The 121896-nt window shown below is 28.5% G+C and overlaps 3 protein-coding genes across 4 annotated transcripts; all 3 read right to left on the bottom strand.

The window, feature by feature from the left end:
* Nucleotides 1–389: 389 nt before the first annotated feature.
* On the bottom strand, nucleotides 390–70658 carry LOC135931704 (uncharacterized). 2 transcript variants are annotated; one of them, XM_065468973.1, is made up of 12 exons: nucleotides 70470–70658; nucleotides 70379–70426; nucleotides 19541–19855; nucleotides 10466–11217; nucleotides 9762–10264; nucleotides 7883–8020; nucleotides 5016–5422; nucleotides 4309–4428; nucleotides 2181–2416; nucleotides 1537–1662; nucleotides 1131–1322; nucleotides 390–941 (listed from the first exon to the last, which is right to left on the bottom strand). In XM_065468973.1, the coding sequence occupies exons 1-12, from the start codon at nucleotides 70521–70523 to the stop codon at nucleotides 857–859; spliced, it is 2976 nt and encodes a 991-aa protein (XP_065325045.1). In that variant the 5' UTR covers nucleotides 70524–70658; the 3' UTR covers nucleotides 390–856. The 2 variants fall into 2 exon arrangements, with proteins under 2 accessions (XP_065325045.1, XP_065325044.1); XM_065468972.1 differs by having other exon boundaries at nucleotides 70379–70429; nucleotides 70470–70657.
* Nucleotides 70659–116029: 45371 nt separating this feature from the next.
* LOC135925568 (uncharacterized) lies at nucleotides 116030–117769 on the bottom strand. Its single transcript, XM_065460962.1, has one exon. It carries the CDS (start codon nucleotides 117767–117769, stop codon nucleotides 116030–116032), a length of 1740 nt encoding a protein of 579 aa, XP_065317034.1.
* Nucleotides 117770–118268: 499 nt separating this feature from the next.
* On the bottom strand, nucleotides 118269–118601 carry LOC135925561 (CCHC-type zinc finger nucleic acid binding protein-like). The gene has a single exon (XM_065460954.1). It carries the CDS (start codon nucleotides 118599–118601, stop codon nucleotides 118269–118271), a length of 333 nt encoding a protein of 110 aa, XP_065317026.1.
* Between the last annotated feature and the right edge of the window lie 3295 nt (nucleotides 118602–121896).

Below are 121896 nucleotides of genomic sequence, written 5' to 3'. Positions count from 1 at the left end.
AATGGAATAGCTTACCATAATATGATTTTAGCCTGCAACATGGTATAACCATTTATATATAATATAAATAATATAGAATATTATTAATAATAATTATAAAAATAAATATTTCTTTGAGTGCTAACAAAAAAAGGATATATAAATTAGATTTATTAAAATATAGGTTAACATAAATTATTGCATTTATTCACATTTAAATAATATTTAATTTTCAATTTTCCCAAAAAAATAATTTACATTAAACATGCCTATATTATTGCTACAAGCTCGTAAGAAATGATTTTAATGAGTCGATAGGAAATTATAAAATTAACAATCAATTAATATTTCGTATAAAATATTATTGAAGTATATAAATAAATTCATAGTAAATGTCAATTTTTTAAAAAAATATGGACCCGCATAAAGGAATGAATTATATACATAAGATCAAAATTTTATATAACAAGTAACGCATTATGTATTTAATAGGAGGCAACAAATATATGAATTTATCTTAAACAAATAAAAAAAAATTTTTTTAGTAACATAAATTATACTTGAAATTCAAAATTGTCATCGATGTCAAGCGTTTCCTGATTTGTTATATTACACTTTAAAATAAAAAAAAATTGGGAAAAACAAAATAATTTTTATTCTAACCCTTTAAAATAGGTCGTGGTTTTTTCTTAACGAAATAATTTTTTAGGAGAAACTATGTAGAATAAAAACATAAGCATTTCATGGTGGGGAGTGGGATAAACTTATTAATTATAAGGGTATATAGAATATAATTTGCCTTTACAATTTACTCTTGGTTACAAAATGACACGATTTTATAAATATTATATAATAAAAGATAGCTTTTATGATAAATTTAAGTAAAACGTCGTTTCAAATCGTAAACGTATTTGTGCAAAGTTTTGGAAAATGCATCCACGAGGTATTCGTTCGAAAGACCCCTTGCAATAAAAAGATTTTTTATTATTTAAAAAAAAAGAATTAAAATTTACCTCACAAATTATTATTACGTTTAAGATGAATGGCATGAAATAGAATTAAAAGCAACCTGGAATGAACGACATTATGAATAGCATTTCAAAAAAATGAAAAGTAAAAAGATAACATTCAAAAATAAAAAATTTTGTTACGGGACATCGATGCAGCAAAAATAGAGGAGTCGGGAGGAGACTCCGTTGTGACGGGGGGCTATAACCATGTCCGAATAATAAATTTCGAATGTATCGGCGGGTACAGGATTATAGACCGCGTATAACCGGTCAGATGAGACAGAGAAACATATCGACATCCACTTACCACAGTTTCGACTTAATAGATTGGTCCTGTAATAATGAAAGAAATCTATGTTAAAGGTCTAATTTTTACATCAAATCAAATAGACTTCTCTGAAAGATTTTCAAATCAATTTGGAAGCCCCTATTTAAATCCAACCAAAAATGTTAAATTGTATTAAAATCAAATGAAGAAACTAAATTGCAGTGAAAAAGGTTGTGAGCAAATTCAAAAAAAACCCATTAACCTTTAATCATGTATTACTTGATGCATGTAGAACTTTTCCGAGTGACAGGATCAAAAATTTGGATAATTCGCGGTTTTACCAGTTTGATTAAGTCCTCGTTGAAATCAGCTATTTGAGAGGAGCTGTCGACTTGCACAAAATTTCTTTGATAAATTCAAGATATTTTTTTAAGAAATAGAAATAAAAAGAAAGCCCATTGGAAAAATATGATTAATAAATAAAAGAATGAAGAATAAAAGCAACAAAGATTTTTCAAGGCGACCTTTATATTATATTGATTGTCCCATGGGTCTTTGAATTATATATACATGATGTTTTAAAATTTTTCGGCAAATTACCGTGAAAAAATTTGGATTTCTAGTGGAAGTCGATGTAACCCGAAGCTTCCCCAAAAAGGTTTTAGTACCGGACAACTTGTGCAATCATTTTAAGGGCAGGAAGGGACGTTTTTTAGGTAATAATAATGAGAAGTTGTGTTTTTTTCCTTCATAAAAATTAAGGGCCAAATAAAAAACAGATCAAAAATTTTCCAATACCAATATCTAGTCTGGAATAAAAAAAAAGGTAGCGGATGAGAAGGAAAAGGGAGAGAAGGATGTAGAAAAAGACATTCAATTAAAGTTGAATTATTTATTCGTGTCTATTATTAAAAAATACAAACTTCTGGGAATGAATGAAAGACATTAACCGAGCAGGGACACAGTTAACTACAGTGGACACTTTAAAGAGAGTGAGTAAAGAGACCTCGTAGCTCGTTTCCGCTGGATATATCCGGCCCAATGTACGATGCAAAGGCAGGCCAAAATCAGTCCGGAACAAAGGTTTATATGACATTTTGATATCGGTGTGCCCAAATCGGGACAGACGGATAAAACGGTCTACCTTACGTATATGTTTCTAATTTATTTTTGCGTAGCAAATAGTATATGATAAAATTAATAATGTTAATATGTATTTTGTTCTCTAAAACGTGCTTATGATAAGTCTTCTGGCTAACAAGAAACAGATATTAAATGTTAATTATCAATCTATAGACATACCCCCAAGAATAAAGGAGTCATTCCATAATAAATCTTTTAAAATAAAGTGATATAACTGTTATAATCGTCATTAATTTTAGATGATTAATAGATATTTTTGAATAGTTAATTAATTGGAGATCGAAAATTTTACATTATGTTTTTTACAATAGGAATTTGCATATGGTAATTACTGTATGTCCACTTTTTTAAAATATATAACTAATTGTAATTTAAGATTTATTTGTAATACACTTATAATTGATGCACCATAAAAACCACGTTTTACAGTAATAGCGAAATAACTAGGGCTTGGCCCATATACAAATTTTTTACATATGATATCCAATGCCTCGAAATGTAGCCAATAGATGTCCTAACCTTTCTACCATCTGTGGAAAATTTAACCAAACTGCGGTAAATCATGAGTTAGTCCTTTTGAAAAATCGACTAAAGTGAGCAGCGTAACAACATTAGAATGTGAATCGTTAGATATCTTTCAATTCTTTTCTTGTTGCAAATATAACATCATATGTTTACCTACTTTATCCTTTAAAATGATTCGATTTATTTTATGAATTACAAATAAACTGAATTAAGGTTCCACTTGTTAATAAAATAGAATATTATATAAGCAATCATCACAAAATAACTAAAAACAATGAAAATATCGGATCGGTTTTTTTTAAATATCGGCCCAATCCGATATTATTTTTGGCCCAGATTCGATTCGATTCAATATCACAGCCTTAGGATTAACGTAAAAGAATTTTTTAAATTTATGTAAAATTGCTTTTAAATCCTTTTTATAATTTTATTTTTGAAATTTCAACCTATTTATTTACATTAAAATAATAATTATAAAATTTTATTAAATTATTTATAAACAGCAAAAAATAAACTGGCAGAAGCAGTGTGCATGTTTATACTAGGCTTCCTTAATAATAAGAAGAAAAAAAATTAGGACAGTCTAGAAGACCTTAGGAAAATAATATGGATAGTTATTAAACCAGGTGAGATAGATCTCTCCGAGGAAATTATCCATGACAAAAATTATTTTAAAAAATATATCTAATCACCCTGAGAAATGGGCAAAAATTAATAAAAAGTTAGAGGAAATCTCCTTATATAATATGAGCATGAATCAATAAAAGGGTAGAGGTTAATCTCCCTATATCTGAGAAAATAGCCATGGAAAACGCTGGTAAAATAAATAATTGTGCACTAGAAATATATAATATCCAATAATATGGAAACAAAAATAGAAAATAAGAAAAAGTATGTTAACAACCATAGCCGTAATAGTAAGAGTTATGATATATCCAGTAATACGGGTAGTTTTCTTTATCGTGAGATAATACGGGTAGTTTTCTCCATCGTGAGAAATTACTTAATTGTTCAAAGGGTTGATTTTACAAGGTTTCCTTTTTAAAAAAGGAAAAGTCACGATCAAAAAAGGAAAAGTTTCAATCAAAAATGGAAAATCATTATTTATTATATTTTTTTTAAATAAATTTATAATTTTTTCAAGATGGCGCTCTAACTGAACTTTGAAGTCCCATATCTGATTTAGCGAGATTTAAAATTTTGATTATAATTAAATTTACAACATATATACAACTATCATACCAAATTTCATTCATTTTAAAAACACTGATCGATTTTATATGGAATCACCCAAAAAGCAGCAGATAACATTAATATTTATACTATTATATTAATGAGAAGTTCTCATATTAAAGACTAATAGTGAATGATATTAATTTAAACCTGAAACATATCAATGATATGAATCCGAACTAATTTATCTATGTCTTCGGGGAAATTCAAGGCGGGAACGCGAACATTTTCGTAAGAAACGCTGATGGCGTTTAGGTATTCTCTAGGAACCTATTTCGGGAATATAAAGTTTTTAGGGGATTAAAGTTAGCGATCGGTTGACCAAATTGAATCATCAATAAATGTGATTGGCGTGAATTTACGTATGTGCTAGTTTATATTTTTAAAAAAACTCTAATTTTCAAAAAAATCAATTTTAACGTTCTTGCTCTTGGAATATATGATGAAATTAAATTTATGTATTATAAACTACATGATAGCTTTGTTTTTCTATGCAAATACGTTTAATGTAATCATTGTTCAAAGCCTTTTATAGGGAAGGAGATTAAATTCATTATAATAGCAGAAAGTTTAAGTTACAAAATTGGCAAAAAAAATGTAAATGGCTAAAATTTTTGCAAATTAGTTTGAATTTTGTCAACAAATGATAAAAATTAAGAATGTAAAAAATATTGGCTACATACAGTATTACTTTACTTTGCAAACATTAACATAAAAATATGCCATAAATATTAAGCCAATGTATAATAATGAGTATGTGATTCGCAAAGAAAGAATATAGAGGAATGATCATTGTTATTCGTTATATAACCGAATCAAAACTAATTTAATTTTAAAGCATATAAAAATAATTTTACCCGAAAAATCTGACGAAAATTTTCGATGAGAAAGGCTAAACAAGAAACTCCGGCCTGAAACCGCAAGTCGTTAGTGCCCACAGGCCCTGGACAGCAAACGTGCTGACCGCCAAAGCTGACTTCATTATCTAAACCACTGTAACATAAATTATCAAGGCGGTCCGGGCTGGTTTTTATTTTGCGAGATTCCAAGGAAGCCGTAATTGATTCTTGTTCAAATACGGAGGGGTGGAAAAGAGTGGGCGTCAGGCATATGGCGAGGTTGTGGGCAGTCATGAGAGCTCCCGGGGCGACAGAGACAGAACGAAGAACGGAAAGTAGCGGAATAAGGGCTTCCCGCTTCTCGACAGCTAAAAGCGGGCTCCAGCGGTTTAGATCTCGTAAGCAGGACCGAGCTCGACCTTTAACTAATGAAAGAGATTGCCATGGTTTTTTATTAAAGGTAAACATTGGAACGTAGAAGTTTCCATTTAAAATAATGAAATTCAATCTAAAATAATTTTATATTGAATCAAAAAATAGTAAAGCCTGTGTCCAAAATATGAAAAAATTCGATGAGCAAACTTATAAAAAAAATTATTAAATAGGGCCCAATTCATTTTTTCGATTTTTCAAAAGTTTTGAAAATTCCAAAAGTTTTATATTTTAGACTTCACTAAAGTTTTAAAACTTCATAAATAATTTTTAGTGACTAATGATATTTTTTTATGGAACAAGTGAGAATATACAAATATATATAGCCTGGCTGACAAGCCTGTCAATTGACTGAAATGAAAGTAAATTTCACAAGTTTTTTAATGAGATGTATCATATAATTATTATGTATTTTTTTTTAAATAAACCTGTTTTCAATTTAATTAAATAATAAATATAATCTATATCAAAAATTTTGATTATGGGTTAGCCTTCAATACAATTTACCAATAGTTGAACAGATGGTCCAAATTTCAGCAGAATTCTATAGGAAATCAGGGTTTCCTCACATACTGTGTGCAAATGATGGCAAACCGCGAGGATTAAACAAATAAAGAACAGTAGTTCAATATTTTTTAACCATAAAAAATACAATTCCATAGCGAGACAGGCCCTAGTAAACCACCAAGTAACGTTATTATATAGTTAATACATAAAAATTAATTCATTTCCTCTATTGTTATTGAAGTTGGCTACCTTGATTTATCTTATATAGGAGAATCTTCAGAAAAGGCAAATTTTATGAGGGAATTATAATATCAAAATACCTAATCCAAATTTTCTCCCTTCAACTCATATATTATCTCCATATGTATTTGTTGGAGATGATGCTTATCCATTATTAGATTTTTTGATGAAACCTTATATATAATTTGGATGACCAAGAATTTGAAAGTTACGAATTTTATAAAAAAAAATCTTAATACATATGGTTTAAAATATTTATTTGTAAAAAAAGAAAGAGTTAATGATATCATATTTTTAAAAAACCGTTGATTCAAGCAAATCGCCACTTTTGTTATGAAAAATTACAATTACAAATATCGGAAATTGCTGGAGAAGAATCAAACTAAAGAAAGTTATGAAAAGTTATTTTTCACTTATCTTTCTCTAATGCTAAAAAAGTTTCTATCTCTAATCAAATTTTTTTATCTTACATTACAAAAAAAAGAGATAGAGGTAATATCGGATGTAATGTTGTTAAATCTAACATTTCAATACGGCTTAACCAAGTCTTTAGCCTAAAAAAATTTAAAACCTCTAAGTTGAGAGTGATATCTTACATTACAAAAAAAAGAGATAGAGGTAATATCGGATGTAATGTTGTTAAATCTAACATTTCAATACGGCTTAACCAAGTCTTTAGCCTAAAAAATTTAAAACCTCTAAGTTGAGAGTGAGGTAATATCGGATGCAATGTTGTTAAATTAACATTTCAATACGGTTTAACCAAGTCTTTAGCCTAAAAAAATTTAAAACCTCTAAGTTGAGTCTCAACTTAAAGATTGAGACAATTTAAACTTTGTTAAGCCGTTTTGGAGTTAGAAATATTAACAACCTCAATAGGATGGATATGATGTTCAGAGACCGGGAAAAATATACAATGCCTACAAAATATTGTCAACAAATTTTTTATATTTTTTATTGTATTTTAAATATATACTGGATAGATTGATTCGAATATAGTCCTTTTGATGAAGCTTTTATTTCTATTAAGTCAAAAAAATTTCAGGCCAAGCCAGAATGTTAAAAAAATTTCAATAAATTTCGTATTTTATATGATTTTAGTTGTAAATAGAAAATATGAGCAGCAAATGAATGCTAAACTATTAATTATATAATATTCCGACCTTATCCATAATTTTAAAAATCGGCAAGGCCTAATATTGTAAAATTGATCCCTGTTCGAATTTTATTTATAAGCCAGGCCTGGATAATTTTTTTCAGCCAGGCTTGATTGCTAATTTTTTATTTTTAAGACAGACCCGGATTTTTAAACTTTATTATTTTTTGGCATTCGATAACACTAAAATGTTGAAACTTTAATTAAATTATAACTAAAAATATTTAATAAAAAATTTATAAACCTCTTAGAGAATTGCAGGTAGATTCTAAGCCGCGATTAAAAATTAAAAATAAGGGTCGGGCTTAGGTCCAAAAAAAATTTAAAATCGGATTTCTGTGATAAGGACAGTGCAGTTAGTGATTTTTATTTCACCAAAATGGTTTTCATTTATATTTTTTTAAATTAAATATTAGGATATGGCTTACAAATAAAATAAAAATTAATAGCAGAGAAAATTTAAATGCAGGGTACTACTTCAAATAACAAATAAAATCCTTATATCATGAACTGAAATGCAATAAATATTATTATAATCAATGCGCATTACCATTTGCGAATATCGAAATCAAAAGTTGAGACATCTCTTTTGAGAAGATAGGTCCATCAGCTATCTCCCTGTAATACTGTTTAACAACGTCGGCGACATCGTAAATTTGAAATTCGTAAAAAGGTACAGTATTTTCACCTAAAATATATTTTTCTAAAATTAGAAATAGTAACTCGGATAATATTCTACAAAAATTCTTAATAAATATTACTTTTGATTTTATCATTTATATTAGACTGCAAGAAATAAATATTTTCAAACCAACCCGATAAGTAGGAAGAAAGCATTTTCCCAACATGAACCCAAAATTTTATAAAAAAATTCCTGATACGACTTAATATCTAATTTATTCTTCTCAGCCCGAAAATCAAAATATAACAAATATTTATCATAATATCTTTTTATTTTAATATATTATAAGAAAGAAATAATCTAAAAATGAATAAAATAGTAAAATAATATATAATCAAACCATGATTTATATGATAACCGAATAAATTCAAAATTATAACAAAAAAATTTTCTAACCAGCGCTAACTCACTTCTAAAAAATTTCCCAATTCAACCCAACCAGATTTAAGAATTTAATAAACCGACACACAATTTGTAGACCTCAAGTTTATATATAACTAACATAAGGTCTCTTGAATGTTGGGGTGCTCTATTTGTGCATTTCTTTAGTTGACTTTTAAGAAAACGGATGCATCAAGTTTAATAAATTTTTTATTCCAAATTATGAGTTATAATGTTATTAATTAAGATAAGACCAGCGTTCTAGCGCTAATATCAGATAGCAAGCCAAAAATTGTGCACTGCAAAATCGATTCCAAAAACTTAGATATTTCGAGCGCTTGCAAATTAAAAAATTATTCGTCTGCTCACAATTGTATTAATTCTGAATAATTTCAATATTTTAAAATAATAGGCGAATATATAATATAATTTATTAAATGTTTAATTTCTCAAAAGCAAGAAAGCTTGGTATTGGCCTTACTGTATAAATTTTATATTTGAAAATATTGATAGGGAAAATTTTCTAATTAATAAACAAAAATTTTTAAGAAATTTTAATAAATTATAATTCTATTAAAAAAAAATCTTGAACTCTAAAATTAAAACGACTCAACACATATATAATCATATCACCCACCACACACTTTTTATCATAAAACATTAGAATCTTGTATCGACCTATTTTTTTAGGCCTAATATGATATTTTTCCGACAAATAATTTTCCATATAGACAGAGTCCGATCCAAGCTCTTATTTTTGAAATAGGTCTTGGTTCAATCCGTAAAATATTCTACTGAATAAAATGCATGATTGCTTGAATAAGAGCTGGAGGAATAAAATTTTGGCGTTTAATTGAAAAGAAATAAATGAATAGAAAATTTCTCCAGAGTGCGACCCAAAAGAAAATTTACAAATCAAAGAAAAATTAGAGGAAAATTGAACTGGGGAAAAAGTATATGATTTTTTAAAGAGAGAGAAAAATATAAGCGTTACAAAAAAATTTTCATTTTAAAAATTACATTTTGCAAAGGCCCATACGACTCGGCATGAAAGAAAATTTTAATATCAAAGTCTGTTTATATAGTCTGTCCGAGCACATCAATCCAAGTCGATCAGATCTGTGCAAGGATCTACTTTTTATCGTTAAATCAAAACATTTAAAAATGACAAGTCTTTTTTAAATGATAACTCAAATATTTTGGAAATAACATTTAAGGCAATCCAATATCATGTGAATAATATAAATTATATTCAAATATTTATAAATAAAATTATATTTTTAAACATATAAAATGAAATATTTAATTTGTCATTATAAATTTTTTAAGAGATTTTTGTTTTGTAATGTAATTCGATTAACACTACCCAGGCGATAAGCGTCTTCGATACGAGTTCTAAGTGCATATATACGAGCACTAGATCCAGCCTTACGGAACACCCCTGTGTGATCATGAGCTTGAGAGCGAATGTATTGCAAGGCCGAAGTTATGATAGGTGGCAGACCGCGTGATTTTCCGTCTCGCAGTAAAGCAGAACCAAATACAAACGATGAGAGAGATGCGGGTGAGCCACGCGGAAATGAGGCAGAAGATAAAACGGGGGCAAAAAGTCGTGCGGTCAAACGCGTAACAAGGGCAGCGCCGGCGCTGCTTTTTAGAGTAATGGACCTGGGAGAGGATGGGGCTGCTATAAGTAAATTGCGAGCGGAAGTGTATTGGGGGAAACGCACCAAGGCGGCATTACGTAGTAGTGCCAGGTCTTTAGTTGACGCTAATGATAGCGATACGTAACGACTCACACCACCGACTCGCTTACCATGACGATTTTGACTAGAGTCATCTTGGTCCGAAAGCGGGGAATGAGGCGAGCTGTTTTTTAATTCAAATGTAAATGAAAAATGATTAAGAAGGATTAGCATTTTTATTCAACATCATAAGTTAATTATGATTTTAACCAAATTAAAGTATTGATAAATAGTTATATTAACTCAAATTGTCATGTAAAATTTATTTAATGTACAGAAAGAGATACATGGTTAAAATGCAATAGGTCAGAATAAATTTATGAACCTAAAGAGGGTTGCATCGGGGCAGCGAAATCGTTGACGGTCGTAGGTTTCGTAGCGTCGGGACGGTTTAAAGAAGCTATTAGTATCTCTTGGAAAATCGAGAGCACAACTTTCGTCAAGTGTATTAATAGGAGAGGTGGGATGCCAAATATCACGAGTTGACTTAAGACCAGCTGCGTGTGACACCCTCTTGCAAATCGCAAAAAGTCTAACCTTATTTTTTGGAGGTGTATCAGGCCTCTGGGCCAACAAACGATGATAGAGGTCAGGTGCTGAGCGAAAATGTGACTTACGTAGGTAGTAACCGTGAGGAAAGATGGCCACGGAACTACTGGAAACGTCCTCTGAGTATTCGACAAAGCTAGCGGAAGTTGGGACTTGACGAACAAATAGATTATCATGCGCGTAATCCGCGCGAGAGTGTGATGAGCAAGCGGAAAAAGTATCACATGGATCGAGCATCGATATGGCTAACTCTTCATTTTGTTCGCCTTCCTCCGTTATTTCTTTATGGTTATCAATCCCCTTTAAAGATATTGAAGAGGACGAGGAGGAAGTAGAAGAGAAAAATGAACGGTTAGTGGCATGATGACTATCGCTGTAACGGGAGCGTCTGCGAGATTCGAACGAGGATATCCAAGGGCGTCGCCTTAGAACAACATCGCGGCACTTACGGAAAAAGTGATAGTCAGTTAAACGTGATGACAACCTACGATGAGAGTCTTGAATTGATCGCCCCATTCGTGAACTCCTCTATCAAACCGAAATAAATCCATTTATATCATAAATAAGTAAATATTTATTTCTCAAGTCACAAAATGTGATATTTCTACTAATTCTTACTAATTAAGTCATATCAGAGATGCCCACCCTTTTAGCGGATAACAATCCCAAACCGATACTAACATGGTGTTGGCCGATATTATCATTACCAAAAAATAATAATGTAGTATAAATATTGAAAAAATCAGATATAATTATCTAAATATCATCTTTTATTTATTATTTATAAATAAATCAAAAAATAAATAGGAAATAAAGTTTAACAGCACCTTCACTCGGTTCCATGTCAATTCAGCCAAACTTTTATCGAGAATAAATTTCATAGCAATTTTATCGCGAATTCACATAAGCGAATACTTTTCCGCGAATTATTTATAGTGAAACCCTTATCACGAAACCTTTAAAGCGAATACATACATTACAACAAAACTTTTATGGCGAAGTCATTATGACGAAACCCAAATCGCAAAGACAATATAGCGAAAACTATTTAGCGAAAATATTATAACGAATTTAACGATTATGACCTTTAAAATCTCAATTAACATGTTTACAATTTATATTTTTATCCATTTGCGTCAAAAAAAATTTAAAAAATAGCTATATGACAATTATCACTTTTCTATGGCTTTTTCATTGAAATCCCAATTTAACATGTTTACAATTTATATTTTACCCCGACTATATAGTGATGCAAATTAGGTAAAGATTCGATTTAGTCGACTAAATGGTCAACTAAGCCGATTAAATGAATCGAATAAGTCAACTAAATGGTTCAACTTAGTCGACTAATTTAGTCGCTGGAGTTTAGTCTAATTTTTTGACTTAGCCGACTAAATTTAGACGAGTAACAACATTAATTGCTAATAATGGCTATTATATTTTGAAACATTTATTTTTATGATCATTTATAATTGAATAATATTTTTAAAAAAATTTTTTTTTAACAATCTCTTTATTGCTGGCTCAGCCGTTGGCTCACTCAAGCCGATTATTGAGGCGAAATTTATTTATTTGAGTTTAGTGTAGGTGTTGTTAAACGGCTGAGCCAAGCCGGCTTAGTCCTAAACTTAGCCAGTTTTTGAGTCGAAAATTGACTAAGGTTCAAGCCTGCTCATTGAGCCATTTTAGTTGGCTGGTTCGAGTAGGTTCAAGCCGGCTAAGGAGTTGCCTCAAGCCGTCTTTTAAGCCAAAATTTATTTATTTGAGATTAGTATTGTTAAACGGCTGAGCCAAGCCGACCTAGCCCTAAACTCATCTAGTTTTTGAGTCGAAAATTGACTCAAGCCGGCTCTTTGAGCCTAATTAGTCGGCTGGCTCGAGTCGGCTCATGACTTGGCTCAAGCCGACTTTTGAGCCGAAATTTATTTTTAAAGTTCTGAGCCAAGCCAGCTTAGCCCTAAATTCAGCTTATTTTTAAGTTAAAAATTGACTGAGGCTCAAGCCAAAAGGAAGATCTCATAATTAAAAAAGATCTATGACACATATTGCATCGGTATGGCAGACTCTTGTTTTTTTTTCTACCCGCATTATGAAATTGCAAAAAGTATATTGTATTCCTGATGATAATAATTGTTATTTAGGCAAAACTCATTCACAAGTTGCTTAATGATTTTGAGTATAACACCTACTTTAAAAATATTCATTTTAAAAAATAAGACTATGGGGATATTAAATAATCGGAATCAGCTATAAAAAAAATAACATATAAAAAGGATTGATTTATTTTTTATTTATTATTATATTGAATTCGTTTAATGTAATTTTATAAATTATTATTTAATATTATTTGGAAAAAAACACAAATTTAGAATTTGTAAATAAATTATTATAGCCATCATATATATTTTTTAATAATATTTTATTTTTTTGTTTCATGATATTTTATTTTATAGGTATATAAATCATTTTTTTCTTTTAAGCTAAAGATATTTTGATAAATAATCTTTCATTAACTCAACATTTTATTTCTTTTTTTTTCATAGAATTTGATGTAAATCAGAGACCTGCAGGCCCGGCCCTCGGCCCGGGCAGGGCCGGTACGTATTTTAAATTTTTTAAATATACCCGGGCCGGGCCTAAAAAGTTTTTTTTAAAATATATCCGGGCCGGGCTTAAGATTGTTAAACCCGGGCCGGGCCTTAATATTTTTTATAAAAATTTTTACATTATGAGTTAATTGTTATAAAATTATATTATATTATAGTTATGATTAATATAATATTGGGTGATGGTTAACACTACCTAACAACCCACAGATCGATCTAATTATTAATCTCCTGCAAATTTATTCAAAGTATTAATATATTTTTTTATAATTCATATCTAAATTTTTACAACATATTTTACCAAAACAATCAAATAAAGGAATATCTTAAATAAGCCCCAATATTCAAGTATTATTAATATATTTTTTTATAATTCATATCTAAATTTTTAGAATATATTTTAAAACAATCAAATAAAGGATTATCACTTCTTAAAGTTTGTAATTGATTTTACTTAATATAAAGCATTTTTTAATTGAAAAATTTGTTTTACACAAGTATCATTTTATTTCTCTTTTTCTCTGTCCCAAATTCAAGCAATTACGTATGTAGTCAGGGACAAATCGCAAAATGACGGAAAACTATATAAAAGATTATATTAAATTACAAGAGGCTCATGAAGTAAATGAAATACCATCGACCAGTCAAATTACGACTGTTGTTAAACAAACTGAATCGTTTTATGACAAATGAGGCGATGGTAATTCTGGTAATATGTCAATACCCGATGATGAATATTATAATTACATAAATAATAGATAAAACATTTAAGGTGGATAATTTGTTAGAGTGGTGGGCGGCTCATCAAAGCGAATTTCCAATTTTAGCAAAATTGGCAATTCCTGCTTTAAGTGCAAGCTGTGAGCGGAATTTTTCCACTACTGGGAGAATTCTTGAAGAAAGAAGAAGTAATCTTTAACCTGAAAAGGTAGATATGCTTCTCTTTCTTCATGATAATTTGTGAATTTTTAATATCTTTCTTGAGTATTGGGTTTCGTCAATCATGCTGGTTTTTTACTTTGCAAACTGTCAAATATTTATTGCATTTATTATATTTACCTTGAGTCATGAAAGTTTTTAATCCAACATTTTTCTTTATTTTTTTTTACAATATTATATAATATAATTATCATCTTTTGTTAAAAATTTATATTATAAAATAAATTATATTAATATTGTGCAATTAGATTATATTTTCAAAATACTATTTATTATACATGCATTTTTTTAAATAGCGATTTATTTTTATTTTATAAATTAAATAGAATTAAATACAATATATTATATTCTCAAAATATTTTCCATTTTTATAAATTAAATATTAGTTTTATTTTTTTTAAATGTAATATAAAATATAGTATATGACAAATATTATTACCATTTTTATGAATATTAATTTTATTTTTATAAATGCAATATAGAATATAGTATATGCTCAAAATATCCATTTTTATAAATAACAGTTTTATAATTTTTATAAATTCAATATAATATTCTCAAAATATTAGCTTTTTAACATGCATTTTTTAAATAATAAGCGATAATACTTGCTGAAAAATATGGTAAAATACCTCATAGGTGAATTTTTGTATATACCAGGTCGAATATAATTTTAAAAAATTCCGAACCGGGCCTGAAATTTTTAAATCCGGGCCGGGCCTTAAATTTTTAAAACCGGGCTGGGCCGTAAAAAAATTTTTTTTTAAATATCCGGGCCGGGCCTAAAAAATTTAAAACCGGGCCGGGCCGGGGCGTGCAAATGGTACCTCTGCAGGTCTCTGATGTAAATATTAATTAAATTTTTTATTAAACATTTTTAAAGGTGATTTTATAAATGTTAAGTATTGTTTATGAATTTTTAAATGGTTTTTTAATATTAATATCAGATAGGTGCAGAGGTAATTTGCATGGCCCGAATTTTTAAAATAGAAAAATTTCGTCCAGGATTCTATTTTCAAAAAAAAATTAGGACTGGCAAGAATTTTTTTAAAAATATTTAGACATAGTCCGTGATATATATACTCAGGGCCGGATCGTCCCGTAATTTTTTAATGTTATTTTTAGTCTAACCACCATCTTTCAATCGTTTAAGTTGTTATTGATATTTCTATCTTCAATATCAACAAAGATTTTACCTTATAATATTATATATATACTTGTTGAACATATTTTGATTTGATAAGAAATTTAAATCTTCTTTGTAAATAAATCATTTTTGAGGAATTCTTTTGAGAATTTTATAATAAATAAACAATCTTTAAGCTAAATCTTTTATAGTTTTTTATTAGCATCTTTGTAAAATTATCTATTTTTTTAGTATATTAAAAGATGTGGTTTTTTCTAAATAATTTTTTTTAAAATATTTATCTTTTTTATGTTATTCTATATGATCATTTTAACGAAAATATTTTAATGTGACAATTGTCATATTCGTTATTTTTTAACATTTTTGAAACTTTTTGACATAAAGGGTAAAATACTATTTATATTGTAAAGATGTTAAATTATAAATTCAATGAAGATGTTTCTTGGAAAATTGGTAATTATTATAACCTGTATTTTTAAACATTTTAGGTTTTTTTTTATGCTAATGGCCAAAAATATGTCTTATTAACATTATAAATTAAAATTTCAATTAAGATGTACCATATAAAAGTGACAATTGTCATAATCGTTATTTTTAAAGTCTTTAAAAATTTTGATATAAATGAGCTAAAATAAGTATTGCTAACATGTTCAATAAAACTTCAGCGAAGATGTACCCTAGATAAGTGACAATTGTCATAATCGTTATTCTTGAAGTTTATTGAATTTTTTTGACGCAAATGGGTATAAATATAGGTTGTAAATTGTCACTTTCCTACATATTCATGAAATTTAAATTTGACATTTTTACAATATATTTGAACCCATTTGGGTCAAAAAAATTCAGAAAACTTTAAAAATACCGATTATTACAATTGATTCTTATCTATACATTTTCACTGAAGTTTTATTTTGACATGTACGCAATCTATATTTTTGCCCATTTGCGTCAAAAAATTTAAAAAACTTAAAATAATGAGTATAACAATTGTAACTTTTCCATGGTATATCTTCATGAAATTTTAATTTAATATGTTTACAATCAAAAAAATTCATAAAAACTTTAAAAATGGCAATTATGACAATTGTCACTTTTATATGCTATATCTTCATCAAATTTTAATTTAGCATGTTTACAATATATATTTTTACCCATTTGCGTTAAAAAATTCAAAAAACTTTAAAAATAACGATAACACTTAATCTATAGTACATCTTCATGAAATTTTAATTTAATATATTTACAATATATATTTTTACCCATTTGCGTTAATTTTCCTATTTGCATTAAAAAAATTCAAAAAACTTTAAAAAAAAAGATTATGACAATTGTCACTTATCTAGGGTACATCTTCACTAAAGTTTTATTTAAATATGTTAGCAATACTTATTTTAGCCCATTTACATCAAAAAAAATTTAAAAACTTTAAAAATAACGATTATGACAATTGTCACTTATCTATAGTACATCTTCGTGAAATTTTAATTTAACATATTTACAATATATATTTTTGCCCATTTGCGTTAAATAATTCAAAAAACTTTAAAAATAACGATTATGACAATTGTCACTTATCAATAGTACATCTTCACTGAAATTTTAATTTAACATGTTACAAACTATATTTATACCCATTTGCTTCACTAAAAATTAAATAAACTTCAAAATTAACGATTATGACAATTATCACTTATCTAGGGTACATCTTCACTGAAGTTTTATTTAAACATGTTAGCAATACTTATTTTAGCCCATTTACATCAAAAAAAATTTAAAAATAACGATTATGACAATTGTCACTTATCTATAGTACATCTTCATGAAATTTTATTTAACATATTTACAATATATATCCTTACTCATTTGCGTTAAAAAATTTAAAAAACTTTAAAAATAACGATTATGACAATTGTCACTTATCTATAGTACATCTTCACTGAAATTTTAATTTAACATGTTACAAACTATATTTATACCCATTTGCTTCACTAAAAATTAAATAAACTTCAAAATTAACGATTATGACAATTATCACTTATCTAGGGTACATCTTCACTGAAGTTTTATTTAAACATGTTAGCAATACTTATTTAGCCCATTTACATTAAAAAAAATTTAAAAACTTTAAAAATAACGATTATGACAATTGTCACTTTTATATGTTACATCTTAATTGAAATTTTAATTAACATGTTAAAAATACATATTTTTGTCCATTAGCGTCAAAATAAATCTAATGTTTAAAAATATCGATTATTATAATTGCCAATTTTCGAAGGAACATCTTCATTGAATTTATAATTTAACATCTTTACAATATAATTATTATTTTACCCTTTTGTGTCAAAAAGTTTCAAAAATGTTTAAAAATAACGAATATGACAATTGTCACATTAAAATATTTTCGTTAAAAAGATCATATAAAATAACATAAAAAAGTTTAATATAAATATTTTTAAAAAAGTTTAATATAAATATTTTTAAAAAAGTTATTTAAAAAAACCTAATTCTTTGAATATACATAATAGATAATTTTACAAAGATGATAAAAAAAACTATAAAAGATTTCGTCCCATCCAAAAGATTGTTTATTTTTTATAATAAAATTCTCAAAAAATTTCCTCAAATACAAAGAAAATTTAAAATTATTATCAAATGTTCAAAAATCTTTTTCAAAAGATTTTTTTTGCTTAAAATTTTGGGCAAGACATGAAAATCACTAATAAATTGTTACAAAAATAATATTAAAATAGCAGCATTATTAAAAAAAGATCAAATAAATAAATCTATTTTCATAATATAATATAAATTATTATGTTTAAAAAAATTTAAGAACAAAAAAATATTTATATTCTTTTAAAATATTTAAATAAATAAATTTTGGCTCAAAGTTAGACTCGAGCCAACTCCTGGGCCGGCTTGAGCCAACTCCTGGGCCGGCTTGAGTCAACTCCTGAGCCGACTTGAGCACCGCTAAGCCGGCTTGAGCCAACTCCTGAGCCGGCTTGAGCTAACTCCTGAGCCGGCTTGAGCCATGACCGGCTTAAGGCAACTCCTGAGCCAACTTTTGAGCCTAAGCCAATTTTTAGGCTCCACCTGGCTTTTTAACACTAAGTTTAAGCCAATATGTAATGCATAACTACAAGGCATTCATGCTGTGATACAGCATATTTATTTTTTTTTCCTTAATTACTCAAAATTAACTCTTAAAAGTAATTTTTACTGAATTCCCAGAAGATGATTTTGCTAAGTAAAAAGTTTAATTTTCACAGAACATGATTTTTGATTTTTAAAATTAATCATTAGTCTGTGTCTTAATAACTCGGAAAATTGAATATATAAATCTGAGAAAATTTTTAAAAAATTACTTAGCAAAATCTTCTTTTTAAAAAATAATCTGAGAAAATCAACAAAGATTCTTAGCTTTTGGTATTTTATCTTGATTGGAAAAATTTCTAAGTATATCAAAATATTTGTTCAAATTTACTTTAAATGGCATATGGCACATTTTAAAATTTATGTTGGGCACGCTCGAGAAGAGCCCAGAAAGATGTTGGTTTTATTTTTTATCATATCAGATAAAGATTACATGCTTACTCAATAGATAATAAGTAACAAAAGATCCATAAAAACCTTTGCGAGTAAATTATTATTCAATATGTTGTTTTTCTTTAAATAAATGTATTCGCAATATATTTATTGTTTCACGGTAATGCGCATGCGATAATGACTTCGGGCAAACACATTCACGGTAAAAAGTTAGCTGTAAAGGGTTCGCGATAAAAGTCGCTAATGTATTCGCTATAATGAATTCGCGGTTAAGGTTTTGCGGAAATAAACTTGCGATATTATCTTTGCTATAAATATTTCGCGGAATAAAATTAGTGGAATTGATTTCGCGATATTACCTTCTTTATAAAATTCTTTCGCGATAAACGACATCCGCGATAAAAGTTTCACTAATTAATCTGATATGCCCTATTTCTTCAATGTAAAACTAAATTTTTTAAAATAATTTATGAAGTTAATCATAAGTATTGGCCACTGGTATCAATTAAAATTGAAAGTATCGGTACATCCCTGAGTGATATCCAATTTAAAATTAAAAAGATATATGTGATATGCAAGTTACAACTGAAATTAATATTTAAATTATTACGTGTTCGAAAAAAGAGCCGATAGCAGGAGTTCTTGTTGAAGATTTAGAGGGGGAAATTAATAAAGGGTGTGTTGTTTTTCTGCTGAGGCTGAGAAAGTTTCTAAAGCTCGAGATGGTTAAACCCTTTATTTTGTTCAAACTAGCGTTGGGATATTGGGTATTGGTAGATATGGTGGGCTGATCGTTGTTTAGTACACCACTAAACCTGAAAGACCCTTTGAAACCTAACCATTCGGGCTCCAGTTTGCGGCCTTTACCGTTGGATGATATGGCCGAGTCAGAACAGCTATGTTTTTCATGATCTGGGTAAAAATCCTTTTTTTTTAATAAATATTTAAATCATGGAAATCAAGAAGATATTTAGGGCTAGAATTTACAAAACGCTTATATAAATGTTTAAATTTGGTATTAAATTTCGCTGGAGGTCTTCACCAAACAATTCCCATTTTCCTTTAAACGACGTTAAAAATCAGAGACCTGTAACGGGCAGGTTTTTAGCCCAACCGCTAATACTATGGGTGGGATAGAATAAACATTGGACTAGCAGGTTGAGTAAAAAATATTTTTAAAATAATGAGCGAGTGAGTTGGAAAGGGGTTTTGGGCGACGAAATGAACAGAACTGGCTAATATTTAATAAAAATCATTACTTTATTTCATAATATTGTATATCTTATAAGTTTAAGCGGAAATATATTAAAATAAAATAAATAAAAAGCCAAATCAACTAATTGGGAAGGCGGGTCAAACAAAATTATTTGATAAATGAGCGGGCGAGTATATAGATATGAAAAACATTTCGCCACGAACTTTTAAACTACTCTTAATTTCCATTAATCTTTGCCCGAACTCACCCTGCACAATTTAATAATTATAATCTCTCATCACACATTGCATAGTTGATCTGAGATAATTTTTAACACATTTTATTGTATACTAACGTTTGTGCAATCGCAGTGAGAGAGCAATTATAAAAGATTGTTTTATGGAGGTGGAACCAATCAGACATTTGGAAGGCACCCTGGATGGAGGGGGGGAGGGCTTTCAGATCAAAAATCCGCCCATTTACACACCACTAAGCTCTACCTTGTTCAGTGTGTATTTTTGTGACATTAAGCCTATTTTCAGATTCGCGGTGAATACAACCAGAAATTTTTCCAAAGGATCGAGTTCAGAACTAATCATTTGAATTACCTTTATGGGGGAAAAATATTTATAATTCCATGCGTTTCAAAATTTGATAGACTTCAGCATTTTAATTTTATCAACAAATATGTTTAATTAATTCCAAATAGCCTAAAAGATATTTTCGAACCCAAACCAAATCCGTTTTAGATCACCCGCTGTAATAAACGAATTTATTCTGATTCCACACTTGCATAAAAAAATTAGAGGATTCAAAGCCATGGCCTTTATTCCTTCCTTCAAATAATCAGAGTTGATTATTACTAGAGCATCGTTTGTGAGCCTGAATTCAGTTCAGTCCAATTTGACCGAACTCGGGCCATTCAGACTTGGATTGACATTTTCTTGGACTCGGACCTCGAATTTTTAAATTATTTTGTTTTCATGTTTTTATATATAATATTTTGAAGAATTTTTTTCGGATAGAATGGGACCTGAAAAAATACGTCCGATACAAGGTTCTAGTAACTTTATTAATTATGCTAATAATGATAGAGATCTGCAAATGACAAATTTTCAGGCCCGACCCGATTGGAATTTAGCTTTTGCTCTGCCAGTTTCCAATTTTTTTTATTGAGGTTGCCAGGCTCTGTTTTTTTTAAATATAAAGCTTAAACGAAATATATGTAGTTGAATACCAAAATAAACAACTATTTATAATATTGGGGAGTGATTAAATTATAAACACTATACTTTATGGATTATTATTGATATCAAATATCAGAATTCATCAATAATCCAGGCATTGCAGACCTCTAAATACTGGATTTAAAATAATAATAATGCGCATATAAATATATTTCGTATTAATTATTATTATTTATATTAACTCGATAAAATAATATTAGATAAGGACAAATTTGCCAAGTCCAATAAGGAATTGTTGGCGGGTGGCATCACATCAAACTAATGAGAATTAAATAAATTAGTTTCTAAACCGTGCTCTTATTGGTCTAATAGAAATGGGCGCAGGTCTGTATAGAAAATTTCACATTTTTTTTCTTCTTCCTTTTAAAGATTAACGTTTAGCTAATAAAGTAAAAGTGTTTAGTTTTATTTATATTATTTCAAGGAAGAGGGAAATAATCTGAGATGATAAAAAAAATCGAGATGAGTTGCGATAAGTAGGGGAAAATATTATAAAATCGTAAATATATATTATATCGAATAGGAATTTGGAATATTTGTTTTTATATCGTATTTTATATAGTATAACTATTATTTATTTTATAATTTTAAAACAACGTAACGTTACAATGTTATTTGGATTAAAACAATGTTTTAAAAATGTTTAATGATATTATATATCATTTGAAACATAATGAAAATAAAACAATATTAAAATTTGAAATTTCTAGAGGAGGAAAGGGGGAATCAATTCGCGAAAGGGTGGCAAATATGTCATCTAATCTTTTATAAAATAATAATTTACTTAGTTTTATAGGAGAAAAGGATATAATTTTTTTTATCTGTAGGTTACTTTTAAACAGCTAGCGGGTAAGAGAATGCATTCGATTTACAGGAAAAAATATCGAAATGAACTAAAATAATATTCTTTTTTTCCTCTTTTATTCATTCCTTTTGTTAAATTTTTTCTGTCATTTCCATCAAAATTCAAATACGCGACGAGATATGTAAAAGATTTACCTTATATCTGACATCTTATTTTCTTATTCATCGTAAAATTAAAAAACACAAAAATAAAATTATTTTTTTAGATAATATTTATAAATTACATTTAAGTTTAACATTACATTTTTAACATATACCCATTATGAAATAATATAAATATTTTTGAATGAATTTAAAATCGAAACAAAAAGCGAATTAAATTAAGTATTAAAAAAAACTTAAATATGTGAAGATAAAATATATATAGTTCATACGAAAATAATCTAGAAATAAGGAGGAAATTAAGCGAGTTTGATTTAATATTATAATATAATAATGGGCATGATTAAATATGGCAATCGGGTAATAGGAAAAACCTTTGTTTTAAAATAGTTTGTGTATGATTTTTTTTATTTACAATTTTTGATAACTTTAATTTTTTTAATTTACAAATTTTGAAAGCTTTAATGAAATTAGTATAAAAATAAAAACATGTCCAAACTTCTTATATTTCTAGAAAATTTTTAAAATTTAACATACACTTAATTAAAATTTTCCGAATGTTTGGAATCTTTAAAACAGATTTTGGTCGCAACCTAAATAAACGAGTGATGAAAAAAAAACATGATAAAAAAAATCATAGGAAAAAAAGTCATATTTTTTAAAATGCACGATAATTTAAAAGATTATTTATAATATACTTCGTTAAATCGATGTATAAAACTATGTATATGTCATTCAGTAAATTTATTCTTAATCCAAATTGAAAGATTGGTAAAATATATAACACGGGACGGGACGTGCCAAAAAAGAATTTTAAAATGGTACCTCTGCAGGTCTCTGCTTTATATACTTAAAATATTTATGTATATATAAGAGAATGTACTTCAATTTGTATAAAAATCTGAATTAATGTTATGGCTAAATAAACTTTTGAACATATACAATAACATTTTTTAGAAAATTTATAACTATTTCTTATGATGTCCTTTCCTGTAGGCTCACGCAAATCTATGCAGCTTTCAAATTAATAAACAAGCTTCCAAAGCTCTGCTTGATTTTAAAATGAATTTGCCTAAATGTTTTTGCAAATATTGAATATAAAATTTGAAAGGTTGATTTTTTATATGCTTTTACAAAGGGTTTGTCAAATAAGATAATCAAATGGTTTTCCAAATGTTGAATATATAATTTGAAAGGTTGATTTTTTGAATGCTTTAACATGGGTTTGTCAAATAAGATGATATAAGATGAAATTTGTCATTTGGAAAAATATTTATGAATGTATCTATGTAAATAAATTTTCTTGGCCTTTTTTCTCTTTATTTCTTATTCTTTTACAAGTTAGGCTACTTAATTTTTTTTAGATGTTTCATTAAAAACATAATTAATTCGTCGAATTTAAATCCAATCCAAAATTCTTTTATTATGTGTTACAACAGATTTAATTAGTTTCACTAAAATCATAACTAATTTAGTCGAGCTAAGACAAGGTACCACATAATGCTATGCTAAAAATAAGAGACTTCAGGCCTGGCCCAACGACAAGAGACGAGCCGTAAATTTTTTTAAAGAATAAACCCGGGCCCGGCAGAAAATTTAAAATCGATATTTATAAAATAATAAAATATTTTTAAAAATTGTTGAATAATTGATTAATATATCATATTCATTCACTTCTCATATTCCATATCATTTCAAAATAATTGTATCGAAAATTTTTTATAAATCCGGGAGGGGCAATTAATTTTTTTAAAAAAATCAGGACTGAACAAAAAATTACAAAAAATCCATTCCGGGCTTAAAATGAGAACTTTTGCAGTTCTCTGCTAAAAATGTTATTTTAAATTTTCGATATATATAATTATTTTCTGGCCTTTAATTTTATTAGGTGAAAAAATAGGCAAAACCCAAAATAATTTTTTATAAAATGTAATCTAATTAAAAATCCAGGGTGGTAATAAAATTATACAAAAATTTTTCATGACAACATTAGCAATCAAAAGCCCTCCCACTTTTTATGGATAAGCCTTACTTGTATTAGAGCTTTCGCTAAATCGAATGTAAAATATACATCCACCACTGCCAAGACATGAAAAGCGAAGTAAATACACTACTTTAGAAAATAAGTTTACAGTTTGTTATTACCAATGCTGTGAACTTGGAGAATCCGTTTAAAAAAAATATTAATCAAAATAACACTTCAGAGATCTTTTAAATTTGTGCTAGTCCTTTTATAAACACATTACCTGTCAGATTAGAAGGTCATCAAATAAAAATGACAAATGGATTTATTAAATATTCCGAATAATTCGTTTTATTCGAATCGAATAAATAATTATTCGTATTCGGATAAAATAAATAATTTATTATTCGTATTCCTAATTATTCGAATCGAATTATTTTGAATAGGCCCAGTGGCGTAGAAAAGGGGGGGTTGGAACCCTTCCCCATAAACTCCGAAAAAAAATTTTTTTTTAATTTTTTTTTATTGCAAATAATTTTATTTAAAAAATGATTTCCATTTATAAATAAAATTATATACGATATGAAAATGAAATATATTTAAAAAAACAAATAAGAATTTTTAATTTTAAATGATAACATGGTTTAAAAATATATATTAAAAATTATATATAAAATATTAAATAACAATAAAAATATATTGTTAATTTTTTATCCTTAAATTAGATATTTATAAATTTAATAACAAAATTTTTAGTGTTAAACTAATTAGATTTTTCTTTTTTCTCTTTAGCTTTCACCTTTTCTGGTGGTAAGCTCCTTCAACATCTCTCTCCACTTTATGTTATTCATACAATCTCTTTTATCTATTTTATACTTCTTTATATTGGCTCTAACTTTATGGCCCCATTGAAGTTTTGGCCTTCCTCTTTTACGTTTGCCCATCACTTCCAAACTTTCAACTTTATTTCCTATGTAGTTCATAGGCCTTCTCATTGTGTGCCCATACCACCTAAGTCTGTTTACCATTAACTTAGTCTTAATGGGCACTACCTTTAAACTATTTAGTATTCTTGTACTGCGCACCTTATCCTTTCTTGTTACCCCAGCAATCATCCTCAGCATTCTCATCTCCATAGTTTGTAGACTTCTCTCGTCTGATTCTTTGGTTGGCCATGTTTCCGAACTATATAGAATAGTTGGTTGTACTATGGAACTGTAGATTTTTCCCTTTAATTTGTGTGGGATTCTTTTGTCAAATAGCACTCCAGATAAAGATCTCCACTTTAACCACCCTTGATTAATCTTATTCTTTATCTCTTTTTCTATTGTGCCGTTTGTTTGTATAGTGGAGCCCAAATATTTACAGCTTTTAATTGCGGATATCTGCCAATCATTTATATCAATACTCTCCGTTTCATCTCCTCCTATCACCATATACTCCGTCTTTTCTCTATTTACTTTTAATCCGTGCGTTTCTAGGATATTTATCCAATTCACTAACCTTTCTTTCATTTCATCCTTGGATTCGGCAAGTATCACAATATCATCTGCAAATATCATATTCCACGGGACTGTTTGAGGTATAGACTGTGCTAATACATCTATTACTGTAATGAAGAGAAGTGAGCTGAGAGCCGACCCTTGATGAACTCCTTCGGCTATTGTGAAGCCTGCTGAAGTACCTGTTGTGCTACGGACCATTGTTGTATGTCCCATATACATATCCTATATTATTCTTATATATTTTTCGGGAACTTTTTTGTGGCGTAGCGCCCACCAGATAAGTTTTCTTGGGATTCTATCGAAGGCCTTTTCTAGATCGAGAAAGACCATGTGTAGCTTTTTGTTCTTTTCTCTGTATTTTTCACTCATTTGCCTAATTTCATGGATAGCATCGGTTGTTGATCTTCCAGGCATAAAGCCAAACTGTGTCTCTCCTATTTCGATTATATCTCTTAATCTTTTTTCTATTATTTTTTCGTATAGTTTTAGACAGTGTGACATTAGTTTTATGCCCCTGTAATTTTGACAATTGTGTGGATCCCCTTTATTTTTGAAGATAGGAACTAGATAGCTCTTCCTCCATTTTTGGGGAACCTCTTCATTTCCAAGTATTTTATTGTACAGATTTGTGAGGAGATGTATTCCATCATCTCCTAGTGCTTTAAGGCTTTCTATTGGAATATCGTCTGGACCCCTAGCTTTGTTGTTTTTCATATGCTTGAGGCATGTGATTATTTCTTGTTCCGTTATAGGTTGTACAAGGTTTTGACAAGGGGAGTGTTCATCGAGATGCAATATATGGGAATTAAAGTTGAGAAGCTCCTGAAAATATTCTTTCCATCTATTCATTATTTCTTTTTCCTTTATTATCAATTTCCCATCTTTATTTTTGATTACTTTCGGAGCTCCGTTTATATCCCTAGAGTTCTTTTCTCGCTGTTTGGCTAATTTGTACATTTTATTTTGCCCTTCTTTGGTATGTAGATCTTCGTACATGTCATCGTATGCCATAGATTTGGCCCTAGCCACCGCCTTTGTAGCTAATCTCTTGGATTTTTTGTATCTTGACTTGTCATCTGCATTTTTGGATTTGTACCATATTTTATAAAGGGCTTTTTTCTCCTGTATAGTGGTTTGTACCTCTTGATTCCACCACCATAGTTCTTTGTGTGATTTGTTGCCTCCTCTTGTCAAGCCTAGCGTCGATTTTGCAGTGTCTATTAATCTGGATGAAAGGTCTGTCCAGATTTTTTCACTGACTTGTGAGCAATTTATTGTTTCAATGTTTGCATTGATTGCAAAGGCATCTGTCATTGTTTTTAATTTGCCCCATTTGATGCATGGTTCCAGTTTTATCTTATTTTGATTTATTTGAGATTTGTAAATCCATGATTAGTAGCTTGTGTTGCGCGGCGATATCTTCTCCTGGGATGACTTTGCAGTCTATTACATCTTTTAATCTTCTGCGAGAGATTAGCATGTAATCTATCTGTGTTTTCCTAGTACCACTTTCATATGTTATTAAATGACTATCTTTTTTTCTATAGTAGGTGTTGGTTAAGGCAAGGTCGAAGGCTTGCGCAAATTTCAGTACGTGCTCTCCTTCATCATTTCTTTCTCCGTATCCAAAACCAACATGATGCCTTTTGTAGCTATCTCTTGCTTTCCCCACATGCGCATTTAAGTCACCACCAATTATGACTAGGTCATCCTTAGGGATTTCCATTACAGCTTCATCAAGGATAGCTCTAAAGTCATCTTTCTCTTCTTCCTTGCAACCCGTTTGAGGAGCATATACTGATAGGATGTGTAGTATTGATTGACCAATGCAGAGTTTTATCTTCATTAGTCTATCAGAGATCCTGTTGACTTCTACTACTGAAGAGGTTAGGTCTTGGCTGAGGATGATGCCGACACCGTTCCTATTGCTAACAAGTCCATTATAGTACAATTTATACCCATCTCCAATCATCAAAGTTTTCTGTCCTTTCCATTTCGTCTCTTGTATACACGCTATATCAACTTTTCTCTTGTTCAACATTGATGCCAATTTTCTCGTCTTACCTTTAAGCGTCCCAATATTCAAACTTGCCAGTCTTGTCTCCTTTGCTTTGACCTTTACTTTATTTTTCGGAGGTCTACACCCTGCGCGTCGCATGGAGGGAACGCCCTAGCTTTCATATTCATATTTTCATTTGTTTATTGGACAGGTATCCTTAGCACCCGGCTGTCCAGGCCTGTCGGTGACCGGGGTGTCATCTCTAAGCTCCGAAATTCATCATACAATATGTCTTTACACATCAGTCATCGAAGAAAAACTTGAAAGTTTTTATGGTTCTTACCAGGATTAAACCCGCGTCCTTGTTCATACTCGTGTTTCCAAGCCTACATCTTACCCATTAGGCCACCCCGACGATTAATTAGATAGTTTTAAAAATTTTAATTAATTTTTTATAATTATTAAATAAATAAAAATCATTTAATTTGGTAAATTTAACGAGAAAGTAAAGGTGATCGCTAATATGTTTGGGATTAAAAATTTTAAACCTAGAGTAGTTATGCTAGATAGTCCAATCGCTTAAATATTGATGCATCTACGATTGAGGATTTTTATAAAATAAATATTTTTACTCCCCTTATTGATACATTTTTATTTCAATTAATGAAAGATTTATTAGTCACAATTTTATTTTAAACAGCTTTTATTTTCTTTTGCCGGTTGAGTCTAAATACACTTGAAAAGTGTATTCTGATGAATTGTCAGGATTGTATGATAAATTACTTTGTGATGTCGAATTTTGGTATAGAAATTTTGACAGAATAGAGTACTCTTTGAGGCCAAAATATGCTTTGCAGGCCTTTTCCATGTATAATTGCACTTCAGATTCCCTCCTAATATCAAATCATTGCTTTTTATCATATCTACCTTACCGATAAGCACACTAATGAAAGGTCTTTTTCAACTCTGAAAAGGTTAAAAACCTATTTAAGAAATAGCACCGGTGAAAGCCGTTTAAATGGATTCGCAATATTAAATATTTATAAGGAGATTATTGTAGATAAAAATTTGATTCTAGATGAATTAGTCAAATCTCAGAGAAAAGTAGACCTCTCTTTATAAATTCAAATTAAAAAATTTATTATAATAAGATCTTAGTCATAAAATTTTTATATTCAAAACGTAACTATAATGAATTATTAGTAATAATATTTATAATCTGCAAAAGTGGGCCCGGCCCGTACGGGCTTCGGGCCTTATTTTTTTTAAGAAAATTAGGGCCGGTGTAACGTGTGAAAGTGATTACCATGAGATTTTGATTTTTATCGCTTCAAATACATTGGGGGCCATTTAAATCATCAAAATCTCACGGTTATTCAATATTTCAAAATCTCATAGATATTTTTAAAATCTCGCATTATTAATTTAAATATACTTTTAAAACGTCAGATTTGAATGAGGCTGTCAAATTAGAAATATTTCTATATAATACAATTTAATTTGAAATTCTTTTTCATTATGAAGTAAATTTTTAACAATATATTTTTTATTTCAGAAATATTTTAGCTCAAATTATAATGATATATATGACTTCCTAAAATGTTCTAAAGTTCCAGTGCACCGCCTTCAAGATTATAGAAAATCAATTATTCTATGGGGAAAGTAAATTTTAGATATGTCATGATTAATTTATTAAAATTAGCCATTATAAGTTTAATGCAATATATTATTTTTTAACATTGAAAAATGCTCAGGCCATTGATTATTATCTTTTTTTCATCTAAAATTAATTATAGCTGCAAATGTAAGTATATATATATATATGTGTAAGAACATTTGATAAAATTTTACATATAGGCATTATTAAATGCTATTTTACAACTAAAATTTAATTTAGATTATCACATAAAGATGAAAAGTAAATGTTAGATACTTTTATTATAATGTATATTGGGCTTATAAATGATTGCATAATTAATTTATTAAAGTTAGGTATTATAATATATACAACTAAAATTGTATGACAAAATTAAGTGCAGTTTATTATTCTAGCCATTGATTATATATATTTTTTCTGCATCACAAATATTATTATATATATAATTTAATGATATTTTAGAAGAAAGAAAAGTTATGCTGATAGGAGATGAACAAAAAAAAAATTAAAACAATACATGAGGGGGGTGTATCTACAGTTGCAGGTATTGCTATGGGAGGGCATCTGGGGATTAATAAAACTAATCAAATAATAGCTGAAAAGTAAAAATTTGCAATATTCTTTTAATTATATTTTTTAAGCTTTTATTGGTTGGGGAGCAATAAAAGTGTTAGAGAGTTTATCAAATTCTGTGAGGTTTGTCAAAAGCAGTCGTTTTGATAAAACCTCAAATGTTTTGCACAATATTAAAGTTGTGCCAAAGTCTTGGTATCAAATTGGCATCGATTTAATCCAGATGCCAGAATCCAAAGAAAAATACAAATATATTTTATGTGCCATACGCTATTTTTCAAAATATTGAATGGCTATTCCTATTAAGGATAAAACAGCTAAATCTGTTGTAAAAGCCTTATACATCATTGTCAACACCCACCAATGTTATGAAGTAATAAAATAAAAATACCAATTTTAGCTGAATTTTATTATATTAATATATATTTTTTTAAATTTAATAAAACTAAAATATATATTTATTAAAGATTCAGATAAATGATCAAGGCAGGGAGTACAGAATTCCATAAATATTGTGGGATTGTTTAGAGAGTAACATCAGCCTACCACCCACAAGCAAATGGTTTGGTTCTTGCTACAGTTTGTTGATCCAAAGTCTCCCAGAGGTATTGTATTTAGGATATATTTGAATTATTTTTTGAATGATAACCTTATAATTATTTTTTGAATAATAGCCTTATAATTATTTTTAATGTTTTTATTATAACTAATGCATTGCCTTTAGATAGTAGTTCCCAAAATGGCCTTTATGATGAAATTATCCCACTTGCTACGGAGTTTGTTGATCCAAACTCTCCCAGAGGTATTGTATTTAGGATATATATTTGAATTATCTTTTGAATGATAATCTTATAATTATTTTTTGAATAATAGCCTTATAATTATTTTTAATGTTTTTATTATAATTAATGCATTGCCTTTAGATAGTAGTTCCCAAAATGGCCTTTATGATGAAATTATTCCACTTGCTATGGAGTTTGTTGATCCAATTCTTTCTTTGTTTCTTTCTTTCTCCCAGAGGTATTGTATATAGGATATATTTGAATTATTTTTTGAAAATAAAGCAGCACGTGTGTTACTTATAGATAGTGGTTCCCAAAATGTTGAGTTTGAAGATAAAAATATTCAGCTTGACAGGGATTTTATCCATCCAAAGACTCCCATAGGTAATGTTATTTCTGATATATATTTGATTTATTTTTTAATTTATTACGTATACATAATTGGATGATGATATTTTGATAATAAATAAATTAGAAAATATCCCTAGATATTTTTTTCCTACAACAAAGGTATGGAAAAAATATCATGCTAAAATATATGGTCTAAAGCCTCCCAAACGTTGTCGATGTAGACTATGGGAAACTACTTGGTGAACCCACCATCCTGGTGCAAATTGAAGGTGATGGGAATTGTTTTTATAGGTAAAACATATTAATATAAAATTTCATTTTATTCTACTTTATATAATTTAGGGCGATTAGTGTAGAGCTTACTGGAGCTCAAAATTCCCATGATATTCTCAGGCAATGGTTGGCACAATTTATGCTAACATCCGAGATGGGAAAGGTAATTGAAAATTATCTTCACGACTCGAACAAAAAAATAGACATAAACTTATGTCTTAAATAATGTAATGACACAGCAGATATGGGCTTCTGACACAGAAGTCAGGGCGATGGCCACAATGTTAAATACGGCTATTTTTACTTATATAAAATATAATGATAATTTTGTATGGGCCCGATATGACCCATTTTATACTCGCGACAATATTAAAATATTTAATAATAATTTTATTTATATAAAAAATGGGGGGAGTCATTTTGAAAATGTTTTAGATTGCGATTTATCTTCCATCTAATCACTATTTATTATTTTTATTTAAATATATAAATATATTTCATTCATATTATAATTTATCGCCTTATATATATTTTTTATGAAAGTTGTAGTTTATAAATAATATTCAATTACATTCTGATATGCAATATATGATAATTATATTTTTCCATTATGTTTTTATTAAATTTAAAATTATGTATAAATATTTATATCAATAAAGTTCTTCGTCTATTTTCTTATACCAAATAAAGTTTTATCTAATATTTGTGACCCAATTGTACAAAATAATATAGAGATATTATTTTTAAAACATTATATTAGGTAAACAAAATAAGCATTACGACTAAGCCATTTAGGCTAAGAATTTATCTTACTGTTTCTTTGCGTGATTTTTAGAGGGTTTGGTAGAAAAGACGGTTTGCCTCTAGTAAATTTTCTGTCATATATGAGCTTTGTCTAAATTAATGTCTATCGAGAAGATGTACTTTGTATAAGAAATATCATGGGATCGGAGTATTTGGTTATTTTATAAATTTCATGTTGTGTAAATTAGCATGTTAGTAAGGATCTCTTCTCTACCTAAATATTACTAAACTTTAATTATGATATTGTTTGGAGTCTCCTATCAATAATCTGAACTAGAGGTCTAAATTGGGTGGTTTTTTCGCCCGTACTTTAAAAAAATATTTTCAACATTGGGCGAGAGGGTTAAAAAATTTGGGAGAATTTGATATTTTTCAGGCGAAATGAGCAGAACAGTAAATAGTTTTTCATAATATTCCATATTATATGTTTAATTAAAAATACATTAAAATAAATAAAGAGCCAAACCAGCCATAAAATAATTTTAAAACAAAATATATATAAAAAAAATTATAAGTGAGAGCGAGGGCAGGTTAAATAAATCTTTTCGCTAAAAACACACCCATTACAGACCTCTAATCTGCATATCTTATCACACACTATTTGGTATGATATGCAGACTAAAAATATAAATTTAAAACTATAGAGAGGCGGCGACTATTTAGATAAGATAGATAAAAAAACAATTTAAATAAAAAATGTACGCTACTTGGATTTGAACCCGCATTTTGAGGATAGGTATGTAAGTCTTACTAACTAGACTACCCACCACACCTTGTAATGCTTAATTTTATTTGTTATATATAATCTACTTTTTAATTAAATTTATACGTATCAAAAAGAGAAATTTTATTATATTGTTAACTTTAATGATGTAAAGATGAGCTCTTGAAATGAAACAATATATATTTTACAAAGCATTACTAAAATATTATTTTAAAACATAGATTAAAATTAAATAGTTAGGTGTGATACCATTATTGTCTCTATATTATATCTTATATCCTTAACTTTAATGATGTTCTTTGATTTTACAGCTCACATTATTCGACTTAATGATCTTAAAAAAATAAAGATGAGTTCTTAAAATGAAACGTATATATCTTGCAAAGCATTATTAAAATATTATTCTAAAACATAGATTATAATTTAACAGTTAGGTTTTATACCATTATTGTCTCTATATTATATTATCATTTAAATTCATGTCATGAAAATTTTTGCTTTAGATTTATCGCTTCAAAAACATTGGGGGCCATTATCATCAAAATCTCACAACCCATCCGTGTGAAAGTGATTGCGTGAGATTTCGAAATCTCACATATCACTTTCACACGTTACACCGGGTCGGGCCTTAAAATTTTTTAAAAATATATCTAAATTTATCAATTTTATGTTGAATTTTTTATGTAAAATAAAAATATGTGATTTTATTTATTGAAAGTAGACGCCAATTAACATATATCGTTTATTTTGAGTAATTATAAAAATTAATTTCTATATTTAAATAAATTCGGGCTGGGCCGGCAAAATTTTTTAAAAAAAATTTCGGGTTCGGCCTGGCCGGGCAAAACTTTATACAATAAATCGGGCCGGGATGCAGATCACTAATTTATATATTATACTATTTTTAATAAAAATATTGCATTTGCACTAAGAATTAGTAATCTGCATCGGGTCTAATTTTTCAAGCCCGGCTCTGCTCGAAATTATTTTAGCCCGAAATTTTTTTTATAAATTTTTGTCGGCATGGCCCGAATTTATTTATTTAAATATAGAAATTCATTTTTATAATTATTCAAAATAAAAGATATATGTTATATGGCGTTTAGTTTTTATAAATAAAATTAAATATTTTTATTTTAAAAAAAAATTCCAAGGCCCGATCCAACCCGGCCCAAATTTTTTTAAAAATATTAGGACCGGTCCCGATTTTCCTACTTTTGCGGATCTATAATAAGAATTATTTATTTTATTAATATGCTCATTTGTATTAATCTAATATATATAATCTCCATAATCAAAACAAGATCGTTTTCGTATCTTCCTAATGTATTTAAAATTTAAGGAGACTATATAATGTAATGTTAATTTTTTGCTATCTACGAGAGTCGAACCACAAACCTACCGTTTCAAGGGCCTATGCTTTAGGCATGCACCAACTTGAATATAATTAAATTTAAAATATTAATTATATATATATTTATTAATAGCTGATATTTTTAAAATTTTGCCGTTTATTACCATAACTAGCTGATGTTGAAGGGTAATTATTTTGTTTGTGTGTATGGTAAATTTTATAAAAATATCAAAATTTAGCAGAAAAAGAGGTAAAATTGTTGCAATACAGTGAGCTTTAAGAGTATTAGAAATATCAAAATCTAAATTTGTGATGGAAATCATATTGTATAAAATTTAAAATAGATGCTTGAAGATTTTTGAATTTTAAATGTTAGACATTGGCCTGAAAATTTTTTTTTTGCAGACATAGGTAGGCCTGATTAAAAAACCAGTGCTCATGCAACTTTCATATTCTGATTGTATTTTTAAATGAATTATGACTTTTACATATTTTATTTCAGTTCTTAACTACCAAAATTATTATTGTCTTTGGCGGGCTTGAGAAAATTTTCTCAACATGATTATGAGCGTGAACCTGTTGGAAAATTTTTTATATTAGATATTAGGCATAATATTTATATGGGTCTCAGGTAAAAGCTAATTTAATATATTTTTACTTAAAAAATAGTATTCACTATTAGTCCAAATGAGTTAGTCTTGGTTTGAAGTAGGATTGAGATTTACCTATCTCCAGGCTTGAGAAAAAAATTTCAAAATTATTAAGCGTTGGCCAGGTTTAAGAAAAAAAATTTAAAATTATTATGGGTGGGGCTAGGCTTGGAAAATATTTCTATGAATTATATTGGACTGGGCTTAGGGAAAATTTTCCAAAATTATTATCAGCTTGGACGCATGGGAATTCTATTATCAACTATGGATCAGACATTGACCTAAAACAAATTTTTTTGCAGGCCTGGGGATCTGGCCTGAGGGGGGAGGGGGTTATAAAGAATAAAAAGATATAATTTTCAAATAACAAGTAACAACTATCATAAAAGTAGGGAGAAAAACTAACTAATTACCACTCAACCCCGTCATTCTTGACGGGTTATTAGCTAATATTATAATTTTTAAATACCGCACAAAAATTACCCATATTTTATTGTAATTCTATTTTTTTTAAATAGAATGAATTTTAAATACAATCTGTATAAAATTTATACATTTTGAAATTTATTTTATTGTATAAATAATAAATAAAATCTATATGAAATTCTCTGCAAAATTTTGTTATATGCAAAAATTTTATTAAAATAATTATTTTTAACAAAGAATAAGATATATTGAGTGATCATAAAAAATGGGAGGTTTGGGGGGGGCGATTTTATTCTTCTTTCTACACTGAATGGATTGAAGTAATTTACAATTGAATTGACTAAACATTGATAAAATTACAGAATAATGCTTTCAGTCGCGTATTGATCATAAATTTGGCCAAAATTTTGTTACTAATATTTTTTTCATTTATGCTGGCTACTATAGTGGTTAGACACCAATAAAGCACAAAATTGGCAAATTCTTAGAATGCGATTTGGGGCGAAGTCCCAAAAAAATTTTTAACCCCCCCCCTCCCACATGGATCAATCCTGGCTACGCCACTGAATAGGCCTAATGTGTATATATTGAAGTATAATAATAAATGAATGAAAAAAGTCTGATTTTGAGTCATTTTTTTATGTTCCCTGAAGCCGGACCCTTTTTTAAATTTTATTCCTGTACCCGAACCAGGACCCTTTTTTTGTTGAAGGGTTCAACATCCCTTGTTAAAAAATATCATTTTTTATCGTGCTAGAATGGAAAATAAAAATTAAAAAATATGTTTTAAAAATTAAAATTCCCATAGCGAGCTTTAACATTAACCAGAGAAAAGATTATGAAGAAAAATGTTATTGGATGCTAGATATTTTTTTAAAAAAATAATCGTATTAGTCCGATAAGGAATTATCGCCAACAGGCTGATTATAATTTTTATGCTATGAAATGTCGGAAAGAGAATCGAGTAATTATCATGATTGCCTCTAGGGTAAACAGTAGGCTATATCAATTTTTTTAAGGTGACATTTTATATTTTTGTTAAATTTTAAAAAAAAATGAAAATAACATTATACGATATTTGCAATTAATATGCTCCTTAAAAAGACAAACATAAATATTACTCACGTGATTATCATCCCCCATTTTATTTCAATGGCCACAAAATATAAGAAATAAGAATATAGAAAAAGTCGCTATATTCTAAAACAGATGTATGCTTCTATTTATTTAACGCGTTTAAATAATTATATATAAAAATGTAAGTTTTTCGATTCTAAATGATTAATTTATACTAAAAAATAGATCTATAAAGTATAAAAAAAAATTCTATAATGTAAAAAGAAGGTGCAAAAGTTGAGCACATAAGCTGTCTGAATTAAAATGATACGGTCAAAAACAGATCTGCCCGAAAGATCGCTTAAATGTATAAATTTTCTTAAAGTGTGTGCAATCACTAATTAAAAATTGGTGGTTTTTTAAAAAAAAATATTTTTCTTGAAAGAGGGATATACTTAGACCTGTGCGCCGATAAAACTATCAGCGGCCGGCGCAATTTTTAAAAATCTAAAAAATCGGCGCAGTTATTAATTTTTATAACATAAATTTTTTTAATTGCTTATAAATTTTTTTAAAAAAACAAATAAATATACACTATTCTACAGATATCTCGGCATATTTTTTAATATTCATTTAATAGAAAACTCATTATAAAGCCAAAATCGATTTCGTAATTTTATAATTATCATGTATTAAAAATTATTTTATTTAAATTATTGGGACATAATGATGATCTCCTTGAATTTTCAATCCAGCGGTAGAGAAAACTCTTTCACAAGGTTTGCTAGTCGCCGAAAAGAGAAGAGAACTGGAAAGATTGGGAAGTTCACTCTTCTTTTCTCTCCAAAAATTTAGAACGTCCATATCTTGTGAATGTCGTTTTTCAAGAAAACTGTGGCATTCTTGTTCTAAGTCACCTAACTTGGAATCATAATTTATATTTTTTGAATGTTTATTTGCCAATTTTGTCAAATAACTTGAATTTAATAATTCATCTTCATCCTCATTAGCTATATTTACTACCTGATAATCATCATTCTTTATAAGTTTAAGATGTTTTATTATAAATTCTGAAGCTGAGCAATTTTGCTCTATTAAATACTTTGACACAATTGTCAATTTTTAAAATCTAGGATCTAAAAGAGAAGCCAATACCTTAGATAATTTTAAATAAAAAATAAAAGAATATACTTATATAATATTATTTGCAGATTACAAACCGGAAATCGTAAGGCAAGTTTTTTTAGTATATTTTCTTTAAGTGAAATAATTTCAGAACTATCACTATCATTTACTAATAAATGTGTTTCAATTTCACTTCTAAACTAGTAACGCCAAATTTAAAGTTGTACTGAAAGAAATTCGACAGTTTCTTTAAATTTTGAAAGAAATGCTAATAGTTCTTCTACCAGATCAGATTCATAATTTGAGAAAGTGCTTCCCAATTATTTTCAAAACATTATTAATTAAATCTTTATTTAATCCAGATATGCTTTCTAGCATAATTAATATACTATGCCAACGTGTTGGGCTTGGGATATTTAATTTTAAGGTTTTCATATACGTGGAATTATTGTTATTATTATCATTGGAATTGCCAATTTGAAAACGGGTACTCGGGTATGGATCAATGCTGTCAAGATCTAACATGTCTGATGTTAAATCTAATGTATACTTATTTTCTTTGATATTCCTCGAATTTAAATTCAACTTCTGCAGTTTTATATCTTAGAGCAGTAATAATTTCCCTAATTATTTTGCAAAAAATTTTCAGACTATGGATTTTTTATTATCCAGAGTTAGGATACTAAAATTATTTATAGAATTATTAAATCCATTTTAAAAATATGTAAAATTATGGTAACTTTTGGAATTTTAGATTTTTGATTGATTGAATTCTATAATGAGTCAATATAATTATGATTTTTAAAATAGTAGAAAATAAAAATTCATCAAAATCCTGATTAACATTAAAAATTACAAGAGTGATGTTGACGAATTATTAGAATAAAAAGGTATAAAATATGAAAGAAATTTCTGCGCCGGCCGTGCGCCGCCGACATGAAAATCGGCGGCGCGCCGGCGTGATTTTCTTAAACGGCGGCTTTTTCGGCGTGATTTTCTTAAACGGTGGCATTTTCGGCGTAACCAAAAAAGGTCGGCGGCCGGCCAAAGGCCGATCGGAGCACAGGTCTAGATATACTTAAAACTAGAAATGCTTATAATCAATAAAAAAATATCTATCGGCAAAAGATATGAAAATTCAAATTTAATATGGATTTTGATACTGAACTTTGGTTAATTATAGCTATAAGGGCAACTTCTAGAGATATAAAATATTTTTCAAAATGATTATCGTATCATTCTTGAAATATAAGTATATTATCTAATCTATAGGTTGGTATCGTATATTAATTATAATGCGAGATTTTTAGATGAGGGGAAACATTTTATTAAGAAGCTACATAGTAAATGAGATCAATGATATATCATGAAACTCACCAAGCAAAAATAATAAGTTCCAAAAAAACATGCAAGATTTTCTCGACCAACATGGTATACTCCTATCAGGAATCAAAAAATGTGGCTGAATTTTGAGGGATGTGAATATACTTTTCGTTTTATTATAATGTTCAAGATCGATTTCGATTTTCTATATTCATAGGAGCACAGTAGCAACCAATGATTTAAAAACGAGGTCAAAATTAAAAAAAAATTTTGATATAATATTTATAATTATGTTAAAATAACATAAAACGATATTAAAAAATATCAAAGCGGCGAAAAGGTTCGACTCAACTCCGGATTAAGGGTATATTTTTAAACTCAGCGTCCACCGGACCCCTGTAAAAATGGGTTCCGAAATGTAATTAAAAATCACTCTGGCATTGAAACAAGACAGCACAAAGAACATAAAAAAGAAGTGTTATCAAAATTCATGCGAATGGAGGATTTTCTTAAATATCAAAGCAATAATAACAAATACAGTAAAGTTGATTGATGAAATTGCAAACTTTTTGCAACAATTTTAAGTTTTTAAAATGGAAGGGACTCGATTCTTTTACATTTTTGAGAAGCGAGTGTAAATATTAATCGAAAGATCCATCTCATAAAATGACTTGGAAATATTACCCGCAACAAAATATGTTGAATGCTGTTATAATCGGTTTTTTTTACTATTTTTTTACACGCAATAATTTGGATTTGTAAAAATGGCGCATGAGTTTGATTTTTGATTATATTATTTGTAAGACTCATGATGAGTCCTATTTTATTTATTTTAATATGTATCAATATTTTTGATTATTAATGTATTATTTTTATTTATCAAATAAAAGGGCTGAAATTTGCCAAAAAGATATATAATTTAATTTTCATTTTTTATTAAAAATAAAACTTTAAAAAAAAAGATGTGTAGTATTTTTTTTAAAGAAATAAGTAAGTGGTACCACCATTGTAAAAGAAATTCTATTCTCTAGGAATAAGTAAGCGAAACAACCACTCGAAAAAAATGCTATCTATGATATTCTAATATAGGCTTAGCAGAGTTCAAAAACGGTAGCAAACAAATCTAAGAACTAGAATACTTTTTAAAATTTTAGGAACCCAAACCGGTTCCAACAAAAGTATATAACTATTATCTATCTGTCTTTTGTCTAATATGTTTTAATTTCTAAAATAGAAAAATTGGTATTGGAAAACAGAAACGAATCAAATATAAAGAACAACCTTTTTAAAACTTATAATCGGTACCAAAATCGCTTTTTAAAAAGTATTTCGAACAGAAATCTTTTTGGTTTTCTGGGCATGCTGATGTGATATATGATTGTTGTAATATGTAAATTCGTTAAATTTGTACTTTATATTTAATTTGCATAAAGAGTTCTTTTGGATTTATTATTATAACGCGTGATAAAAATATTATATTTGAATAGTGAGAAATGAAAATAATTTAAGTTATGAATATTTTTTATAAAGAAGATTGAAAAGAGTATAAAAACTCCAATTTTTACATTTGAGATAATCTTTTATAATTATTAACTTTTTTATATTTTATTTTTTACTTTTATTAATCTTTTTTTATTATTTTTACTTTTATAATTTTGTTAATTTGATAATGTTATAATTTTGAATAAAGGAATAAATTGATTTCATGATTTCGTGATTCCTAATTATTATTAATTTCTTTTTTATATATATATTTCTTTTTATATTTAGGTTTTGATTCACAATGACAAATCTCCTCCTTGTGACAATGGTGTTGGAGAGAGGAGGCGACAGGGCCATTACAACTTTCAGTCTAATGCAAATCAATAAATACGGTGGGACAAGGAGATGTGTCAAACTGTATTCTAATACAAAAAAAAATTCCAGAAGAACGTAAGAAAAATATATAAATAAAAGTGAAAAAGAAAAATTATTTTGATAAGATTATGTTTATGTAAAATATAAAATCTAAAATTAAAGACAAAGGTAACATTCATAGTAGATATAATTGTGTTTAGTTATTTAAAGGTGATAATTAGGAATGTTATATTTAGAAGTTACTGGTAAACTAAAAACCATTGGAATTTTGAAACTAATAGAGACTATCATATTTTAGATTTTAGAATTATTATTAATTGATCACTAGAAATAACTATGACAAAGAAAAAGAAACATAAATTGCGAAAGTTAATATTAAACTAATAGTTTGCTAAGATATAATTTCGGCGAATAAGAGTAGAATATAAATTTATTGTTAGGAAATAGTTGATTAAATTCTTATTGAAGATTTCCGTTTAACTTTTATTTTAAGGGCTGCGAGAGATAAAACAGCCTCAAGGATTAATGTGAATGTAGTATATTAGGTTGTAGATTAACCAAAAATCTTCATAAAGAGAAACGGCTTTCGTCATTAGAAAATTTATGCCGCAATCGAGCTCAATTAGGGATCGGATTTTTATTTTTTTGAATCATAAATAAGATTTGAGATCAATTATGCAACATTATTCTAATAATAACAGAAAGAAAAACATGCTTTAGAAATATACATATCAGTTTTCAACAACGGTTGTGCGAAAAATTATAATGATTAGATTTCATAAGTTCTTCGAAGACGTGGGGTGAAAACCATAGTGATTAGAGTTAAAGGGTTGTTCATAAACGTTAGTATGAAAACTTTTATGATTAGATGTCATTGATTTCTCAACAACGTATGTATGAAAAGAGATTTATATATTTCAGCAGTTTTTTTTTTAAAGACTTGAGTGTCAAAGAGTACATGAGGAAATAAATAAACAATGATAAATTTTTTTAAAAGATAGATTTTGATATATATTTTAGAATAGGATTTTTAGATATAAATTTAGTATAGACATGGCTGAAAAGAAGATGAGGATCAATAGCTAAAGGATGAGTACAAGTAAATTTTTCAATGAAAATATGGGTCTAGGCTTCATTAAGGGGAAAGGGGTGATAGAATTTGATGTATTTATATAATTTATTATATATATTTTTGCTACGGATTATAAATTTAAGATTTAGTATAATTTACGCCATTTATTAAAGGCAGAATTAGATTAGAGGAGATAAATGTAGACATTAGGATGAAGTTGGTATATTTATATATTTTATTAGTATATTTGAATTAGGTAGTTTATATTTGAGAATAAATATAAAAAAGTGATAAAATATTTCAGAAGTTATTTAAATAGATTATTTTAGTTAGAAGTAGATTAGATGTGATTACCTGAAACCTTAAGATAAAGTCAATATCTCAGCAAAGGCAAACTGTAGTAGAAGACCCGGAAGTTTAAAAGATAGATACGATTACAAGAATTAGAGACAACAACCAATCGAAGAAGGATAGAAAACAATCTACGATAAATTGTAAAGAAATTAAGACAGACTAGCAAAACAAAGGTTGAAAAAGAAACTGGATGTCATCGATAATCGTTCATCAAGCGTGGATCGTGGAAAACAGGCGTTTATCAAGTTTTTCAGTCGCCTACAGAGATAAAAAGCTGATCGTTTCCCAGGGTGACAAGCGACAGAAGATAGAATTCAAAAATTTCAAGCGATGATCGGATACAAACGGTCGTTCGAAACCAAGAATAAGAGGCAGCCTTCGTTAGAACTTAGAAGACAGCAAAGATTAAGAAGAATAGATATGGTGTATATACGAAGTCAGTAAAGTCGAAATCGAAAGAAGATTGATTATTCGCAGAATGTTGGGTCTAATTTAAGTGGGGAGGTGTTGTAATATGTAAATTCGTTAAATTTGTACTTTATATTTAATTTGCATAAAGAGTTCTTCTGGATTTATTATTATAACGCGTGATAAAAATATTATATTTGAATAGTGATAACTGAAAATAATTTAAGTTATGAATATTTTTTATAAAGAAGATTGAAAAAGGTATAAAAACTCCAATTTTTACATTTGAGATAATCTTTTATAATTATTAACTTTTTTGTATTTTATTTTTTATTTTTATTAATCTTTTTTTATTATTTTTACTTTTATAATTTTGTTAATTTGATAATGTTATAATTTTGAATAAAGGATTAAATTGATTTCATGATTTTGTGATTCCTAATTATTATTAATTTCTTTTTTATATATATATTTCTTTTTATATTTAGGTTTTGATTCACAATGACAAATCTCCTCCTTGTGACATGATAAATGTCTCCTTAAATATTTTTAAGATGAAGCATATGAATTTCGCACCTGAACAAAATATATTTGTATCAATGCCATATATCATCCATAACAGAAAATAAATCTGAATCATTTACAAGGAATTAATGGTGATATTATTATTTGGGTATATTTTTCATAAACAATCAAAATAACTACTTTGCCCGAAGTCGTTTTTAAAATCTTCGGAATCATTTAAGTAAATATTAATAAAAAATTGTTCCTATGAACATTTTTGGATATTAAAAATTAAATTGTCCTTTTTTGGTATCATAAAAATTTTTTCTTTAAATAAATAAACTTTTTTGTATATTTAAAACTACTCTGGTGGAAAGGACAAGAGATTTGCCAAAGCTAACAATATCAGTAAGAAAAATATTTGCAATTCCTGAAACATTGCTGGAAGGTTTTTAGAAGAACGTGATTGAATCCAGAAAATGTCGATTCATTATTATTTTGCATTATTAATTACATATAATATCAAATTTATATTTATATTATTTTCATAAATATTTTATTTGATCAAATAAATTATCCATAATTTAAATTGAATATTTTATGCATAATATAGTCATTTCCTAAACACTTTTTGTAGAGGTGTAAAGCTGAAATTTTTTTTTATTAGATGCTTAAAAAATTGAAAGAATGGCCATAATTAAATTTTATAATAGCGGGCTTGGGTTAAAAAATTTTTATAAATAATGGGTAGGCGGGTAAGGAATTTTAGACTAATGGGTGGGCAGGCTAGTATATTTTTTTAAAACATTGGGTGAACCCGCCCAATACAGACCTCTAATATCAACTCAATTTAGATCATGATAAAAATGGAGTGGAAAAATGCTAATGAGCAAGCGATGCCGATGATATATCTAAAAATGTCGACCCCCTAAAATAATTCAATATATCAATTTTAAATAGAATGGAAAAGGTTGATAAATATTATTCACTCTTCCATGTGGTTGTGTTGGTGTCCATGTGTATGGGTGGGTTAAAAATAAGATATAAAAAACCCATTAAGGCAAATTAGAGATAAACACAATGCTCCCATTTATATAATACCGGATAAAGGAAAAAAAAGGATGTGGTAATAATTATGCCATATTCGAAAATAAAAATTAATTGATTCGATCTAAAATAATTTTAAAAAAGACTATGCAAAAGGAAAGAGATAATAAAAAGAGGCGACTTTTTATTTATTGATTTGATTTTTGATAATTAACTTAGCAGCGATCGATGTCACTGTCTTGAAATATATGGGAATTTATTAAAATATTTTAACCAAAATTATTACATCAAGCTCAGACAACTTAAATGATAGTATGCAAGCGAGTTGCAAACAAATTTGAATTAAATTGTTGAAAAGGAGAATATATTAAAATTAAAATAGAAAAACGCTCTGGAATATTAAGAAAAGATAGTGAAGAATATTCTGATTATATTCTTTATATAAAATCCAAAAGTAATATTACCAAGCAATTTTTAAATTAAATTTTTATAAAATATTTTCAATAATGAATCGGTGATAAAAAATTGTCAATCGGATGACCTTATTTCCCACCTTTTTTAGCGGCATTACATCATGCAGCATGAGTCAAATGCAATCTAATAGCAGAATCCATTCATTAAGTTAATGAAATTTCATCATTATGCTGAAATTTGATTTACCATAATTAAGGCATTATCTGCACAATAGCAAACAATATTCGTTGCTAAGAGTCCAGCATTGGTAATCTTAATCCTTATATTTGCAATATGCTTTTAAGCTGCGTGGTGACAATTTTTTTACGTTGGTAAAATAGCGTAAAACGAAATAGCAGAAATTTGATAAAATATAAATGAAATTTGCAGCTTATACAAAATTCACAAATCATTAAGAATAATAAATATTTTATGATTTTTGATAGTTGTTTTGAAATTTTAATATTTTGCGGTACATAAATGTTTTTTTCCCGTAGCCGAAATGAATTTATTTAACGAGACCTCACATCCTAAAGCGGAATGTCTGGAAAACCTATTGTGGGAAGATTACGGTAAAATGTATAATAATTAAGGTCTATAAACGGGGAAATTCCTTAGGTACATAGTTTTCAAAAATAATAAGAGGACAATATTCTCATCCCAAAATACCGTGAGCCAGTGACTTATTTATCAGAATTGTTAAAATGTACTTCTTAAATGAATCTAGATACAAATATCATCCAAATACCATTTTTAACATGCTTATACAGGATTCGCTGTTCTCGAACAGAAACTCTTATTATGAGAGCATAAAATAAACATTTTTAAATTTTATCATCATTCAATTCAAACACAATATAAAAAAACGTCAATATCTCTATTTTTATCGTTCTTTCGAATAAATTCTCATTTAAAACGAGCATTTATTTTAAAAAATTTTACTTATAATTTATTCATTAAAAGTTGGCGGAAATTATAATAATTGTGTGCATCAATAGTAATGTTTATAATAATTAATGGGCGACATGACTAAGCAAGGATTTAATCTATAGATTTAAATTGGAAAAAATTATATTTAATGAATATTTTAATATTATATTTTATACATATATTTTTTTAGTCTTAATATTCTTTAATATATATTTACTTAAATTATATGCTCCTATGAGATAAAATGAATTTTGCATTTAAATATTTTTTTAAGATAAAAAAGCGTTGAATAAAAGTATATCAAAATGTATCTAAAAACAATAAAGATAACTCTAAAATAGTATCTAAATATAGATACATTTTATAAAGGTGTATAGATACAGATACAACATTTTTACAACTGTTATTTATATAACATTTTAACGCGGGAAGGGGAGATTGTATCTATTTATCAAATATTTACTATGTAAAAACAAAATCAATTATGAATAGTACAGAATTATTTTACTAAAGAACAACAATTTTTGTTTTAATAATAATTTATTTGAAACAATAAAATAAAATTCGCGATAAATAATGGGAAAAAACATAAAGGCGGTGGGCGGCATATTTATTATAAGATTTTTTTAAATAAGATCTCAAGATATATATAGATTTTGTATGGCTAGGTTAACAAAATATTATTTTATTCAAAATAAATATTAAAAAATTGAAGGGGAAATGCAAGTGAAACCAAATATTAAAAATTTTTTATTTTAATTTCACTATTGCAAAGGTTTTATTGTAAAATAACAAGAGTTTTTAATGTATCTAGATACTGTAAAATCTAGAAAAATAAATTTCGAGTATGTATACTTTCTGCTAATGGCAAAAAAAACTACAAAATTAAAGGTTGAAAAAAGACTGTAGAAATAAAAATCTTTGGAAAATTAATAATTTTAAAATAAGATTATGGGTGCATTCACAGTAGAGAGCGACAGCGACATGGCAAAATACAAATATGTGTAAATACCAATCTCTCTACTGTGAATGTACCATAAGGGTAATATTTTAAGTCAAGAAATAATTATTAATTATGCATGTATATACAGTGAGGGGTGGGTAGAGAAATTGGCACCTCTACAGAGCCCAGCAAATCGGCTCTAAGCCCGAAATGGGTAGGGTTTGATCTGGATTTATTAATTTAATAAATAGGAAATAGTGGGATTAAGATTTTTAAAAGGGCCATTAAAATGTAATAAAATGAGTTTCTCTAAAATTAGGATTAAACAATTAGTTATTTTTATTCTATCTAAATTTATAAAAATGGATTTAATTTATATTTATGGAATTAAAAAATTCTAGAAATTAAAATAAAAAATCCTACTATTTTATCCTATGATTAAAAACAAATGCAGAATCCCTGCCCAATGACCCAGCTATTCCCTAATCAAAGAATATTCGCATTGAATAAACTATTGCCCATGGTGAACAATGCACTAAAAAAATTGTTCAAAAAAACCTTAGATTAAGACATTCAAATCTCAATTTGTAAGATAAAAAAATTAATATATTTTTTCAAAAGGAATTTTTAACTAATTTCGAAAAATATTATTTCGGTGGATAAAATAGACATTAGAGATCTGCAAATATATAAATATATTTCATTCATATTCAAACTGATATTATTTTTTTAATGAAAGTTGTAGTTTATAAATAAAATTCAATACATTATGTATGATATGCAATATATGATAAATAATTATATTTTTCTAAGAAGTATTTATTAAATATAATTTTAAATTATGTATAAATAATCATATCAATAAAGTTATTCGTCTATCTTCTTATTCTTTCATTGATTTTAATATAAGATGCCAATGAAGTTTATTTTAATATTGGTGACCAAATTTAAACATAAATACAAAATAAGATAAAGATGAATTATCTATAAAATATTATATTAAGTAAACAAAATAAGCATTACTTAAATATAATTATATTTTAAGATCAAGCCATTTAAGTTAAGAATTTGTCTTTTTGCTTCTTTGCAGTGTTTACAGAGAGTGGGTACTGATTTTAGAGGGTAGGATAGAAAAGGGGATTTGCCTCTAGTAAATTTTCTGGCATGTAGAAGTTTTTTTTGTATAGGAAATTTGAAGAGGAAAAGTTAAGGTGCCTTTGGGTAGCAATGGGATCAGAGTCCTCGGTTTAGGATCTACTTAATTAACTTAAACTTGTCTTACAATATTATTTTATAAATTTTTTATTGTATAATGTTATTAAGGATCTTTTCTATTATTCAATATTACTAAGTTTTAAAAAAATCGTTATTTTTGATAAGTGACTTGTGGCCCAATCGCCAAGAGCATCGCTTACAAATCTAAGGTCCTAATGGACTTAGGTTCGAATCTCAGCCTGGCCAAATGTTTTTTTTCTTTCTTAATCTGGCAAAATTAATCAAATAGATACGATTAGTTTGTAGCTACTTCAGTGGCGTCACTAGGGAGGGGCGAGCAGGTGCTCGAGCCCCCTAAAAAATTTGAGCCCATAAATTTTTTTTAATTACCCCCTGAACGATTTCTTTTAAAATTCTTTTAAGTAATATATAGATTTAATTTTATTATTTAGAAATTAATAAGACTATCTAAATTTTATTAAATGAATACTATTTTAATTATTAGATTAGATGAATACACATAAATTATATTTTCACTATGTCAGCCTGCAATCAAATTCTTTTTTAAAAATAGAATATCAATATCACTCACCAAATATTAATTTAGCTTTAACAGTTGAAGCTTAATTGACTTTTAAATTATTATATAACCCTAATTAAATAAATATAATCATTTATTAATTGAAAATTAACAAATTTAATGTTGTAATTAGCCGAATTAAATATTTTCAAGGTCCAAATAAGTATAAGAGAATTCTTTATAAAAAGTAAGTAGACATATAGTTTATAATCCTCTATTATATATAATTTGTTATAAAATATTAGGTAAAATGCCACTTTTACAGACCTATTTGACAGTTATATAATATATTACAGTTAATTAAATTTTACTAATAAATGCATTTGGTAATAAATATAAGTAACAATTGGCATTCAATTCTTTAATAACGCCATCTATTTATTTAAAAATATTATTAAAAATTAAACATGTTATTATTCATCCCACAATGGATGCAATAAATTAGATATCTTTTCTTCTCTTTTTTACGTGTTTTAGGAAAGCGAGTTAAATTTTTAATAAGATTGATATTATTACAAACTACTATTATTTCAAGATATAATATACAAACTAGAGGTGGTGCAACTCTTAATTGATTTCATCATATCACTCTAGTTCTTATTTTATAGTTAAAAAATGTTTCATTTCTAATATGGCATCCTTGCCTTGTAAATAACTTAAGGCTTCAATATATTTGCATAATTTCTTTTAAAGATTTTAAGTGTTTTTGTTTTATCAATTTATCTAACAGAATAAATTCTGATATGAGTTTACATCGTGAATGTCATGGCTATGACAGCAAATTAACCAGCAACTGTTATTTGTGTGGCTATATAATTTAAGATTATTACTACAGCTGCTGAGATTATATGATTACATATTTTAGATAAGCAATAATTGTCAATTGTATAGTCGTTTATATATCATTAAAAATGGAAGATAATCTTTTAGAAATTTAATCTCACAATAATTTTCCCGATTACTTATCTAGATTCCATCATATTATCTAAGAGGAAGCTCTAACCAGCATATAGTTTTATGATTTGGATTGGTCGTTTATATTCTCTTCTTCAAGAATTTTGACTTGGTTAAACCTATAAATTTTTCATTCTATAAAACATTGTCTAAAATGGTAACAGAGATTAGTTTCATGACCTTTTCTCAATGCAAGATGGTAAGAATTATATTATATTATGTGGTTTTTTAAAACCATTATCAATTGAGGCATTGTATGAATTAATTAACCTTTTTTATCATTTGTAATTCTTTAGACGCAAAATTTTTTATATCAACAATCGAAAATATTTTATATTGTGATAAATAGATTTTGTATTAAAAAATAAAATATTATTTTTAGAAATGTCTTGTATTGTTTTCATTATTTATATGCTAGTTTATTTTGTATGCATAATATAATTAATAAATGAAAAATATAAAATTCGGAATAATTGTTCAGAGTTAGCTAATCTTAAAAAAAGTATAATATATTAATATAAAACCCGGCCGAAGGCAGGCAAAAGCGGGCCAGAGGCCGGTAAATTAGGGAATATGGGGGCAAATTTTTTTTAAGTTGAACCCTCTGATATTGTAAAGGCTAGCGATGCCCCTGAGCTACTTTAAAATTCAAGCTATGAAATAGGTATTCTTATATTCTTATATTTTTAAATTTTCAATATTCTTTTATAAAATATTCGTCCAATAAAAATCACCAGAGAATCATATCCTATCTAACATTCATTCATCTTCCATTACCATAAAACCATTACCATCTTATACATCATCATTTATATACTAGAACTAACTGAAATATCTATAATATATATTATAAATTATGACACTGATATTTTTTTATGCTATGATTTTTTTCTGAAAAACTATTTCATGGGCTTGAATTTTGAAAAGTGGCTATGGCCTAATCGGTAAGAGCGTCGATTACAAATCTGATGGACTTAGGTTCAAATCTCAGCAATGATTATTTTTTTTCTTAATCCAACTATGTGGTTCCGTCCTTTGAGATGTTAATTAAATTCATTGGACCTGAAAATGTTGTCATTTGCAGACCTCTGGTGGTAAATGCATGGGAAAATAAAAGTGGCAGACGCATATCATTTATAATTGGAATCTTTGGCGGAGGTAAAATCCATTATGATCTGCTGTTTCCGATGCACCTGCCTGCTCATTTATTTAAAAAATTTGTTTAACTTGCCTGTCCAATGTATAAAAATTATTATATTGGTTGATTTGGCTCTTTATGTATTATTTAAATGTTTTTTACTTAAACCTATAAATTATGTAATAAAAAAATAACATCTAATAATATATATCTATAATCATCATAATATATATAAAAGCCGTGTCACAGTCACAATGTCACTGTCACAATTTATAATATATTTTAAAAATTCACGATTTTTTAAAAGCGTCTGTACCTAATCGGCAAGAGCGTCGCTTACAAATGTGAAGGTCATGGGGTTCGAATCTCAGTAAAGATTTTTTTTACTTAATCTGGCAAAATTAATTAAATAGAAGATAAAATAATTAAATGTAATATATTCACATACGATTCAAAGTTTGTTGTTATTTTAAAATTCAAACTATAAGGTATTCTTATATTTTTAAATTTTTCACAACGTAATAACCAATAGTATTTTTATAGCATCATACCATATCAAACACTTATTCATCAAAGCATCCATTAAAATAATATCTAACATTACCATCTTATACATCATAAACATATATCTATCTATATTAATATATATAAATGTCATAGTCACAGTGTCACAATTTATAATATATATTTAAAAAATCGTCAACTTTGAAAAGCGTATGTGGCCTAATCAGCAAGAGCGTCGCTTACGAAGCTGATGGCTTTGGGTTCGAATCCCAGCAATGCATTTTTTTGTAAATCTATATACTTTTTTTAATTATATTAATTTCCTTATTCTTTTTAATTTTTATCATTTATGTACTCAATAAAAAATTTAATTTTGCCAGATGAGGGTTTTGTATATTGTTATAATGGAAACAGATTCCGGATTTGGACTTATTAAGAATGAGTCTTTTAAAATTGGCTTCAAGAAATTGAAAACCAATTATTTTAGGAAGAGCATCACAGATTGTTCCATCATCAAGATGCCAAATAATTATATCCATATCAAATTTAGATTTAAGATAATGGATGTGATAATGAATACCAAGTAAACGAGGACGTTTTCCATCTGCTGGATTCTTTTGTCAGAATCTATGACATGTGAGCTGAATAATTTAATGTTACAGTATGTCTCTAGGAATTTTGAATAAACAGGAAATTTGGGATAAAATGATTTCACAGCCTTCTATTCACATACAATACGATATATAGAAGAGGGAATCGGATCTATTCCTTTGATTACTAATTTAATTAATTATACTAGATTATTATATAATGTAGATATATATTTTTTCATTATATTATGTGTAATACAAACTAAAAAATAATTTTATTTTTTATATAAATAAAATAAATATACATTAAATAAAGATTTCACAAGTCATTTTCGAAACTATAATATAAGAAAGGTAATTTCACTATAATTTTAAAAATAAAATAAATTGAATATATATATGTCGTATTGGGATATGGAATCATGTGGGATTCGGAATCCCAACGTGGGGATTCAAGATTCTTTTTTTTTAATATTTTTTTTAAAAATATTTAAAAAAATATTCCGAATCCTCATGAAAAAAAAAATATAAATACTTTTTCTTCTCTTTTTTCGGCTGGCACCATATAATTAAAAGGCCAAAATAAGGGATAGCATAAAATTAAGGCATATAATGAATGAAAAGGGATGAGGTTAAGACTTTTTTGTTTTAAAAAATATTAAAAAATATATTTATAAAAAATCCAAATTATTGCAACAATTATTCAATGCAATATGGTATTTCATTGAACATTTAAGCAGGGACCCGAACATTTATAACGGTTCAGTTTGGTTACGGTTCAGTATATAAAAAATTATAATGGTTTATTTTTCTGGATGTAATATTGAGTTAGCCGTTTTTAAAAATCAATTATGAATAAGGAAAAATACTATGTATCTTTAGGTTGAGCCAAATAAGGTCAGACTCATTTAGAGATTGTAAAACTAAATTATTTATAACAATGAACAAATTTTAAGTTGAGATTATCAAAATGTTTTTTAAAAAAAAGGCTAAGGAAAGGACCAATATATATTTTTATTTAGTAATTTCATATATTTTTACATATTTTTATAGTTTTAGTATTTTAGTGTTTTATCTTTTTTTTTTAAATTATACCAATATCAATAATATGAAAATAAAATTTTAAAAAATAAAACAAATAACAATGGCAATATTTTGAAGTTTTGGAAGCAGGAAAATTTATTTCCTTTTTTTGAGAAAATTAGAGAGTAAAATTTTGTCAGCCCTGGCAAATTCGGCTTCTAGTGAAAGGTAATTTTCTGTAGCCAATCGCCTATTAGAGGAAAGGCGTACACAATTGAAATAAAAAAAATAGACATTCTTCTTTTTCTAAGTAAAAGTTTGGATTTATATGTATTTATTTTTTGTTATTATGGATTATGGAATTAAAGAAATAAATAGAATAAATTCAAAAAAGTGTAAAAAATTATAGCATTAAAGTTTTGAAAAATTTAAAAACACCGTGAATTTTCGGGTGTGAAACAAAATATTGCCTTCGAGTATTTAATGATTTAAAGCATAAAAGTAATACATATTAATTATCTCTAAAAAATAAAATTTTCTGGTGCCAGCCAGGCGGCAAAAAAATATAATTTAATTGTTTTTTTAAAAAAAAGATTCCCTTAAATATTTTTTTTAAAAAAATTTATTTTTGTTATAAATATCTGAACCATAACCGTAACCGAACCGAATTTTTTGAAGGAGTAAAAAGAACCTTTATAAAAAACGGTTAAACCGGTTCAGTTTTATATTTTAGAAATGGAAATAATTTGAATATCCAGAATTATATAAACGTGCTCTTATAGTACTGGCGGTTCCCGCAACACAAGTTTCTGTAGAAAGGGCTTTTTGTGTTATCGTCAAAACGAACAAAAAGGAATCCATTTATACTTGAAAATATATTACTTATAAGTTCAAATAATATATTTAAAAATGAGTTATTTTGAATCTTATATATTTTTTTTATATATAATTCATAGATGCTTATAATAAAATAAATTAGAAGATGGTGTTGCTTCAATAAAAAAAAAATTTCTAACCGTAATGAACCTTTATAATTAGCTGAACCGAACGGAACCTTTATATAAATTTCTTCTCAAAAACCGTAACCAAAACGTAACCATTATAATTTTTTATACAATGAACCGTACCGTAACCAAACTGAACCGTTATAAATACGGTTCGGGTCCCTGCTTAAATGTTGCAATAATTTGGATTTTTTATAAATATATTTTTTAAAACAAAAAATAAATGTCAAAGGGATAGGTTCTAAATCGCTAAAAATTTGAAATTATTCTAAGAGAATATCTTCCTTTTAGCCTTGATTGGAAAATATTTAAATTTAAGACTAATAGTCCTTTTCCTGATCCCAGAAAAATTCTAATTTATCTTTTATTTAGAAAACAAAGTGATTTTGGTATCGTTGCAAAAGTCGTATAGCTGGAAATAAACGCTCGGCTAACCAACATTATAACTCATTTTAATCCTATTTTTTTGGTATTTTTTTTAATTTTTTAACTCAAAGCTGAGTTATCTAACACCAGAAAACACCATTGTGTTGTTGCTTCTTTACTTTTGGTAATAATTTTTATTTTAACTATTTGAAATAACGTTATTCATCTGAATTGCAAGTTTGAAGCCCACTGTGCTCGGGGTTCGTGTTCAGAGCTGTTTTAGTCGATTTCTAGACTCAACCCCCGGGTCTATGTTTTACACAACTTATTAATTAACAACACCATTAAGTTTTTGCAATAAAACATAATATATAGTGTTGTGATGATTTGATGAAACATATTGACCATTAAATTAAAACCCATTCATTTAAAATTATAATCTTTGCAAAAATAATTAAAATATAGACAAAGAATTATTGAAATTTCTTTTATTATTCTTTTTGTTATTTTAATTATTTTTGCAAATATAATAATTTTATATGAATGGGTTTGAATTTAATCGTCAATATGTTTCATTAAATCATCACAACACTGTAATACTAAATATTGTACAAAAGTTTTACAATAAAAAAAATATATAAAGTTAATTGCAGATTTATGATGAAAAAAAATATTGAAAAATTAAAAAAATTTAAGGTCAATATTGACTCTTTACAATAAAAATAAATGTGTTTACGGTTTTTGAATTAAAATACACCATATTTAATTTAAATTAGTTCGTAAAATAAAATTATACAAAAATAAATTATTTATTTACTATAATAAAACATACATTATTTTTTAAAAAATACTAGATTAGTAGAACCTTTAGTGATTTTATGTTCTAATTTTAAAATTAATTTTTTAAGGTCCTGATCTCAGAACAGTTCTAAATTTTATTCTCGAAAAGTTTTAATTTTCTTTTAAATTTATAAAATATGAAAATAAGACATTTTTATTGAAATAAAAAATAATAAACTTACAACAAATGTTCATATAAAAATATAGGGTTACGGGCCATGGTTACTAGATAACCTTCAACGGCATTCGATTTTTTATAAACTCCACCCCCCCCCTCCCGCATTCTATCCTATTGACCACATATAGTTGTTTCATTTTTGAGAATAAAGTTGAGGTGTACCTATACCATTTCTTGAAGGACGATCGGTTATGATATTAAAATAATCGCACGATTACCGATCCGAATTACTAATCTGATTTTTTGTTATTCATTTTTAATATATTTTAATTTTTATTATATCATGTAACATAAATCACTAAAAAATATATTATCAAATTTTAATTAAATTATCATCTAGTCTAATTTATTGAGTTAATTATCAATAAAAAGTATTATGTAAACATTGATAAATAGTTGTAATATTTTTCCAAAACTCTTTTTATGGTGTAGAAATTAGAATCACATATAGTATAATTTATATGGTTGCCAGGTCTCCCTCCTTCAGCGTTAGAATCCCGCAATTTTTAATTTACACGTAGACATCTCCCTCCCGCAAAACTCCCACAATTTAAAATTTCTCCCGCACTAAATTTTTTAGCATAGTAACGTTTTTAATTTATAAATATCATTTTGAGAAGTAGTATGTGATTATTTATATATTTTTTAAATAAATTTTAAATTTCTTTTCATAAAACATGTCTAGTTTGTCAATTTCCTTCTTCTAATATGTTTTATTTAATATAACACAACATGATTCATTCATATTCTATCATTTTCATAACATTTATTTAAATATATAATAACATAATACTTTTTTCGATAATTATTTTATTTATTACAGTTCACTTTGTGCAATTCATTATTATAATAATTATAAAACCAGTTATTTAAGATAGCATTGAATATTTCAGAATTTTAACAAATTTAAAGCCATACCGACTACTAGTACTACGGTACACGTCAATTCGGCGCATAAAACTCGGCGCGGCGACAATTCAGCGTGTATCTATTACAGATGCAATTTATTATATATTACTTAGTATAAAAAAATAAGGATGATTAAATAGAAATCATTTTAAATTTTGGTCCTATTAATTTTCTCCATTTTTATTTTTACAAAAATCTCAATTTTATTTACTAAATGTGTAATATCAAAAAAAATTAACAACCAATATTTATACCTATTACTTTGGTTGACCAATTTACCACATATGGTATGTTAATTAGTAGCCAATGTTATGTAAGCCGGGATTTTGGGCATAGAAAAAAGAAAGGTTTGGACCTCTATCTCGAATCTTACATATTATTTTGGCTGGAATTTAAATCGACCGTTTTTAAAAATAGACCCAGCCATGGTCCAAAAAAATTAAATTAAGACTGACTCACTTTTTAGATTTAATAAAAATCCTTAAATTCTATTAATCCTTTTTAAAAAAAATATTATGCTTAGGCTAATTTTATTATACAAATCAAAAATTAAATGTGTAATATCAAAAAAATTAACAACCAATATTTATACCTATTTCTTTGGTTGACCAATTTATCACATAAGGTATGTTGATAAGTAGCCAATGTTATGTAAACCGAGATTTTGGGCATATTACTTATCAGGGGGGTATTTTGGGTCTATTTTAAAAAAAAAGGTTGATTAAGATTGTAGCCAAAATAATATATAGGATTAGAGATAGAGGTCAAATCTTTCTTTTTCTTTTTTCCTTCTATGCGCAAAATCTCCAGGCTTACATAATATTGGCTACTAATCAACATACCTTATAATGTGGTAAAATGGTCCATTAAAGAAATAGGTATAAATATTAGTGAATTTTTTTCGATATACATTTAGTAAATAAAATTGGGATTTTTGTAAAAATAAATATGGAGAAATAATTAATAGGACCAACATTCAAAATGATTTCCATTTAATCATCCTTATTTTTTTATACTAAGTAATATATAATAAATTGCAACTGTAATAGATACGCGCTGAATTGTCGCCGCACCGAATTGACGCTGCGCTGAATTGTCGTGGGGCTGAATTGTCGTGGCGCTGAATTGACGTTGCGCTGAATTGTCGCCGCGCCGAATTGTCGTGCGCCGAATTGATGTGGAACCCTAGTGCTATAGCTACATCAGAAAATCTTCTTCTATTATTATATTTTGTTACTTTTACTTAGTATGATGAAGCTAACAGAGAGGCATGCCAAATGTAGACTATGCTCAATGGCATTTAATCACAACAGTGGGGGAGAATATGTTTTAAGACATCAGAAATCATTAAAGCACAAGTCAGTGCAGGGCAGTATATCAACATCTATTGCAATACAGAAGTAAGCTCCAAAAATAAAAAATAGTGCAGATGCAACTAGTTGCTAAAGTATACACTTATCATATAGTACAACATTCGCAATCTATTTATCAACAGAAAGTGAATTTAATATTTTCTCCATAATATTTAATGACTCTAAGATAAATAAAAATTTTACTTGTGGTAGAACAAAAAGAGCAAACTAATGTTTTATGAACTGAATCCAGGAGGTCAATTCCTGACAATTTAAAAGATGGACATTCATATGCAATTCTAACATGGAAAATATTTCCCATCCTCCACTATTTTAACAAAAATAAGGCATTTTAGTATACTATAAAAATTTCCTCCGGTAGGGAAAAATCCAAAGACATAGCTAATCATATAGTAAATATAGCAGATTCGGGATAATCAATGAATAGCATGCAGCTTCTTGCGCTGATAATGTCTCAGTAAATTTAGGCTAAAAACCAAAGTGTTTTTATAGGATTGAAGCAGCACAATGTTGACTTAATACCAATTGACTGTATTAGCCATATACTACATAATTCTTGTAAGAAGGCAATGAATGTATTAGCTGTGAATGTTGAATAATTGTCATGAAATATTTTAACCAATATAGTTCATTTATTAAAGAGGTAAATGAATTAAAAGAGTTAGTGGAGTGGTATGACATGGAATGGTGTGAGTTATTACGACATGTCCTATTAATATCCGCAATTGATAATATTTTAAAATTTTATAAACCATAAAAAGATATTTTTTTAAATGAAAATTATAAAACGAATTGGCGGAAGCATATTTAAGCATGGTTTCACGTGATGCTGTTAATGTGCAATTACAATCAGAAGAATTTTTTTTATAAAGAATCACAAATATGTCACAATTTTGTTCACTTTACAGCTAAAAATTGATAATAAATTTTACGGAGCAATTGCTAAAAATGTCATTTTAAAATGTTCAAATATTGCCCTAATTAATGGCTTTTTAAATGAAGCAGATATTTTTACTAAAACAATTTTAGACTATTTGGCAATAGAAATTTGATTTAATAACTCTATTTAAAAATGTATAAATGTTATGACCTTGGAATAGAAACCATAATAAATATAAAAAAAAACCGATAGATACTGATGTCTTGCTTGAGAAGATTGTTATGCTCCCAATTTTTTATGATTCTCCAGAATACTCTAAAATGATGGTCTAAAAGCAGAAGAGAAATGGGTAAAAAATTTTCGTAATAACGATAAATCCCCATGCTTGAAAAAAATATGCGAGCATGTATTCTCCTTACTTCATTCGAATGCTTCATCGGAGCGCATTTTTAGCCTGATAATGCCCGGAAAAAGGAGAGAAATCGGATTGCTCTAATAACATTAAAGGTCGAGCTCATGGTTAAACAAAATTACAATGTCAAGCCGCGGTAAAAGTTTAGTTCCTATTTAAATCTCAAATAAAATATAATTAATATTATAACAAACTATTACAATTTTCCATATTTTTTTTTATATTTTATAAAACCTTATTTATAAATTCGCATAAAATAATCTATTTTTTAAGAAAATAAAGATCGTTAAATTTTTTTTATAAAATATAAATATTTTAACAAATAAAGATGTTATTTTTTTAAAAAAAAATAAATAAAGTAACTCCACTACAAAGTTGAAATTAAAACTAAGTATAAAATGTTACCTATTTTGAAAAATATTATAAAACGTTACCGACTTTGTTAATATTTATATAAAGTAATTATAAAAATTAATAAGGGGATAACTAGACAATTTCACAAACCGGGCCGAAATTTCTTTTTTTTAGCAATTTTGATATTCTCCTGCAATTTTTATATTTCTCCCGCAATTTGAAAATTTTGACCTGACAACCCTGTTCATGATCAATAAATTGTTAGAACTTTTTTAAATTATTAAGTTTTAAAATATATTATTTTAAATATAAATTATAAATTTCATATATTTTTTTAACATTTTCATTAATAAGTTCGTTTTTCAAAAAAATATCACTTCAATTCAGAGACCAGACCTTCATATACTCGAACTGGATATGGGCTTAATATCATATTTTACAGCGGACCTGGGTTTTTAAATTTTTTTAATGGGCTTGGACCTAAAATTTTTAAATTTAGCTTATTTAAAACAGTTGCTAACTTAAAAAAATATCGCCATTTTTTCTTCTAATAATAAATTTCAGTATTGTAAACAAAATGATTGTCTAAATACACTTAAATATTGTTTATTTTTATTAAATACAAAAACTAAATTTTTGGATATTTTGAGCCAGGCTTGGGAAAATTTTTTAAAACTTAATAGATTGGGAATTTTTTTTAATATTAAATATAGGTCGGGCAGGGCCTTGGCCTAAAACAATTTTTACTGCGGGCCTGGGCCGGGCTTGGTCAAAAGATTAAGACCGATGAAGGTCTCTGCTTCAATTATATAATACTCTTAATTTATATATAAATATATAATCTACTTTAAGTATATCATTATATTATGATTATATAGTGCTTTTAATTCGTTCAACACTTTATGATTGGCCATGTTTAAAATTAATAGTTTTAAGTTAATAAAAAAATATTCTTATATATTAAAAAAAATTCTTAATTATAACTATATATAAACTTTTATATATTAAAAAAAAATTCTTAATTATAACTATATATAAACTTTTATATATCAAATTTAATTATTTATAAAATATATAAATTTACTATACTTTAAATTGTGTTCAACTATTAAAATATAAAACAAGCGAAATTTCAAATAATCACATTAAAAATAAATAAATTTTATTATAATAATAATCATAATAATTTAATAAGCCTATGAAATACAACAATCTAAAATAAATTATTAACAAGATACTTATTGTTATATTATATAAATGAATAAATATTAGAATCAAGTACTTTTGGACATATTTTATATTTGTTACAAGAGAGAATTAGTTTATTAAATTAAATATATGATGTTGTAAATTATTTATTATATTTGGGCAATGTTAATTCATCTTATTCTGAATTTTCAGAATCAGATGAAGAAATATATTCATGCTTAGGCTAATCTATAAAATATAAATAATAATATTAAAGGTAGCTAGTTATAAAAAAATCAAATTGATAAAGGAAACAGCTGATTAAAAAATAACATTTTTTTAAAAAAAATTTGAATGAACAAAATTAATATTTTTTTATTTTAAAATGAATAAGATTTTCAAAAATTGAAAGAACGTTAACGCGTTAGTTTTTTTTCAAAAAAAGGGAACCTCGTTCGCGTTGCAATTGCAACATTATAAATCCCTTTAATTATATTAGATTGTTCTAAAATTATACACAAATATATTTTCTATATTAAAAAAATTTCATTTTAATATGCCATTTATATCATCCGTAACCAGTATTTCAAAAAAAAAAATTGGTCCGAATCCGATAAAAAATATCTGTACTCAGACTCTAATAGTAATCAAATCAGAATAAAAATGATTTCAGAAAATGAATATATTGTTTATTTACTTTATTATTTATAATTTTTATAATATTTTTAAATATTCTGAATCATATTATTAATCAAACCTAGCAATATCTGTCTATACATATATGTGTTCAGTTTATGGATAAAATTATATGAAAATTTTAATCCAATTTAATACATGGCTCCATAAATGTGTACTTTCTTAAATTCCAGTTTGCTTAACAATATTATATAGCAGAATTTTTAAAAAAATGTTGAGCAAAAATCTTAGAATCGGCACAGCCCTAATTGTTCTATATTATAAAGATTAATGAATATAAATTGCATTAGTTAAATAAAAATAAAATTAGATATTATTTTACGAAACGTCTAAACAGGAAACAGAATATCTCTTTTGACCCATACGGAAAAAATGTACAAATGACTTCGTTCCGGGTCCTTTTAGTCGATTTCAGTAAACCGTGAGGGGTTGTTTAAACTTTTTTATGAAACCATATATGTCATACCTAAAATAAATTTTAAACAATTATAGCGTGGAAAAGAATTAAGATTCATAAAAATTTCCGCAAAATGCTTGATTCCAGGCCTGGAAACTTCAGGGTTAGAATGTGTTGGAGAAGAAAATAAGTCGAGGTAAAAATAAATAAATAAGGGCCAAAGTATCACCTAGGCTAAAATGATAAAATCTAATGGTAAAAATACGATTATAATATAGTCATGTTTAGCGAGTTTGTGTGGTCCGGCTATATACTCCCCTCTCCTCAAGAAGAAATTATTTCATTGTTTTAAAGTTTCCGGTGTATGACAGCTTTTCTTCAGAGAAACCGTACTTTAAGGTCGTTAATGGAAGTTAAACGTTCTAAAAAAAGTGGAGTGATAAGTCAAATTTTATAGAGGGTGGTAATGAGATTCATAAAAAGATTAACTCGCTGAACGAAATTGAAATGATAGCGGGAAGGGGAGTGATGATATTTTTTAAATCCTTTTTATTTATTATATGGGAAAGAGAATCTTTTTTTTTAAATTTAACATTCTTATAGCATATTATATTTGATAAGATTTTTAACACCTAAATGCGATGTGTATTATTTTATATTTAAAACAATAATTAATTTTAATTCAAAAATTTAAATTTATAGAATATAGTTCGTTCTGTTTTGTAAATTTCAAAACGAATAAAATTTATAGTGGGGTGACTTTTATAAAAAAAAATTGGTTTGTAGGGGGATAAATCCAAAAAATATATGTATTGATTCATTCGATCGATGATTAGAATATAAGAGAGTCCATTCTAGTGTTAATTTGCTTGGTCGTAAATAGTGAAGGTCAATGGTCCGGTCCTATCGGTCTTATACCGGGACCGGACCGATCTCTTTGTTGAGGACCGTGGTCCGGACTGGTCTTTTTATTTTTTAAGGTCTTTTATTAATATTTAAGTTTACTTTACTATTCAATTAATATAATTTTTTTGTATATTTTATTTTATGATATTTTTCTAGAGGAGTTATTTTAGATTTTGTTAATTTTTTTTTACAATATGAAAACCATGTTTGTCCAAGAAACATTTTACTTATAGTCCTAATAAAAAACATAGAATATGTGTTCACTGTAATACCAAATTTAACATATCGTCAGCAACAAGTAACAAAATAATTGTTTATAATTTTTTAAGCAATAAATTAATCAAAATAAGCAGTATTATTATTAAAATATTTGGTTATTATTTATATCTATTTTTTCTTAAGAAACTGTCTGAATAATTCATTGTCAAAATAATTTAACCTTATTCTTAATAAAATAATTAGGTACCTTAAGCAGACATGATAAAACATAAAATTTATACTTCTAATAATGAAAATGAAAATATCTCAAAAACACAATCTACTCTTAATTTAAATATGCCCTCCACAAGTATAAAATCACTTTCTTCAATACCATTGGATAAATTCCAAACAGATCATATGAACCAACTCATTATAAAATAGGTAATAATGGACTCTCTGCCAATGAAGACTTTTGAAAGTTCAGGTCTTCATAATTTAATTAAATATTTAAACTCAACTTGGTCAAAAAACAAAGTTAAAATATTTTATACAGCTAATTTTGAGAAACTAAGAAATTCTCTAAAAGATATTTTAAATAAAAATAATTCTTTAATAAGCTTTACCACAGATATGTGGAGCAATATAAATAAAATTTCATTTATAGCCATTACTGCACACTATATTGATTCTTCTTTTACATTAAAAAATATTTTACTTGATATAAATCATATCCCATTTCCTCATACTTCTGAAGAAATATCCTTAGCTATAAAAGAAGTAATTGATGTATATCGATTGGAGGAGAATATACTGGCCTATACTACAGATAATGCCAATAACATCCTAAAAAGCATGGATATTTTGCAGAATATTTATAAAGAACAAAAATTTAAAGGCTTTAGATGCTGTGCTTATATTCTAAACCTAATATCTCAGGAAGGTTTATCATATATTACAACTATCCTAGAAAAGTGTAGAGACATAGCTTTTTCTATAAATAAATCACCGAAAATAAATCAAGCATATGTACAAATATGTGAAAATAAGGGTATAAAATTTAAAATCCCTTCTGATATCCTTATTAGATGGAATAGCTCCTATTTAATGATGAATACAATTTATGAGGTATTTACATTTTTATCCAATTATTTTTAAAAAATATTTAATTTTTAGAACATGGATGTTATAGAAGAAGTACTTTTTTTGAATTACAAACAATTTAAAGGGGTTTTCTTTACTGAGTGTGAAAAAGAAGACCTTAAAGAGGTAGATTTTCTAAGGCCCTTCTATAAAACCACACTTAATTTATCAAGATCCAAATATCCTACAGTTGGGATTTCCATGTTATATATAGAGAATATAAATAATGAAATTTTAAATAATATAAAAAAGGATAATAACAATACAAGAAAAGAAATTCTTAATAACATGCTGGTTAAAATGCAGAAATATCTCAAAGAATTATTTTGCTATGAATCATATGTCACAAAATTATTGGATCCGAGATTAAAACAAGTTTACATGCCTAATACTCTTAATAGAATTGAGTATATGACCAAATTTTCAAAATATTTAAGGAAAATAGAAAATAAAAAAAATACAGGAATAACGGATTTTCAGGTATATTTTTATTATTTATTTATTAAATCCTAATTTTCAAACATTTGTGCCAGGAAGAAATTAATGAATTTAGTTTTTTAGAAAGAATTTTATCCCAAAAAAGAAATTCAAGGGGATTATATATCGGCAGAAATCATTGAAGAAAATATATCAGAACTTCACACCTATTTGAATGAACCTCTTGTTTCATTAAAGGATTACATATTAGTATGGTGGAAAGCCAATAGTGAAAGGTCTTTTATATTTTTTAAATAGTCAATAAAGTTTATTATATAGATTTCCAGTCCTCTCATTAGCAGCTAGAAATTTTTTAGCAATTCAAGCAACATCTGTCCCCTGTGAACAAATATTTTCGAAAGCAGGAGATCTTGTCACTAAAAAAAGGAATAGGCTTTTAAACAAAACAATACAAGCTTTGATATGTATGGGCTCTTGGTTAAAGAATGGAATAGATCTACCGCCTCCATTAAGTCCCTCTTCTAATTCCTTCCAAGGAAGTTCTACAAACAAAGACATTAGCATTTATTTAAATTAAATATTTGTATTAATTATTATATTATTCATATTTAATTTTATATTGTTTATATAATACTCTTATATTTAATAAAATGATAAAACAAATTAAATTAGGTTAAAAAAAAAATGTTTTTAAAACAAATAAAAAGACCGGTCCTGTACCGGTCTTTTTATTTAGGACCACGGTCTGGATCGATCTTTTTTAAGGACCGTGGTCCGATCCGGTCCGAGGGTATCGGTCCAGTCCGGACCAAAGACCGGACCGTGACCTTCACTAGTCGTAAAATTACGACCCAATGGTGCTCAGGCCTGCTCTCACGAACCCGTGGTTTAGACTCGGGCTTCAGATGAATAGTGTTATTCCAAATAGTTCAAATAAAAATATTTACTAAAAGTATAGAAACAGCAAAATGCAATGGCATTTTCTGGGATAGATAGAAAAGCCCTGCAAGCAATCAGCTTAGGGTTAAAATTTTTTTAATAAGGACCACCTAGGGCTTAGAAATACCAAAAAAATAGGATTAAAATGAGTTATTATGTTGCTTAGCCGAGCGATTATTTCCAGCTAACATCCTAGTTTAGAATTAGATACGAACTTTCTGCATTTGTTTAATTTCATCGTTATTTTTAAAACACGTATTGATTTTTTTATCTAATTTTTGAAATAAATACGTATTGATTTTATATCTAACTTTAGAATGTATCTTAGACAGTACATTTGATAACATTAGTTCTTAAATTCAGCAAGATTGAGCTTGAATAAGATATTTAGAATACTTTTGGATCGTTTTTATTTGGGGGGGGGGGGGGGGTTATAAATAAGCGTTTTTTTGTCCTGCCTATTCTGAGTCAAGATATATAAAATCTTTTATTTACAGTTATAATATAGTTTGTGTAATTGCTATAATTGGGTAATGGTTAAATACAGGCTAACTAGGCTAATTCAGTGCCGAAGAAAATCCGTTAATATTAAGGCGTTTTAGTTTATATTAATTTCTTCCAAATTTGAGCCTATTTCTTTTTGAGAATAACCAACAAAACCCAGAGTGATAGTTTTCGGCTAAAAAACATGGTCTAGCCGATTTTTTTAGCAGGCTAAAAATATAAAATGTTTGAAGAAGTTTAAAATTAAAATTTTCGTAAAATTAAAAAAGAATTATAAGAAGTTTTAATTTAAGTTAAATTTTTTTAAGTAAATGTGTTATTTATCAGTTGTTAACGCTTCTTTTTAAAAGTGGCTATCTCCCGCTCCTACCTTCTCAAAAAGAGCTAGCTCCCACTCCCGCTACTACATTTTTAAAAGGAACTAGCTTCCGCTCCAAGTAATGGGCCAATCCATAACCGCTCCTTTGATTTTCATTTTTTTAGAAGGTACACGAAACAAAATCATATTTTTTTATCAAAAAGTTTTATTTATATTAAATGATCTATCAAAATATTTATAATCTTTTATTAGCCTTTAAAAGTAATAAATTTATTAAATTAGAATCTAACAAACATCCACGCCTCTCCATTATTTTCTTAAATAAAGATAATTTTGATCTTGTGACACCATTGAGATGAATGTTTATAAAAGTAAATCTTTCTAATATAATATATTCTTAGTTTTTAAAACTTATAAACTTGGATAAACATATCTTGGTGAAGAAAAATTTGTGTTCATGAAAGTCAAAATATAATTAGAATAAATGACAATATATGATATAAAATATGCATCATGTATTTTATAAATTCTAAAGCATGGTTCAAACTAAGCGAAATGACCCCCATTTTACAAAATGATAAAATGTAAATTTTATGTTTGTGGGGATAAATCAGGGTTCCCATGCTAAATGGAAAATAATTGAAAATATTTCTAATATACCCAATATTGATAGATGCAAAGGAATGTAATATATACATTTCAGTCAGATACTTCAGGCCTGGCTTATAAAATGGTAAAATCTGTTTAGGGCTAACTTAAAAATAAATCACAAACCTAGACTATACCTAAAAAAAATTTTAAACAAAACCTGGGACTGGAGGTTCGGCTTTTGAAGAGGTAATCCCGCTACTGAAAATAACGAGAGATGAATCTTATATTAACTCATGGATAATATTGTCAAAATATTAATAGATTTAAATTTGAGGGAACAATTATTTTAAAGAGAACAAATTGGCGAGCAATAAATAGATTTGATTAGACTCTTTGGTAAATTATATATTTTTTAAATAAATTTCTCATTTCTGAGCTTTGGATAAATAAAATTTCTCATAGTAGAAATATTTTTAAAAAAAATATTTAAAATTTTCTATAAAAGTAAGTAGAGCTAAACAGATTTAAGATTATATTAATGAGAAATGTTTTTCCCATTTGATTAATATGATCTTAGATAAGTTCATAATACCAATGCAAAAAAATGATACTCTGTTTAAACATAAATTTTTTGTAATTTTTTATATGAAAACTTATCAAAATAAAAATAAACAATGTAAATAAAACACCCTTATTAGAATATAAAAATCATTCATGCCATAATTCATACCCATAAAAAATAATTGATACCATTAGTCTTGTTAAAAAGACGATTCTGAACTTCCTTAAATTGAGCGGCTCAATGAGGGCATGAGTTGGCTCGATGAGTTAGCTTCAAAGTTGGCAAGAGTTGGCTCAAATTTATTTTGAATCGGTCTGATATTATTATACCACGAGGAAAATATTTAAAAAATATCGAGCCGACTCTGAAACCAACTTATCGAGCCAACTCATATGGCTCATTTAGTGGCTCAATTTCCAGCAAGTTTTATAACTCAAAATTTGAATAAAATTTAAAGTCGACTCGGCTTAGCCAATTAACAACACTAGATACCATATTTTATGACCTTAAAAATAAATTAATTTGTAAAAATATTTTTGTAAATCATACTCATATGCTTGAATCATGGTAAAGTTATCCTAAATTATAAGAGAAGGACAAGCCGGACTGAAAATTAAGAATACCTGTTAGACCAAAAAAAAAATTTATAATATGGGATCAGGGTTGCCATATATTTTTCACTTGAAAACGTGTGTATTTCTTTTATAATTTATGGGGGGGGGGGGGCTTATCCCCCACATTTCCGCCCTCAATTTGTGGGCCTTCAGCCAGGTTTATCGATATAGCATACTCATCATACATAATATATTATATTTAATGCAACAAGATTTTTATGACAATATTTATTTAATATTTTTTAATTGATTTAATATTATCAATTATTATCCCAAGTTTATAAATATAGCATAATATTAATCATTATATTTTACTTATGATTTAAATAGAGGCAATAAAGATTTTGCACTGGCGCTATGGAGATAGGCTGAAAACTCTTTGCCTGAATAAATGTAATTTTGTTTAATCATAATTTCAGCTTCCAATGAAGATAAATAATCCGTTATATTCTTTTCACCAAGTAGTAGTCATTAAGCTGAATACTCTGATAATGCATTTGAATGTGGAATGGAAAATATGAAATTGAATACTTCCTCTATTAAAGGAGTTATTATTTGAAAGGAAATCTATCTATCCATTTTTCCTGCACATTAATGTGACTGTTTTGGATAATGTGTCTACATAATCGGAATAAAAATGTAAATATTCCTCAAAAAGAATACCTAAATCTATGTTTGGTATTTTATAATTAATAGTATTTTTTGTAATACATCAAATGCTGACATTTTCTAGGGTTAAGATATTTCCTATCGTAGCATATTTCTATATATTCTCTATTTTTTTACAAACATCTTTGATGAAATTCAAAGCCTTTTCTTCATTATTATTACATGTAAAATAATTTTGGAAATGCTTCGGTAAAAATTTTGTTGAACTTTTAAATAGAATTCTTAAGTTTTTTGATAAGAGCATATATATATAGCTAAGACATTCATATTTTAGTTGCAAATTTATGTCATTTAATAAAGTGCTAATTAAGGATAATGCCAAAATCAGGGATCCAAACCGAAACAATTATCGGTTCAGGTTCGGATAAATATAATGGTTCAAAGTTCAGGTTCGGTTAGCAAAGAATAAAAATATCGGTTCGGTTCGAACCTCTAAAAACCGGTTTGAACACTTTTGTATTCAAACCTACATTAGGATTATGTATAAGGAAAATTTTATTTCATAATTAAAATAAAAACCTTAATTTTTATTAATTGCACATTATAAAATAATATTTAATTTATAAATATAACAAAGATTAATTTTAATATGAACAATTACTTAAAATTTTTTTATTAAGCTGCACAATTAATATATTTTTAAAATTCGTCTCACTCAATCTATGAGATAATATAAATTTAATTGTTGAAAAACATCTTTCCACACTAACTTGGGTAACTGGCATTGCCTGCCAGTATGATATAAGATTTGATGAAGATTTAATTTTTTTCTAGGCATTATATTTTATAAGCCTAAAATATTTAAAAAATGTTGTAAAATGGCAATATACTAATGTTTATAAAAATTATGACTGACGTTTTTCAATCAAATGTGATTGATAATAATTTTTAAAACTTTTTGAATATAATTAAAATTTTTGCAATATACTACTAGTAATAGCTTACACATTATTTTATAAGCATAAAATTATGAGACTCGAACCGGTTCAGAGGCATTTTAGCGGTTCGGTTCAGGTTCGCTAGAAATTTTTTAGAGGTTTAGGTTCGGTTTAGGTTCGATAAAAAATACCGGTTTTTAGCGGTTTAACGGTTCGGTTTAGTTTCGGTTTGGATCCCTGGCCAAAATATCCCTTTTAAATTAAATATTGATAATGAATATTATGGTTAGTTGGATTATTAACAAATACTACAATTTTTTCAAATATTTAAAAATAAAATTAATTTAAAACTTTATATTAGTTTTCAAAAATATTTTTAAAAACGTGAGAAAAGGTGAATTATTTGCATTCATTCATTACCACGCCAGAAATTGCCCGAAGTGCAATTTCATCACCCACCAGGAGTTGAAGTGTGCATCATGTATTTTCACTAGTATATAGATCCCATTTAATTTGCTCAAAAATGTGAAAAAGGTGTGAAGTGTGAGAAAATGTGATTGAGTAAAAATCGATTTGAAATCATGAGATTCATGGCTAAATCATTACATCTAAGAACCCTGCATGGGATAAAAATTTATGTGATTTGTGATTCCTATTGAACTTTTAAAAAACTTCCTAAAAATGGAGAAGTTTAATATTCCCAAATAAATATTTAAGAAATATACCCCATATTCAGTATTTTGATAAACATTCTTCTCAAGTTTTTTAAAAATATATAAGATTTCGAATTTTTAACATTTTATTTTAATAATTTAGAACCTATCTCAAATTAATATAATAATATTGTGTTTTGAAAATTTGATGGAAATATTCTATATTTTTTAATTTTTTTGCAAAATAAAATATTTAGCAATTTTTACAAGTTAAATAATTTTATTTATAAATAAATTAAAAATATAAAAATGTTTTCTATCAAATCTGAACATTTTATATCAAAATAAAATATATTGGAAATATTACTATATTTTGCAATAAGATATATTTTTTTATAATGTATAAAATGGTACAGAAAAATAAAATAAAATCAAGTGATTTGTAATACCCCCTCCCCATAATGACAGCATTGATATGATATACTTTTATAAAATAACTTTTATATAATAAGGAATATTTTATAATTTAAAAAAAAAATTTTTTATATTTGTTCAAAATATAATCTTTAAACATCAGAGATGTGACACCCCCACAACCTTTACAGCATGTGAGGGTTAAGATCAAATTTTACAGACATATGAACCTAGAAGGGATTCTGAATTTATTTAGTTTTCAAGATTTTTGTGATACATCTCTGTTCAACCCTAAAATGCTATTAACTATATTAAGAAAATTTAATATTATTACAATTTTCTAATTATTAAATAAATTATTTAAATGCAATTTAAGATTGATACTAAATAACTAAAAATATTATTGCGAATAACTATTAAGATTTCATTTAAAAATTTTCAAAGCTTAAAAAATTCATTAAATCCAAAAATATTTTACTTGAGTTGAATCAAGGTAATTAAATTCTTTAAGCGCAATTAATATTTCCTGCTATATATTTTTAAACTTAAATTATATCTTAATAACTTACCATAGCTTCATCTACATATCTTTCCATAACTTTTATTTGATCATCAAATATCATCTCATTTATATATATTTCAAATATATAATATAGGTATGGAATATGAGGTAGGAATGTTTGAGTAATGCATGACTTTTGAACTACATTTCAAGAGAGAACCTAGGTAATGTGCGAATAATATTTACATATGAAATTGGATGGAAGTATTAATATAAAGACTTATTTTGAATGATGATTAAAGTAAATCTGGATTCTTTTGAATTTCCTTACTAAAACCAGTAATAAGTAAATCTTTAAAATGAAAAATGTTTCTCCGCCCACCCTAAAGTAATTAAATTTTTGTAGTTCTAGGGTATAGGCTCTTTTTTTGCCCCACTCATTTTTAAATAAGCCTATAGAGGTTTAAGTAACATTTTTCGAATGTTGCGCCTACAAGTACGTTCGGCTTACCCACATATGTTTGGAGGGCTCCTCATATATTTACTTTTATACCCAAATTAAATTAGTTCCAATAAGATAGAAATGAGGAAAACCTAACGTAGCTCTGTTGAACTTTCAATACTAGTGGGCAAAAGCGCTATATATCACGTATTACGTAAAGTAAACCTGTGATGTTGAATAACTAAAATTTTAACAAACTTTTGCAGTCAATCATCACCAAATTTAACTAGCAACAGTATTATTTTTTTCTAAGATATTATTATTTGTTTTTTGAAATCTTTTGCTTCATAGGTGTAGCCATGGGGGGTGGAGGAAGGGGGCAAGGGGAAATTTACCCCCCCCCTTCAGAAATTTATCACTTTTTGTAAATATCATTTTTAGCTAATAAAAAATACCCCCCTTAGTCCTCCCCCCACTCCCTGACCCTCAAATATGTATGCATATATCTTAAATAATAATTTGAAAGAAATAATGTAAAAGTTTATATTATTTTATAAAACTATTCATCATAATTTATAGATTTTGGGGAAAATAAATTTATAAATATATAAAATGAACCAAAAATATTTTTTAATAAATGGAATATAAGCCAATGATAAGTCTTAAGACAGAAGTGAAATGTATTATAATTATTAATAATAGATCCATAAAATTACTAAATAATATAATATATCAAATATAATTTTTTATAAAGTGAACAATTTTAATTTATTTATTTTAATAAAAGTAAAATATAATTATATAACTATTGATAAAATTAAATCATAAATTAAAAAAATATTAAAGCACAATACAAACAGTGGAATATTATATGTCGTAGATTTACAGTATATCAAATTATTAAATGACAACAAGTAATTTTACCAATATAGCGAATTATATATTTTACAGAAAACTATAAAATATTGATAAGGACATCAGAAAATATTATAAGACATTGTGGGATGAATAAGATTAAATTTTAATATCATTTTTACTTAAAATAAATAGATGGCGTTAAATAATTGAATGCAAATTGTTGCAATATTTAATATCAAGAGCATTAATTAGTAAAATTTCTTAAGTTATTAACTGTAATATATTCTCTAACTGTCAAATATGTCTGTAAAAGTTTTACCTAGTATTTTATAACTAATTCTATATAATAGAGTAAAATCAACTATATGTCTACTTACTTTTTATAAATAAATTTGGTTAATGATGCTTACTACTTTAAGGTACTACCTATCAAATTTGAATTTTGTTCATTTTTCATTTGGATAGGCACTACCAAATATATTTATAATATATATTTGAAAAATCGTGATTTTTTGAAGGCCTCTACGGTCTAATCGGCAAGAGCTTGGCTTACTGATCCCATACTCCCGGGTTCAAATCCCTGGAATGGTCATGTTATTTTTCTTAATCTAACTTGGTGGTTCCATCCTTGGGGGGATAATTTATAGGAGGCCGGACTCGACCACGTGATTCCGTACTAATATATTAAATAATAAGGGTCTTATTACATTTTAATATATTTTGGTCAGTATTTAGCAAATTAGGTTGGTATTTAAAATATTTCCATACATTCACTTGGTAGTAGGCATCATTAACCAATAAATTTCTTATAATTGTTGGAATAAATTATTACCATGCTCTTATATTAAGGTATACACAATACAAGTAATTTATTATATTTTTATTTTATATAAACTAATAAAAATATATTTCATATTTGTTCCAGGCTTATTTTTTTTATTAAAATTTGTAAAAATATTTTATGACTATATAAAGACTAAAGTAACCCGGCCGAAGGCCGGGGGAAAACGGGCTGCTGGGGGCGAAGTCCCCAGTAATTTTTTAATTCCCCACCCCCCCCTTATCAAAATCCTGGCTACTAAGTTAAATTTTTTGGAGCAGGTTATCTATTAAATTTTGAGATGAAATAAGACAAAATTTATTGCTGTAAAAATTAATACTTTTATTATAATCTATATATATAATCCTCAAAAAATGTCAATCAAATTTAGCCAATAGTTTTCTTTTAAATATTTTTTGCCTAATCATAATGATTATAGTAGTTACAGTCACAACTGTGACATTATATAGTCAATTATTTTACCTGATAATAGTCAATTATAATTTTGTTAATATATTATGTAATATTCAACTTCTTTATTAATTATTGGACGTTTGTCCTACTTAAATAGGGAGTGATTCTTAATAATATTTAATTAATATTAACAAATTCGGAAGTATTTAAGTTATGTTAAATTGTAGTTCTAATCTCCATGATAATTAGCGCCATCTATAATATTATATTTTATTTTAAATAGCATTATATTTCTAAGTTGAAATGTAAATATTTTGTCTTAATTGATGTCAAATATATTGTTCTTTCTATATATCTATAATTTATCTCTCTATCTATCATAGCAATTTTAAGCCAATTTAGATCATATTAGCAAAATGGGTTTAATCTCCTATAAATCATGGAAAGCATTTCAGAAGTATTTTGAGGCAATAGGCAGGAAGGAACATTAGTATGAAAAAAATGTTTGCAGATAATCCTACAATAGCTAAGGAATTCAAATCTATAATATATATATTCAATAAAAATCATCATAGCTTAAACATATCAAACACGCATTCATAAACCAAATCGAACCGCCATTTTCAAAAAAAGAATTTCAATACAAAAAACAATTACAAAACATATAATAATATAATAATTACAATAATTGATATTTTTTTTAACAGACACAACATCGAGCAAAACCTTCAATCATCAGTAAATAATTATATTTTTTAACAGACACCACATCGAGCAAAACCATATACTTTCAATTTACACATCTTAACCTTGAAGATACTGAAAATCAAGAACAAGTTGAACATTACTGTGGGCCATTAAAATCTATTTTATTATTTTTTTTTAGATTCCTACACAAAATACCATTCAACAAAACCAAACAATGGAACGTTTCATACTACCAAAATCTAAAGAAGGCATTATTGCTTCAACAAGAGTAAATTTTATATTTTTAAGATGTGATTCCGAAATATATATTTATTAGGTGAGGGGCTATTCTAATATTTTCCATTATTTTTTATAAATATGTTTATGAAGTATATATTTAGTAATTTTATTTTATGTCCACAATAATAAATATTTTAAACTAAACTTATTTTTATAAAATTGAGTAATTCTTATATTTTTAAATTTTAATAATAAATCAACATAAGGAGAAAGCTAGAAAGAGACAGGCACTTTGTCGTATCAAGAAAAGGAACGAACAAAGTCTTATTCCTACAACATCCAACCATCTTGAAGATACTGGAAATAAACAATTTGCTTCAACATCCAATCATCTTAAAGATACTGAAAATCAAGAACAAGTTGAACTAAAAATTAGATTGCAAATCTTATATTGCTGATAAGTTTCAGCAGATAGAGGAATTATTATAATTGCCTTCCAAAAATTAAAAATACTGAGGGCCATTAAAATCTATTTTATTATTTTTTTTTAGATTCCTACACAAGATACCATTCAACAAAACCAAACAATGGAACGTTTCATACTACCAAAATCTAAAGAAGGCATTATTGCTTCAACAAGAGTAAATTTTATATTTTTTATAATTTGTATTGTATGTTAGCTGATCAGATTTTTCCTATCTTATAAGATGTGATTCCGAAATATATATTTATTAGGTGAGGGGCTATTCTAATATTTTCCATTATTTTTTATAAATATGTTTATGAAGTATATATTTAGTAATTTTATTTTATGTCCACAATAATAAATATTTTAAACTAAACTTATTTTTATAAAATTGAGTAATTCTTATATTTTTAAATTTTAATAATAAATCAACATAAGGAGAAAGCTAGAAAGAGACAGGCACTTTGTCGTATCAAGAAAAGGAACGAGCAAAGTCTTATTCCTACAACATCCAACCATCTTGAAGATACTGGAAATAAACAATTTGCTTCAACATCCAATCATCTTGAAGTACTGAAAATCAAGAACAAGTTGAACATTACTGTGGGCCATTAAAATCTATTTTATTATTTTTTTTAAATTCCTACACAAGATACCATTCAACAAAACCAAACAATGGAACGTTTCATAATACCAAAATCTAAAGAAGGCATTATTGCTTCAACAAGAGTAAATTTTATATTTTTTTTTAATTTGTATTGTATGTTAGCTGATCAGATTTTTCCTATCTTATAAGATGTGATTCCGAAATATATATTTATTAGGTGTGGGGCTATTCTAATATTTTCCATTATTTTTTATAAATATGTTTATGAAGTATATATTTAGTAATTTTATTTTATGTCCACAATAATAAATATTTTAAACTAAACTTATTTTTATAAAATTGAGTAATTCTTATATTTTTAAATTTTAATAATAAATCAACATAAGGAGAAAGCTAGAAAGAGACAGGCACTTTGTCGTATCAAGAAAAGGAACGAGCAAAGTCTTATTCCTACAACATCCAACCATCTTGAAGATACTGGAAATAAACAATTCAACATCCAATCATCTTGAAGATACTGAAAATCAAGAACAAGTTGAGCATTACTGTGGGCCATTAAAATCTATTTTATTATTTTTTTTAGATTCCTACACAAGATACCTTTGGTGCAATATCCAAGTATAATTTTTTCAGTGATCCTATATCAATAAAAACAAATCAAGTTTAAAATTTTAATTTATGACAATAAATAAATTTATTTAAATTAGATTCCACGGATCATATTGCCGAAATGTGCCATTCAACGGACTCTTAATCTACCCAAATCAATAAAAACAAACGAAGTTAAAAAATTTAATTTATGTTATCAAAAATATATATAAAAGCCGTGTCACAGTCATAATGTCACTGTCACAGTACAATTTAAAATATATTTAAAAAATGATTTTTTAAAAGCGTCTGTGGCCTAATAGGCAAGAGCGTCACTCGCAAATGTGAAGGTCATGGGGTTCAAATCTCAGTAAAGATTTTTTTTTACTTAATCTGGCAAAATTAATTATAATGGAGGTAAAATAATTAAGTGTGACATATTCACATACTAAACAAAGTTTGTTGTTATTTTAAAATTCAAACTATTTAATAGGTATTCTTATATTTTTAAATTTTTTATAACGTAATAACCAATAATATTCTTATAGTATCATACCATATTAAAAACTCATTCATCAAAGCATCCATTAAAATAATATCTAACATTACTATCTTATAAAATATATATCTATCTATCTATCTATAATAATATATATAAAAGCCGTGTCATAGTCAAAGTGTCACAAAATATAATATATATTTAAAAAATCGTCAACTTTGAAAAGCGTCTGTGACCTAATCGGCAATAGCGTCGCTTACGAAGCTAATGACTTTGGGTTCGAATCCCAGCAATGCATTTTTTTTGTTAATCTAACTTTTGTATACTTTTTAAAATTATTATTTATGTACTCAATTAAAAATTTTACTTTGCCAGATGAAGGTTTTATATATTGTTACCATGGAAGCTGATTTCGGATTTAGACTTATTAAGACTTAGTCTTTTAAAATTGGCTTCAAGAAATTAAAAACCAAATATTTTAGAAAGAGCATCAGAGATTGTTCCATTATCAAGATGCCAAATAATTATATCCAAATCAAATTTAGATTTAAGATAATGGATGTGATAATACCAAGGTAAAATAAACGTGGACGTTTTCCCCCCGCTGGATCCTTTTGTCAGAATCTATGACATGTGGGCTGAATAAAGAAGTTTTAATGTTACAGTATATCTCTAAGAATTTTAAATAAACTGGAAATTTGGGGTAAAAACAATTTATGAAATGTTCACAAAATTTGATATTGTAAGCATTTTTAAAGTCTACTTTGATAATAGCCATGTTAGGAGGAGGATTATGGAATACAAATGGCATGCGAAGCTATGCCTTCTCCCTTAACACCAAATTCTAATTGATAAGTATAATTAATAAGTTAAGACCCTGGGTTTTGACCCATGGCAGTTATTTTTGCTAATAATCTTATAAATAGCCCAATGCAATGGGGTGGATACCATCACAGTGTTTGTGAGATAATCAGGTTTGCCCCTATGATTGATTCGAATCTATTATGGCAGGTCTTTTTTTAAAAGAGTATTTAGGAAGGTTTTAAAAGCATTTAAATGATTCTTTGAGAAAAATGTAGATTTTATACGGTGAGAGAGCAAAAACCATTGCGTCTGGATGTGGAAAATTTCTTAAAAGAATTGATAAATATCATAACTCACAAATCATGTTTTTTTTATTCCATATTTTTCATAGTATATTTGGCCTTTTCTCTAAAAATTTATAGAAATCTTGGATAGATGAATACGGATAATCTATTTCCCTCATTTGACTATTATTCTGATTCATCCATCGTCAAATGAAGGTAAAATTTATTATTTATCCATGGAGAAAATTCTGATTACCCGTCATTCTTGACGGGCTATCAGCTAGTATTATTATAATACAATTCATCGACCAAATCTATATATTGCAAACAATCATACACATTGTTTTCCAAATATACTATCCTTTTAAATATAATTTAAAAGGTTTAGATATTTAAGCAAGCTCATAATGCCATAATAATTAATTCATTGTAAATAATGGAGGTTTTAATTAAATTTATTATCTAAAAAATAAATTCTTTATATTCACAAAATATCGATAGTTGGTAGTAGAGATAGATTAATTTAAGTTATCCTTCATAAATTATTTGAAAAGAATATCAATAAATAAATAGGTGAAAATTGATAAAGAGACATCGCGGCCGAAGGCGGCGGGAATTTTTTAGGGAGATAGCCAAAGGTTTTTGAAGGGGGTTTGCATCCAGTGAAAATCCTGTCATGTGGACGCTGGAGTTATGTAACAAAGATAAGGGTTAGGGTTTATATTAGATTCTGATAAATATTATATTTCATTAGTCGCTAAGCCCCAATTTCTTGTATCCGTTTTGAAATTGTTGTATTTTGTATAAATTTGTTATAGTTAATTATTATATTTTGGCATTGGTCATTAAATATTAACCAGATTCTATAATAATTTAATAATAAATAATATTTGCCTTGTAATCTGGGTTGCATTATTTAAAAATAAATAGCTTAAAAAAGATTCTTAAATGTTAAAGCTTGTGGTAAAGTTGTAAATTTTTCTCAGGCAGCACACCGATCTAATAAATTTAAAAAATATATATTTTATAATATATTAATGATAAAATTATAAAAAATATCATTTAGATGATCCCATACCACAAATCTATGGTAGCTAATCCACTACAGAGCAAAGAGTTTTATAGATATATAATATAATTATTTATAATTGGGAAATATTATACAATATTACTTTTGTTCTTTAATCGTCAATCATGTTAACCCTGACTTGTCAGACTTTCAATGCTGGCAGATGATATGACACGTTACAGAAATATGATAAATTGTCTTAACATCTCAATTTGATAAATAAATAAAAAATATGATGAAACATCAAAAAATTAAAATTCAAAGAAAGATATCGATCAAGTCAATTATTGGTATTCTTGAACATTTTAATTAAGGTATACCATATTCATCATTAGGACATGTCCCAGCGTCCCTTAAAATGCCGATTTTGTTCCCCTTAAGGACTTCAAAAAAATTGATTCCTTTAGAGTTTATGATATAGAAGGTTTCTCTCTGGTTCTCACTTTGATTTTTTTGCATTATATGATCACCGAGTAAGAATCATGATTAAATACGAGACGTATAACCTATAAAAAATACGTTTTTTCATTTGCCTTGTTTAATTTTTTTATGGTATACAATTTTCTAAAATATAACAATTATATTATATGTTACCAGCAATGTGTGAATCGCAAAAGCTTAATATTTCAGTTATATCTAATTAATATACACAAATGCTGTTAGTGTTTTAATAATCAAATATATTTACAAATTATAAACTTAACATCAGTAGGGCACTGGAGATGGCACAGGGGCTCGAGTCTCTGAAAAATTTGAATTTTTTAAAATACCAAATGTAATTTTGATAATGCTAGCAAAAATAGGTAATTTTGAAAATGATAGCTAAAGAAAATAATAATTTTAAAATGTTGACTAAAAAAAGAAGATAATTTTGGGTAATGTAAAATAAAAGAAAAAGTAAATTTTGATTATTATTATATGTCATTGGCTAAAATAAATAATATAGAAATAATTTGAACAAGTCATTTCTTTTTTTTGTTTACAAGTTCATCTGAAACAATTTGAATAAGATATTTATTATTTAACTGAGTATTACATCACTCTTCCACTTAAGTTAGACTCACCATTCTGCTAATAACCAACTTTCTTTCGATTTCTACTATACTGATCTTGTATCCCCACCAATTGATCGTCGACTTTCGTATCTTAGACTAAAGTTTCAGCAAACAATTGGCTATATTGGTCAGCGATTAACGATTGTTTCCACGAATTCTTGTCTCTATAATCGTCGACTTTCGTATCTTAGACTAAAGTTTCAGTAAACAATTGGCTATATTGGTCAGCGATTAACGATTGCAGCATGATCGTCTTGACCATTTGTTCTATCTAGTCGCTTGTTTTTACTCTTATTATTGATTAGTTTTTAGCATCTAATTCTTGTAATCGTATAGATCTTTTAGACTTTCGGGTCTTCTTGCACTTGCCTAGATATCGACTTTGTCTTAAGGTCTCTTTATTCTCACTTGATCTTTGTCTTAAGGTCTCAGGTAATCGCATCTAATCTACTTCTATCTAAAATATTCTATTTAACCTTCTATGACTTCTGAAATATTTTATCACCATTTATTCTCAAATTTAAATTACATAGTCCAAATTAGTGATCTGCATCGGGCCTAATTTTTCAAGTCTGGCCCGGTCCGAAATTTTTTTTATAAAGTTTTGCCCTACCCGGCCCGAACCCAAAATTTTTATAAAAAATTTTGCCGGCCCGGCCCGAATTTATTTAAATATAGAAATTAATTTTTATAATTACTTAAAATAAACTATATATGGTATTTGGCGTCTACTTTCTATAAATAAAATCACATATTTTTATTTTACATAAAAAATTCAACATAAAATTGATAAATTTTAGATATATAAAAGATTTCTAAGGCCAGATACGACCCGGCCGGAATTTTCTTAAAAAATATTAAGCCCGCCCCGGCCAGAAGCCCATTCGGGCCGGGCACGGGTGGGGTACGGCCGAGCCTACTTTTGCAGATCTCTAGTCCAAATACACCAATAAATATAAAAATATGCCAAATTCATCCCTAATGTCTACAGTTATCTCCTCTAATCTAATTCTGTCTATTTAATAAGGCGTAAATTATACTAAGTCTTAAATTTTTAATACATAGTCAAAATATACTAAATAAAATATATAATTATATCGAATTCTACCACCCCTTTACCCTCAATAAAACCCAGACCCATATCTTCATTGAACCATTTGCAGGTAGTGGTCCTTTAGCTATCGATCATCATTTTTGTCTAATACTATATTTATATCTAAATTCTTTTTTTCTTACCTAAAAATCTTATTCTAAAATATATATCAAAATATCTTCCTTTTTTAAAAAAATTATTTTTGCTCTTTTATTTCCTCATTTATGCACTTTTGGACTCTCAAGTTATTAAAGAGAAACATATAAATCTATTTATTTTCTTCTCCTGTACATATTTTACACCGGTTGTTAAAAAAAACTACGGAAATATATATATATCTCTTTTTATACATATTTTGTTGAGAAATCAATGTAGTCTAATCATTATAGTTTTCACACTCTCGTTTCTGAACTACCTATGAAATCTAATTATTATAATTTTTCGCACTCCCATTGTTGAAAAGCAACTGATATATTTCTAGCGCATGTTTTTCTTTTTGCTATTATAAGAATAATTTTGCATAACTGGTCGTAAATCTTATTAATGATTCAAAATAAAAGTCCGATCTCTAATTGAACTCGATTGCGGCATATATTTTCTAATAATGAAAGCCGTTTCTCTTTATGAAGATTTTTGGGTAATCTACAACCTAATATTTTACTAAATATTATCAACTTATGCGTATCTTATTCACATATTAGATCATTGAGCAGTGGCCCCTACAACAGGTGGGAAGGGGGTCCAAAGAAACTGCTTCTAAAAATTTGAGTGAGGGTACTTTATTTAAAAAAAAATTTTTTAAATTTCTTTTATTGTTTTGCTCCATCCATCTATAACCAAGTGATTTCTGGTTTACGAATTTAATAATAACCCTCTCCCCCCCCCCACTCCCCATTTATTATTTAATTTAATATGTATTGACGAAAATTTTGGTCGATATTAAGTTAATTAAGTTGTTATCCGAAATTTCTTGTCACAAATTTTTTTCCCAATTTCAAAATATGCCCAAAAATATTAATTAAAAAAATACAAATGCTTAATTAAAAATTGCACAACGCATAATATAAGAGATGATAAATGGACAGACCACATTAAAAAAGACATGGTGGGCTTAATTTTAACGCTATAAAGAAAAGCTTTGAAATAGTAGCTTTTAAGAATATTACTCAAAATTGGACAAATAGCAAAGTAATGCCATATTAAACTCATTGCAGATTCTGAACCTGTACTCAAAATGTATATACAACAAGATGAAGAAAGAAGAAGGGATTAAAAACATATATTCAAATCTATTATCGATGAAAATAGTGAGACGCCTAAACCAGTTGAAAGACTGATAGACATATATTGTACGGGAAATACAACTGGTCTTGATATTAAAAAGAATATAATATCTAAACTTGGCTTTATGAATTTACCCCTTGAATTCCTAGTTGGGCAAAGCTATGATGGCCCCTCAAACATGTGTGGAAGAATCAATGAAGTGCAGGCTTTGATTAGAGCGGAGACGCCAAAGGCAGCTTTTATTTGGTGATATTGTCATCCATTAAATTTAATCATAGTTAAATTATGCCAATTAATAAAAGAATGCGTAGAAGGTAGCTATCTATAAAGCTATTGTAAATTTTATCTACTTTATGATCCCTTGAGGGCAGCTTTAACAAATTTATAGGATTCTGAAGATAGTCACTTCCACTATGGCTAGTGCTATAGTCTTTAGAATAGAAAAATTTTATTTTATTTTATCACTTTGTTTGGATAAAATATTATTGATTACAAGTTTGGCTTTTACAAAATTGCAAACCATTTCGAAGGATATAGGGTTTGCAATAAATCAAATTCAATTGGCAAAAGATAGCCTGATTAATTTGAGAAGTATAATTTAAATTATTTTCTTTAATTATTTTTTAATCCTAATAGATAATAACACTGAATTTTTGGATGTTTTTCCAAAGACACAAGATTTTATGAAGAAGAGAAATCTACCTTTTGATTTTGAAAGTTCCAGACTACAAACATTACAATCCAAAAAGAAGGGGTATATATATATATATATATACTTTCATAATTAAATATAATATTTTTTTAGCTTTAAAACCAGTGTTTTTTATGCTGCACTTGATTTGATTATTATGCAGTTTAATGAAAGATTTAATGATGAATCGATAAAATTTTTAAATCAAACATCGTTTTTTACACTAAAGGGAATGGTGGGAAAGTCAATTGTTAAAGATGATATCGGGGATATCTGTAAATTATTTAAATTCAAGTAAAATTTCTGAAGAAATGTTGAAGTTTCGAAATATTTATAAGATGGCTAAAATGGGGGATGTAACTATTACTCGTGACCTAGAGGTTAAAGAATCTAAAGAGTCAGATTCTGAGAATTGTAAATTTATTTAATTTAAATATTTTTACTAATACATTATTTAGCTTCTTCTTCTGATGATGATAATGATAATTCTGAGACTTATGGTTCAGACTGGAAAAACTATTCTATTTTACCTTATCGTCTACTTTTAAATTTTTCTGCTTTCCCTAATTTAAAAATTTTATATAAATATTTATAAACCATTCTTATTACCTCATGTACTGCCAAAAGAGTCATGAATAAAATTAAATTAATTAAAACAAGACTTCGTAGTACCATGAAAGATCCATTTCTCAAAAATTTAACCATTTAATCAATGGGAAAATATTTCTTTAAACAATTGAATATTGATGAAATTATAAATTATTTCGCTCTTCTTCCCCTAATTTATTTAAATTATTAATTTAAATATAAAATTTTTAAAGTATATATTTTTTTACATTTTATTTATATTATATATTAAAAATTTATGCAATAAAAATTATTTTTGAAATTTATGGGTGTCAAAAAAGAATTTATAATTTTTTAAAGGGCGGGGGGGGTACTTTTTAAGGGGGATTCTGCTTCTATAGAGGCCACTTCTTAGAGGCTGTTTTTTCTCTCGCAGCCCTTGAAAAAAAAGTTAAACGTAAATCTTCAATAACAATTTAATTACAACATCAACTATTTTCTAACAAATAATGTATATTCGTCTTTAGTCTCTAATCTTATTCACCGAATTTTTTAAATTATCATATCTTTTAAGCAAACTATCTGTTTAATTTTAATCTTCGCATATTTTCAATTAGAAAATATTTTTACAAATAAAATTATTTATTCTCCACAATTTATGTTCCTTCTTTTTCATAGTTATCTCCAGTGATCAATTATTTAATATTATAATTTCTAAACTCTAAAACATCTTATCAATTATATTCAGTTGGTTTCTAAGTTCACCAGTAACATCTGTTAATTTCATAAATTATCTCCTGAAAATAATTATAACACAAACTTCTTTATATCTTATCTACTATGAATGCTACCTTTATAATTCTTTGTTTTTCATTTTATGCAATTATATTCCTACACAATTTTTTATCTTAATCTTAAGAATATTTATAAATAGTCCGAAATTTAAATGAGCTACCGTAAAATAATTTTTCTTTTTCAACCTACATCTTTAAAAATAACTCTAAATCTCTTTCTTATCCAAATTAAATTTTAAACGATAAATTTTCTTCTTTTGTTTTTCCCAATACTTTAAATTTTAATTATAATTCTCGAAATGGTTTTATTACAAACTATTTTTCTTACTTCTTTATTTTTTGGAATTTTTGCCTTAGAATGCAGTTTGACAATACTTCTTGTTCAAATGTAACCATTGCCTGGCATTAGACTGAAATTTAGAAGTAGCCCCAGTAGAGATCTGCAAAAGTATGCCAGGCCTGTACCCGGCCCGAGTCCTGGTCCGGCCTAATTTTTTATCAATCGGGCCGGGTCGGGCCTAATATTTTAAAAAAAATTCGGGCCAGGTTAGGTCGGGCCTTGGAAATTTTTTTTAAATATATTTAAATTTATCAATTTTATATTGAATTTTTTATGTAAAATAAAAATATTTGATTTTATTTATAGAACTAGACGCCATATAACATATGTCTTTTATTTTGAGTAATTATAAAAATTAATTTCTATATTTAAATAAGTTCGGGCCGGGCCGAGCCAGTAAATTTTCTCAAAAAAAAATTTCAAGTTCGGGCCGGGCCAGCAAAACATTTTAGAAAAAATTTCGGGTTCGGGTTCAGCCGGCAAAACTTTTTTAAAAAAAATTCGGGCCGGGCCGGGCTTGAAAAATTAGGCCCGATACAGATACTCTGACAGCACTGAATTTGATTATTGATCCCTTTCGAAATAAATTTGAAAGAAAATTAAATAATAAAATTATCGTTGAAAACATAATAACTCTATTAATTATAAATTCCAATTATAAATTAACATAAAAGGAAAAAGTAACAAAAAAAATAAAAAAGAACAAGATTAAACGAAACGAAATTCAAAATTTAAAAAAGTGTTATTTCTAAATATTCATTTACATAGTCTGCTAAAATAAATAATATCGAAATAATTTGAATAAGCCATTTTTTTTTTTGTTTACAAGTACATCTGAAACAATTTGAATAATGAATATTACAACAATAAACAAGCTTCTTTTTATCCTGCCTCTTATGAAGTCAAAATAAAATCTTCAATTTACACTTTTATATAGTTTGTGTAAATGCCATAATTGAAGAAAATCCGTTAACATTAAGGCGTTGTAATTTATATTAATTTACTCCAAATTTGAGCCTATATCTTTTTAAGACTAACCCCGAAAAGCAAGAGTTTTTAACCGTCTTGATGACAACTGAGGAGGTGCGTGGATGGACAAAAGAGCCACCTAGACATAAGGAGACTTGGTGGTGGAATCCAGAGGTAGCGAAAGCTGTGGATGAGAAACGGGCTTTAAAGAATGGTATAATAGTAGAGAAAATAGTGATAACGATATTTACAAGATGGCGAAAAGAAATGCTAAGGAATTAATAGTGAAGGCGCAAAAAGAAACAAGGCAGGAGTTTGCTAAAGAAATGGAATTCGCTGAAGGAAAGCAGATGGCAAGAAAGAGGAAGGATGTGGTAGGTGCTAAATGTTTAAAAAATATGAAAGGAAAAATGGTGATTGAGAGTAGTGGTATTAAGAACACCTGGAAGATCTAGGACTTTTGAACGAAGAAAATGAATGGGATAATAATGTTAGTTGTGTAAAGGTATAAGATCCAGAGTGTAAATTTTGCAAAGACGAAATAAGGAGAGCAGTGAAAAAGATGAAAAAAGAGAAGGCATCGTGTTTAACAAGGGTGGTATTAGATATGTTTAAAGGTTTTGATGACTTGGGGATTGAATGGTTAATTTAGCCAAACAAATTGTCGCAGAAGAAACTATTTTCCCGAGGACAGGCGATGAAGTAATGATATAAATTATGGGAACATATTTTCTTCGATTAACAAAACAAGATATATTTTTTCGAGATTGCGAGTCTTACGGAGTTATTAAACTCAGGACATGCAATGAAGGTATTTGAGAGAGTGTTAGAGAAACGTATAAGGGAACAAACTATAATTGATGAAATGCAGTTTGGTTTTACATAGGTGAAAGGTACGACAGATGAAATATTTGTGGTGAAATACAGGAGAAGTATCTTGCGAAGAAAAAGAAACTTTATTAAGCGTTCGTTGATTTGGAGAAAGCAATTAACAGGGTGACGTGTGAGGTTACTAGATGGACCTTGAAAAAATCAGGTGTGAAAAAATGGTTGGTTATGGCAAAGTATGTGGGTGCACGAACTGCGGTACGGACGGATGATGGAGATAGTAAAAGCTTTTAAGTGAAGGTAAAACTTCATCAAGGATCCGTGCTAGGTTCATTATTTTTTATCTTAATAATGGATGTGACGACTGAAGAAATGCGTGATGAACTTCCTTGTGAGCTATAATATGCAGATGACCTTGTAATAATGGAAACAATGAGGGAGAATTGAGGGATAAAATTAGTAGAGGGAAGATGGCTATGGAAGCAAAAGGCCTGAAAATGAATGCAACAAAGGCAAAGGTGATGATTGGTGGGGAAAATCTAAAGATGGAGAAATCCGGTAAATGTCCTTGTGGTGTATGTGGGATAGGAGTTGCTAGAAATTCAATCCAATGCACCAGATGCCAGAAATGGGTACATAATAGGTAGCGAGAAAAGGGAAGTCTGATTTTAGCAAGAATGACCTTTATTTGTAGAACATACATAAAAGTGGTACATAATAATAATGATAACGTAGAAAATGGTAGTCTGGATATTGGCAATGGGTTTACCCTAGGAAAAGTGGATACGTTTTGAGGTGCGTTAAGCTGGCGAAACGATTTAAGTATCTATAAAATATCAAAAATGTTAAAAAAGTTAGTTAATTAATGGTAAGTAAAATATTTAAACTTAAACCCTTGAAACATACACTATTTTCAAAGCTAAATATCTTTATTCAATTTATATAAAAAAATTGATTGCCAAAAAAATTAATCCAGTAAAACAAATTAATTATATCAAATAAATTAATTTACATAATCCAGAAAAATTAATATTTTCATAAAAAATTAATGATGTATTATCATATATAAAATAATTACATATTCTTCAAATATAAAAATAATGACGATCTTTTATCAATAAAAACAAAACTCCATTTTAATTATTAAAAATATCATTAATAACAATTACAAACTAGGACATGTCACCCCTTTATGGGCCAATGACATACCCTAATGAAATTTAAATATACAAATACTTATAATAATTATTATAATGTTCATATTAACAAAATAATTAAAAGACTTTCTTTAATTTTGGATATTTGAGGTACCCGGTTCTTCGTCTTCGCCATTGAGTATCAATTTTTCCCAGGCCTGAATTTGTTGGTTAATGGGAGAAATGTAGGTTTTCTGCTCTTGATCCATATCTTGGGATGATCTTTGGGTATTTAGGTTTGTTACATTCTTCCTTTCATCTGGCTATTCTTGTTCCATTTTTTTTATCAGGATATCAGTCCTTCTTTTGTTCATCAGACGTCTCATTTTGTTTCCTTGACCCATAACCATTGACCAATTCTTGAGAAAGTTTTTATTGCCATTATCCTTTTTCGTATTTTTTGTGAAACGTAGCGCCAGAAGGACATTGTTTAATCAAATGATCTTCAGAATTGCATCTAAAGCATCGTCTTTTACGCACCTCGGTAACATTATTCACGTGGGTCATTCCTTCTACAGAATTAGAGGTATCAAACCGCATTCCCATGTCTTTTGGAATAATAGTTATCTGCACAAAGTGGTTCTTGAAGCTGATTAATTGGGATTGGGTCTCCATAATAAGATAGGAGAGTTTAATTTAAATTAACAAAATATTTCAAAAAAAAATATTATTATATTTTAAATTCACCACTTTTATACTAAAATCAAGAATTAAACATATTGTACCCAACATGGTAAAAATTATTAACTTTAATTTAAAAACAAAAACAAAACACTTTTCAATATGATACATTTATAATAAATACTTTAACTTAATGTACCAACATGGTAAAAATTATTAATAATTTCAAAAACCAAACCACTTTTCAATATGACCTAATGTAACTATTTATCTCAAAACCCACATTTTTTTTGCTTTCTTTTAAAATAAAAAATTTTTTTATCAAAACATTTCAATATTCTCTTGAATTAATTAATAAATTTTATAAAAAAAAAACTTTGTAATAACAAATTAAATATAACTGACACAGTATCAATTATATAGATAATAAATAAATAAAAATTCTATCAACACATTTCAATATTCTCTTAAATTAATTAATAAGAAACACATAAAGAAAAATTCATAATCAACGACAAGGTCAACAAGTCATTAATGTCCCCTTTTATTTAAGTTTTTATTTATTTTATTTTTTAACATATTTAAAAAAAAAAAAATTTTACACATTGTTCAACAACAATGTCTCTTTGTACTAACAAAAAATTTTTTTTTATCTACAATCACAAACAATAAAAATTGTCATTTTATCCGTGGTAAACACAATTTACACTTTTTTATAACTTATTTTTAACAAATAACAAAATTATATTTCAAATCTTCTCTTTTATTCATATCATAAACCGTCATTTTATTATCAGTGGTATAGAAAAATCTTTTAACCCTACATGTTTTTATTAAATTTTTGATATCCTTTTGATTTGATACTCATCAAACCACATCAATTTCCCAGATAAAAAATGGGGTATTATTAATTCCAAACACCAATACTTAAATAATAGGGTTTAAGGATACCCAGCATCAGAATATTTTACCTATTTATAAAGGTTTAAGAATACCTTCGTTATAATAATACTTCTCAAATCATTTTCTATATATATAGGGGTTTAAGAATACCCTTGTTAACATATAATTTTCTATATATATAATGGTATATAAGGGTTTAAGAATACCCTCTTACAATAATACTTATCAAATCATTTTATATATATAAGGGTTTAAGAATACCCTCGTTACAATGTCAGGTAGGGGAATTATATGCTCCCTTTAATCTATATATATTTTTTTTGTACACAAAATGGAGTCTAATCATGTATCCTTAAGTGATCATTGTGTCTTACCATTATAACACCATTCTCTAGGGTTACCTGACTTAATTTGTGTCCACAATTTTTTAATAGTGTCCCTTTCCCCATCTTTTATGTTTACTATCAAACAATCTGGTCCAAACCATTTGTCCCACTGGAAACTTTATAGGTATAGGGTAAAATATTCATAGTAACTTTTTGCTTTAAACAATCTAAGGGCACTTTGGTTCTTCTCCCTAAGAATAATTCCACAGGTGTTATTCCTTCTTTATTTCGAGAATTGAGGTAATATAATTGAGACATGTAAGCCTCATCTTTCTGGGTTCCAGCCTTTTTAATGCTGTTTTTAACAATGGCTACCATCCTCTCAGCTTGTTTATTAGAGCTGGGATGTTATGGTGGATCAAGAATGTGTTTTGTCTGTGACTCAACACAAAACTGTTTAAAATTCTCACTGATGAAGGCTGAACCTCCATCAGATACTATTGTACCAGGTAACCCTAACCGGGCATATAATTATCTTTATTTTTTAACAACAATTTTTGTGGTATATCCATGTACTTCTGCATATTCTATCCACTTAGAATACGAATCTACCACTAAAAAATATGTTTTTTTTATCAAGATCAAAGAAATCAATATGGATACGTTCCCAAGGTTTCTTTGATTTAGGCCAAAATTGCCCTACTTCTTTAAGGGGCATAGAGGCACAGATATTACATGTAACACATTTCCTTGTAATTTTTTCAATATCATTACTCATACCCGGCCACCATACATATTCACGAGCCCTAGATTTTATTTTATCTTGACCCTGATGTCCGGCATGTAATAGATCAATGATTTTACCCCGTAATTTAGAAGGAATTACGGCTCTATTGCCTCTCATAAGACATTCATCCACCACGGATAATTCTTTTTCAATTTTCTTATACAATTTACAATTATTTCCCCAGGGTTTTTTCCCTGTTAAAAATAATTTGATTCGATTCAATTCCTTATCTTTTAAAGTTTGAGTTTCAGGTCCTCCCAATTAGTGGGACCACCCTTTAACATATGTGATAAAACATATATCAATGCTTTTTCTTTATTCATTGTTATATTTTTGTTAAAGTCAAGATCTTCCTCGCTGGATCCCAACCTTGATAAAATATCTGGCAAACAATTTCCTTTGCCTCGACGATATTTAATCTCCACGTTAAAGCTGCCCACCAACAACAACCAACGTTGAAGCCGGGGCGATAGCATTAATTCCCGATTATCCTTCTTAAATAGATGGATTAACGGCTTGTGATCTGTAAAAATCACAAATTTTTTATCAGATATTCCCTAAACTTTGTTAAACCAAAAATAACAGCCAAGGCCTCCTGTTCAATCAAAGAATACCTTGTTTCCACGTCTCGAAAAACTCTGGAGAAAAATATAATGGGTCTTTCCATACCATCATCTAAATGCAATAATGCTCCTCTAACCCCCTTGTTAGATGCATCCACTGCCAAGATTATTTCCAAATCATTGTTAAAACAAACTAAAATCGGTTCCTCACCAATTTTTCTTTTAAAATATCAAAGGCTTTTTGTTGCTCCATTTTCCATTCAAAATGAACACCCTTTTTTAATAGGTCATACAATGGAGATGCCACTTCTGCAAAATGGTCCATGAAACGATGATAATAATTTATCATACCCAAAAATGATTGTAACTCCGCTTTATTGTTTGGGGGATTCATATTTGTAATATTTTTTTAAATTTTTCTCAAGAGATTTCACCTCCATTCCATTAATTTGGTGTCATAAATAGGTAACTTCTGTTACCCCAAGGACACTTTATTCTTTACTGGCCCTTAGACCTTTATCACTAATTCGCTTGAAAACCTCTTCCAAACGTTGATTATGTTGCTCCGGTGTTATACCAGTAACCAACACATCATCCATATAATAATAAACTCCTTCAAGGCATTGGAAAACTGAGGCCATGGTAATGAAATATCGGCGCTGACACACTTAATCCAAATTGTAACCTGCAAAAGGCAAATAAACCTTTAGGAGTCGTTATTGTAAACAATTTTTGAATTTCTTCTTTTAAAGGTAATTGCAAATACGCAGAAGAAAAATCAACTTTGGAAAAATATTTGGCACCTTTTAAATTGGCCAAAATTTCCTCAATTCTAGGCAATGGATATTTTACTTTCACCACCCATCTATTTAGGGTTACACGAAAATCAGCACATAGCCTTAACTTTGTTCGATTTTTTAACAGGAACTAATGGGGTGGCCCATTCACTATAGTCAATTGGTATAATGATGCCATCTTTAACCCATTGATCTAATTCCTCATCAATTTCCTTTTTCCACTGAAAAAAAACTCTTCGGCAAGCCAAAAAGATGGGTGAAAAACCCTCTTTAAGTTTAACGTCTACTTGATAATCATTTAAACGTCCTAAGTTTTCTTCAAAAATTATACAATATTTTTTAACTAAAATAGGCATAGCACTATTAATTTTATTTAATTCAATGGTTTCACAATTTATCAATTGACTTTTATCAATTACAATATTTATGTCAGAGTTATTTGATTCTACTCTAACTTTTTTGGTATATTCAATAAAATTATTATTAACGACAAGTCTGTTTTCATGTTCAATAATTCAGACATCTCCCTTTTTAGAAGTTCGTTTCGAATGCTATCAGCGATTAATTTTCTTTCAGCATTATCTTTAGCCAATTCGCTTTCAATAATAAAAAAATCCCAATAATTATTATAGGGTCCGATTTTTGTAATCCAATCCCACCCCATAATAGTTTCCACTTTTTTCTTTACTATTCATAAATCTAAACTTATGGTAGTATCAGGGAAAACCGCATCCCATTGAGTTTTACTCAAAACTTCAATTTTCGAACCAACAAATTGTTTTAGACACATATTTTCCTTTATAATTAAGCCATTAGGCCAATATTTATAAAAATTTTCACAAGACATTATAGAAATGCTTGCACCAGTGTTGAACAATATGTCAGTTTTCTTCGAGTCAGTTCTTACGGTAACTCTCGGACAAGGACAAGGTTCAACTAATCTCTCAATCATTACAATCTCATATGTTTTAATTGAATGATCAATATTTAATTCATTTGAAACATCAGTTTCATTAGAATTCACATTTGAACATATATTCAACTCGGAACTTAGCGGTTCTCTAATAATATTCCTATATTCTTTGGGAATATCACCGGGATATTTTTTTCCTTTTAAATTATTATCATCCTTTTTATCAGAATATTTAACAATATCCTTAGGATATTTTTCCCATCTAAAATTATTACTACCTTTAATACTTTTAATTTTATCATCATGAAAATAAAACTTTCCATTAACATCACGGCTTTTATGAGAATCATAGATCATTTCAGCCTTATTATACAATTTATTAAAATTTAGACTTCTAGGTCCGCTATATGATTGCAGGATTCTCCGTACAGTTTATGGCCACATGTCCCGGTCTGTCACATTTAAAACACAAACGGGACCCATCCTGATTTGATTGCATTGAATTAACTTTATTTTTATCAAGACCCGAAATTTTCCTAACATTGGAATTTTCTACACTAGATTTTGGTAATGGTAAACCCATTTCTGTTCTTTTACTACACACGTTTTAGAAAAATGACCCTTGTAACCGCACCTAACACAAATCATTTCTCCAACAGTTTTTGGAAAGAAACTTTTTCCATTTGAAACTATTTTTTCATTAAATAGTCTTTTATCAATATGATTACTCATATTAATCAATTTAGATATATCACTATATATCTCTTTAATTGATTCTTTTATTTCTTTTAATTCTTGGAGGACCACCACTGATCTCTCCACACCTTATATTACATTTGACACACAGTGTCTTTTTTCAAATCACTATATATCTTTGTCACTACAAAGATAAACTTCTTTAGTAAAAATTTTACTAAAACAAATAATCCATATATTATGACCAATAATAATATTGTCATTAATAAATTATTCAAATCAAATTTATCAATAGTTTTATCCAACATTTGATAAGTGATACTCGGATACTCCGAAGGTTTATCAAACAAGCTAGGCTCAGTGTCAAAATCAAACATAAAGCCCATTTCATTACCTTAAAAATGTATATTAGCGTATATTTGCCGTGCAAATAAAAATTTCAAAATATTTTTAAAAAATAATTTACTTTATAAAAACTAATTAATCTATAATTTTATCAAATTTTAAAATTAATTAATCAAAAATATTTGTGGATAATACTTGCGTTGTTTTCAATGTAAAATTCAAAATTATATGAAAAAATGGTTTTTACCTTTTAATAACGAATAACCCTTGAATCTCTAGGTTCTTATCCTGGTGCGGTCAACAATATTAAAAATCAATGAAGTTAAAAAAGAGTTAATTAATGGTAAGTAAAATATTTAAACTTAAACCCTTGAAACATACACTATTTTCTGTTATGTTCTACCTCCCCCCCCCCCTTTGTCCCGTACAACTTATGGACACCCGGGAATTGTTCAAATGAAAGAAACCGCGAGGATTTATGTCTGGTGGCCCCGATTAAATAAGGATATCACAAAAATCAGTGAAATGTGCAACCGTTGTCAACTATTCAAAGAAAACTTCCCCCAGAGGTTACTACACCACTGGCCCGTCGCCTGCACAGTGGGAGAAATGGTACACGTCGACCTCGCTGGACCCATACATCAAGTACATTGGCTAATTCTAGTAGATGCCTATTCCAAATGGCCAGAAATAGCCCGCTTGAATAACACTACATCCAAGGCCCTCCTAACAGCGTTAGAATGCATTTTTAATCACCTAGGCTATCCGCGGAACCTCATAACCGACAACGGACCCCAGTTTGTCAGCCACGAATTTAACCAATATTGTGACCGCCATGGAATAACCCATATCTACACCCCCCCCAGTAATGGAATAGCGGAACGATTCGTACGAACCTTTAAAAATGCCATAAGAGGGTTTCCCCGCACAGAAATTCAAACCCAGCTAACCAACTTTCTAATAGCCTATAGAAACACTCCGCATCCAACCACGAAGCAAACCCCAGCCATGCGATATCTTGGACGCAAGATCAGACGACCATTAGACCTCCTCCATGAAAAATCAGCATTTCGCACCACACACTACCCGGTTCAGCCCGATCTAAGAAAGGGGGATCTAGTATGGGTTCGAACACCCCCAAGTATTCCCAACCCACGATGGGAAAAAGTTTATTTTCGTAGGAATTAAGAATGAAATGGCGCCGACGGCCGGGTAGCCGTATTTAAGAGGGAAGGAGTGTTATGTTCTACCCCCCCCTTTGTCCCATACAACTTATTTCTTTTTTTTCTACTTGTTAACCAGTTTCAAATGCAATATAAAAATAAGGTAAAATATATCAATTTCATAACAAAATAAAGGAGGATGGGAAAACAAAAGAAACAAGTAGAAAAAAAAGAAATAAGTTGTACGGGACAAAGGGGGGGGAGGTAGAACATAACATTTTCAAAGCTAAATATCTTTATTCAATTTATATAAAAAAATTGATTGCCAAAAAAATTAATCAAGTAAAACAAATTAATTATATCAAAAAAATTAATTTACATAATCCAGAAAAATTAATATTTTCATAAAAAATTAATGATGGTGTATTATCATATATAAAATAATTACATATTCTTCAAATATGAAAATAATGAAGATCTTTTATCAATAAAAACAAAACTCAAAACGAAAAAATATATCTTGTTTTGTTAATCGAAGAAAATATGTCCCCATAATTTATATCATAAAACACATAAGGGATTTTTTTAACAAAATAAAATAAAAATGATTTTTTGATTGACATTTTAATTATTAAATTAAATATCAACAATAACTATTGCAAACTAGGACAGTATTAATTACCTAAACTTATGCCAATATTAATTATCTTAATTGATCCTAATTGATCTTCAAACCACATCAGCGTAATCAAAGGTTAATAAGTTATAAGCAAAATAAGGAAAGTGTAAAATCTTGAAGCTGGCCGAACGATTTGTGGATCAATTACCGAAGCTTATATCATTGTGTAGACCGTTAATTGATCCTAAGTGATCTTCTATCCGACAGCAGCAAAATGAACCGTTCGTAAGTTATAAGCAAATTAAAATAATGTTGGCACTTTGCTAAAACCGAAAATATAAAAAATCATGTTCTGAAACTTAATAATTATCTAGTATTCAATATAATCTTCGTATCACCAATCGTAACCGAGTTATTACCATTTTAAAAAACGTGAAGCTGCCGAATTTTTTTTAAAAATTGTAGCCCGTTAATTGATCCTCCAGAATCTCTAAACGGGATACCAGCGGAATAAACCGTTCGTGAGTTATAGACAAAATGTAAAAGTTTTGGCATTTTACCAAATTTTAAAATTCGAGAGCAATCATTTTTTAGTTAAAGAAAATATTTGGTGCCTTAATTTATCCTCCGTATTCTTCAAACGGAATGTCAAAAAAATTAAAGGAAAGAGAACCCATATCAAATCGAATTAATAGATAGATCGAACAATTATATCCAAACTCTTCTCTAGAAATTATTAAAACTACTAAAAAAGTTATTAATAAAAATACAAGTCCAACTCCATTTGGTGGTCGAAAATATAATTCTCAAGCATGATCTCTTTTTATTTATTTTTACCACTTAAACTTGTGCTAAAACATAAGAAAACTATTTTCGATTCTTAACTTTGACGTTCGTCTTCATTAAAAAACTATTATTAAAAAAATTTAAAAAAAAATTATATCAATATCAAAATGTTTTTTACAAACACCCTATAAAAATTTACAAGTAATTTTGTTTTAATTATAAAAAAAATTAACCACATGTGAATAATAAATCAATTATATATTTTATAATTTTATTACAATTTAGTAATTTCTTAAAAAAATATATATCATTAATTAACACATTTAGAATAACAAAATTTTATTTTCACATTAGAAAAATTGGTGCTATTAATATTAAATCTGAAATTTGCATTAATGCAATCCTAACTCTATAACATGTATAATACTTTTTTAAATATAAATTTATGGGCCTATCGATAAATTTTATTTATTTTTTATAAATCGGTTTCCGCTCGAGTTAAGTTATAAATCTTCCGTATTGTAAAAACAGTATAAATTATTATTTTTAAATATCAATTTTTTTAATTTACATTTCAAATAAGTAGGGAAAAACTGGGCTCGTTCGGTAGAGAGAAACATCAATCCTAACTAAATTATTATTGCATAAGAATAGAAATATATACCCAATTATTTATGTCATACATTATTGGCTAAAAATTATATAAACAATTAATTATATTTTTACAAAAGAAAATGTGTTTAACTATAACCGATAAAATAAAGTTTTAAAAATCTTAATAAATAAATTTTAAGAAGAATTAATTTTAAACTAACAATTTTTCGGAATTATAAATCATTAATATGCCTTTAAATAGCATTTATAAGATTGAGGGTATGATGATGGTTGGTCGGTAGGTTGCTCCTATTACTTATCGAATCTATATATTTTTGATTAAATCAAATGCATTATAATAAAAATAAATCATAAAATATTAAATTGCATATTGTGAATTACTTTTTAAAGCCTCTAATCAAAATATCAAAAAAAATAAAATTTTTATATTTGACTAGAGATCTGTAAAAGTAAGCCCGGCCCGTACTTTGGCCTATTTTTTAAAAAATAAATGGTGTTCAGGCTGGATCGGGCTTAATATTTTTAAAAAAAATTTGGGCCGGTACGGGTAGGGTCTTGGAAATTTTTTTAAATATTTGTAAATGTTTCAATTTTATGTTGAATTTTTTATTTAAAATAAAATATTTGATTATACTTATTAGCATATCTTATATTTTGAGTAATTATAAAAATTAATTTTTATATTTGAATAAATTAGGGCCGGATTGGCCAAAAAACTTTTTTAAAAAAATTTCGGGCCAAATGCAGATCACTAGTATTGACTATCACCGATTATTGATCAGCGTGCAAAGTACATTAACGTTGGGCTAAAAAAAATTTTAAATGATGTTTTCTAAAAAATAGTTGCTATAAAATATGTAATAACTAGTTAAAATAGCCTATACTTTGAGGGTTCAGAACCGTGTTAGGTTTTAACCGATCAATATTATATTGGTTATGGTTACTTAATAATTAAAAATTTGGTTTTTAATATTAATCACAAGTTATTATTCATAATTTTGTTTATATTTGGAAAAATTTAACGGGAATTTTTTTTTTATTTTGGTGATTTTCTCATAAATTTTAAATATTTTATTTGGGGATTTTTTTCTCATTTTTTTAATTTTATAAGATATAAGATATAAAAAACGGAATTTTTTCCCTGGAGATTTTTTTCCCCGGGGAGTAATCTTCCGGAGATTTTTTTTCCCCGAGGATTTTATTTCCGGGGAATAAATTTCCAGGAGTTTTTTCCGGTGAATTATTATCTTAGATTCCATGTTTATTGATTTAAATTAACCACAATTTTACATTTATTAAAATATAAAGTGAAAATTCATATAAAATATGTAGGGGGGTATAAACAAGGTAAAGGCATATATAACAAATAAATAATATAATTGTTCTGATTTAATTTTAAAAAAGCTCGTTTTGATATCTTTTCAATATCTCTGCCCATCTGATTCTCTATATATCTTCTATCGCGGTCTTTCATTAAATATTATTTTAACTATAAAATTCCAAGTTATTATTTTTTAAAATATTTTTTATTATAAACATAAAAAAAACTTTCGATAAAAAAAATGATAGAAAATTAATATTAGACAACACACTTATTTTTTTAATATCTAATAAATTTTTGAAAGAGTAAAAAGTTCATTTATAAAAAAATTAAACAGGTTTGAACCGATTTCAGTCAACATAAAATAAATTTAACATTTTAATAACCCCTTCTCCTTGTGGTATATTACATATTTTACTCTGCATCCTTATTTATAATCATTAAAAGATCAAAATATCTGTGACTTAAATTGATTCACAATCTTTTAACGAATCTTGGAAAATAATTCCCCCTTTTTTTGATCCTATAAAATATTAAATTATTTTTAGAATATTTACAAAATAGGACAAAAAAATCCTCAAATAAAATATTTAAAATTTTTGAGAAAATCAACAAAAATAAAAAAGATTTTCGTAAAATTTTTTATTAATATAAGCTGTGATAATGGCCAGCCTAGATTTATTTTATTTTGGCCCGGATTTATAAATTCATACCATTTTTTGACCCGGATCTGCACTACTTTAATTAAATCAAATTATTAATAAAGTAAGATATTATAAATATTTTTTGGTAGTCCGAAACAATTTTATATCCTTTTCTAATTTTCCCATCGATACAATGTGTTTCATTACCTTATTATAGTATATTTTTAATAGCGATATATATTTATATTTAACAATATCTCATCAAGGTTATCATGGCGGTGCCGGAGAGACAGCCAGCGGTGTTCCCTTTCGATTTTGAAATCTCTTTATTCTAAAAATAAATTAGAAATAGAAAAAAATATTAATGCCCAAATATGGAAAGATCTAAGTAAAGAGTTATTAGCTCTGATGAGCCCAAAACTACTCTACAATTACGCTTCTCAAAACAGAAAAAATTTAAATATTTAGGAAATAATTAAAGAAGTTAATATATAATTTTTTATATTTATATCTATATCTTCTTCTGGTGAAAGTTAAATAAGGTGAATTTTGTGTCACTTATTTTATTTTAATTTATGTAATTATTTTAACTGCTCACATTTATTTAATGAATAAGCTCTAATTTTCATTAAATTAATGAAACCTTTCATTTTGTCTTATAAACATAATAAATTTAATAATGTCTTATTTATGTAAATTTTAAAAAATAAAGTAATTTCTTGCTACTTAAATAATAACATCCCCCCCCCCCCACACCGATAATGTAAATCTTAGTAACAAATATAAAAACTAAATCTGACTTAGCACTTATTCCATTTTTGTAACAGTAAGCGGTCATTTATAACCATAATAATGCAACATTTTAAAATCAATAATTCACACATAAATTATATATATAGTGTCCTAGTATATTTATGTATTTACAATTTATTTTGGTTAACCGTCAATCAGATGTATTACATACATCTGATTGGTGGAGGATTATTATTATTATTATGAAGTGAAAAAATGATGATTATATAATATATATTTTTTCGATATTTTTTGATTATTCATTATTAAAGTTTTGAAATTTAAAAGAAAAAAATTATTTTATAAATTGATAAGTTAGTATATTTTGTTGTTAATATATTACGATTCTTTTTGTGTCAATTTTTTGCTGATTTTTATCAATTAATAGAGTGAATAAAATATATTCTTTCTACGATTCTTTTTACTATACTTTCAAAGTGGTGCACGTTGTACCAGGATCGAAATTTTAACTGGAAAAATTATTTAAATAAAGAGAAACAAATTTATAGGACGAGGTTCCTAAAGAAGATCATTTTATTCAAAGAAGAAATTTAAAAGATCATTCGAATCCGGATAGATAAGGTAAAAAAAAATATTTTTCTTTGTTTAGATATATTTTTGCACACAACGCAATGGTTTATTCTTAATGATAAAATTTTGATATAAATAATTAAATGAGAACATGGTTTATTTTTTCATTAGTAATCACCGGAATCCTAATTTTAATAAAATGCTAATTTATAAGAATTTTGTTGTAACATTTCGAAGAATTTAGAAAGATTGGGAGATTAGAACCGTTGTCAAATAAAGAAAGGTTAGAACTAAAATGATACTAAATCAGACTCGATTATATATACTTTTCTATAATATTCGTCAAATAAAGAAAAGTTAGAACTAAAATGATACTAAATCTTTATTAAATAATAAGATAAAAACATAATCAAAATAAATTAATATAAATTAAAATTAAAAATTAAAGATTAAAAAAATTAAAATTAAAAATTAAGTTCGTAAAATCATAATTTAATCATCTATTCAAAATTATAACATTATCAAATTAACAAAATTATAAAAGTAAAAATAATAAAAAAGATTAATAAAAAAAATAAAATAATATACAAAAAAGTTAATAATTATAAAAGATCTTTCTTGTATGGTAAAAATTGGCCTCTTTATACTTTTTCCAATTTTCTTTATCACCTAATATTCATAACTATTCAAATATAATATTTTTATCACGCGTTATAACAATAAATCCAAAAGAATTCTTTATGCAAATTAAATATAAAGTACAAATTTATCTAAGATTTACAACATTTGCTAAAGTATTTAATTCGAGTTTTGATAAATTGGATGTGACCAATTGAGTGGCTACAGCTCTAATTTTTTTCATTTTATATATTTCATTGATTTTTATTTTAAGATAGTTAAGAATAAATATTTTACAAATAAAGGTAAAAAAAAACTAACCTAAAACAAATTCCCGAAACTAAACCAAACTTTCTAAAAACGAACTGTCAAAAATTATACTAAATTACTAAAATCAGAAAACAAAAGAAAATATATCTGACACACTAAAGAGCTAAAAATACACGAATGATTTTCTTTATTGTTTTTGTAATTTTTATATTCAAAAAATAATAATTATCATTATAATAATATATGTTATTACATGTTATTTTCGAATCCAATCAACCTTATTTAAATCGGTTGATTGGCATTACGCGTAAAAAAAAAATGTATTCGTATACACAAATACGATATGCCACCCCTTTATGGGCTCATGGCATATCGGCATATATATATGTTTGTTAAAAAAAATGATCGATATATAACGGTGTTGCATGATCAATTAAATTGCTATAACAGATTAATAAAATTTTATAAAGTCCTTCAATTTTATTTAATTAATTCCATAATATCATGATTACCTTGAATATTTCAAAAAAATAGCTAATTTCAATGTGAATGATCCATTGTGATAGTGGATATAACTATGAGAAACACCAAACCCGAAAGGCACCATAGATATTTCCGGAAGCATCCAAATTCAGCATCATCATTAATATTATTTTAAACATTAACATTAAGTGTTTTTTTCCCGGTGAAAATAAAATCTTTGTCAAATCATCTGCTTCGTTTTCCACTTCAATTTTTTTCCGTTTGCGATATCCATTCGTAATGAAGAATGTTCATTGACTAATCATTGATGGTACTGTGGTATTCCTCCTTCGTGGAGTTTGGGAATAATGATTAACGTTATTGTTATGAGGCGAATGTTTCAAAAAACCCGTTCTGGCAAGATGTGAAAAACGGCGACGCAGAGAAATGTAACCCCACTGAATAACATGGCCATAGCGTAAAAGAATTGAATTTTGAGGAATTTAAATAAAAATAATTAAAAACTTTTATTAATTACAAAAAAAAAAATTTTAAATTACCCCTCAACCAGGCATCATTCTACCATCCTTCCTTTTTTCATTTTGTTTTAACAACAACATTTCACATTCCCTTTTACGGCCTGACTGAGAATAAATAGACCATTATAAAAAAAACAAAGAGATAGAGGAAAAAAAAAATATACCGCAACCAGAGAATCAATATTTCTCTTATAACACACAAAAACATATAAAAAAAATGTTTTTATCTTCCCTTTACCACAAACCTTCCACCGCATATCCAATCTTTATTCTACTTTTATTAATGACTAAACAACATTAAAAGTATTTAATTTAAAAAAACAAAACACGTGCACGTTCTTATCTCACATTACCAAATATATTTCTCCCCTTTCATTATCTTCTTGCGGCCTGCCAAAAATGAAAACAAACAAATATGTAATAAAAATATCAAAAGGGTTTCTCTACTCAATACATGTTTCCCTTTTAACCATTAATAATATAAGATACCACAACTTTCCATTTTAATCTTACATTACATTTCAACTTTTATTTATGACTAACAACTGGTAACCTCAATAAATACCAACTTTTCTCATTACAAACATGAAAGAATTAAAACCAAAACCCTTGCATTTTATCAATATATCTTACTACCATCGTGTAATAATAAATAAAATAAAACAAAAAGGTTACCAACAGTTCACGTACATTTTAATTCCCGTCTTTATTTTTTAAATAATATTTATCCCGCAACTCCTCATAATCACGGAACACCTTTGATGCATATTAAGAGTATCTTTTCCATTAATTCTCCCAAATTATATATGCTAAATAATCGCTTTCACCCGATTACTCCCTGGGTTTCCCTGTTGTCCTCAACTATTAATTCAGTGGAACCTATATATATCTCAGAATTACAGGTTGAATTCCCTTCTTTTACAGTTGAGTCCGTCCCTTCTATTTCCCAAATTTTATCTCGAACCTTATTAACCCCCAGACTCATATTCTTAGTCCCCTTTGCAGCCCCCGGTTTTGCAAAAATATTCCAAAAATTATTAAAGGGACCCAACTAAATAATCCAACTCTACCCCATGATGGTTTTCACACTTTCCTTCACCACCCATAAATCAAGGAAAAAGATTACATCATTAAGATTAACTCCCAATTTGGCTCTTCCCAACACGGCAACTTCATACCCATCAAATTGCCTGACGCACATAGCCTCTCTTTCAAGTTTACCCCCAGGCCAATACTTATAAAAATTCTCCTGCGACATTAGGGAAATACTAGCCCCGGTGTCAAATAGCATCTCTATATTCCTATGATCAATTTTCAAACTAACCCTCGGACACATACATGGTCCATCTAATCTTTCCGTGATTAAAATATCATATGTTTTAATCGGAGAATCAGCGTTTATTTTATCTAAAATAATAATTTCATTGGCATTCACATTGCCCCTTAAATTCAACTCGGAATTTAAATTCTTATTACTGACATTTACATTTCTTTTAACAAGATTTGTGGGACATCTTTCCCAAATAAAATTCCTAACATCCTTTTTAAGAGAATAACGGACAATATTCCTCGGATATTGTTCCCACCTAAATCGACTAACCTCCCTCTCAGGGAAATTACGAGAATGATTTCTTATTTTTATTCTATCATTCCCATTATCTCGACTAATAATATTAAATGTTTTATTATACAAATTTTTCCGAACTCTCGGAGCCCCGACTCCTATATGATTCACTTTGCAATCATATAGTCAACACAAATTTTGAGATACCTCCATGCAGTCCACAGCCACATGTCCCGGCCTTTTACATTTAAAACATAATCTGGACCCGTTTAAACTAACCATCTTTACATTAGCATTTCCTACTTCAGATTTCTTTAACGGAAATCCATCTTTAAACCTATGCTCTAGGACCACTCAGGTATCTCTTTTATGTCCTCTCCATCCCCAACGATGGCAAATGATCATTTCCACAAATCTTTTATTTCCCGACAATTCCTTATTTTCCTCGTAATCATTAAATTTCTTATTAATATTCCTATCACCCACCTGGCTCTTAACCGGATTTTTGCTCTCCTTTATCAACGCATTGATGGCTCCTTTCATTTCTTTTATTTCCAGGAGGATCCTATCTGACCTCTCCCTAACATTTCCAGCCTTGATTTCCTCTAAAACATCTTTTAGATTACTTTCCAAGTCTGCTATTTTCTTCCCATAAATATCCGATATTAAATTAAAATACGTTTCAGCCATTTTCTTTTTATAAACATCTGACACCGCAGTGTCCTTCTTCCAATTGCAATACATGCCTGTCAGTACCGCAGTACCCCTTTTTATCAAATATTTCGCCATAATGACCATTATATAAATTATTACCAATATCCCAATTACCATGCCCTGCTTAATTACCAATTCATCAAAATTTTTATACAAAACTTTAAGACCCAAATTCTTATATAATGAAATCTTAGCAGCCATGCTGTAATCATCATGATACCTAAAAAAATGAACCATTTGGTCATGAATCTTTTAGTCAATACTAATACTCAATTACAAACACTTTAAATATTTGTAGAAAATATTAATACAGCACCTTAAATAAAAACTTCACTAGCAAAATCGTATAATGATTAGTACAAATGCGCAGTCAAAAAAATTTAAGGAAATTATATAATTAAAAATTTTTTGTTTTACCTTCTAAACCGATAACTCCTAGGAAACGATCAGCGTCACAAGCACCACTAATTAAAAACTAATCTAAAACAAATTCCCGAAACTAAACCAAACTTTCTAAAAACGAACTGTCAAAAATTATACTAAATTACTAAAATCAGAAAACAAAAGAAAATATATCTGACACACTAAAGAGCTAAAAATACACGAATGATTTTCTTTATTGTTTTTGTAATTTTCATATTCAAAAATTAAAAATAATAATTATCATTATAATAATATATGTTATTTTCATATCCAATCAACCTTATTTAAATAGGTTGATTGGCATTAAGCGTAAAAAAAAATAAATGTATTCGTATACACAAATACGACAAAAGGGATTAAGTTAGATGATTCTAATGTTGTGGATTTGGATCCTATTGATAAGTTTTTAGATTTTTCTGAAGATCTAAAAAATAGTTTAAATTTGATTTTACTGGAACTTAGAAATATGAATATTAAAGAAATAAATGATTCCTGTGGGATTGTGAAATCAAATACTGGGGAAGTACCTAGTGTTGGTACAAGTATTATGACGTCAAAAGATATAAATGATAATTTAAATTCATTTATGAGTGAAATTAAAGAGAAAATATCTGAAATTGTGATTGATAAACCTGTTAAGGTTGTAAAAAATAATGATGTTACCAATAATGTTAAAAGAAATGAAAACGATTGTTTAATTACGAATGATATAAAAGAAATTAGAGAAAGTTTGAAAAATATTTTGAGAGATATAGATGCAATTCGATATAAAAATCATGATTTTATTGAAGTTTGCGATATTTGTGGCCGAAGGGGTCATGGGGAAAAAATTCTTTTTCGCGTGACCGAAAGTGAATGAAAATGTGAGAATGATATAACTTGTCATCTATGTGGTTTTACATGTCATATAAAGAAAAATCGCATAATAAAAGAAGCAAATTTTAAAGATGGCTTTCCAAAGAGACCGTATTGCTAAATCCCGTGGTGAGTAATATAAAAGATTTTATTATTTCAGATTTAAGTGAAAAAGATGTGAATAATAAAGATAATGACCGAATGTGTTTTAAGTGTGAGAAAATGGGTCATGTTGCTATGAATTGTGTTCAATCTTTGAGTGGATTGCAATGACTATATGATTTGAAAGAGAATTATATAAAAATTGAAAAATTATATATTAATAATAAAATTTGTAATATATATAGTTTAATTAAAAATAATTCTGATATATTTAATAAAAAAAATATGGATATTCAGAGGCCCTTAAATTCAGAGATGAATTTAGGCATGAATATTAATGATATGAATGGGAATTCAAATATAATAAATATATTTCAGCTGATTAAAATGAATAAAATTTTAATGATTGAAAGAGGGATTAATCAGTGTTCATGTCCTCGTGTAAATATAAAATTTGATAGACAAAATATAGAAATGTTATTTGACACAGGGGCAAGCATTTCAATAATGTCTAGAGCAAATTATTATAAACATTGGCCCGAGGGTACACTTGAGAAAGAAAACATGAATGTTAAACAATTTGATGGGTCCGAAATTTTGGTTTTGGGTAAAACTAAATTAGGAGTGATTTTAAATGATCGATTAATTTTTCTTGACCTTTGGGTGGTAGAAAAAGATGTAGAAACAATTATGGGTTGGGTTTGGATTACTAAAATTGGTCCCATGAACAACTATTGGAATATTTTTACAACAAATAGTGATTTGATGTTGAAAAATACTAAATGCAAGATTATGGCAGATAATGTTAAAAACAAAATTCATGAAATAGTAATATCAGATTTAGTAAAAAAGGAAGTGAATCCTTCTTTTAATACTGATATGTGTGAAATTTCTGAGAAATTAGTGGTTAATTTGGATAATTTTAAAAATGAAACTGAAATTAATGAAAATCAAATTGCTGATTTAGAAGTAATTAAATTGAAGAGAATGTGTGAAGATATATCTATTTTAATATAAAAATATGGTATAATTTTTGAAGACAATTTGGGATGTCTTAATGATTATAAAGTGGATATGAAATTAAAGGAAGGATTTTTACCCATTTTTTTAGCATCTCGACGAGTTCCTTTTGAGTGGAAAAAGGAAATTGAAAACGAATTGGATCGTTGGGTTAAAGATGGCATTATCATTCCGGTGGAATATAGTAAATGGACTACACTATTAGTTCCCGTGAAAAAGCTAATGGAAAGTTGAGACTATTGCTGATTTTAGAGTAACTTTAAACAGGTGGGTTGTTGAAGTTAAATATCCATTGCCCCGAATTGAAGAAATTTTGGCTAGTTTAAAAGATGCAAAATATTTTTCTAAAGTTGATTTTTCGTCAGCTTATTTACAATGGAGGAAATTCAAAAATTATTAACGATAATTACACCTAAAGGATTATTTGCGTTACGTACCATGGCATCTGTTTTTCAGGGGCTAGAAGGTGTATTTTATTATATGGATGATGTGCTCGTAACTGGGTAGACGCCAGAACAGCTAATAAACGTCTTTAAGAAGTTTTCACGATAATTCGTGATAAGGGCTTGAGGGCTAGCAAATAAAAAAGTGTTCTGGGGGTAACTGAAGTAATATATTAAGGTCTTCAGATTAATGGGGTTGAAGTGAAGCCTCTTGATAAAAATTAAAAAAATAAATATGAATCAGCCAAGTAATAAAGCTGAAGTACAATCTTTTTTGGGCATGGTGAATTATTATCATCGTTTTGTGGAGAATTTTGCAAAAGGCATCTCCATTGTACGATTTATTAAAAAAGGGGGTTCATTTTGAGTGAAAATTTGAACAACAAAATGCTTTTGAAATTTTGAAAAAGAAAATTGGTGAAGAACCTATTTTAGTATGTTTTAATAATGATTTAGAAATAATTTTAGCCGTGGATGCATCCAATAAGAGTGTTAGAGGTGCATTGTTACATATAATGGATGGACTAGAAAGACCAACTATTTTTTTTTCAAGAATTTTTCATGAAGTGGAAACTAGGTATTCTGTGATTGAACAAGAAGCCCTAGCGGTTATTTTTGGGTTAACCAAGTGTCGGGAATATTTGATCGGTAGAAAATTTATAATTTACGCGGATCATAAGCCGTTAATTCATTTATTTAAGAAGGATAATAAATAGTTAATGTTATCTCCCCGGTTGCAACGTTGGTTGTTACTGGTGGGAAGTTTTAATGTAGAAATTAGGTATCGCTGTGGCTAAGAAAATTGTTTTCCTGATATTTTATCTAGGTTAGGATCCAGTGAGGATGCCCTTGATATTAACAAAAATATAATAAGGAATAAAGAAAGGGCTTTGATTTGTTCTTTATCATATATGTTGAAGGGTGGTCCTACGAATTGGGAGTATCTTAAAAGCAATACCTTAAGGGATAAGGAATTGAGTCGAGTAAAATTATTTTTGACGGGAAAGGAACCGTAGAAAAATAATAGTAAAGTTTATAAAAAAATTGAAAAGGAATTGTCCGTAGTGGATGATTAAAATTATACGTTTGTTGCATGCAGGGCATCAGGGTCGAGATAAAATGAAATCTTGGGCTCGTGAGTATGTCTGGTGGCCGAGAATGGGCAATGATATTGAAAAAATCTAAAGGAGTTGTATTCCATGTAATTCATGTGCCGCTATCCCCCGGAAGGAGAACGGCAGTTATTGGCCGAAACCTGAAAAGCCTTGGGAGCGTATCCACGTTGATTTCTTTGACTTAAACAAGAAGTCGTATTTTTTAGTTGTTGATGCATTTTCTAAGTGGATTGAGTATGAAGAAGTTCATGGATTAACCACTAGGATTGTTATCAAATTGTTACAAAGGTTATGGGCTAAATTAAGGATTCCCAAGACAATTGTGTCGGATGGAGGTCCGGCCTTTATAAGTGAAAGTTTCAAAAAATTTTGTAATTCGTTGGAAATTAAACACGTATTAGCTTCAACATATCATCCCAGTTGGTAGCTATCGTAAAAAAATGGATTAAAAAGGCCAAACAAGAGAATAAGGATGTTTGGATGGCCCATTTATATTAAAATAATTCCAGAAACCGGGAGGGAATTACGCCGGTAGAGTTATTTTTGGGAAGAAGGACTAGAGTGCCGTTGGATTTCTTAAGAACCAAAGACAGGGCTGGTGTACCTTCAGTTAATAAGATTAAAATAAAATATCCTGTTGGGAGAATTATATGGGCCTGTTTGTTTGATAAAAAAGGGAAGAAATGGGAAAAGGGTCGTATAGTGAAAAACCTTGGTTCCAAATTAAATGAAATTTTGTTAATAAATGGAATTACGGTGATTAGACATAATGATCACGTAAGGTTAGGAGAAAGTAAGAATGGATAAAGATAATACGGAAGTATGCTTAAATATTAGTCTTATCTTATTTTTTCCAGGATTTTAGATTATTGTGATAAATATATAACATAATATGTAAATATGAATAATGAAAATATTGATCCTTTTGGGATACTCTGATAGCGATCTCGCGTAGTATTGGGGGTAAATAAAGATACTGTTTATAAAGATAGTGGTATGCTTATTTATGATTAAGTGCTAGCGGGATATATTTTAATGTAATGGAATATTTGGTAATTTATGCTTTCGGTAAAATGGTAATAAAGGCCATCGGAGGAAAGTATTTTATTAGTACATTGATTGTTTAAAATACTCGAGTATTCTCATCATAGAGCGAAGTGAATATAGTAAGTAATTAAATGGTATAACGAGGGAATCGTTTGATTATGTTATACACCGGACAGTTTTTCTTTTTAGGAGAGAAAGGAAAAAGTAAAAAAAATTATTTGTGTAATAAATGGTCACTGGGAGAAGAAAAGGAAAGTTGTATTTTGGTTTATGATTTAGGACGGTTAGCTTTGATGTGAATATGGTTGTAAGTTAGGAAAATAATAATAAAATAACAAATAGTAAATAGATACATAGTGATATTTTGTTGTTGTAAAGAAGGAATTAAGTTGGGAATGGTAAATGTTTATTATTTAAAGGAAGGGAGAATGTTTGTGTTGTGGGGATCAGGGAATTTGTAATCAATAAATATTTGTATTTAGTTATTGTAGAAAATCATGAGTTTGTTATGGGAGACTAAGGGGAAGATAAAATAAATAAATATTTTGTTAAAATATGTTGTTTTTTTTTATTAATTTGTGAAACAAAGAAAAACGAATTAACATAAATTAGTTTAAAATTATTTTTGTGCAAAGGAAAAAAAAAAAATTTGTTTAAAATTTTGTTTTGATAAAAGGAAAAAAAATTTTTTTTTTTTAAAAATGCACTCGCATTCAAAATTAATCCATTTGCAAAATCATTACTTGCAAATTACATTGATTCCTAAAGTCATGGATTTTAATAGCAGTGGGGATATTCACCAAATGGAGGTTCCGTCAACGTCGGGCAATTCGCTTATTAGAAAGAAGAGATGTTTCAACTGCCATACCGAGATTCATTTGAGAAGTCAATGTCCGGCCTTGAACAGAAAGAACTGGGGACCGTTGATGGAATAGGATCATAATATCCGTAGTACTCAGAAAGGAGCGACCAAGAGACTGGGGAGGGAATTCGTGGATAGTGCGCTCGGCGGACCCAAATAGGCTAATCCGCAACTGATGCCGCTGACAACAAGGTTGACAGACAAGGAGGCAAGCATTGACAGGACGGACATCATCAATATTCGAACGGTTATGGAACAACATAAGGCGGCCAGTGTGGTGTGCCCGGTACCGCCCATGATAGTTGAGCCCAGACCGCTGATAATAACGGAGCCCAGGCCGCTGACAATAACGGATTCGGATGAAAATCTTTGGGAAGATTTGCTATTGATGTAACCATGATGTTAAGTGATAGAATATGTTGAATAATATTTATTTTTTTTGTAAATTAATCAATTTTTTTTTGTAGGGAATGTCACTGGCCCATTCGATATATTTTTGATTATTCATTATTAAAGTTTTGGAATTTAAAAGAAAAATTTATTTTATAAATTGATAAGTTAGTATATTTTGTTGTTAATATATTACGATTCTTTTTGTGTCATTTTTGCTGATTTTTATCAATTAATAGTGAATAAAATATATTCTTTCTACTATAATTTTTACTATACTTTCAAATATATTTAATTTTTAACACCTTTGAGCTGAACACTGTTTACAAATAAATAAAAATGAAAAATATGGAGAAACAAAAATTGAAAACTTTCTTAATTTTTTTATTTTCTTTTTCAATTTCTTGGTTCTTAAATTTAATTATTTTTTTCTTACCACTTTTTGAATATAATTTTCTTTATTGTAATTAACAGGAAGAATATAATTTTTTTAAAAAATATATAATAATAATAATCTATTCTTTTGCAGGGTTTTTATAACCCAACATAAAAATATAAAAAAATAATAATAACAAAATTATAATATTGATAAAAAACAAATAATATTGATTTAAAAAATATATTAAAAAAAACAAATAAATTTACCGAAAGCAAGTATATCACACGCCCCCCCCCCATAAAAAAAATCCATTAACTCGAGAGAACCTTATTGTGTTCTCTTACATATGTTCTCTTGTTGTTGTTTATTAAAAAACAAATATTGTTGTGCAAAAAATATAACGCAATAATATATTGGTTAAAAAAAATATAAATTCATTCAAAAAATTGCATCTCACAAAAAAAAATATTGTTGTGCGAAAAATATAACGCAGTAATATATTGGTTAAAAAAAATATAAATTCATTTGCATCTTACGGCCCTTGTAATAATTCTTCCAATTCCTCGACCGATAGATCCACTATCGGTCAATCTTCAAGTAATTCCCCTTCCTTATCCGAGAGCTGCGCCGGTCCTTGTGACGGTCCTACCACCGCCATTGGCCGCTCAGCTTCTAGGGCTACGGGTCGCTCCGCTTCTGACGTTTCACCCATTGTTCGTAAATCCTCCGCTCCCGTTACGGCCGGCAATTCAGTCCGAACGGGCCAGGCCCCTCTATCCGCTCCCCATTATCCCTTTCATTTCTTGACCCTACAAAATTTCTTCTGCCATAATTCCTTCTCGCATAAGCATGGCGGGGCACGGGGGGGGGCACCGAGCTTGTAAATGACTTCGGGCTCCACAGATGAAACATAACCTAACGTTCCTTACGGTGCGCATACCCGAATTACTGGGTTCGGGAAATTCGGACCCATGAACCACTCCGTTGATCATTTCCATATGCGCCATTTGTCTACTTCGCGGGGGTCTGGTTGCGATCCTGGATATAGACGATTTCCCTCCGCATCGACCCTGCCCTGGAAGATACTAACCCGAATAGTGATATTCTCCCAATATATGCATTCGTGGATACCCGGCATTCTAAACCTCATTAAAAAAGAAAGGTATAAAAAAAAATATATAATGTACTTCTTTTTTCTTTTAACAATTTCTTAAATACAAAGAAAAATATTTTTTTTACAACTAAAATTTATGGAAAATAATTAATAATTTCTTTTATGACCGAATTTTAAATTATAAAATTTTGGATACTCGTTCCTTTTTATCCTTTCCAATGAACTCTTCCAAAACATGTTTATCTGTTCTCCTCTCCAACTGTCATCACCCATTTATTCCCTTTCCAACAAGACACGATCTTGTACCAATTTTTATTCATTTCCATGATTTATTAACGTTCTCTCATACCAATTTGTTTGACAATTCAATATGAACTATTATTTGGGCACCACCACATAACTTTTTTTTTTATATCATAAGTTATCTGATTTATGATGGTTAATGAGCCAATAATGCTATTAATTCTCTTCAAAAAAAAATGAGCGAGGGAAACAGAAAAAATTTATCAATTGCCTTTATTAATCATATGATTGGGACATCTCTTCAAAAAATAATAAGCGAGGGAAATAAAAAAAAATTTTAGCAATCGTATTTATTAAGTTCTTTTTTTTTAATTGGAACATTATTACACTGCTACTTTAAGATACATACTATCCCAAAATGGGATTTTCAACAATGTTATATATTATATCAATGAATCTATGATTAATTTTGGATATAGGATTAAACAATCTTATATGTTACATTAATGAATCTATTATTAATTCTGAATATATAAATTTTGATATTAAAAAAAACGTTACATAATATATATATAGATATTTCACGGTGTTATTACATAGACAAATACATTTCTTTTAATTTCTTATAATATGCCATATAATATCATTCCGCCTCAAACACCTGATCGTAATCTTCCTGGCTCCAGACCCCTTTTTATTTGGTCCCTATGCCTTATTCCTTCTATTTCATCAGTGAATTTTACTCGACTTAATTTATGTCCAATGTTTTCCACGATCACCCCAGACTCCCACCTTCTTGTACCTCCATATATTCTTGCCCACACGGTTTGTCCCACTACAAATTCAGGTTTCTCCACTATCTCCCTCTCCACCTCTTGATGTGGTTTTGGCTTTAATGAATCTAATAATATCCTGGTTCGCCGCCCTAAAATCTTCTCTGCTGGAGACTGTTCTTCTCCCTTTCGACTGTTGTTATAATAGTCTACGGCTATCCAAATTTTCCCACCTCCATACTTTGATTTTCTTAACCAGCTCTTAACAAGTGCCATTTTTTCTGCCTGGCCGTTTGAGCTTGGATGGTATGGCGGTGTTAAAACGTGTCTCGCCCCTGTTTCCTCACAAAATAACTTGAATTGACCACTTATGAAGGCCGGACCCCCATCCGAAACTATTATATTAGCTACTCCAAACCGGGCCCAAAGTTTTTTTAACATTTTTATCACGACTTGGGTTGTCAATTCCCTCATTTCTTCGTACTCTACCCATTTGGAAAAGCAACCACCAGGAGATACATCTTGTTTTCAAAGTCGAGAAAATCTAAATGGATTCTCTCCCAAGGTCGAACCGCTTTCGGCCATACGCTTCTCTTGTCTTTACGGGGCATACTGGCCCACGAATTACACATCAAACAACCTCGGCAAATATTTTCAGTTTCCTTATTCATGCCAGGCCACCACACATATTCACGCCCCCCTTGCTTCATTCGTTCAATCCTTTGATGTCCTGCGTGTATCATAGATATTGCGCCTCTTAATTTCATTGGTACTACTCGTCGGTTTCCTCGGACCAGACATTCATCCCCTATGGCAAGCTCTTTTTCTGTGCACTTAAAATGATTATCTCCCTCTCTACACGGTCTCTTTCCCATAACGCTCCTTTTAATTCTCATGAGTTCGCGATCTTTCAAGGTGATCCTCTTTAGTTCCTCCCACGTCACGGGACCACCTCTAGCTATCTTGCTATAGTTCGAATTAGTCCCTTTTCCTTCTTTTCTTCTACTTCTTTGGATCCTATTTCTCTTTCCTCTTCTCCAGCCTCACATCGAGACAAAATATCCGGTAAATAGTTTTCCCTTCCCCGCCTATAATTCACCTGCACATCAAAACTGCCAACCAGTAATAACCATCTTTGTAAACGAGGAGATAACATCAGCTCCTTATTATCTTTTTTGAAAGATGGACTAAAGGTTTGTGATCTGTGTAGATTATAAATCTGCGTCCAATTAAGTATTCCCGGCACTTGGTCATTCCAAAAATAACTGCCAAGGCCTCTTGTTCGATTACTGAATACCTTGTCACTGCGGCTTTAAAAATTCTCGAGAAAAACAAAATAGGTCTCTCCAGTTCGTCTATGTAATGTAGCAATGCTCCACGCACACCCCTATTTGAAGCATCCACGGACAATATCACTTCCAAATCGTTATTAAAACATACTAAAATGGGTTCTTTTCCGATTCTTCGTTTCAAATTCTCAAAAGCCTCTTCCTGCTCATCTTGCCACATAAATATTTCTCCCTTTTTCAATAATTTATATAATGGTGCTGCAGTTTACCATTCCCAGGAAAGCCTGTACCTCCACTTTATTATTAGGTCACAGCATGCTTGTTATGCTCGCCATATTTTTGTCCAAAGGCCTAACCTCCTTTCCATTGATTTTATGACCCAAATATATAACCTCAACACTCCTAATACACTTTTGTTCTGCGCTTGCCCGCAATCCTTTATCCCTGATTCTTTTGAACATCTCCTCCAATCTTCGTTCATGCTGTTCAGGAGTTTCTCCCATTACTAATACTTCATCCATGTAATAAAATACTCCTTCTAGACCTTGGGAAACAGCTGCCATTGTTCGTTGAAAAATCGGAGCTGACACGCTAAGTCCAAACGGTAATCTACAAAATGTATAGAACCCTCTTAGAGTAGTGATACTTAATAACCTTTGTACCTCAGGTTTTACCGCAGTGGTAAATATGCGTTGGAAAAGTCTACCTTTGAAAAGTACATACCACCCTTCAAATTGGCCAATATTTCTTCAATTCGAGGCAACGGATATTTGACCTCCACCACCCACGGATTTAGCGTGACCCGAAAATCGGCACATAAATGGAGCTTTCCATTGGCCTTCTTCACCGGTACCAAGGGTGTCGCCCATTCGCTATATTCTACAGGACATACTATGCCTTTTTGCACCCATTGATACAATTTCTTATTCACTTCATTTCGCCATTCAAACGATATTCGCCGTAACGCACAAAATTTTGGTACATTTCCCTCCTTTAATTTGATATTCACCTCATAATCTCTTAGATATCCCAAACTTTCTTCAAAGATTTCCTTATAATATCCACCAATCTTCGTACTCCCTCTTGCACTTTTATTATCGCAAATTCCATTTCCTCATTTCAAAATTCCTCGTCTTTTTGCCGTCCTGTCTCTTTCTCCTTTACTACTATTTCTTGATTACATATTCTTTTTGTATTTCCTTGTTTCATACCATCATTTTCCGTCCATTCTTTCTGCAGCTCTGTTTCACCATTTGGAATTTTATCTAGCTTTACTTCTAAATTTTTATTATCATTAATTTCTTCCTTCTTTTCAGCATCCTCTCTTCCCTCTTTTTTCCTAAAGTCACGACAACCCCTAAAACTTCCCCCGATTTCTCTCCTATAATTCCCCCCGATATCTCCCTTATAATTCCCCCCGATATCTCCCCCAGAATTTCCCCCGATTTCGCCCCTAAAATTCCCCCCAATTTCTCCCCTATAATTCCCCTCGATTTCGCCCCTAAAATTCCCCCCGATTTCTCCCCTATAATTCCTCCCGATTTCTCCCCTATAATTCCCCCCGATATCGCTCCTAAAATTCCCCCCGATATCGCCCCTAAAATTCCCCCCGATTTCTCCCCTATAATTCCCCCCCCCTCGATACCTCTCCTAAAATTCCCCCCGATATCTCTCCTATAATTTCCCCCGATATCTCCCCTAAAATTCCCCCCGATATCGCCCCTAAAATTCCCCCCAATTTCTCCCCTATAATTCCCCTCGATTTCGCCCCTAAAATTCCCCCCGATTTCTCCCCTATAATTCCTCCCGATTTCTCCCCTATAATTCCCCCCGATATCGCTCCTAAAATTCCCCCCGATTTCTCCCCTATAATTCCCCCCCCCCCTCGATACCTCTCCTAAAATTCCCCCCGATATCTCTCCTATAATTTCCCCCGATATCTCCCCTAAAATTCCCCCCGATATCTCTCCTATAATTTCCCCCGATATCTCCCCTAAAATTCCCCCCGATATCGCTCCTAAAATTCCCCCCGATTTCTCCCCTATAATTCCCCCCCCCTCGATACCTCTCCTAAAATTCCCCCCGATATCTCTCCTATAATTTCCCCCGATATCTCCCCTAAAATTCCCCCCGATATCTCTCCTATAATTTCCCCCGATATCTCCCCTAAAATTCCCCCCGATATCGCCCCTAAAATTCCCCCCGATTTCTCCCCTATAATTCCCCCCCCCCTCGATACCTCTCCTAAAATTCCCCCCGATATCTCTCCTATAATTTCCCCCGATATCTCCCCTAAAATTCCCCCCGATATCGCCCCTAAAATTCCCCCCAATTTCTCCCCTATAATTCCCCTCGATTTCGCCCCTAAAATTCCCCCCGATTTCTCCCCTATAATTCCTCCCCCCTCGATTTCTCCCCTATAATTCCCCCCGATATCTCCCCTATAATTTCCCCCGATTTCTCCCCTAAAATTCCCCCCGATTTCTCCCCTATAATTCCCCCCGATATCGCTCCTAAAATTCCCCCCGATATCGCCCCTAAAATTCCCCCCGATTTCTCCCCTATAATTCCCCCCCCCCTCGATACCTCTCCTAAAATTCCCCCCGATATCTCTCCTATAATTTCCCCCGATATCTCCCCTAAAATTCCCCCCGATATCGCCCCTAAAATTCCCCCCAATTTCTCCCCTATAATTCCCCCCGATATCGCTCCTAAAATTCCCCCCGATATCGCCCCTAAAATTCCCCCCGATATCTCTCCTATAATTTCCCCCGATATCTCCCCTAAAATTCCCCCCGATATCGCCCCTAAAATTCCCCCCAATTTCTCCCCTATAATTCCCCTCGATTTCGCCCCTAAAATTCCCCCCGATTTCTCCCCTATAATTCCTCCCGATTTCTCCCCTATAATTCCCCCCGATATCGCTCCTAAAATTCCCCCCGATTTCTCCCCTATAATTCCCCCCCCCCTCGATACCTCTCCTAAAATTCCCCCCGATATCTCTCCTATAATTTCCCCCGATATCTCCCCTAAAATTCCCCCCGATATCGCCCCTAAAATTCCCCCCAATTTCTCCCCTATAATTCCCCTCGATTTCGCCCCTAAAATTCCCCCCGATTTCTCCCCTATAATTCCTCCCGATTTCTCCCCTATAATTCCCCCCGATATCGCTCCTAAAATTCCCCCCGATTTCTCCCCTATAATTCCCCCCCCCCTCGATACCTCTCCTAAAATTCCCCCCGATATCTCTCCTATAATTTCCCCCGATATCTCCCCTAAAATTCCCCCCGATATCTCTCCTATAATTTCCCCCGATATCTCCCCTAAAATTCCCCCCGATATCGCCCCTAAAATTCCCCCCGATTTCTCCCCTATAATTCCCCCCCCCCTCGATACCTCTCCTAAAATTCCCCCCGATATCTCTCCTATAATTTCCCCCGATATCTCCCCTAAAATTCCCCCCGATATCGCCCCTAAAATTCCCCCCAATTTCTCCCCTATAATTCCCCTCGATTTCGCCCCTAAAATTCCCCCCGATTTCTCCCCTATAATTCCTCCCGATTTCTCCCCTATAATTCCCCCCGATATCGCCCCTAAAATTCCCCCCGATTTCTCCCCTATAATTCCCCCCCCCCTCGATACCTCTCCTAAAATTCCCCCCGATATCTCTCCTATAATTTCCCCCGATATCTCCCCTAAAATTCCCCCCGATATCTCTCCTATAATTTCCCCCGATATCTCCCCTAAAATTCCCCCCGATATCGCCCCTAAAATTCCCCCCAATTTCTCCCCTATAATTCCCCTCGATTTCGCCCCTAAAATTCCCCCCGATTTCTCCCCTATAATTCCTCCCGATTTCTCCCCTATAATTCCCCCCGATATCGCTCCTAAAATTCCCCCCGATTTCTCCCCTATAATTCCCCCCCCCTCGATACCTCTCCTAAAATTCCCCCCGATATCTCTCCTATAATTTCCCCCGATATCTCCCCTAAAATTCCCCCCGATATCTCTCCTATAATTTCCCCCGATATCTCCCCTAGAATTCCCCCCGATATCTCCTCCAAATCCCCTTTCTCCCCCCAAAAAGGTTTCAATTCCAGGCAATTTATCCCTATACCAATAATTCATATATTGATTCTCCTCATCCCTTTCAATATAAAAATACACCGCACCAAGCGAATATACCCCAAAAATTACAATCTGGACCTATTCGCGTTATCCAGTCCCATCCTAATACGGCATCTACTATTCGATCAATTATCCATAAATCCAATATCTCCACTCTATTGTCCAACATCACTTTTAATTCTACTCTTCCCATCATGGCTACTTCTGATCCATCCAACTGCCGGATCTTGATGTCTTCGCTTTTGATCATTCCCTCCGACCAAATACTCCGAAATTTCTCATATCCCATCACAGAGATAGCTGCCCTGGTGTCAAATAACATGCATACCATATTCCCATTCAAATTAATCCATACTCTAGTGCAAGGATTATGCACTATTTCCTCTCGTATCATATTTATACATTTCGACTTCTCCCTTTTATCCCTATAATTAAATTTTTCCATTTCTTTGAACCACCGCTTCTCGACCTCTGTGGTATATCTTTTGCTATCATATAGTCACCAATACTGACATTCTCTCGCCACATGTCCTTCGCTGCGGCATCGAAAACATATATTATTCAAACTTTTATTTTCCGTTAAATTAGATATTTCTATATCCTTATTTTTCCCGTTTTCAAGAATTTTCACATTTGGAGCAATTTGAGCTATATCTTTCTGTGGAAAACCGCCCCTTGTATTGAAATTGGCAATATTGCATTCCTCCCTATTGTGACTAAATCGCCCACAACCCGCACAACGTAATTTATCACGTTTTCCCGGGCAATAAGGAGCTATATGTCCATATTTTCCACATTCGAAACATTTCGTTTCTTGGCAATCTCTTACCATATGGCCCCGTTTTCCACAATCAATTTAGATTTTCTCTCCCTCGTGGATTAAAACTTGGCCTTACTTCCATTCGCCTTCCCTGCGAATTTTCGACAGCGGTTACTTGCTTCAACTTTATTTGCACTAGCGCTTTTTTCGCTTTACTAATTTTTGTAAATTTCACAGCGGTTATTAACTTCAATTTTATTTATACTAGCGCTTTTTTCGCTTTACTAATAAATTTAACAGCGATTATTCACTTCTATTTTATTTGTATAACGCTTTCTTTTGCTTTAACAATATTTAGAAATTTCCCAACGATTTATCGTTTAAATTTTATTTGTACTAGCGCTTTTTTCGCTTTAACAATATTTGGAAATTTCCCAACGATATACCGTTTTAACTTATTTGTACTAGCGCTTTGTTTCGCTTTGATAATATTTGGAAATTTATCAACGACTTATCGTTTTATCTTATTTGTACTAGCGCTTTTTCCGCTTTGACAATACTTGGAAATTTATCAAAGATTTACCGTTTCAACTTATTTATACTAGCGCTTTTTTCGCTTTGACAATACTTGGAAATTTATCAACGATCTACCGTTTCAACTTATTTGTACTAACGCTTTTTTCGCTTTGACAATACTTGGAAATTTATCAACGATTTATCGTTTAAATTTTATTTGTACTAGCGCTTTTTTCGCTTTAACAATATTTGGAAATTTCCCAACGATATACCGTTTCAACTTATTTGTACTAGCGCTTTTTTCGCTTTGACAATACTTGGAAATTTATCAACGATTTACCGTTTCAACTTATTTGTACTAGCGCTTTTTTCGATTGACAATACTTGAAAATTTATCAACGATTTATCGTTTTAACTTATTTGTACTAGCGCTTTTTTTGCTTTATCAATATATGTAAATCTCCCCGCGATTAATCTCTAGGTTCTGGTGTTCATTCAACATGGCACCAATTTCTTATTTCATTTTCTTTTTCAATTTCTTGGTTCTTATTTTTCTTACCACTTTTTGAATATAATTTTCTTTATTATTAACAGGAAGAATATAATTTTTTAAAAAAATATATAATAATAATAATCTATTCTTTCAGGGTTTTTATAACCCAACATAAAAATATAAAAAAATAATAATGACAAAATTATAATATTGATAAAAAACAAATAATATTGATTTTAAAAAAAATATTAAAAAAAACAAATAAATTTACCGAAAGCATGTTTATCACAAAAACAAAATGAAAAAAAAAATACAAACAAAAAAAATTATTATAAATGAAAAAAACTGAAAATGAAACCGATAGCTCCTGGATGATATTAAACATGGAATGAGATATTTATGACCCAAGTATTTTAAAGTTAAAATAATATATAATCTTTATAGATAGCTTCCTAGATGATATTATACATGGAATGAGATATTTAAGACACAAGTATTTTAAAGTTAAAATAATATATAATCTTTATAGATAGATGATCATGATTCTGGTACGCCCCAAGCAAAGTCCTCAATAAAATAGGACTAGCAAACTTTACAGTCATTTCGCAAAACATTCAATGGGTCTCCCACATCGACAATCCAGTCGACGATCCGTCGAGAACTTGGATCGGAAATAGGTCCGTGTCATCGCTTTGCTTATTTTATAAATAATTATATACATTTTTATATATGAAACGTCAATCAACAGTTTTAGATATTGTTGATTGGTGAAAAAAAGAAAATATTATTATTCAAAAACTAAATGCCAATCATTTATTATTTTTGATTTTAATAATTTTCATTATCGAAATTCTGGATGAAAAAATCAATTTTGAAATTTGATTATTCTTTTTAAAAATATTATATTATTCTTGTAAAATATATTATTCCAAAAATTCTTAAATACTATTGAATAAAAAAATATCCATTCAAATTAATGTTAAATATTTGTAGAATTTTATTGAATAAAATTAATAAAAAATAAAATACATTTTAAAAATTTTTTTGGTGTCTTTATAATTATAAGTTGAAGAATCCATTGCATTTAAGAAGTTAAAATAATTATAGTATAAAGAGTAAGAACTGTTAAGGTAAGAACTTTGTTAGTCCGCTTTCACGCTTTATGATCTGCAACTAACCTCGAATAACTTCAACGAAACCAGCGATATAAATAACATTAATGACCAAGCCAACTAAGAGATATCCCTCTTCGGATCCAAAACAATAATCAGCCCCTCCCTGATCTCGGGCCTGTCCATAGAAATAACAACAACCTGACGATTGGATGAAGTCTCAATCAATTCCACATATCTCCTATGAAATACCTAAGGATACTCAAGAAAAATTCCAACAACAATTACTAATTAGAACACAACAACCCCGCGCTTATAATAAAAATATATCGCGACTATAACAAATTACCTTCATTGTTGTTACCTTTTTTGATTTATATATTACTATTCGCACATATTATTATTCACCATTCCTTCACTATTATATTATATAAAAAATCTTCGGCGTAGATTAAAATATAGTGACAAGTACAAAATTTTTCTAGATAGCTACTTGTAATTCAAAATTAATATTTTTTTAAAATGTTAAGATCTATCAAGAACAAAGGGATATAATTTAATAAGAGAAAGATAATAGCCTTTCAAGCTCTCGCAAATCGTAAATATTTAATAGTACATTCATATTTCCTGAGGTAAAAATTTGACCTAGAAACATAAGTGTCCTAGTTTGTAAGATATTTTTGTTTATATGAATATTTTTTATTAAATGTCAATCATTTTTGTGATAAAATTTTTATCGTTTTTTTAATATGAATTCATTATTCGTTTTTTCATAAATGAATTAATCATTATTTTTTCTTATGGATTTTTCTCAAAAATACTTTTCTTTAAAATAGCATCATTATGAATTTTGTGATTAAAAATGATAATTATTTTTTTTTATACGTTTTTACTTTGAATTTTAAAAAATAAAAGGATTAATTTATACCAGCGTTTTCTTATATATTGTGATATATATTTTTTGAATATTTTTAGTATTAGATTTGGAAGGTTAGTTTTGTATTTAGTTGTTAATTTAGATTTTTCGAAATTAAGTTTAGTAGATTTCTTTTTCTTCTTTGTCTTTTGATTTTGTCAGCTTTTTGTTAATAAGCTCATAAAAAAATTTATAATCACTAAATAATGGCAAAAATAGGATGTTTGTCGCTGCTTTAGATTTTGTTTTGGTGTTCCGTTATTTTTTTTGTTATTAACTTTTGCATAATTTCGGCTTTTAAACCTTTTAAAGCACTTGCTATCAACGGAG

This window comes from Gordionus sp. m RMFG-2023, chromosome 1, assembly GCF_954871325.1.
Source record: "Gordionus sp. m RMFG-2023 chromosome 1, tfGorSpeb1-WG-v2, whole genome shotgun sequence".
NCBI classification, from domain to species: Eukaryota; Metazoa; Nematomorpha; class Gordioida; order Chordodea; family Parachordodidae; genus Gordionus; species Gordionus sp. m RMFG-2023.
This window is presented reverse-complemented; position numbering and strand designations above follow the sequence as displayed.

What these genes read in the sequence shown, in the direction of transcription:
- LOC135931704 (XM_065468972.1), bottom strand. Translation starts at nt 70,523, where the DNA reads ATGATATTTGATGATCAAATAAAAGTTATGGAAAGATATGTAGATGAA. An exon ending in ATTTTCGTCAGATTTTTCGG is followed by an intron (nt 4,429 to 5,015) that starts GTAAAATTATTT and finishes TTCCCGAAATAG; the next exon opens with GTTCCTAGAGAATACCTAAA. An exon ending in TTTTGCTGCATCGATGTCCC is followed by an intron (nt 942 to 1,130) that starts GTAACAAAATTT and finishes TTTTATTGCAAG; the next exon opens with GGGTCTTTCGAACGAATACC.
- LOC135925568 (XM_065460962.1), bottom strand. Translation starts at nt 117,769, where the DNA reads ATGAATTATTGGTATAGGGATAAATTGCCTGGAATTGAAACCTTTTTG.
- LOC135925561 (XM_065460954.1), bottom strand. Translation starts at nt 118,601, where the DNA reads ATGGTAAGAGATTGCCAAGAAACGAAATGTTTCGAATGTGGAAAATAT.